Source organism: Nomascus leucogenys, chromosome 17 (assembly GCF_006542625.1).
Source record: "Nomascus leucogenys isolate Asia chromosome 17, Asia_NLE_v1, whole genome shotgun sequence".
In the NCBI taxonomy this organism is placed as follows: domain Eukaryota; kingdom Metazoa; phylum Chordata; class Mammalia; order Primates; family Hylobatidae; genus Nomascus; species Nomascus leucogenys.
This window is the reverse complement of record NC_044397.1, coordinates 94,480,544-94,602,439: the sequence shown is the minus strand read 5'-3', so window position 1 is coordinate 94,602,439 and position 121,896 is coordinate 94,480,544. Positions and strand designations below refer to the sequence as shown.

At 62.8% G+C, this 121,896-nt stretch overlaps 8 protein-coding genes, 1 long non-coding RNA gene and 2 pseudogenes across 23 annotated transcripts; 6 read left to right on the top strand and 5 right to left on the bottom strand.

Moving 5' to 3' along the window:
* The first annotated feature begins 217 nt into the window (after positions 1 to 217).
* STK11 (serine/threonine kinase 11) lies at positions 218 to 23,118 on the top strand. Of its 2 annotated transcripts, none has more exons than XM_030796914.1 (10): positions 218 to 1,613; positions 13,097 to 13,180; positions 14,004 to 14,093; positions 15,058 to 15,190; positions 15,266 to 15,402; positions 15,894 to 16,021; positions 16,626 to 16,683; positions 17,686 to 17,873; positions 21,180 to 21,389; positions 22,295 to 23,118. In XM_030796914.1, exons 1-9 carry the CDS (start codon positions 1,324 to 1,326, stop codon positions 21,371 to 21,373), a joined length of 1,302 nt encoding a protein of 433 aa, XP_030652774.1. In that variant the 5' UTR covers positions 218 to 1,323; the 3' UTR covers positions 21,374 to 21,389; positions 22,295 to 23,118. The 2 variants fall into 2 exon arrangements, with proteins under 2 accessions (XP_030652774.1, XP_030652773.1); XM_030796913.1 differs by having other exon boundaries at positions 326 to 1,613; positions 21,185 to 21,389; positions 22,295 to 22,785.
* Positions 22,761 to 24,851, bottom strand: LOC115830951 (voltage-dependent calcium channel beta subunit-associated regulatory protein). Its single transcript, XM_030796915.1, has one exon. The coding sequence runs from the start codon at positions 24,487 to 24,489 to the stop codon at positions 23,872 to 23,874; it is 618 nt and encodes a 205-aa protein (XP_030652775.1). The 5' UTR covers positions 24,490 to 24,851; the 3' UTR covers positions 22,761 to 23,871.
* Positions 24,752 to 34,867, bottom strand: LOC100600002 (CACN subunit beta associated regulatory protein). Of its 2 annotated transcripts, XM_030796910.1 has the most exons (10): positions 33,818 to 34,867; positions 32,058 to 32,183; positions 31,841 to 31,983; positions 31,564 to 31,628; positions 31,064 to 31,208; positions 30,634 to 30,805; positions 30,257 to 30,397; positions 29,492 to 29,702; positions 25,814 to 25,984; positions 24,752 to 24,835 (listed from the first exon to the last, which is right to left on the bottom strand). In XM_030796910.1, the coding sequence occupies exons 1-10, from the start codon at positions 34,205 to 34,207 to the stop codon at positions 24,831 to 24,833; spliced, it is 1,569 nt and encodes a 522-aa protein (XP_030652770.1). In that variant the 5' UTR covers positions 34,208 to 34,867; the 3' UTR covers positions 24,752 to 24,830. The 2 variants fall into 2 exon arrangements, with proteins under 2 accessions (XP_030652770.1, XP_030652769.1); XM_030796909.1 differs by lacking the exon at positions 24,752 to 24,835 and having other exon boundaries at positions 24,851 to 25,984; positions 31,841 to 31,980.
* ATP5F1D (ATP synthase F1 subunit delta) lies at positions 32,179 to 40,973 on the top strand. 5 transcript variants are annotated; one of them, XR_004026496.1, is made up of 6 exons: positions 32,179 to 33,333; positions 35,521 to 36,112; positions 37,741 to 38,150; positions 38,615 to 38,768; positions 40,245 to 40,333; positions 40,463 to 40,973. XR_004026496.1 is itself a non-coding variant. In XM_030796911.1 (6 exons), the coding sequence occupies exons 2-5, from the start codon at positions 38,010 to 38,012 to the stop codon at positions 40,583 to 40,585; spliced, it is 507 nt and encodes a 168-aa protein (XP_030652771.1). In that variant the 5' UTR covers positions 32,956 to 33,333; positions 37,741 to 38,009; the 3' UTR covers positions 40,586 to 40,588; positions 40,839 to 40,973. The 5 variants fall into 5 exon arrangements, 2 of the variants coding, with proteins under 2 accessions (XP_030652772.1, XP_030652771.1); XM_030796911.1 differs by lacking the exon at positions 35,521 to 36,112 and having other exon boundaries at positions 32,956 to 33,333; positions 40,463 to 40,588; positions 40,839 to 40,973; XR_004026497.1 differs by lacking the exon at positions 35,521 to 36,112 and having other exon boundaries at positions 32,179 to 33,293; positions 37,569 to 38,150.
* Positions 40,974 to 43,649: 2,676 nt separating this feature from the next.
* Positions 43,650 to 55,313, top strand: MIDN (midnolin). Of its 4 annotated transcripts, none has more exons than XM_030796907.1 (9): positions 43,650 to 44,925; positions 46,156 to 46,795; positions 47,826 to 47,913; positions 48,103 to 48,165; positions 50,207 to 50,335; positions 50,420 to 50,734; positions 51,161 to 51,317; positions 51,673 to 51,945; positions 53,163 to 55,313. In XM_030796907.1, the coding sequence occupies exons 2-9, from the start codon at positions 46,563 to 46,565 to the stop codon at positions 53,438 to 53,440; spliced, it is 1,536 nt and encodes a 511-aa protein (XP_030652767.1). In that variant the 5' UTR covers positions 43,650 to 44,925; positions 46,156 to 46,562; the 3' UTR covers positions 53,441 to 55,313. The 4 variants fall into 4 exon arrangements, with proteins under 4 accessions (XP_030652767.1, XP_030652764.1, XP_030652768.1 ...); XM_030796904.1 differs by having other exon boundaries at positions 51,158 to 51,317; XM_030796908.1 differs by lacking the exon at positions 50,207 to 50,335 and having other exon boundaries at positions 51,158 to 51,317.
* A 10,138-nt stretch (positions 55,314 to 65,451) lies between these two features.
* On the top strand, positions 65,452 to 70,998 carry CIRBP (cold inducible RNA binding protein). Of its 6 annotated transcripts, none has more exons than XR_004026492.1 (8): positions 65,452 to 65,593; positions 67,110 to 67,218; positions 67,323 to 67,429; positions 67,523 to 67,661; positions 67,745 to 67,826; positions 68,172 to 68,242; positions 68,612 to 70,631; positions 70,839 to 70,998. XR_004026492.1 is itself a non-coding variant. In XM_030796902.1 (7 exons), the coding sequence occupies exons 2-7, from the start codon at positions 67,116 to 67,118 to the stop codon at positions 70,500 to 70,502; spliced, it is 507 nt and encodes a 168-aa protein (XP_030652762.1). In that variant the 5' UTR covers positions 65,456 to 65,593; positions 67,110 to 67,115; the 3' UTR covers positions 70,503 to 70,998. The 6 variants fall into 6 exon arrangements, 2 of the variants coding, with proteins under 2 accessions (XP_030652762.1, XP_030652761.1); XR_004026494.1 differs by having other exon boundaries at positions 65,456 to 65,593; positions 70,498 to 70,631; XR_004026493.1 differs by having other exon boundaries at positions 65,515 to 65,593; positions 67,049 to 67,218.
* Positions 70,999 to 71,285: 287 nt separating this feature from the next.
* FAM174C (family with sequence similarity 174 member C) lies at positions 71,286 to 75,621 on the top strand. Its single transcript, XM_030796903.1, has 3 exons — positions 71,286 to 71,964; positions 73,284 to 73,400; positions 75,154 to 75,621. Coding segments are annotated over exons 1-3 (402 nt in total). The 5' UTR covers positions 71,286 to 71,680; the 3' UTR covers positions 75,155 to 75,621.
* A 3,623-nt stretch (positions 75,622 to 79,244) lies between these two features.
* Positions 79,245 to 81,640, bottom strand: LOC115830948. Its single transcript, XR_004026490.1, has 3 exons — positions 81,552 to 81,640; positions 79,899 to 79,990; positions 79,245 to 79,311 (listed from the first exon to the last, which is right to left on the bottom strand). It is a non-coding gene; the product is annotated as an uncharacterized LOC115830948 (long non-coding RNA).
* On the top strand, positions 81,559 to 97,915 carry EFNA2 (ephrin A2). The gene is made up of 4 exons (XM_030796900.1): positions 81,559 to 82,470; positions 92,209 to 92,522; positions 95,178 to 95,243; positions 96,447 to 97,915. Exons 1-4 carry the CDS (start codon positions 81,911 to 81,913, stop codon positions 96,566 to 96,568), a joined length of 1,062 nt encoding a protein of 353 aa, XP_030652760.1. The 5' UTR covers positions 81,559 to 81,910; the 3' UTR covers positions 96,569 to 97,915.
* A 7,403-nt stretch (positions 97,916 to 105,318) lies between these two features.
* Positions 105,319 to 111,056, bottom strand: LOC115830837 (annotated as a pseudogene).
* Positions 111,057 to 119,584: 8,528 nt separating this feature from the next.
* LOC100601005 lies at positions 119,585 to 121,396 on the bottom strand (annotated as a pseudogene).
* Positions 121,397 to 121,896: the final 500 nt, after the last annotated feature.

The following is a 121,896-nucleotide window of genomic DNA, read 5'->3' as shown; positions in this document are numbered from 1 at the left end:
GCGCTGTATCCACCCCCCGGGCGGGGCCAAGCGCCGACCAATCCCCGCTCGGGCGCCCGGCCGGGTCCAAACGCTCCAATCGTTGGCGGCGGCGGGGCGGGCAGAGGGCCGGGGATGGCAGGTTCAGCCAACGGGTGGGCACGTCGTCCGCGCGAGGAGGCGTGCCCTGCGGCCGGGCGTGCGGCGTCCGCGGCGGCGCAGGGAGGGGGAGGGAGGTAAACAAGATGGCGGTGGTGTGTCGGGCGCGGAAGGGGGAGGCGGCCCGGGGCGCCCGCGAGTGAGGCGCGGGGCAGCGAAGGGAGTGCGGGTGGCGGCACTTACTGCTGCGGCCTTGGATGGGCTGGGCCCCCCTCGCCGCTCCGCCTCCTCCAGACGCGCGGCGGCCGCGGCGAGGGGGACGCGCCGCCCGGGGCCCCGCACCTTCGGGAACCCCCCGGCCCGGAGCCTGCGGCCTGCGCCGCCTCGGCCGCCCGGAGCCCCGTGGAGCCCCCGCCGCCGCGCAGCCCCGCGGACTGGACGCTGAGGGCACTCGGGGCGGGGCGCGCGCTCGGGCAGACGTTTGCGGAGAGGGGGGCGCCGGCCGGGCCCCGGCGACCACCGCGGGGGTCGCGGGCCGGCTCGGGGGGCGCCCAGTGCGGGCCCTCGCGGGCGCCGGGCAGCGACCAGCCCTGAGCGGAGCTGTTGGCCGCGGCGGGAGGCCGCTTGGACGCCCCCAGCCCCCCGAACGCTCGCCCGGGCCGGCGGGAGTCGGCGCCCCCCGGGAGGTCCGCTCGGTCGTCCGCGGCGGGGCGTTTGCGCCTGGGACAGGCGGTGGGACCGGGGCGTCGCCGGAGACGCCCCCAGCGAAGTTGGCCTCTCCAGGTGTGGGGGTCGCGGGGGGCAGCGACGTCGCAGACCCGGCCTGTGGGATGGGCGGCCCGGAGAAGACCGCGCTCGGCCGTGTTCATGCTTGTCCGTGGGCCTGAGGTCCCCGGAGGATGACCTAGCACTGAGAAGCCCCGGCCGGCCTCCCCAGGGCCCCCGAGGACGAAGTTGACCCTGACCGGGCCGTCTCCCAGTTCTGAGGCCCGGGTCCCACTGGAACTCGCGTCTGAGCCGCCGTCCCGGACCCTGCACCGGGCTCGGACTCGCAGCCGGGACTGACGTGTAGGACAATCGTTTCTGTTGGAAGAAGGGTTTTTCCCTTCCTTTTGGGGTTTTTGTTGCCTTTTTTTTTTCTTTTTTGTTTGTAAAATTTTGGAGAAGGGAAGTCGGAACATAAGGAAGGACCGCTCACCCGCGGACTCAGGGCTGGCGGCGGGACTCCAGGATCCTGGGTCCAGCATGGAGGTGGTGGACCCGCAGCAGCTGGGCATGTTCACGGAGGGCGAGCTGATGTCGGTGGGTATGGACACGTTCATCCACCGCATCGACTCCACCGAGGTCATCTACCAGCCGCGCCGCAAGCGGGCCAAGCTCATCGGCAAGTACCTGATGGGGGACCTGCTGGGGGAAGGCTCTTACGGCAAGGTGAAGGAGGTGCTGGACTCGGAGACGCTGTGCAGGAGAGCGGTCAAGATCCTCAAGAAGAAGAAGTTGCGAAGGATCCCCAACGGGGAGGCCAACGTGAAGAAGTAAGTATGGCTTGCTGGGGTCGGGGCCGGGCCGGGCCAGTCACTGTGCGAATGGTTCTGTCTTCCTTCTCTCCTCCCTCCCTCCCTTACTTCCTCTTAACACCCTGAGCTGGACCCGTCCGGCGCCTGTGTCCTCCGTGCCAGGGAGAGCGTGGTTGGAGGCCTGCGTTACGGACTTTCACTCAGGCAGGGCCAGTTGTCGCAGCGGGGCGTGCGTTTGCATGGGCTCTTGGACTCCAGTTAAAATGCCCTGGTAGCGAAACCCTCCTGAGAAGGGAGCGGCCCCCAATGCCCTAAGACTAGCCCCGTGGCTCCCCCAGCTGTCCAAGGAGCAGAGGCGCCTAGTGGAATCAGCCTGTGTTTGTTTGGGCCCCGAGAGTTTGTGTGCGGCCGCCAGCAGGTTTTCTGCGCAGTGTGTGGCCGTTACCGGGGCCAGGCGAAATGTGATTTGTTTATCCTGTCAGAGGGGAACCCTGGGCTGCCAAAAATAACTGTTTGCACCGGCTTATCAGTCAGCAGAAGGGAAACGTAGCCTTTCCTCATTTGCCAGGGATGTGACGCTGGAAGCATCCCTGGCCCCCGGCGCTGGCAGCCCTGCCCGAGGGAGACTGTGCCTCCCTCCCGAATTGCATCCGGAAGACCTTACTTTTCCAACTGACTTCTTCAGGCACGGGGCTGCCGCTGGGCATCCCGGAGGCCTCTGCATCTGTGCGCGGAGAAGCTCCTACCCAGGGCAGCACGGGCCGGCCTGAGCCTCTCCCAGCTGGTGGGGGGGAGGGGGGGTGTCCCTGCCTTATCGCAACCAGACACGCTGCACCTGCCGCCGCCTGGCGGGCCCTGCCCAGGCCCTGCCCCTCTCCCAGCCCTCTTAACTTTCAAAACTTTGCCTCCTGTTTCCAAGAAAGGACCTTATCTACTGGGCTAGGCCTCGAGGGACTGGCAGGGACACCCTGCGCAGGGCACCATGACCTTGGACGGAGGTCCGGGGAGGGGCTCCTGCCATGTCTGCTCTCACCTCCCTCCTGCTCAGGGGCCCTGGGGCTCACATACTTTTTTTTTTCTTTTTTTTTTTGAGACGGAGTCTTGCTCTGTTGCCCAGGCTGGAGCGCAGTGCTGTGATCTCTGCTCACTGCAAGCTCCACCTCCCGGGTTCACACCATTCTCCTGCCTCAGCCTCCCCAGTAGCTGGGACTACAGGCGCCCGCCACCACGCCCTGCTAATTTTTTGTATTTTTTAGTAGAGACGGGGTTTCACCGTGTTAGCCAGGATGGTCTCGATCTCCTGACCTCGTGATCTGCCCGCCTGGGCCTCCCAAAGTGCTGGTACTACAGGCGTGAGTCAACGCGCACAGCCTTTTTTTTTGAGACAGAGTTTCACTCTTGTTGCTCAGGCTGGAGTGCAGTGGAGTGATCTTGGCTCACTGCAGTCTCTGCCCCCTGGGTTTAAGTGATTCTCCTGCCTCAGCCTCCTGAGTAGCTGGGATTACAGGCGCCTGCCACCGCGCCCGGCTAATTTTTATATTTTTTTTTTTTTTAGTAGAGACGGGGTTTCACCATCTTGGCCAGGCTGGTCTTGAACTTTTGACCTCATGATCCACCCACCTCAGCCTCCCAAAGTGCTGGGATTAAAGGCGTGAGCCACCGCGCCCGGCCAACACACATCTTAATCAGCATGCAGGCTGTGACATGCGGAAACCAGGGACACAGGCTCTGAAGTTTGTACTCTGGAGCTGGAGCAGTCGGGGTTAAATGGGAGCGGCTGGGAAGGGCATGTTTCCACGGGGCCTTTCTGATGTCTCAGTGTCCAGTCTGGACAGGGGTAGAAGGCGTGGCCAGTGCCTTGGGTCAGTGGAGCAGTTGCCCGTGCCTGGTCTCTGTGAGATGGGTTGGTCAGGGGCTGGGCAGAGCCTGTGCTGGGGGTAGCAGGTGCCCTCTAAAGGGGCCAGTGACAGCCTCTCTCCCAGCAGTCAGAAACCCACGCTTAGGGGTTGGGTGCGGTGGCTCACGCCTGTAATCCCAGCACTTTGGGAGGCTGAGGTGGGCGGATCATGAGGTCAGGAGTTCAAGACCAGCCTGGCCAACATGGTGAAACACCATCTCTACTAAAAATACAAAAATTAGCTGGATGTGGTTTCTGCCTCAGGAGGCTGAGGCAGAAAATTGCTGGAACCTGGGAGGCAGAGCTTGCAGTGACCCGAGATCGCACCATTGCGCTCCAGCCTGGGCGACAGAGCGAGACTCTGTCCTGAAAAAAAAAAAAATCTGGTTTGAGTTTTGACAAATGTATATGCAGGGTCAATGGGAAGACAGACGCTGGGGGGAGGAAGCCTGACTGTGAGTGTGAGCCCCCTGCTTTCCTGAACAGTCAGTGGAGGAGGTCCTGGGAGCTCAGGTGAGCACCTGAATGGTAGGGCGCGGAGCCTGAGGGTCTTGGTGGAGACAGGCCAGAGGGTTACGGGAACCTGGTCTCGCCCAGTGCCTGGGAGAACAGGAGGGAACACGGAGGCAGGGAGGCAGAGGGGTTGGCAGGACCTGGACTGGACTGTGCGTTGCAGCTACCCACAGCTTGACCCCACTGGCCTTGAAGTGAGTGATGCACTCTCACTAGCGTTCAGCGTCCAATTTCATCCTGGCCCTGAGTGTGTAACGGCTTTGCCCTTGCGGGGCCCCCTGGGATGAGGGGTGAGCCCTGTCCCTTCCTGGTCTCTACCATCAGGAGCTGCCCCGCTTGCAGCTGTGATTTAGGAGCCACTGCACTTCCTCCAGCCCCCTGGGTGCTGCCAGGGGGTCCCTCTACTCTGGGAGCTGGTGCGTCCTGACTGGAGGCTGCCACGTGCAGAGTGCTGTCAAGGAGAAGGGGTGTCCACTGCCCAGCCCTGAGGCCCAAGGCCTTGGCTAGCCTTGCTGCCAGTGCTACAGGGAAAAAGCCTCCTTTGTGTGTGGGAAGCTTAATAAACTCCGCTCAGATTGTGTCTCGCAGCGAGTGTCTGGAACCTTCCAGACAAGCCTCAGGCGTCCGGTCCTCCAGTTGGTGTGGAAAGCGTGGGCGATCGCCAAGGGGGTGGGTTGGGGCAGATGGAGCCGGCATGAGTCCCGTCCCTTCCCTTCCTTCCCAGAAAGGCAGCCCTGGAGTCTGTGCCTTATCCCGCTCTCCCGCAAAAAGTATAATTTTATTAGAAATAGGAAAGTTCCAAAAAGCATCAATGAGTTAAAAAGAGGGCTGGCCATGTTGGCTCACGCCTGTAATCCCAGCACTTTGGGAGGCCAAGGCGGGTGGATCTCCTGAGGTCGGGAGTTAGCCTGACCAACATGGTGAAACCCTGTCTCTACTAAAAATACAAAATTAGCTGAGTGTGGTGGCGCACGCCTGTAATCCCAGCTACTCTGGAGGCTGAGGCAGGAGAATCACCTGAACCTGGGAAGCAGAGGTTGCGGTGAGCCAAGATCATGCCACTGCACTCCAGCCTGGGTAATGAGTGAAACTCCGTCTAAAAAAAAAAAAAAAAAACGGGCCGGGGGCTGGGCATGGTGGCTCACGCCTGTAATCCCAGCACTTGGGAGGCCGAGGCGGGTGGATCACAAGGTCAGAAGTTCGAGACCAGCCTGGCCAACATGGTGAAACCCTGTCTCTACTAAAAATAGAAAAATTAGCCAGATGTGGTGGCGTATGCCAATAATCCCAGCTACTTCATCTGAGGTCAGGAGTTCAAGACCAGCCTGGCCAATATGGCGAAACTCCGTCTCTACTAAAAATGCAAAAATTAGCCTGGTGTGGTGGCGGGCGCCTGTAGTCCCAGCTACTCGGGAAGCTGAGGCAGGAGAATCGCTTGAACCTGAGAGGCGGAGGTTGCGGTGAGCCGAGATCGCACCATTGCATTCCAGGCTGGGCAAGCCTAGGAGACAAGAGCGAAACTGTGTCAAAAAAACAATTAATTAAAATAAATCAGTGCCATAGGCTGTTGGTAGACAGTGGGTTCCTAGAGTGGAGCAGAGAAGGGCTGGAAGGGGTCGCCTGCATCCAGCCCTGCTCCCTGTGCTTCTCGGGGGGCAGCAGGGCTGGCTGCTGCTGTGGAGCCCACAGTGGGGTTCTGTGTGGGGGCAGCTGTGCTGGGGCGGCTGTGCGGGGGGGGGTGGGTGCTGTACGGGGGCGGGCAGAAGGCCGCCATGCCTCCCTTCCCCTTTCCACCCCAGTGAGAGTGGGCTCGAAGGCAGGGAGTGTGCCCGCCTTGTGGAGCCTCCACAGAGGCACCCAGGGCTGTGGTGAGCACACAGCCTGGCAGCGTCCACAGCCCTCCCCTTTCCTGTCACTTCCACCTGTTGCAAAACACTGTGCTTTCGTGTCTTTTCTTTCTACCTGTTTGGAAATGTGAAAATCACTGCTGCCGTAGGAAACGGGGCCAGATCCTGGCTGTGGCTCTCCCATCTGCACCGCCCCCGTGGTGTCCAGCCAGGAGGTGGGAGGTGGGCGGCACTCAGTGTACGTGGTTGCGGCGATGATTGGCAGATGCTTGCCTATAGTAAAGAGGATTTTCGCGAGTTGGGAGTCAGTCCTGGACTTTGTAGGTCTTTACATCCCAGGCGGCCTTTATGGGGTCCCAGCATCTGCTCAGGCCCCTGCGCCAGCCATGTGAGGCCTGGGTGTCCTCGAGGCCTCTGTTTGTGCCCCTCTCTGGGCAGCGGGAGGGACAGCTCTGAGACCCAGCGGGAGCTCAGGGGCTGGGCAGCCGCAGAACAGCGGGGGTGATGGGTCCACTGGGGGTTCTGGGCTGCACGCACAGTGGGCTTCCGGTGCCCAGCCAGCTGGGGCGGGCCTGGAATGTTGGTTCCTCGCCCAGGATCTGTGGCGCTGCTGTAGCTGTCGAGGAATCAGTGAGGCGGCTGGACGGCCCGTATGTCCCACAAACGCCACCGTGTTGCTCAAATTGGACTCAATTTTCTTTTTTTTTTTTAATTTTTATTTATTTATTTATTTATTTTTGAGACGAAGTCTCGCTCTTTCGCCCAGGCTGGAGTGCAGAGGCGCAATCTCGGCTCACTGCAGGCTCCGCCCCCCGGGGTTCACGCCATTCTCCTGCCTCAGTCTCCCGCGTAGCTGGGACTACAGGCGCCCGCCACCACGCCCAGCTAATTTTTTGTATTTTTAGTAGAGACGGGGTTTCACTGTGTTAGCCAGGATGGTCTTGATCTCCTGACCTCGTGATCCGCCCGCCTCGGCCTCCCAAAGTGCTGGGATTACAGCGTGAGCCACCGTGCCCGGCCTGGACTCAATTTTCTTAACAGCTTTTTTTTTTTTTGGAGACAGGGTCTCACTGTATCGCCGAGAATGGAGTGCAGTGGCGCAATCATAGCTCTGGGCTCAGGTGACCCTCCTGCCCCCAAGGTAGCTGGGACTGCAGATGTGCACCACCACACCCGGCTAGTTTTTTGTAGAGATGGGATTTCGCCATGTTGTCCAGGCTGGTCTCAAACTCCTAGATTCAAGCTATCCGCCTGCCTGGGCCTCCCAGACTGCTGGGATTACAGGCATGAGCCACTGCTTCGCCACGTTCAACTTTTATTTATTTATTTACTTATTTATTTTTGAGACGGAGTCTCGCTCTGTCCCCCAGGCTGGAGTGCTGTGGCACAATCTTGGCTCACTGCAAGCTCCACCTCAGCCTCTCGAGTAAGCTGGGACTACAGGTGCCTGCCACCACGCCTGGCTAATTTTGTTTTTGTATTTTTAATAGAGACAGGGTTTCACCGTGTTAGCCAGGATGGTCTCGATCTCCTGACCTTGTGATGTACCCACCTCGGCCTCCCAAAGTACTGGGATTACAGGCATGAGTCACCGCGCCTGGCCCACCTTTTTATTTTTTATTTTACAGAGACAAGGTCTCGCTGTATTGCCCAGGCTGGTCTTGAACCCCTCACCTTAAGTAATCCTCCCTGGCCTCCCAAAGTACTGGGATTACAGGTGTAAGCCATAGCACTGGGCCTAAAGTTCACCTTTTTTTTTTTTTTGAGACGGAGTCTTGCTCTCGCTCAGACTGGAGTGCAGTGGCACGATCTCGGCTCACTGCAAGCTCTGCCTCCTGGGTTCAAGCAATTCTCCTGCCTCAGCCTCCGGAGTAGCTGGGACTACAGGTGTCCGCCGCCACGCCCGGCTAATTTTTTTGTATTTTTAGTAGAGACGGGGTTTCACCGTGTTGGCCAGGATGGTCTCAGTCTCCTGACCTCGTGATCCGCCCGCCTCGGCCTCCCAAAGTGCTGGGGTTATAGTAGGCCTGAGCCACCGCACCCGGCCAAGTTCACCTTTTTAAAGTGTGTAATTCAGTGGCATCTAGTACATTGACAGAGTTGCACAACTGTCACCTCTATCAGCTTCCAGAACATTGTCGTTACCCAAGAAGGAAACACTGTCTCCATCAGCCATCACTCCCCATTCCCTCCCCAGTCCCGGCACCCACGCATTCCCTTCCTGCTTCTGGTTGGGCCTGTCCTGAACATTTCACATGAGTGGCATGACACACCGCGTGGCCTTTTGTGTCTGGCTTGTCTTACGGAGTGTGCTGTCCTCAAGGTGCATCTGCGCCGTGGCCTGGGTCTGAGCCTCGCTGCCGTTCACAGCTGTGTCACGTTCCAGTGTGTGGAGGGCCGTGCTGCGTTTGACCGCTCATCTGTGGCTGGACACTTGGGCTGCTCCCGCCTCTGCCTGTGAATCGTGGCTGCTCCGAGGGGCCACGTTAGGGCCCCTAACTTCAGTGCACGTGCGCTTAGCTGGCGTCCCTCTCGAATCCTCGAGGGCCTTGTTTCAGCCGCCTCAGGAGGGATTCAGGGACCAGGGCACGCGGGTCTGGAGCTGGGAGTTCCTGGGTCTCCATGTGCCTCCCAGTCTTGCTCTGAGCCGTGGGAGGCCGGGGCGAGGGCCGGGCCCATCTCTTCCCTGTATGATCTGTTTCTAGGCAGACGGAGGCTCCTACCCCCACCTCTCTGTGAGCTTGAGTGGCATTTATGAGTCTCCTTCCTATTTCCTGTCCTGTTAATCAACAAGTCAGCTAAACAGTCCACGCTGCCTGGGCAAGCCCAGTGGGTCCCTAACGTGGCACCTCGGAGCGGCTGGCGATGCCCCAAGAGCCGGGCTTCCCCTCTGGACACTCTTCCTGTTCCTTGCCAAGCTCTTAGGTTTCTCTGGGTCTCCTCTTCTGCTCTTTTTCTGGCTGGAGACGTCAGAGGAAGCCTGGCAATCTAGAGAAGCTGATGTGCCCCCAGCATCCCAGAGGTGACTGCCACCAGGCGGGGGGCGGCTTCACCCCCACTCCTCCACTGGCATAAATTGGGGGATGCACGTGCCTGCGCAGAATGCCTTGGTCCCTTTTAATTAAACAGACAACCCAGTGTCCCTCGGTCTATGCTGACCTGTTCAGGAGTGCCTGGGCTGTTCCACGTTTCAGCTGCCGTGCATCCTGCTGCTGTGAAGTGTCGCTGTTGAGGTGGAGGCAGGGCAAGGCGCCTTCGGTGAGGGTGGGTTCCTCCTGTGCCCGTTTCCCCATCTGTAGAATGAGGGCTCGTGGGGGAGACGTGGTGTCGGCAGGTGGTGGCCGGCGCAGGGAGGTTTCCGGGAGGGAGTCCTCCACCCTCATTTGCTTTTAGGGCCGTGCAGCCTCCCGAGCAGCCCCCACGAGGCTCTGAGGCTGCATGCAGGTTGAGCCCCTGGCCTCACTGCCCCTCCTCAGGGTTAGGACTGTGCTGGAGCCTGGGTGGGTGTGGGGTGGTCCCTGCACAGGCAGCAGGAGGTGGGCAAGAGCAGTGCTGGACCTGAGGGCCCGTGGCTCCCTCAGCCCCACTGAGGAGGCTGGAACAGTGTCCTGGGCCACCTTCCCTGCCGGTAGCCGGCTCCTGCCCAGGGAGGGGGTGCTTTCGCCTCGTGGTGGAGCATCAGGCTCTTGGGGCCTGTGCGTCCGAGCATCTGGCCTCTGGTGTCTGAAAACAGCACCTTCCCCGCCCCCCACCACCGCATCTCCTCTGAATAGAAGGCAAGTCTTGCCTCCCAGGAATGGCCTGTGACCCTCATCAGCGGGGGAGGTTAGTGGCACACAGAGCCCTGGGGAACAAGGGGATCTGGGGCTGAGCCAGGCCTCTCGGGCCCACCCCGAGCTTTCCTGAGCAGCCTGGCAGGCAGGAAGGCGCTGGGCCCTGGGGCCTTTGCTGGGCCCAGCCTCGCCCTCAGCGTCCCCCTCAATGCCCTGGGCGCCTGCCAGGCTGTGGACACAGGCCCCGGCCAGCTCTATAAATAACCTTGCTGGGCCCTGCTGGGAATTGGTGCCACCACCACATATCCCAGAGAGAACGGAAATGCAGGGCTTCCTAGCGAGCAGACCAGGCCCGCGGCGACCAATGGAAGTGGGGGACGCTTCTCAGGGCTGGGCAGCCCGGCAGGGTACCAGGCACAGCCGGGAGCCAGAACCAGTTGCTCACTGGCTCCTCTTCTGGGGGACTGTGTCCCTCTGTGCCCCTGTCCTCATCACCCACCTTCCTTTCCCTTCATCCTGCTCTCCTAGCCCCTTCCCAAGCTGGCGGCCCCTTGTCCAGGCCCAGCCCCAGCACAGCCTGCAGCCGTGGCAGAGCCCAGGCCTTGGCCTTCTGAGGTTGCCCTGAGGGCAGTGAGCAGTGAGCCTTGGGACTGGTGCACTGGGAGGGAGAGGTGAGCCAAGGGTTCATGCAAGAGGCAGCCCTGAGCTGGGGGTGGGGAAGGCTGGGTGACGGGAGGGGGGGGGGGTGACGGGACACCCCCGACACTCCAAGTTTTTTGTTTTTTGTTTTTTGTTTTTTTTTTGAGATGGAGTCTTGCTCTGTTGCCCAGGCTGAAGTGCAGTGGTGCGATCTTGGCTCACTGCAACCTCTGCCTCCCAGGTTCAAGTGATTCTCCTGCCTCAGCCTCCTGAATAGCTGGGATTACAGGCACCCATCACCATGCCCGGCTAATTTTTGTATTTTTAGTAGAGACGAGGTTTCACCATGTTGGCCAGGCTGGTTTCGAACTCCTGACCTCGGGTGATCCTCCCGCCTCGGCCTCCCAAAGTGTTGGGATTACAGGCGTGAGTCGCCGTGCCCGGCCCCCCAGCTGTTTTTTATGCTCCATGCTTGGGCTTCCTGTTAAGAATTAAAAAAAAAAAAAAAAACAAAAAACAAAAAACTATGGAGATGGAATTTGCATACTGTATAACTCACTCATTCACAGTGTACTATTCAGTGGCATTAAGTACATTCACACGGCTGTGCAACCACTACTTCTAATTCCAGAACATTCTGTCACCCCAAAAGCAAGCCCCATTCCCATTGTGTCACTCTCTATCCCCTCCACCAGCTCCTGGCCACTCTGAATCCACTTCCTGGCTCTGGATTGGCTTGTCCTGGATATTGCATAGAAATGGGATCCTTTCGGCCGGGTGCGGTGGCTCACTAGGGCAAGAGATCCAGACCATCTTGGCCAACATGGTGAAACCCCCATCTCTACTAAAAATACAAAAATTAGCTGGGCGTAGTTGCGGGCACCTGTAGTCCCAGCGACTCAGGAGGCCGAGGCAGGAGAAATCGCTTGAACCTGGGAGGCGGAGGTTGCAGTGAGCTGAGATCATGCCATTGCACTCTGGCCTGGCGACAGAGTGAGACTCCATCTCAAAGAAAAGAAACAAAAAAAATGAGATCCTGTCATCCCAGCACTTTCTGAGGCCGAGGTGGGCAGATCACTTGAGCCTAGTATTTCGAACGAGACGAGCCTGGGCAGCACGGTGAAACTGTCTCTCCTAAAATGCAAAAATTAGCTGGGCATGGTAGCACACGTCTGTAGTCCCAGCTACTTGCGGGGCTGAGACGGGAGGATCGCTTGAGCCTGGGAGGTGCACTCCAGCCTGGGCGACAGGGAAACCCTGTCTCAAAAAAAAAAAAAAAGAAAAGGCGCCACACACTGTGTGTCCTTTAGTGTCTGGCATCTCTCAGTGTGACATCCTCAAGGTGCATCTAGGCTGTGGCTCGAGTCAGAGCCTCACTGGTTTTTGTGGCTGAATCGTGTTAAGTACGTGGATGAGCTGTGCTGATCCTCATCTGTGGAAGGGCCCCTGGGTGGTTCCACATCTCGGCTGCTGTGCGTCCTGCTGTGAGCATCTTGTGCTCTGTTTCTGCGTGGCGTGTACTGTTCCTCAGGGTGTGTACCTGGGAGTGGAGCTGCTGGCCCACAGGGTAACGGACCTTTGGAGAAGCTGCAGATACTTCCACGCCCACCCACTGGGTGTGAGGGCCTGGCTCGTCATTTTTTTGTTTTGTTTTATTTTTTCTTTTATGAGACGGTCTTATTCTGTTGTCCAGGCTGGAGTGCAGTAGCACGATCACAGGTAACTACAGGCTCAAGTGATCCTCCCACCTGAGCCTCCCGAGTAGCTAGGACTTCAAGCACGCACCTCCACGCCCGGCTGGCTTTTGTATTTTTAGTAGAGACAGGGTTTCGCCATGCTGCTCAGGCTGGTCTCAAACTCCTGAGCTCAGGTGATCCATCCGCCTCGGCCTCCTGTAGTGCTGGGAGAAATGAAGTGTCTTGGACAGGGCGGCAGCTGCAGAGGGGGCCGTGCTCTGTGGCCTGCGGAGGGGGCCGTGCTCTGTGGCCTGTTGGGCCCGACCTTTGTGCAGGCGGGTGGGCGTGGCAGGACCCCGCAATATCTCTTTCTGTGGCATCTCCATCTCCGGGTGCCCCTTCCTATGGGCCATCCTTCCAGCTCACCCGCGGCCCACCCTCCAAGGAGTGGGACCCTCGGAGTTGGGAGTCCTTGGCAGCAGGGGACTGTACCGTGTGACGGAGCCATCACCAGGGCTCCAACTCACCCTGGCTCCTGCCACGGTCTGGGCTCCATCTGTGCTACCATTGCAATAGTCTGGTTTCTAGGAAGCAAAACTGCTACTGAGTTACAAAGCTCAGTTAAGAGTGTCCTTTGGGAGGCCGAGGCGGGCGGATCACAAGGTCAGGAGATCGAGGCCATCCTGGCCAACATGGTGAAACCCTGTCTCTACTAAAATACAAAAAATTAGCCGGCTGTGGTGACACGCGCCTGTAGTCCCAGCTACTCGGGAGGCTGAGGCAGGGAAATCACTTGAACCCGGGAGGCGGAGGTTGCAGTGAGCTGAGATTGGGCCACTGTGCTCCAGCCTGGGCGACAGAGCGAGACTCCATCTCAAAAAAAAAAAAAAAAAAAAAGAGTGTCCTAACTGTGTCCTCCAAAGCCCTCACCGGCTGATGACAGACTGGAGGGTGCTGTGCTCCCATCCCCTACGGCCCTGAGCCTGGACGTGTGGCCCCTGCAGGGCCCTTTCCCAGCACTGTGAACTCACAGCTTCTCTCTAGGGAAGGGAGGCGGTATGCACTTCCGTGGGGAGATGGGGAGGCCGACTCCAGGGATCCAGGCCATCATCCTGACGTCGGGTTGGCTGATGCACCCCTGTCCTCTCTGTCCCAGGGAGATTCAACTGCTGAGGAGGTTACGGCACAGAAATGTCATCCAGCTGGTGGATGTGCTGTACAACGAAGAGAAGCAGAAAATATATCCTTTCCGGTGTTGGGGCCGTGGGCCTCCGTGGGAAGGGCTGGGGCCCTGGGTCCGCCTGCCCTGAGGCCTGCTCCCCTTCCTGTCTCCTTGAAGGAGACTGGTACATGAGGGCAGCGACCTTCCCTGGTTCCCCGGAAGTCAGCCATGGTGGCAGTGGCTGGGCAGCTTGCTGAAAGGGGCCCTGAGCCCCAGCCCCTGTGTCTTGGGCCCGTGGGGTGTCAAGACCCTTTTTCCTCATAGTCTCCTCCCAGGCTAACAAGGGGTGTGGCCAGGGTCTGCCCGAGACAGGCCATGGAGGCTGAGCGTTGTGGGCCATTTTGGTCGTGGCTGGGCGTGTCCTTGTGTCATCTGTGGACGCCCCCCATGGGTCTTACGGGCACAGCCTCCCTACGGGGACTTTGCTTCCTGAGGCCCCGTGCCCAGAGCAAGAGCCAGAAGTGGTCCTGAGGCTGGGACTGTGTTCCCTGAGCCGCGCGGTCAGGGGCCCTGGGCCTGTCCTGCGTGGACCTGAGCCTGCTTGTGGGGACGTCCAGGAGGCACCATCCCCCGCCCACGGGTGAGGTGGGGGACGTGAGCCCCGCAGGAACGCGGCCCCAAGAGTCAGCCCTGTCCTCCACTTCCCCGTAGGCTCCTTCCTCCTGGGACGCTGGGGCTCCTTGGGCCTTTTCAGAGGGGTTGCTGAGGGTAGGGTGGGCCTTGGTCCCAAGAAGGGGCAGGGTGGGTGCAGAGGGTCCCTCCAGAGCCCCTTCTCTGGCCCCGTGCTCCCCAGGCCTGTGAGTGGGGCCGCCCCCTGAGCTGTGTGTCCTTAGCGCCCCACGTATATGGTGATGGAGTACTGCGTGTGTGGCATGCAGGAAATGCTGGACAGCGTGCCGGAGAAGCGTTTCCCAGTGTGCCAGGCCCACGGGTGCGTGCGCGGGGCAGGGGCCAGGGTGGGGCGGGGGCCTGGGGCCAGGCAGAGCAGGCTCCTTTCCGTGTGGCCACACTGCTTGCTTGTCTGATGTTCATTGACATGAAGGCCCAAGTTTTTTTGTTTTTTGTTTTTTGTTTTTTTTTTTTGAGATGGAGTCTCACTGTGTCGCCCAGGCTGGAGTGCAATGGTGCGATCTCGGCTCACTGCAAGCTCTGCCTCCCGGGTTCACGCCATTCTCCTGCCTCAGCCTCCCGAGTAGCTGGGACTACAGGCGCCCACCACCACGCCCGGCTAATTTTTTGTATTTTTAGTAGAGACGGGGTTTCACCGTGTTAGCCAGGATGGTCTCGATCTCCTGACCTCGTGATCCGCCTGCCTCGGCCTCCCAAAGTGCTGGGATTACAGGCGTGAGCCACTGCGCCCGGCCCTGTGAAGGCCCAAGTTTTTAAAAACAGTTTTGGGGTCCCCCGTGTGTGGCATCCACAGGCAGGGCTGCTGCCAACCTCCCGCCTCCATCTTTGCTGGGCCTGCTGCCTGAGGCCAGCGGCCTGCTTCCAGCCCGTCGCTGGTAGCCGCCTGCCCCAACCGGATCTCCTGGATGCAGGTCTGGTGGCCTCAGAGTCAGGGCCCCTTGCTGCTGCAGGACCGCAGGGGCAGGGAGGGGCCTGCTGTTCCAGCAAGACTTTGGGGTGCAGCTAGCCTGTGGCCCACAGGAAAATGAGACCTGTGGACATCCGGGGCCCTGCCAGACGTGGCTCGGCTGGAGACGAGGGTGGTCACTGCAGGCGCAGGTGTGGCTCCCTGCTGGACCCAGCCTTTCCTCTGTCCTGTGTGCCTGGACCTCTGTGACTTCCCAGCTGGGCCTGTGGTGTTTGGGAGGCTCCCAGGCGGCTGCAAAGGGGACCCCTGTGAGGGACAGGGAGGCCTCGGCCCCAAGACAGGTGTGTGCTGCCCGCAGGTACTTCTGTCAGCTGATTGACGGCCTGGAGTACCTGCACAGCCAGGGCATCGTGCACAAGGACATCAAGCCCGGGAACCTGCTGCTCACCACCGGTGGCACCCTCAAAATCTCCGACCTGGGCGTGGCCGAGGTAGGCACGTGCTAGGGGGGGCCCTGGGGCGCCCCCTCCCGGGCACTCCCTGAGGGCTGCACGGCACCGCCACAGGCACTGCACCCGTTCGCGGCGGATGACACCTGCCGGACCAGCCAGGGCTCCCCGGCTTTCCAGCCGCCCGAGATTGCCAACGGCCTGGACACCTTCTCCGGCTTCAAGGTGGACATCTGGTCGGCTGGGGTCACCCTGTAAGTGCCCCGGCCCCCCGACACTCACCGCACGCACACTCCGAGGGGCCTCTGCGTCTTGGGCAGCTGCCGGCCTGTGGGCGCAGGGCGTGGCCACCAGCCCAGACCCTCTGGCCACAGCCGCTGGGGGATGCTTACTTTATGGAAATGTAACTCACATGGCAGATGGTGGTTCACCCGTGTGAAGTGCAGCCTGGCCCGTCAGGGATCTTCACAGAGTGGCACAGCCGACCCTCCTCCCAGAGCCCCACAGGGAAGCCGGGCGGGTGACAGCAGCTCCAGGCCCCTTCCCCGGGTGGGTCCAGAGGACACACCCCTCCTACCCGTAGCCTCCACTAGTGGGAGGTGGTGAAGACAGAGGTGTCCTTGAGTCCGCAGGGCCTGTGGTCCAGCAGCCACAGGAGAGCTCCGTCCCCGGGGCAGAGCTGGGGCTCCTAGCATGTCAACCACCTTGACTGACCACGCTTTTCTTACTTCCCCTCGAAATGAAGCTACAACATCACCACGGGTCTGTACCCCTTCGAAGGGGACAACATCTACAAGTTGTTTGAGAACATCGGGAAGGGGAGCTACGCCATCCCAGGCGACTGTGGCCCCCCGCTCTCTGACCTGCTGAAAGGTGGGAGCCTCGTCCCTCTGCCCACAGCCCCAGGGAGGCGGGGCTTTTGTGCAGAAATGTAGGGTTGGGGGTGTCAGGTGGGGGGCTGTTGGCCCCAAGACCCCAGCAGGCATTGAGAGGACTGAGTGGAGAGGCTGGCCTCCCCCCAGGGCCTGGTTTGCCAGGTCCCTCAGCTCCACCCTGCTTCTGGGCCCTGTTCACCCTCTGAATTCCCACCCCAGAGGGCAGTGCTGCCCTGAGCCTCCCCCAGCCCCGCTCTCGGGGGCTCCCTGGCTTGCAGGGTCTGTCAGGCTTGTCCTGCTGCACTTTCTGCGCGTGGCAGCAGGTGGCACTGGCCGTCTGTCCATCTGCCCAGTGGCCTTGGGAGAAGGGAACCGCCCTGGCCGTCCAGCCCAGCCCTGTCTCCCTGCCAGCCGCGCACAGGCTGTCCCCGGCATGTCCCATGGAGTGGCCTCTGTCAGGGAGACCACCTATGCACGGGGCCCCCCTTAGGAGCATCCAGGTATCACCCAGGGCCTGACAACGGAGGCTGGGCTGGCGGGGACGGTTGGTGGGGTCTCGGGCCTGTGCCCAGCTGACTGGCTCCTCGCTGGCTTCTCCTCAGGGATGCTTGAGTACGAGCCGGCCAAGAGGTTCTCCATCCGGCAGATCCGGCAGCACAGGTGAGCCGACCCTGGGGACAGTGGGGCCGAGGTCGCAGGGAGGCCGGCCATGTGGGCAGCTGGTTGAGTGGGCGCCAGAGCAGGGCGTGGTGGGGGTGCCAGGCTGGGTTGGGGCCAGACCCTGTGCAGCGCCCGCAGTTCTCAGGGCCCGAGTGGGGTCTCTGGGCAGTGCCCTGTTACTGGCCAGACCCAGGCCTTGTCCAAGCTGGCGTCTGAGGGAGGACGTGCGTCCGTCCCTGCCCTAGGCGTGGAGACGTGCCGGGAAGGGCACAGCCGTCCTGAACACTGGCGAGAGCCTCACTTTTTTCCTCCTCCTGGGGCTCCCAGCAGCAGGATCTGGCTGGGATCCAGCCCAGGACCCCCAGCTCCATGACAGGGAAGACAGAGCGGTGGGTGGGGTCAGCAGGCCCCACAGTGCTGCCTCCCTCGCCTCGTGGGCTCTGCTCCTCTGCACCAGCCCCTGGAGGCCCTTGAGCCCTCTGCTGGAGCCCCGAGGCCACCCACCAAGACTGGCTCTGGGAGTGGGAGTGTCCAGACTCCTGAGTTGCTGGTGCTGATTGTGCCTTGGGGGTCTCTGCACAGCTCAGGGGCAGCTGGGAGCCTGGCGGGGACTGGGGCTGCCCCCCGATAGCCTCCTGGGCTGGGATGTGCTCGTGGCCCCCCAGACCCCCTTCTGGCCTTTGCTGACATCCATCTGGTGGGTGCTGGCTTCTGAGTGCCACCTGGGAGACAGGCCTGGGGCTGGGCCAGGGGGTCAGGCCTCAGGGTGGAGGGGTCATCTGTCAGGCCTAGAGTGAGGTCAGGGCTACAGACTGAGGTCCTGGCAGCCTGCCTGCTCCTGGAGGGCATGGCTGAGTTTCTGTGGTCACAGCTACCCCTTGCACGGCCTGGTCCCAGCTCCTGAGTATGTGGCAGGTACACTGGGCACGGAGGAACCGGGTCGGGCAGCTGGACTGCCGTGGTGCCAGCCTGATGGGCGCCACTGCTTCTGGGCGTTTGCAGCTGGTTCCGGAAGAAACATCCTCCAGCTGAGGCACCGGTGCCCATTCCCCCGAGCCCAGACACCAAGGACCGGTGGCGCAGCATGACTGTGGTGCCGTACTTGGAGGACCTGCATGGCGCAGATGAGGACGAGGACCTCTTCGACATCGAGGATGACATCATCTACACTCAGGACTTCACGGTGCCCGGTGAGTCCGGCGGGGGCCCCTGCCCGGCTCTGCTGACTCGGCCGGGATGTCCCACGGGAGCAGGGTGCCTGCCTGTCTGCAACGAGGACAGCTTCTGCCCTCTGGTGGCCAATTCCACGTCCCCAGAGCCTCCAGCCCACCTGCAGGCTGCCTCCGCCCTGGGGACTGCTGGGACATGGCTGAAAGGCCTGGGGTCATGGGGGCACCAGCCCAGGCCTGTCTGGCCAGGAGGGTTCCTCAGGCATCTCTCCGGGTGCTGCCCAGCCAGGCACCGCCCACCGGCCTTGGCCTGAGTCCCAGCGGGAGCTGGCAGGGGAGCCCCAGGGTCAGGGGAGGGTAGGTGAGAGTCAGGGTGCAGGGTGGCCCCTCAGACAGCCGGCACGAGAGGGTCCAGTGGCCCTCCCTCCCGTCGTCCCTGAGGCCTGCCCGCTGGCCCTGATGCTGGCCGCCCTTCTTCCCTAGGTGGCGAGGAGGCGTCTGAGGCAGGGCTTAGAGCGGAGCGCGGCTCACAGAAGAGCGAGGGCTCAGACCTTTCAGGAGAGGAAGTCTCGCGGCCGGCGCCGCAGTAGTGCCTGAGGAGGAGCTCAGGGCCTTAGCGTAGGGGCGGCCTGCATTGGCAGCCAGCCCCTCCCCACCAGGCTCCCATCTTGGCTGTGTTCGGCCCGGGGCTGGGCCATGTCATAAAGAGTTTTGCAGTGTATCTGCAGGTGGATGCTTGCTGCGCTCGGGCTGGAGCCTGAGGGGGCTTTCTGTTTTACTCTTTCATCGGGAAGTGGTGGGCAGGGGCTGGCCTGAGAAGGGGGGTACGCCAGGCAGGTTGGGATGTGAGGACTCACTGCACAGGGTCCACCCCCGGACCCAAGGGTCCCAGAATAGTGGGTGCCCTGCAGAGAGCCCCCCCATTAGGTCCCTCGGCACTCCTGGGCCCCTCAGCAAACCCCTAGGCTCAGCTCAGTAGCTGGTCCCCAGGAGGGTACAGTGTGGGGGCTCCCGAGAAAGCACACTGTATGGGGGTCCCGGGGGGGTGCAGTGTGTTCGGCCCCTGGGAGGGTACAGTGTGGGGGGCCCCCCAGGAGGATGCAGCATGTAGGGGCCCCCCAGGAGGGTACAGCATGTGTGGGGCCCCCAGGGTCACAGGGTCTCGACTCCTGGGCTCTTGCATTTGCAGCACTGCGGCCATTGCGTCTGGTCTGTTGGGGTGGGAGGTGCTGCTGGGCACCCTGGTCAACAGGGTGTGCTGGGAGGTGGGGGCCCCTCATGGCGCCCATCCTTGGGGCCTGGCTGCAATTTGTCCCCAGGCCCAGGGTCTTCTGCCTTTCAGAGCCCTGGTGCCCTGAGACGGGCAGCCAGGCAAATCCCGGGCAGGGCCAGCCCAGGCAGGTCGCCAGAGTCTCTACTGGGACGTGGACCACACGCTGACCCCCCACGGCCGCCCCTGCAGGCCAGGATCCCTGAGCCAGGACCCGGCACTGGCTTCCCTCCTGGGGACCCTCAGGCCTGTGTGAGACCTGGGCTGCCCTGGGGTGAGGTGCCTGGGAGGAGGGCAGGGGCTGGGCCACCTTTTTCATGATGCTTCATGACCCTGCTGAGCCCACTGTGGGTGGTGGGAAGGAGTGCCCAGCAGGGGGAAGGGCCGCCGGAGCACTCAACATGGCTGAGTCCTCAGTACTCAGTACTGGGTACTCAGGTGGACGCCCCTCCCACTGCTCAGATGCTGGGGACAGGCTCAACTTGAGGCTTCAGTGTGAGCCCCATCCCTGACCTGCACAGCCCCTTTGCATTGGGGCTGGACAGCCTGGCGCCCTTGGGTCAGGCCGTCCTCCACACTCGGCCTGGGCTGCTGCATCGACTCCTGCGTGCCTCCACTTTGGCCCCACCTGTCCCTACCCAGGATGGGGGTCCTGCTGCCAACACCCAGAGCCCAGGGAAGGGGCTTGGGCTAGTTCCTGGGCACCAGTGCAGACAGGAGTGTGGGGTGGGATAAGGGCCCGGTGGCAGCTGTGCCCACTGATGCAGAGTTTGGGGCACCTTGTCCACGGGGTCTGCCCCACCAGAGACGGGCTGGGCGCAAGCTCAGACCTATGGGTGCAGTTGGTGCCTCCTCACCAAAGTGTTTTGTTTTGTTTTGTTTTGGTTTTTTGTTGTTTTTTTTTTGAAGACAGAGTCTCTCTCTGTCACCCAGGCTGGAGTGCTGTGGTGCCATCTTGGCTCACTGCAACCTCCACCTCCCGGATTCAAGCAGTTCTGCCTCAGCCTCCTGAGTAGCTGGGATTACAGGTGCGCGCCACCACACCCGGCTAATTTTTGTATTTTTAGTAGAGATGGGGTTTCACCATGTTGGTCAGGCTGGTGTCAAACTCCTAACCTCATGATCTGCCCACCTCGGCCTCCCAAAGTGCTGGGATTACAGGCGTGAACCAGCGCACCCGGCCCAAGGTGCTTTTTTAAAGCCAGTGACTTCCTGTGCACATGGGGGCGGGTGTGTGGCAAGTTCTGGAAGCTGCTGAGTCAGCCACTGGTCCCTTCTCAGAGCTGGGGCTCTGCACTGGGCACATGAGCTCTGGGGCAGCCCGGGGCAGCCTCCCACTGACTTCGCCCAGGAGGGGCCTCGGGGATGGCTCGGCAGCCAGTGTGTTCGCGGGGTCCTCGCCGACCACCACGGCTCCTGGCAGGGACAGCACGTGGGCAGCTTCCTGCACTTCCCCTGCCATTGTGAGGACAGTGTCCACCTGGGCAGGGTGGGCAGCCGCAGGCCTGTGGGTTTCACCAGGGTGCTGGTGATGGTTGGTGGCTGGCAGGGACTGGGGGCAGCTGGGGGCCCTGGCAGGCTGAGCTCTACTCCCTGCATGGTTCTGTGCTGGCATTTTGCGTGCCTGGCCTGAGCCTGGCCCTCCCGTGTCCTCACAGGTGAGCATGTGGCGGCTCCTGCGCCTCTAGAACCAACCATGGGCCAGGGTGCCCCAGGGAAGCACTGGAGGGTCCTGCCCTGTCAGCTTGCCTCCTACTCAGGAGGTCCTTGCAGTCAGTACCTGGGTGGGGTCCCACCTGGGGCCATGGCAGGTGCAACAGATGGGGTGGAGGGGACACTCCTGCCCAGGCCATCTGTGGGAGGCTCAGCCCCGGGAGGTGCCTCCCAGAGCTGCTGGGGGGTAGCATTTCAGGCTGGAGACACCTGGGCCCAACCCGGGGGTGGGCATGGCCTGGGCCGCAGCTGTAAGTGCCTCCCTGTGGTGGGGGCCAGCCAGGTCCCTGCGGCTCTGGGAGTGCACCCCTCAGCTCAGACCACACTTGCCGTCTCCCTCCCAGGACAGGTCCCAGAAGAGGAGGCCAGTCAGAATGGACAGAGCCGGGGCCTCCCCAAGGCCGTGTGTATGAACGGCACAGAGGCGGCGCAGCTGAGCACCAAATCCAAGGCGGAGGGCCGGGCCCCCAACCCTGCCCGCAAGGCCTGCTCCGCCAGCAGCAAGATCCGCCGACTGTCGGCTTGCAAGCAGCAGTGAGGGTGGCCGCCTGCAGGTGGGGCGCGGCGGGGCCCAGGTGGGGTATGTGGGGAGAACGCATGGATGCCACAGCCAGCCGTGAGCATAGCCCGCGCCAGTCATGGTGACTGTCACACGGCTGCGCGTAGTTGCCATGTGGCCTTTGGGTGGTTTGGCCACATAGCAATCCCCACTGAGGGTGCTATCTCGGGGCCTGGTCACGGAGGCCTACGTGTGGCGGGGCTCTTGGGGGGCGTGCCATCCTCACAGCCACCTCTCAGAGTGGGTGCATTCTGAGGACCCTGCCCTGGGCCTGGCGCCCCCTCCCCAGGCCCGGGCTGCTCCCAGGAAAGGCTTACGCTGGGCTCAGCCCAGAGGCTTTTGAGCACCGGTGGGTGGTGGGTGGTGGGGAGGGGCCGCGGCCTCCATGACCCTGCCGGGGTGCCCCAGGCTCTGAGCCAGCTGCCAAGTCTGGATGAGGCTGAGTTGCGCGGGACGCTGCCCTTTGTCTCCCTGTGTGCCTGCCTCCTCTCCCAGCCGCAGCCCCAGCCCTGGGTGGGAGACGGAGCCCCAGAGGTGTCAGAGACCCTTGTCACCTGCCGAGGATGTGGGGTGGATGGGGGCCTGAGGCTGAAGCCCCTGCCTTGCCACAGTCCCTCTCCCAGGTTTTGGGGGCCACCGCCTGAGTTACATGTCTGTCCCCAAATGGGCGCCCACAGCCCATCCACCAGCGTCAGAGTCCGCCAGGCCCCACTGCAAGAGGCCACACTTAATGTACCCCGGGAGTGACTCAAGGGTGGCCTTCCCTGGCCTCCCCTGCTGCCCCCCAGGAGTCCGGTAGCCCCATGACTGCACCTCAGCTTCTCCATCCTCCCAGGGGCCCACGGGAAGCCGAGAACCGGTGCCCAGGCTGACTTCTTCCGTCCTCCTTCCACCCTGCAGCCCGTGTCCAGGTGCCCGTGCCAGGCCCTCCTCAGTCTTCCTGCTGGTCCCACCCGCCCTCCCGGAGAGGTGGCCGCCATGCTTCTGTGCCGACCACGCCCCAGGACCTCCGGAGCACCCTGCAGGGCCGGGCAGGGGGACAGCAGGGACCGGGCGCAGCCCTCCCCTCGGCCGCCCGGCAGTGCACGCGGCTTGTTGACTTTGCAGCCCCGGGCGGAGCCTTCCCGGGCGGGCGAGGGAGGAGGGAGGCCGCCTCGATGCACTTTACGTGGAGACTACTGGCCCCGCCCGTGGCCTCGTGCTCCGCAGGGTGCCCAGCGCCATCCGGTGGCCCCGCGGCACACCAGCTGGCGGGTGTGGAGACCAGGCTCCTGACCCCGCCATGCATGCAGCACCACCTGGAAGCCGCGCGGCCGCTTTGGTTTTTAGTTTGGTTGGTTCCATTTTCCTTTTTTTTTTTTTTTTTAAGAAAAAATAAAAGGTGGATTTGAGCTGTGGCTGTGAGGGGTGTTTGGGAGCTGCTGGGTGGCAGGGGGGCTGTGGGGTCGGCTCACGTCGCAGCCGCCTTTGCGCTCTCGGGTCACCCCGCTTTGGCGGCCCAGCCGGAGGGCAGGACCCTCACCTCTCCCCCAAGGCCACTGTGCTCTTGGGACCCCAGAGAAAACCTGGAGCAAGCAGGAGTGTGCAGTCAATATTTATATCATCCAGAAAAGAAAAACACGAGAAACGCCATCGCGGGATGGTGCTGACGCGGCGGGGGCTCGGAGGGTGCCGTGCGGGCGAGGCCGCCCAAATTTGGCAATAAATAAAGCTTGGGAAGCTTGGAGCTGGCCGTCTGGGTTTTGTTCGCGTCTCAACATGGATGGGGCGGCAGCGGGGCGGGCGCCATTCACATGCGGAGGGCAGCGGGGACTCGGGGCGCGGGAGGGCCGAGGCCGGCTCCCTCAAGGCCGGCGGCAGCAGCGGTGGCGGCGCGGTTATTGCTCGGAGGCGGCGCGGGCTGCCGCCAGCACACGCCGCAGTGAGGTAAACGGTCTCGGAGGTCGGCAGTCACGGCGTTGAGCCGCCTCCCGGCCCAGGGCGGCAAACTCGTCTGCGACCATTAGCGCCCCGCGGCCCCAGCCCGGGCGAGCTCGCGCACGCGCCCGGCACACGGCGGCTCCATCGGGCCCGGTGGGCTGCGCGTCCCTCGGGTGGCGGGCCCTGCGAGTGTCTGAGCGGCCGCCCCGTTCGGGACGGAGGGAGATTGGTCGTTGTCCTCAGGAGCCCGAAGCTGAGAGCCGTTCACGCCCCTTCCTTCCCGTCTAGCCGGGGTCTCCGCGCCCCACGCCTCACGACGCCCAGCACCCGGCAAGCACCGGGGAGAGCAGTGCGCACTTCGGCGGCGCGAGGGCGGCCGGGGCTCTGCGCGTGCGCCCTGAAACGGCGAGCACGCCTCAGTCGCCCCGCGCGTGCGCGAAGGGCCCGCGGTCCCCGCACATTCGCGTCGGGGCGTCGCGCCCCCACGTCTCTCCCGCCGCCGAGGCCCCGCGCGGCGCCGGAGAAGCTGCCAGAGAGATGGGCCCAGGACGTGGGACTTAGGCCGGGCTGTGGTCGGGGGACGTGGGGGCGGCGGCGACCAACGCGGGAGTCGCCACGACGGGCTCGGCGAGGCGCGGCGGAAAGAGTCTCTCGTCGAGGCCAGCCGCCAGCTTGTCCAGCAGCGACCCGGGGGGTACGACGCACAGGCCCGAGCCGGGGCACCCCCCGCCGCCCGGCTCCTCCTCGATGACGGGGATGGCGGGATCGTCGCCGGCGCCGCCCAGGGTGCGGCCGTCGGGCGGGCCGTCCACGCTGTCGCCGCGCCGCAAGGGCGCACGCACGGGTCGGGCCGCGCCGGCAGGCGGTGCCGGGGTTCCGGCCGGGGCCGGGGCCGCGCGGGCGCCGGGGTCGCTGTGCTGCCGGCCACGCTGCCACTGCTTGCGGGCGTGCGGGTGCGCGCGGGCGCGGTGTCGCGCGGCAGCCGGCGTGTCGTCGAAGTGCGGGTCGTGGCGAAGGAACTCGTGGAACAGCGCGTCCGTCTTCTCGTCGATGCTGTAGTCACGGCGCGGGCGGCGGGGCCAGGCGCGCGGGCTGCGGGGCCGGGCGGGCGCGGCAGGCGGCTCGGTGTCGTCGCCGGCGCCGCGGCCCTCGATGCTGGCGTAGCCGCTGTCCATCTGCAGCAGCCGGCGCGCCTCGCCGTCCTTGGGCCGCGGCGCGGGCGGGGAGGGCGGCGGGAAGGCGGGCGCCGCGCCCCCGGAGCCTGAGCCCGAGCTGTCGCCGCTGCGCACCGAGTCGCGGTCGTTGCCGCTGCTGCTGTGGTCCGAGGCGGCCGCATGCAGCTCGAGCGAGGCGCGCAGGCTCCACAGGTCGCGGTAGCTGGTCTGGGCCTGCTCAGGGCCCGCGTCCCGCTCGGCGTCCGGCTCCAGTGGCGGCTGCTGCTGCTCAAGCCCCGCGCCGCCCGCGCCGCGCTCCGGGGGGGAATCGGGGCTCGCTCCTCCCGCTGCCTCCGCGGCCTCTAGCCTGCAAGCCAGGCCGCGCCGTCAGAGCCCTGCCGAGCCCCGCGCCCCCTACCCGGCCGGCCATCCCGCCTCTCGATCAGGGAGGGTGGGCACGGGTGGGACTTGGGACTCGGGCAGGCCTTGGAAGGAGAGAGCTTTAAAATGGGCCAGTGTGTTTTGCAGGGGATGGGTCTTGCATTGACCCTGAGCTGTGGCGCCTGCTTCTTAAGCAGGGTGCCTCCATGCTGGACTGCAGACGGCGGGGCCCCCTCCCTTGGAAGCCCCCAGGAAAAGTCAACATGCTTCTTCCCGGGAGTCACGTTTTCCCAGCCTCCCAGTGGACGTGGGAGCCGCAGGGGATAGACTGGACGCGGTTGAGTCCAGCTCAGCCCCTGCTCCAGGCTATAGGGCTCTCTGCCCACCCATGCTAGATAACCAGCAGGAGGACAGTGCACAGACGTGAGGGTCACCCGCCAGACCAGGGCTGCCCCAGGAACCCTGCTCTGCCCCAGCCCCACGCCCCATTCCCATCCCACCGATGTGGGCCCTGGGCTTCAGGAAAGTTGCCCTTGGGTTGGGGGAGGGGTGCTGCTGGCCAGAGTGGTCACAGCAGCTTCTGAGAAGAGTCTGCCCAGCCTTCGGGAGCATGGGCGGGGCGGGGCGGGGGTGGGAGAGGGCCTGGGACCACAGCAGAACCGTTCAGGCCTCGGACTCCACCAGCAAGCCGCAGTACCAGTGCCATCCTCGGGGGGCCCTCCCCACCCACCCCCCTACCCACCCCCCTACCCTTACCCAGTCTCTCCCTGCTTCCCTCCTCTGGTCCATGCTGGAGAGGTGGCCCCAGTGAGTCCGCCTCTGGGAGGGGCCTTGCCGCTGGAGGCGGGCGAGCGCGTGTCCACGGGGCCTGGAGAGCGCTCCCTGGGCCGCCTAGAGGGGGGCGAAGCGGGGCAAGGGCCCACAGGTCCACCCCTAGCACCTCCATCTACTGAAAAATACCTGCCGAGAGCAGGGGGCGGGCTGGCCAGAAAGGGGCGGGGATGCGGGAAGGCCACGGCGTCGCCGGCCCGGGCGATGTACTGGATGAAGTCCTCCTGGGGGGCGCCCCCCTCCTCCTGCTCCGTGCTCTCGCTGGCTGCCCGCTGCCGCTGGAAGTGGTGCCGCTTGGGGGAACCTGCGCAGGGGATGTGCCGTCAGCGTCAGCCGGCATGTGCCTCCACCTCCTCCACACACACACAACGCCTGTGGCCCCTCCCACAGAACGCCTGTGCCCCCCCACGCACACCTGTGCCCCCCACAAACACCTATGCCCCCCCACACACAACGCCTGTGGCCCCCCCATACACACACAGAACGCCTGTGGCCCCCCACACACGCCTGTGGCCCCCCCCACACAGCCTGTGGCCCCCACACACACACAGAACGCCTGTGGCCCCCCCACACGCCTGTGCCCCCCACACACAACGCCTGTGCCCCCCCCACACGGAACGCCTGTAGCCCCCCCACACGCCTGTGCCCCACCACAGAACGCCTGTGCCCCCCTACACACACAGAACGCCTGTGCCCCCCCACACACACAATGCCTGTGGCCCCCCCACACAACGTGGCCCCCCCACACACAGAATGGCTGTGGCCCCCACACACACACGCCTGTGGCCCCCCCATACACAGAACGCCCGTGGCCCCCCACTACACACACACAATGGCTGTGGCCCCCACACACACATGCCTATGGTCCCCTCATACACAGAACGCCTGTGGCCCCCCACACACATACCTGTGCCCCCCACACACACGCCTGTGGCCCCCCCACACCCAGAACGCCTGTGGCCCCCCAATACACACACACAACGCCTGTGGCCCCCCCACACAAACACACCTGTGGCCCCCTCACAACGCCTGTGCCCCCCCACACCCAGAACGCCTGTGGCCCCCACACACAGAACGCCTGGGCCCCCCAATACACACACACAACGCCTGTGGCCCCCCCCATACACACACGGAACGCCTGTGCCCCCCTCACACACGCCTGTGCCCCGTCCACACACACAATGCCTGTGGTCCCCCCCCACACCCAGAACGCCTGTGGCCCCCACACACAGAACACCTGTGCCCCCCACTACACACACAATGCCTGTGGTCCCCCCATACACACATAGAACGCCTGTGGCCCCCCACACACAAACACCTGTGGCCCCCTCACACACACATAATGCCTGTGGCCCTCCAACACAGAACGCCTGTGCCCCCCACCACACACACACAACGCCTGTGGCCCCCCCATACACACGCAGAACGCCTGTGGCCCCCCACACACACATAGAATGCCTGTGGCCCCCTCACACACACACAATGCCTGTGGCCCCCCAACACAGAACGCCTGTGGCCCCCTCACACAGAACGTCTGTGCCCCTCCACACACAGAACGTCTGTGCCCCCCCACACACAGAACACCTGTGGCGCCCCCCACAGAACGCCTGTGGCCCCCCACACACAGAACACCTGTGGCCCCCCCACACAGAATGCCTGTGGCCCCCTCACACGGAACGCCTGTGCCCCCCCACCACACACACACAACGCCTGTGGCCCTCCCACACACAGAACGCCTGTGACCCCCACACACACACACAATGCCTGTGGGCTCCCCCACACACACATAGAATGCCTGTGGGCCCCCCCACACACAGAATGCCTGTGGCCCCCTCACACACACGCCTGTGCCCTCCTACACACACAGAACGCCTGTGCCCCACCCCACAGAACCTGTGGACCCCCACACACCTGTGCCCCCCCCACAGAACGCCTGTACCCCCCACACACAGAACACCTGTGGGCCCCCCCACAGAACGCCTGTGGCCCCCACACACACGGAATGCGTGTGTCACACATGCCTGTGGGCCCCCCACACACAGAACGCGTGTGCCCTATCTCACACACACAGAGGAGTGGGCCCTGGCTTGGGCAAGACCCTGCCTGGCATCTCCCCAGGTCAGGTGGGTGGGGACGGTGGCTGTATGTACACCCTGGAGTACGGGTGAGGAAACTGAGGCACTGAGGGCAGAGGTGCTAGGACCAGAGAGCCTGAACGGGGCAGGGCCAGGAAGCGAGTGAGTAGAAGGGCCTCAGGCACTGGTAGTGCCTTGGGGCAGCCCTGGCCAACATGTGGCCACACATAAGGATGTGTCCTGGACACCTGGTGGTCTGCACAGCCTGGCTGAAACTACGGAAGGCACAAAAGAGTCACATACAAGCTGGTTGGTGGGGGCCAACGAGGAGAGGGAGAGAGGTGCCCTCTCCTGCCAGTTCCACCCTGGTCTGGAGAGCACTGGGGGACTGCCCCACCCCTGCCTCAGCCCCCTTCTCCCAGCAGCCTCCCCAGCAAAGCTTGAGTGGGCAGGCCCCAGGGGCAGGGAGGCAGGTACCCAGCAAACAGGTTCTGGGCTGTGCTGCCACCACACTGGACTCTAAATGTCTCTAGTCGCCACCGGGCCCCATTCATCTCAAGATCTGGATTCTCTCAGCTGGACCGGGGCAGCCAGAGGAGGCCTTCCCCTCCCTGGCCCCTAGCTACCTTGGGGGTGGGGGCTGGGAGAACTCACCCCACCCCGCTGGCTGGAGCCAGGCCCCAACACGGGATCTCCCACGGTCTGATGACGTGTCCTCTGTCATGCTGACAGCACCTTCTCTCTGCACTTGTTCCCTGTCCCGGCCTCACCTGACGACAGGACCTGCCATCCCCTCCACAAGGCAGAGCGGGCCCCAGCCCCAGAGGGGCTGCCCTAGCCCCGCTGAGCTGGCTGAGCAGGGCTGGTGCCTGCTGCCAGTGCTACAGATGGGACCCCACACAAACTCCTGCCTCGAGCCCAGATAAGGCAGTCCTGTCTCCAGGATCTTGCCTGACCCAAGGCCTGCAGAATTGAAGGGCTACTGTTGAATAGTCCGGGGATCTATGTGCTACAGCCCAGAGGGCAAAAGCACCCCCCACCCCCCAGCTTCTGTAAGTTTTACTGGCACACAGCCACGTGCATTCGTCATGCAGTGCCTCTGGCTGCTTCCTCGCCTCAACAGCAGCAGAGTCGTGGAGAGACAGCTTCTCTGATCATAACCCCACGAATACTACCATCTGGGGCCTGAAGGGAAATGTTTGCTGACCCCTGGCCCAGTCCAACACTTACTTCATGTTAGAGGAAGCCAGAGCCCAGACAGGCAGAGGGCCTTGGCCAAGGTCACACAGCAGCGGATGCTCTGGCCAGCGGGCGAGGGAGGGGCCCCTGGGGAACCCGCCTTCCACTCACATTCCCAGGGATGACAGCCGAGCATGGCTGGGAGAGGATGCAGGCCACAGGCCCCACCCTCTGCGCTCCACAGTGACCAGTGGCCCCCGACACCCTCCTTTACCACCTCATCCTGGATGCCCCAATGGCCTGAGGGCAGTCAGGGCACGCAAAGCCTTCCTGCATAGAGCTGGGTGGGTCTGGCTCAGGCCGCCTGCACACTCAGCCGTCCCAGCTGCCTGCAAAACCTCAGGCATCATGCCCGCTGGCAGACTGGGCAGGGCCAGGCCCCAGAGCATTGCCTCCTCACCCAGCCCACAACCTCCTGCTCCTGGATGTCCAGGGCAGCCCCTGGCAGCCACCACCAAGCCCACAGGGACCACTCTCCACCAGGTGCTACAGCTCACCTCTCGTGTCCAGACTGGCTGCCCGCTGGCTGGGCTCCAGCTTCCACTTCTTGACCTTGAAATAGGGGCTGGCCCCGTCCAGGCTGGCATGGCGGCGCAGGCGGGTGAGGAACTGCAGAACGGTACCTGCCCCGGATCCCGGGCCCACCTCCCCAGGCCCTGCTGCAGCCCCGGGCACTCCAGCCTTGGTGCTCCTGGTACCGGCATCCAGCTGGCAGGAAACAGAGATGGCACTCAGGCTAAGACCTCTTCCTGGGCCCGTGTGCCGGCCCCAGATGGCCCCAGGCCTGGGAGACAGTCCAAAGGGCCCCCCATCACTGGGACAGAGAGGGGTACCTGCTCGGAAAGGGGCAGAGGCGGGAGGAGGGGCGCTCGGTGGCTGGGTGGGCTACACTAGGGTGCTCTGCCCTCTGGGGAAGGTCTCTGGATATGGGGTTTGGAGAGAAGAGGAGGTGCATGTCCAGGAACTCTCTCGCCCACGGCGTGGGCTGCAGGTGAGGGAGGGCAGAGGTGGTGCACCCTCTCCAGCCCCTAGGGAATGTCAAATGAGGTGGGAGCCTGGGGTGCCCCCTGCATGTGTGAGCACACGCCTGTGTCCGGTGTGCGGCCGGCTCCCTCTTTCTCCCGTGTGCAATGACCCGGCGGGCCAAGGAGGGCTCTGGTGGGTGGCAGGTCACAGGTTGACCTTGGTCCTGGATTGGGGACAGGGAGGGGAAGGAGCCTCCTCGGCTGTGGACACCATGGGGGACACGCAGGGGCTCTCACCGAGGTGCCTTCCCCAGAGTCGCTAGATGCCGAGGGGCTGATCTCCGCGAAGTCAGTGGCACCCGCGGCTGAGTTGTAGGGGTCACCTGGCAGGGCGGAGCTGGGGCCCACGGAGCGGCCCGTGAGGGCCTTCCCCGGGGGCTGTGGGACAGAGCCAGGTGGGGGAGGAAGCAGTGACAGGTCAAAGAGCATGGGTGGGTGAGGGGCACGGGCGAGTGAGGAGCATGCTGGGCTCGGCCCCCTGCCCTGCTCCACCCCACCCCGCCCATCCCAAGACGAGGGCCACCCAGAAAGAGAGTGGGTGAGGGCGTGGGGGTCCGGGAGTCCCCGGGGCTGCCCCCTGTCTCCCAAGGAACCGGGGCTGCCCATAGGCTCACCTGGAAGATGGCCAGAGTGGCCTTGGGAGAGGTGGCCGGGTGGGGTGTGGCGGCTGAGCTGGCCTCGCCTGAGTCACACTCGTGGATGGTGACGATCTTGAGGGGCGGCAGGTGCAGGTGTGTGAGCCGGGCATTCTTCAGGTGGTGGAAGTCCCCCTCCGTCAGTGTGTATCTGCGACAGCATCTGGCCATCAGAGCCCGCCCACCTCCCATGCCTGATGCCCCAGCTGCCGTGCTCTGCGATCCACCCTGCCGGCCTGGGCAGGGGCAGACGAAAGGGGGTCAACTGGCCAAGGCCACCCCACCCCACGGTCCCAGTCCAAGGGCCTCTACCTTGGTCCCTGCAGCCTCCGCACCCAGCTCCTCCCCCGTCGCGGCGGCCAGGACCTCAGACAGGCCCGGGGGTGCCTCCCAACGCCTCCCCGCTTACCGGCGGCCCTGGTCCTGCGTCTTGCGGCTCTGCTCGAACAGCGCCGCCTCATTGAAGGAGACCCGGCGGCCCGTGGAGCTGGTGGACAGGAAGCGTTCGGTCTCCGCATCCTGGCACTCGGGGTCCTCCCCCCGGAAGTCGGGGTCTGCGTGGAGAGGCAGGAGAGGGTGGGCCCCGGGCGGGCCACGCCAGGCGCCTGGTCCCGGGAGGGCTGCTCCTCAGGGCGGCCGGGGAGGGGAGGGCTGGGGCCCCGGCGCGGGCGGCCGGGCGGGCGGGGCGAGGGACACTCGTCCATCCGCTCACACACTCACTCGCTCAGCACGCGCCTGGGCCCACCTACGCCTGGGCGTTAAGGAAACAGAGATGTGTCGGAATCGAGCTGCGCCCAGTCTGGTGGGGGAGACAGACAGACACAGACGGTCAGGCAGCCCGAGGGGGCGGCGGGTGGCCGAGGGGCAGATGGACAGGCGAGCGCGCAGCCAGGCTGGCCAGCACCTCACCTTGGGCCGGGCGGGTGCCGTTGTCCAGGTAGGTGGTGGTGGTCTTCTCCGTTTCCTCCATGGCCCTGGGAGAGACATCGGGACAGCCCAGTGGCACAGAAGGCCCAGATAGCCACAGTGGGTCTCCGCTCTCTGCCCCAAGCCAAGCCCTGCGCATCACCCAGTCTCCAGAGGCACAGCCCACCCTGTGACTCAGAAGCCAGTGAGGTGACCCCCCACCACCCGACGGCACCCACAACCACCATGCACCTGCCCAACCGAGGTGGGGGCCTCGCACCTGTTGAGGCGCTGGTGGACGTCCCAGCAGCGCTTGCAGAGGAGCAGGACGCCGGACAACACCACCAGCGTGCCGCCCACGAACAGCGACATCACCACCACCAGCAGCACGTAGTTGTCCAGGATGGGGTCTGGCTCTGCCTGCTGGCGTGCAGAGGGGGTCAGGTGTTGCTGGCCTGGACGACCTCCTGCCCCTCCCACCTGTCCCCTGCACCCACCGTGGGGCGTCCAGTGGCATTGTCCCACGACGTCGTCAGGGCTACTGTGGCAGTGGTGGTGGTGGTGGTGGTGGCGGCTGTGACCATGGTGGCTGTGGGCTGCATTCTGAACTGGGGAGGAGGGCCCTGTGGGGAGGAGACCTGGTCAGCTCCAGCTAGACCTATTTCTCCTCCAGGAGCCACTGCAGACAAGCCGGGTCTTCCCTGCGGGAGCAGCAGCCCACACAGGGGGCAGTGACTCATGGAGAGGCAGCAGAGCCGGAGGCAGCCTCCACCAGGCTTGGCTGTGCCCAGCAGGCCCCGGGGGCTCTCTCTGGACCTCCATCTCCCATCCCCATGGCGGGGGAGGAGGCCTGGCCCTCTGAGGGTGCGCCTGTGCCCATCACAACTGCACACAGCCGGTGCGGCCTGTCCTGCAAGGTAGCGCCAGGCCCTGGAGCTCGGCGCCAGGCAGGGCAAGCACTCGGAGGAATGGGGACGCCAAGGCGTGCAGCCGGCTCGAGAGGGACTCCAGACGCCCTGTCCGCCCCACCACAGGGGTGGGGGGCTATCCCCACTCCAAGAAGTTCAGCTACACCCTGGCAGGGCCCACCCGGCCATGGTTGGGTAGAGGGAGACCTCCCGCTGCCTGCGCGCGGGGGAGGGCGCAGGGGCTGGGCGCGTGCCCCCGGGTCACGACTCCGGGAGGTGGAGGTCTGTCCGGTGCTGAGCGCTGGTGGGAGTGCAAGGGACAAAGGAGGCGCATCTGTTCCCAGCCCCGGAGAAGCTGGTTCCCATGGCGACCGCGGAGCAGGCCGCGGCTGGGGGGGCGGGTTGCCAGGGAGCGGCGGGGAGGGGGCGCGGGGGCGTCGGCCTGGGGGGGGGCAGCGGCCTCGGGGGGGCGGGCGCGGAGCCGCAAGATGGCCGCGGCCACCTCCCCGCCGTGCCCAGCCCGGGCGCCCGGAGCATCCCCGGCCACCTTACACTCGGGGGAAACTGAGGCGGGGCGCAGCACCAGGGAAAGCAGCCGCCTGGACATTGCGCAGCGCAGCCGGGCGGGGAGACCCGGGAATCGCAGGGGGTCGGGGCTGGCGCCGGGGTGCTCGGCGGCCCCAGGTCAGCACGGCACGCGCGAGGCCTCTCCCGGAGCGAGAGGAGCGCACAGGCGGCAGCCGCTCCTGCCCCTCCCGGACTTCCGCCCACACGCGACAGCGGGAAACTGAGGCCCAAAGCCTGGCAGGGTCCCAACGGGGACTGGTATTCTCACTGCTCCCGGTCACAGGCTGCCCGGGCCCTGGTACTGGGGGAAGGGGCCGCATATGTAGGTCGGGAAATGAGTTCAGGCTGGAGGGGGTGGGGCACAGGCGCAGGATGGTGACCGGAGACCGGGGAAGATGGCAGGAGGCCGAAGGGAAAAGGGGGGCTCCTGGGGGAGGCGGCTGCGGGAGCCGAGGGCGGAGGTTCCCCACGGGGCAGCACCGCGCCCCCGAGCCGGCCAAGGGTGGGGATGGCGAGCGAGGGGAGGCAGGGACCCGACGCCAGGGCTGAGCCGAGACGCCATCGTCCTCGCCCGACCTCACAGGGAGAAACTGAGGCTGGGGCGGGGCCTGGGCGGGGGTCCCTCTCCAGGCAGCTGGGTGGGGGGCGCAAGGCCCGGATCTCGGTCCCCACGCCCGCCGGACTCCTCCGCGCCCTCCCTCCGGCCGCTCAGCCCACAGCCGGCTGCGATCCCCCGCCTGCCCCCCGTCCGCCCCCCGCAGCCCCGAGCCCGCCGCGCCTACCTCAGCGCCGGGACGCGCGGCCCATGGGCGGCGGGCGGGCGGCGGGCGGCTGCGTGGTGCTCCCGGCTGGCTCCGGCGCCCGGTGGCCGCGGAACAGGCGGAGAATTTATGAATGGAGAGCGCGGCGCGGGGGAGGCCGGCGCGAGAGGAGGGGCCGCGCACGTGACCGCGTTGGCGGCGCGCCCGCTCCGAGCGCCCGGTGCTGCCCGGTCCGCGGCCCGCCGCCCCCGCTGCGCTCGCGGCTGGGTCTGGCTGGCTCCTCGCCGGCCGCCGCCTCCCCTTCCCTTCCGGCGGGGGCGGGGGGCGGAGCCTGCGCTCCCGGGCGCCCACTCCGCACGCGGAGCCGCCCCCCGCACCCGCCGCGGCGGCCGAGCGCCGCCCCCGGCCCATCGGCACGATTCACCTCGCCCGGTCCTGAGGTCCCAGGGACGCAGCTCGGGGTGTCCTGGAATTCACGACTCTGCAGCCCGAGGTGCGCCGCGTGCGCAGGAGGGGGTGGGGTCTAGGGGGGCACGGACTCCCCTCTCACGTTGCTTGGTCCGTGGGGGTTCTGGGGAGGCACAGCCAGGGCGCCTCGGGCACAATTCCCCTTGAAGCTGCACAGCCCAGGGTCTCTGGACACAGGCGCCCCGCCTGCTTCCCCACGCAGGTCCCCTCTGGCACTGTGGAGGGCTCGCCATGCCTCTCCTGGCCCCTCCCCTGTGTGACAGAGATCACAGACCGGCACAAAGCTGAGCAGAGCCCATCGGGGCCCAAACGTGCTCTCACAGAGGCCTGCTCCTCGTGGGGTGACATCAGAACGACACCCGCAGAAACCCAAAGCCCAAAGCTGCCCCCGCTTCTCCCTCTTAGGCCATCGAACCTCATCCTTCAGCTACTCAGGCCACACACCTGCCACCAGCCTGGCCCGAGCGCCACCCCAACCCCTCTGAGCCCACGCCCAACACCCCACAGCGCCTCCTCTTTCTCATCCCAAAAAAAGGCTGACACCGCTCCGGGACGTGGCTGGCCCAGCTCAGCCTCCCTTGCCTCTGCCCTTGCAGGTGCCCCGTACCCAGGCCTCTGTCCATTCAGCCAGAGATTCACCCCGGTTTCCTTCAACTCCTTCCCCAGCTTCACAGTCTCGGCGCTTCTGCTCTTGGCTCCCAGCTCATGCCTGGATCCCCTCCTCTGCTATGTCTCTCCGAGGCCCTATGCCTTGCGCCTTGCCTGTTCCTGTGTGCTGTGGGGCCACCACTCCGCTAGCTGTGAACTCCGAGGGCAGCCCCTCTCTTATGGCTGGCCCTCCAGGCAGAGGGGCAGCCCCAGGGAACCTGGTGCCAGGTAAATGGGAATTGCATGGGCAAAGGTTTTGAGGCAAAAAAGTTTGCAAGTCAATGCCTGTGGAGGAAGCAGAGAAATCGTCTTGTTCCCAGCAGGACTATGACATGGGCAGGCTTCAGAGGTTTTTTTGTAATTTGTTTTTGCTTTTTGGAGAGACAGAGTTTCGCACTGTCGCCCAGGCTGGAGTGCAGTGGTGTGATCACGGCTCACTGCAACCTCCACCTCCCGGATTCAAGCAATTTTCCAGCCTCAGCCCGGAAGGTGTTTGGGACTACAGGTGCGCGCCATGTATGTATGCCCAGCTGACCGGAGCCTTCGGCATCCTGGCGGCCCACGTGCCCACGCTGCAGGTCTTGCGGCCGGGGCTGGTCGTGGCTAAGAGATGGAATCTTGCTATGTTGTCCAGGCTGGTCTCGAACTCCTGGGCTCAAGAGATCCTTCTGTCTCAGTCTCCTAAAGTGTTGGGACTAGAGGTGTGAGCCCCCACACCCCGCCAGATTTCCGATTTTTAATAAAGACTCCCTATGGCTGTGTGAAGAAAAGGTACCTGTACTAAACAGGGGGAGGCTGGGGCCTGTTAGGCAAGAGATGGTAGCCATGGTGGCCATGCTGGGTGCACAGGCCAGGACAGGGCGGAATTCCAGAGGAACCCCAGGTTTGGGGCTGGAGTAATGGCGCCCTCACCCGTGTGCGACCCTGGAGTGGGGACTGGAGTGAAGTGGTTCCACGAGTGAGACTGAGTCTATTAGGCCTCCCAGGTTCCTGGAGTGGCAGCTGGATATGGGGTCCTGAGAGCCAGGAGAGGATGTGGTGCACAGGTCACGCCTGGAAAAGTGAGCAGGCCTCACCCTCTGCACCCCCCGAGCCAGGGCCAGAATGACCAGGCTCCAAGTGACCGTCACAGCGCTGGCCCGGGGGGAGGAGCCAGGCCCACGCCTTCATCCTGAGTCGGACCAGCAGGGCCTTCTTCAGGTGCCCGGGTTCCAGGGGACAGTGGCGCCCGCCATTGCACTGGCCTGAACACGGGCAGGGGGCGAGGGTGCAGCCTCCGGGTGTAGGGAGCCACGGATGGTGTGGGATTCGCCCACAGCAGGAAGCATTGGATCTCCCTGGCTGCAGCCTTGTAAAGCCACAGCCCCAGGCCCTCCCCTGCTCCCTGCACCCCTGGGGTCCAGCCCATCGCGCCAGGTTCAAGGCCCTTTCCAGGGAGCCCGAGCCCGAACCCCCGCCATCCCCGATTCCGCATTTTCCCGGAGCCTAAGGAGCGGGGCTGGGGGCCCGGCCGGGTGCCGCGGAGCTGCGTGAGCGCGGGGGCGGGGCAGTGACGTCATAGCCGCCAGCGAGGCTGCGCGGGCCGCTGGCTGACGGCAGCTGAGCCCCGAGCCGCCCGCGCACGCGCTCCTGCGTCAGAGGCGCACGGGGGCGAGGGCTAGGCAGGAGGTGGGGGGCGGTGAGCGCATCTCTGGGCGCGGAGCGCCCTCTGCCGGCGTCGGGGAGCAGCGCGCCGGGGTCCGGGGTCCCCAGCGAGCCCTCCCACGTCACCCGCGCTGTGGCCCTCGCCGTGGTCGCCGTTTCCTGGAACAGCTGCACCTGCAGCCTTCCACCCTGTCCCGTCCTGCACTCTGTCTCGGCTTTTACTATTATTTATTTTTGGCACTTGCCACCACCTAACACTACGACCTGCTTATTTTTTAATTAAAAAAAAATTTTTTTTTTGAGACACGAGTCTTGCTCAGTTGCCCAGGCTGGAGTGCAGCAGCTCACTGCAACCTCCGTCCCCCGGGTTCGAGCTATTCTCCTGCCTCAGCCTCCCGAGTAGCCGGGATTACAGGCGCCCACCACCATGCTCGGCTAATTTTTGTATATTTAGTAGAGACGAGGTTTCGCCATGTTGGCCAGCCTGGTTTCAAACTCCTGACCCCAGATGATATGCCCGCCTCGCCCTCCGGATCGGATAAGGTGCTGGGATTACAGGCGTGAGCCACCGCGCTCAGCCTGACCTGCTTATTAATGATCTCAAATGTCTGCTAAACAACCCCCGGCCCCAGAGCAGGATTCTCACTCTTTTGCCCAGGCTAGAGTGCAGTGGTGCAATCACAGCTCACTGCAGCCTCAACCTCCTTAGGCCCAAGCGCTGCTCCCGCCTCAGCCTCCCCAGTAGCTGGGACCACAGGCGTGCATCACCACGCCCGGCTAATTTTTTGATTATTTGTAGCGACGGGGTCTCCCTCTGTTGCCCAGGCTGGTCTCGATCTCCTGGGGTCAAGTGATTCTCCTGTCTCGGCCTCCCAAGGTGCTGGGATTACAGGTTGGAACCACCACACCTGGCCCAGAGCAGGAAACTTGATGTTTTCTTGATGTCTATCCAGGGCCCTGCATCCAACGAGCGCCCCAAAAATCTTTTTTTTTTTTTTTTTTTTTTGTACAGACGGGTCGGGGTTGGGAGCGATCTACACTGTTGCCCAAGCTGGTTTCCAGCTCCTGGCCTCAAGTGATCCTCTGGCCTCAGCCTCCCAAAGCGCTGGTATTACAGGCGTGAGCCACCACGCAGCCGAATCTTGAATTTCACGGAAGCTCGTTTTACTCCCTCCACCTCCCAGGACCGTTTCACCGCCCTTATCTGACTCCCCCTGGTTCTGCCGCAGCCTGGGCCGGAACTAAACTGCAACCCCCAGAATACTTCACGACGGGGCGTTGTGTCGTCAACGTCGCGTGCGCCCTGCCGGGAGTCGTAGTTCGCGCTTGCGCTCTCGCCGGACTTCGCCTCCCAGACGTCCCTGCGCGTTGTCCCCCTCGCCCTCCAGGCCGCCCGCGCCGCGCCGGAGTCCGCTGTCCGCCAGCTACCCGCTTCCTGCCGCCCGCCGCTGCCATGCTGCCCGCCGCGCTGCTCCGCCGCCCGGGACTTAGCCGCCTCGTCCGCCACGTCCGTGCCTATGCCGAGGCCGCCGCCGCCCCGGCTGCCGCCTCTGGCCCCAACCAGATGTCCTTCACCTTCGCCTCTCCCACGCAGGTTCGGGCGCTGCGGGTTGGGACCCTCCGTGGCCGCCGCCCCCGGAGTCCAGGGTCCCCACCCCCAGGGCGTGACCCCTGCTTCCGGGCCCCCGGACCCGCGCGCCCCGGAAGCCGAGGTCACTCAGCCCTGGATCCTCGGCCCTGCCTCTGCTGCCCCATCCCTGCGCTACCCTCGTCCCGGGCACCTCCCCGAGATAAGCGTCTCCTGGGTGCCCTCCCCGATCTCCCTGGCCAAAGCCTGGGTGTCGCCGGATCGTTGCATTCCCATTTCGCGGATCAGTAGAATGAGGCGCAACTGTTGAGGACCAAAGCTGCAACCTCGGATCCCTGCGCTGGGTTGTCTCAGTGCCTCACATCAGTGCCAGGTCCTGACCTGCCCCATTTCTTAGCAGGACAGGCCGAGTCCCCGGTGGGCGTGGGGCCAGCCTGCCCCGCCATCATTCCCCACGCTGTTGTCTGCAGGTGTTCTTCAACGGTGCCAACGTCCGGCAGGTGGATGTGCCCACGCTGACCGGAGCCTTCGGCATCCTGGCGGCCCACGTGCCCACGCTGCAGGTCTTGCGGCCGGGGCTGGTCGTGGTGCATGCAGAGGACGGCACCACCTCCAAATACTTTGGTGAGTCCGGTGGAGGGCTGCAGGGCCAGGCCAGGCTGGGGCTCCACATCAGTCTCCTTCTCAGTTGAGGCTGCGAGAAAAAATAGTTTTAGGCCGGGCATGGTGGCTCACGCCTGTAATCCCAGCATTTTGGGAGGCCTAGGCAGGCGGATCACCTGAGGTCAGGAGTTCGGAGACCAGCCTGGCCAACATGATGTAACCCCGTCTCTTCTAAAAATACAGAAAACCGGCCAGGTGCGGTGGCTCCCGCCTGTAATCCCAGCACTTTGGGAGGCCGAGGCGGGGGGATCACAAGGTCAGGAGATCGAGACCATCCTGGCTAACACAGTGAAACCCCGTCTCTACTAAAAATACAAAAAATTAGCCAGGCATGGTGGCGGGCGCCTGTAGTCCCAGCTACTCGGGAGGCTGAGGAGATCGCACCACTGCACTCCAGCCTGGGCAACAAGAGTGAAACTCCATCTCAAAAAAGAAAAATACAGTTTTAGCAGGTTTGTCCACTGAGGAGCCTGGGCTGGGTGGTGATGAAAGCGAACCAGAGGGGACTCTGCTCTCAGCCGTTTTATGACTGGCTCTGGACCAACCAACGTGTGATGGTCGAAGCAAGAGATGTAAAACCACCCAGGCCCGGTGGCTCATGCCTGTAATCTCAGCATTTTGGGAGACTGAAGTGGGAAAATCGCTTAAGCCCAGGAGTTTGAGACTAGCCTTGGCAACGTAGTGAGACCCCGTCTCTACAAAAAATAAAAAGAAACTAACCAGGCGAGGCTGGGTGTGGTGGCTCACACCTGTAATCCTAGCACTTTGGAAGCCCGAGGTGGGAGGGTCTCTTGAGCCCAGGAGTTTGAGACCAGCCTGGGCAACATAGTGAAATCCCATATCTACAAAAAATTAGCTGGTTGTAGTGGTGCACACCTGTAGTCCCAGCTACTTGGGAGGCTGAACCAAGAGGACCGCTTCAGCCGGGGAAGTCAAGGCTGCAGTGAGCCAAGATCATGCCACTGCACTTCAGCCTGGGCAACAAGAGTGAGACCCTGTGCCAGAAAAACCCCTCAAAAAACCATGTTGGGAGGGCTGATCAGATTAGGGGAGGAAGATCATTTGTGCAGAAAAAAAGCAGTTCTAAGCCTCACTGGTTTCCAGTGGTTGCCAGATTTGAACTCGGCTTGCCTTTGGCCCTGACCCCAGCTCAGCCCATGGGTGGTGGGTCAGAGTGAGGGCCTCTGTCCCCAGGCAGTGCTTTTGGGGGTCCCTCCAGCTTTAGTCCTTTCTTGGGGCCCCTGTTTTGTTCTCTAGCAGTTGCCTGCCATGTTGGGCCCAGGGCCAGTCCTGTGGGTCTGTTTGCACACTCAGGACACAGACTTGGATGTTTGTGGAGCTCCTGGTTCACAGGGGGCTCTGGACTTGATCATGGGAGTCCCTGAGGCTGTCCGGCCCTTTGGGGTCTCACGCCTTCCCCCCGCCCGATTCCCCCAGTGAGCAGCGGTTCCATCGCAGTGAACGCCGACTCTTCAGTGCAGTTGTTGGCTGAAGAGGCCGTGACACTGGACATGTTGGACCTGGGGGTGAGTGTCAGAGGGGACCTGAGGCTCAGCAGGTGGGAGCTGTCCAGGCTGCGGGGGAGGGAGCACTGCGGGACCAGGAGCCGAGCTGGGGTCCCTGCTGGCCCCTCACCACCCCTCAACCCCTTGCAGGCAGCCAAGGCGAACTTGGAGAAGGCCCAGGCGGAGCTGTTGGGGGCAGCTGACGAGGCCACACGGGCAGAGATCCAGATCCGAATCGAGGCCAACGAGGCCCTGGTGAAGGCCCTGGAGTAGGCGGTGCGTACCCGGTGTCCCGAAGCCCGGCTAGGGGCTGGGCAGGGGTGCCAGGTGGGCCCAGCCAGCTCCTGGGGTCCCGGCCACCTGGGGAAGCCGCGCCTGCCAAGGAGGCCACCAGAGGGCAGTGCAGGCTTCTGCTTGGGCCCCAGGCCCTGCCTGTGTTGAAAGCCCTGGGGACTGGGACAGGGACGCTCCTCCTCAGCTTTGAGCTGTGGCTGCCACCCATGGGGCTCTTCTTCTGCCTCTCAAGATCCCCCCAGCCTGCCGGGCCACATACCATCCCCTCTGCCCTGCGGAGCCAGCCGCCAAGGTTGACCTCAGCTTCGGAGCCACCTCTGGATGAACTGGCCCCAGCACCCGCCCCATTAAAGACCGGGAAGTCTGACTGTGTGCTCAGCTCTTGTTACTCCACCTGGCCCGGTGAAGCCGGGAGCATCCTGGGCCTCTGCTCACGTCGTCCGTGTCCCCCTGCGAACAGGGCCTTTGAGCTCCCCTGGATTAAATGTCCCTTAGGGCACCTGGAGGTCCGTAGGAAGCAGGCTCAAGGGGGTGGGCGCGGTGCAGCCGGGAGGACAGGCTGCTGACCTTCACCCTACGACGGTGGGGAGGGTGAAGGTCGCCAGTGATGGGGACGTCGGTCAGGGAGGGGTGTCCGCGCCGCTCCTGGCGCCTCTGCTGAGTTCCTGGTCTCCAGGCCTTGACTCTGAGCCCTGCCGGCCCTTGGCCCCACCCACCAGCCTCTGGGAAGAGGCGGGCCCCACCCGCTCCCACACTGGCCCCGCCCTGTGCCAGCCCATCCTGTGGGTGGCCCTGCCTGGCCGGGTGCCGAATCTGCAGTGTTTTTGGCACCTCCGTGGGCACCTAGGCTTCTGGGTTGGCCCCAGATGGAGTGGGGTGGGCCCAGGAGGGGGCGGCTCCCTGGCACTGCCCTGCTGGGCCTGCCTCTTCTCCTTTCCGTAACCCTGGGGGCGGGCAACACTGGCTCCAGGTGGTGTGCGGACAGCAGAGGCTGGGGTCTCCTGACCTCCTCCCCTCCTTGGAACGGGGACCTGTGGAGTGGGGTAGACAAGGAATTCCAGGGGGGTGAGTGGGGAGGGTGGGCCTGCCTGTGTCACTGGAGCTGGGATGGTGACAGAGAGGCCGCCCCAGGCCTGTCAGCACGACGGGCAGCTCACTCCTACGTCATGGCCCCATGCGGGTGACTTGCCACGGCTGCACTTGGTGAGGTGCCGCTGGGGACCTTGCAACTCTGAGGCCGCCAGTCAGCAGGTCAGGTATTCTGGAACAGCCCAGGGTCCCCTGCCTGGCTCCCCCTCCGCTTGGGCCTCGGGGCACGAGTGACCAGGCCCCCACTTCTCCAGGAATCTGCAGCCCAGGGAAGGTTGTGCCAGCCACCAGGTCACAAGAGCAGCCTCTGCCCAGGCCCCACCCTCCCCCCCCCCCAGCTCCAGCCCCAGGTCTTCAAGTTCCTGCCAGGCCACCAGGACCCTATAAATAAGACCAAGGGCACAGCTGGGACTTAGCAGGGGCCCAGCGGGAGGAGCTGCTCACTCCGGGGACCCCCCTGCCCCCACCATCAGGGAGGGTGTGAGCCTTGGAGCCAGGCCTCAGGACACCTGAGACACCTGACGCCCGGAGGGCACAGCCCGTGCTGGCTGGATGCGTCCTGGAGCGGGAGGCAGCCAGGGTGGGGCCGGGAACCAGGCGGTCAAGGCCCTTCCGTGAGGGCGGCCTCGGGCTCAGTGGGGCAGGACAGAGCACAGCATTTGTCCCCATCACACCAAGGAACAACCCGCTCAACCATGGGGACGCTGAGTATGGGAAATGGTGAGGAAGCGCTGTAGCACGTTTATTCATTTAGCCTCTGGCTCTGGGCATGTGGTCCCCAAAGGGCCACACACTGGCTCCTGTGAAGCCCAGCATGTCCCTACAACTCGTGTCCCATCCCACTCCCGACCAGACCGAGGTGACCGTGTCCATCCCACTCCCGACCAGACCGAGGTGACCGTGTCCATCCCACTCCCGACCAGACCGAGGTGACCGTGTCCATCCCACTCCCGACCAGACCGAGGTGACCGTGTCCATCCCACTCCCGACCAGACCGAGGTGACCGTGTCCATCCCACTCCCGACCAGACCGAGGTGACGGTGTTCAGGGTTCTCCCACAACCTGTCTCCCATTCCACTCCTAATCAGACTGAGGTGACAGTGTTCAGGTGGCAAAGCCACACATGAGAAGCAAGAGGCAAGGAGGGAGGTGGCGGCTGCTGGCCACTCACAGGGGACCCCAATATCCTGCCCGGGCTGCCCATTTGGCACCAGCCCACAGCTCCCTCCGCCACCTTTGTTCTCACTGGAAGCAGAATGAGCCTGGCCCTGTAGGTCCTACCTGGGGCCCCAGCCTGTCACCCAGGCCCCATTCATCGACCCTGCCCCTTCTCCCTCCAACTGGGTCCAGTTCACTAAGCTCCCAGAACTGCTCAAGCCATTCCCACTTCCTGGACCATCATCTTTTTTTTTTTTTTTTGAGACGGAGTTTCGCTCTTATTGCCCAGGCTGGAGTGCAGTGGCACAATCTCAGCTCACCACAACCTCCGCCTCCTGGGTTCAAGCAATGCTCCCCCCTCAGCCTCCCAAGTAGCTAAGATTACAGGCGCACACCACCACACCTGGCTAATTTTTATATTTTTAGTAGAGACAGGGTTTCACCATGTTGGTCAGGCTGGTCTCAAACTCCTGACCTCATGATCCGCCCGCCTCAGCCTCCCAGAGTGCTAGGATTACAGGCGTGAGCCACCGCGCCCGGCCTTTTTTTTTCTCTCTTTTTTTTTTTTTTGAGATCGAATCTCGTTTTGTCACTTAGGCTGGAGTGCAGTGGCACGATCTGGGTTTATTGCCACCTCCGCCTCCCGGGTTCAAGCGATTCTCCTGCCTCGGCCTCCTGAGTAGCTGGGACTACAGACACGTGCCACCATGCCCAGCTAATTTTTGTATTTTTAGTAGAGACAGGGTTTCACCATGTTGGCCAGGCTGGTCTCAATCTCTTGACCCTGTGATCTGCCTCGGCCTCCCAAAGTGCTGGGATTACAGGCGTGAGCCACCGCGCCCGGCCGCATCATCTTTTTTATATGACAAACTCCTAGTCATTCCTCAAACCGCAGCCCCCGTGACCCCCTTCCACGGGTTATCCCAGCCTCTCCCTCTCTGGCCTAGCCCTGACCCTTCGGGGCTGGGTGTGCCTGTCAAGGTGGGGGCCACAGCTGCCGGGAGCATGGGTGGCAGCCGGAAGGAGAGCTGGGGAGGAGCGCAGCCCTGGGAGGGGCGCCCATGGCCAGGGTGGGGGTGGAGGTGGTCAGGCCAGATAAAGGGAGGAGCCAGATAAGTGGACAGGAGGTGCTCCAGTAGGGATGGGGTCCCCTTCTCTGGATAGAGGGGCAGGACGGGGCCCACCTCAACCAGGGCCGTCCTCAAAAAGTCGACTGGGAAAGGTAAGATCTGCACACCACATTCGTGTCTCATTGGCTGTGGCCTCAGTTTCATCTATAAAATGGGGTAATTCCCACCCCAAAGGCTGGGAACCAGTGCGTGTCCTGCATTAATGGGGGCGATGGTCCCAGAGTGATCCTGCTGCATCCCCTCACCACACTCCCACCCACCCTGGAGAAACTGAGGCTGGGAGAGGCCAGTTACCTCCCAGGGTCACAGCATAGCTGGCTGGTGACTGGCTGGGCACAAGGCAGGCCTGGCACTGGCTAATCGCTCCATAAATGCCCTCTGAGGTCACCATTGACAGATGCAGGAGGCCGGGGCTGACCAGGGCACCCCCACTCTAAGGCAGGTGACTCCAGCCTGTTTTCCTGGACGACGGCCGCTGACTCAGGCCCCTCTTCCCGTCCCCCCCACGCGGGCGCCCCCAGGCGGAAGCACCGGGCCTGAGGCGGCAGGAAGGGGGCGGGGCAGGGAGTCGCGCTGTACACCCCGAAACCCTGTCCCGGTGACGATTCGGGGTGCATCCCAGCCGGCGGCGAGGCAGGCCGAGACCCTTGGCTCGTGGCATTCAAGGGGAGTCCCCCTATGAACTGCGCCAAGCCTGGGTACGGGGTGGCCCAGCCGTCAAGGCGCCCCAGGGCCCGGGCCGGCAGGCAGGGGCGGGGGCCAGTCTGCGTCACCGCCCGCCCGGCCCCCCGCCCCCCTGCCCGCCCAAACTCCACCCCGAGGGAAGGCGGCGCGGATAAAGGCTGGGGGCCGCCCGCTTGGCCCAGACCGGCCCGGCCAGCGCGCATTCAGCCCCAGACGAGGGTACTCGCAGCACTTGGAGCGCAGAACCTGTCGCGCCCGGTGAGTGTTGGGGGGGACCTGCGGGCCGAGGAAGGGTCCCCACTCTAGATGGCTCAGGATGCCCTCACTTTTCTTTGTTCTTGGGACAGGACGGATCCGGGTGCCTCCGGTCCTGGGAAGCCCCCCAGGGTGCGGGGTGGGAGGGGCTCCGCGCAGCCAGCGCCGCCCTGGCCGGACCTCAGCCCCCGCCCCGCCCCCCGGGGCACTCCCCCTTCACCGGGGGTGACCTTGAACTGGTTGCCGTTCCGCTCTCCGTTTCCCAGCCACACGGTCCCAGTCTCCGGACTAGAGTCTTTCGTCCCCGATCGGCGTTCCTCCCCCGCGCGCAGCCCCGTCGTCTTCCTCCCCTGCCAGGGGCAACGCGGCGGCGCCCCCTCCCCGGGACTCCGGGCGGCGCTCCCAGTCGGGCCCGGCAGAGGGCGCGCCCGAGCTGCTGACTCACCGCATCCCCCGAGCGCGCGCGGGCGCAGCCGGGGACGCCGCGTCACGTCACGGCTCGAGCGGGCGCGCCTCGGGGAAACGGGTTCTGCCCGGGGCCGGCGGGTGGGCGCGCGGGGCCCCCGGCAGCAGCCACTCGGCCACGTCACCGAGGTGCGGGCGCCCCGCCCGGCCCCAACTCCGCCCCCACGCACCACGCCCTCCCCGGGGCCGCGGCCCTAGCCTCATCGTCGCCCGCCCGCCCCGGGACCCCGGCCACGAGGCGCGGACTTCGCGCTCCCGCTTCCGCTCGCGGCTCTTCCCGGACGGACGCGGCGGGGTGGCCCCACGACTTCCTGCCCCTCCCGGCGCCGGGAACAATGGCCCGCGCCCCCTCCCGCTCCTAGGCCGTTCCCCGGGGATCGCAAGGGGTACAAAACCCGTCTCCAGACCGGGGTCCCGCGACCCCCAGGGCGCGCCCGCCCTTTGTTGCTGGCTCCGGGCGCTTATGAATGGCTGCGGGCGCGGGCGGGGCGGGGGCGGGCGCGGAGAGGCGCCAGCCCCGCCCCCGCCGCGCTCCCCTTGGTCGCCTTGGCGCTGGGGGCGGGGCGAGGGGGCGGGCCCGGCTGCCACGTGGGGCGGCGCCGCGGCGGCTCTCATAGGCCCGGGCTCGCGGCCGACTGGGCGCTCGGCGCGCGGCGATTGGCCGGCGCGGGGCCGGCGGAGTAAGTAGTGAATGGGAGGGGGCGGCGGCCCCGCCCCCTGGAACGTTGATACATTATAACTTTTTTTTCTTGTTACTTTCACCCCCAGATCCTCCGAGCGGCGGCGGCGGCTGTTGCTAAGGGAGGGGACGCGCGAGGAAGCGCGACCCGGGCGGCAGACGGCACCCAGCGCCACCGGCCGAACGGCGCCCCCTCCCCAGGACCCTTCCCCGCGCCGCGCCTCGGTCGCGCCCGCCGCCCTTTAAAGGAGAAGCAAGTGCCGTCCCCACTCCCGGAAGGCGCCCCCAGGAGCCGGAGCGACCTCGGAGCGCCACTCGGATTTTGGATTTCGGTCTCGCATTCCGCGGCCAGGACTTTCTCGAGGAGGACGCGCGCTGCTCCGCGCCCCCGAGTGCCCGGAGGACCCGGCAACCGGGGAGCCCCTCGCCCCTGTCCCGGAGGCGCGGCGAGGATTGGCGGCGCCCGCCGCCCCCAGCCCCCCCGCGCGCGCCGGGGATGGAGCCGCAGCCCGGCGGCGCCCGGAGCTGCCGGCGCGGGGCCCCCGGCGGCGCCTGCGAGCTGGGCCCGGCGGCCGAGGCGGCGCCCATGAGCCTGGCGATCCACAGCACCACCGGCACCCGCTACGACCTGGCCGTGCCGCCCGACGAGACGGTGGAGGGGCTGCGCAAGCGGTTGTCTCAGCGCCTCAAAGTGCCCAAGGAGCGCCTGGCGCTTCTCCACAAAGACACGTAGGTACCGCGCGCCCCCGGCCGGCCGCCCCCTCGGGCCCCGGCCCCCGGGCGGGAACAAAGAGCGCGCCGCGCGGGGAAGGCAGGGGGCGGCCAGACGGGGGGCGGGGGCGCGCCGCGCGCTCTCGGGCGCCCTCTGCTCGGCCTCGCCTGCCTCGGCCCCCTCCCCCGTCCGGGGTCGCCGCACAAAGGCGGCTGCGAGGGCGTCCCGGGCCGGGCTTCGGCGGCCCCCCTTGGGGGCGGGCAGGAATCCCAGGGCGTTGCGGGGGTCCCGGCTGCGGGTGTGGGGGCCGCCGCCGCCCCCTCCCGCCTGCGTCCGCGCCGGCTTCCGCATCTGCTCGGCGGCCTCCTCTGCGTCTGGCTGTCTCCCCCCACTTGCGTCTCTCCCCCCTTTGTTCTCGCCTCCGAGCGCTCCCCGCAGTCTCCCCTCCCCCCTGGTATTTAAATCGCCTGCAGGCCCGGAGCCCTCCCCCCGCGGGCCTCTGGGGACACGCAGTGTCCATCCCAGCGGAGGGGCCCATCGGGGGAGGGGCGGAGGGGGAGGGTCTCCTTTGTCTGCGCGGCGGCGGCCGCCTGCGCCGGGGAGGGAGGAGGAGGGGAAGCCCGGCCCGGCGCAACCCCCAGGGCCTCTCTTCGGGCCGAAGCCCGTGGTGCCCACAAAGACGAGCCAGGACTAGAATTAGGGAATTGGAGGCAGGGGCTGCCCGGGGGGCGCGGAGGAAGGTGGCATAGAGCACACTGGGGGCCCAGACGAGGAGAAAGTGCCTGGTTGGGGTGCATAGGGGGTGCCAGAGTCCAGGGCGGGGGTTCCACTGGAGGGAAGGGGTCCGAATCGCCAGGATGGGGCTCCCAGCACCAGACGGAGATCTCTCTGCACGCGCTTAGGGTCCTGGATCTGGAAGCCGGGAAGGGGTGGGGGTGGGAACTTATCCGTCTCTCCCCACACAAGCACAGCCCTCCCCCGCGGCCTCTGCTTCCGCGTCCCTGTGTCGTCTCCGCGGAGTCTCATGCTCTTCCTTCCTCCCCCCAGCCGGCTCAGTTCGGGGAAGCTGCAGGAGTTCGGCGTGGGTGATGGCAGCAAGCTGACCTTGGTACCCACCGTGGAAGCGGGCCTCATGGTAAATGGCCATGGGGCTGCGTGCCCCCCGAGGCCCCCGGACACAGGCAGTAGCTCCTCCCTCGGCACCTGTCCGCACACACACCACCTGGGGCCCCCACCCCGCCAGCCAGCAGGGCCCCCCCCACCCCATGTTCCAGCTCACGATTCCGACCCCACACTCAGGCCCCTCTCCTGCCTCTTTTTGTAGTCTCAGGCCTCAAGGCCGGAGCAGTCTGTGATGCAAGCCCTCGAGAGTCTCACGGAGACGCAGGTAAGACCTCGCCAGCCCTTTCCTAACAGGGCAGCCCCAGGGGCAGGGTGCTTCGGCCACCCATGGGGCCTGGGGGTTGTCTGTGCTCCCAGGAGGCCGGGGGAGGGGAGGGGACGCGCCACCCCGCCTGGGTGCCAGCCCGGCCTGGCCTCCCCACCTCCTCTCCCCCAAGATTCACCACCTGACCTGGAGGGCTTTCTCTCCCACGGTGGCTGCCCTGGGGGAAGGGGACCTGGCTTTCACAAGACTGCCTGCAGGGTGACCTTGGCCCATGGGGCCTCATCCCCGCTCACACCCCGGCCTGCATCCCCAGCCCCCTCGGCCCCCACCGTGGAGGCCCCCCCAGCCACTGTGGCTTCCCCTGAGCGAGTTTCTCCTTTTTTACATTTCTGCTGGGGGCTGGGGGCGGCGGCCTGGGTGACTCTCCTTCCGCCTTCCGTGACCCCATCGTGAGAGGGTGGGGATCTCGTCACCTCCCTCCTCCTCCTCTCTCTGGCCTTTGTTCTCTACCCCGAAAGGGGAGGGGGCGGGGGCGCCCAGCCCTGGGGCCAGGGAGGCCTAGACAGGATGTTAGGAAAATATTTAGTAAGCGGCCAGGAGGGAGGCTGGGGCTGGCCCTCACCCGGTTCCCGGTTTTGCTGCGGACTTTTTTTTTTTCCTCCTCCTTTCCTCATTTTCTTGGCTGCAGCCAAGCCTTCCTCAGACAAGGGCCCTGGCCACCTCCCAGGAGGGTGACACAGGCCTCAGCAATCCGTCCTCTGCCAGGGTGGGGGACGCAGGCTGCCACCCGCCCCAGCAATGGGTGGCCAGCTTCCCGGGCCTCCCTGGCCCCGAGGCCCGCGCCCCCTTCCTCTTTTCCAGCGGCATGTAGAGTCCTGCCCTCTCCCTGCGTCGCGGGGGCAGGGCGGGGGCCGGGAGCTGGGTGGTCTGCCGTGGGGGTGGCCACAGCAGCAGCAGCAGCGGCGTGGGGGCAGAGCCGGGGTCCCGAGCCAGGGTGGGGGTTGCAGGTGATTTCCTGGGGCGAGTGTGAGCAGAGCTCCCCGCCGCTGGGGGGCTGCGGTTGGCAGGGGGCCCAGGGCGTGTTGGCTTCACACCCTCCTCCCTGGGTGCCTGCGTCAGGAAGGAGCTGGGTTGGGGGGGGCTGGGGTGGGGGTGCTGGGCGGAGACACTGGGCTCCCCAGGGTTGCTTCCCTGCCTGGCACCAAGTCATGCCCGCCCATTAGTCCTCCCCAGGGAGGAAGTTGCAGGGCGGGTGGTGGTGGGGACTCCAGCTGCCCTCGGGAAGCCACCCCGGGCCCTTCCTGCAAAGGCTGTCTTGGGGCAGCGGGGAGGGAGGCTGGGCCGCAGGGTGGGGGCTTCACCCTGCCCTCCTCCCTGCCTCCCTCCCCACGGGCCCCAAGCAGAGAAGGTTACGCCAGCTACTGCCAGCAGAGGAGAGCCGGGAGGGAGAGCTGGGAGGCGGTCGGTTCTGAGTCATCCCAGCCTATGTCACTTCTCAGAAACCTCCGCCCCCCGCCCCATCTCGGCCCCTGGGGAGAGCAGGGCTCTGGCCCGGACCCAGAGCAGGGGGCTTGGCGAGGACAGGGTCAGATCCAACCCACACCCACCCTGAACGGGGGCAGATTGAGGGTTTCTATGCCGGGAGCAGGTTGTGCCCTCCGGGACTGCAGCCCCAGGGTGCTCAGGGCCCCTTCCCGCAGCCTTGCCGCAGCCCCCTCGGCCTCGGCCCCGCCCAGGACAGATAAATATTTATCTTGAGAAAGCAAAGGTTAGGACAGAAGAACTCGTCCAGGAATTCCACCCACTTGCTGGCCCTGGTCACTTAGCTGGGAGGGGGCCTGAGATGGAGCCCCTCCCATATCCACAGGCAGAGAGGATCTAGGGGCCCATGAGGGTGGGGGAAAGGCAAAGTGAAGGTTGTTTGAGGTCAGTGACTGCCAGCTGGGCCCTGTCCCCTCTGGCCTCAGTTTCCCCTTGTAAGAACCGACCAAGTTGGCCAGGGAGGGGCAGGCCCCCGTCTGACCCGCCTCTGTCCCCACAGCCCCCAGCGGCGCCCGGGCCGGGCCGGGCTGGCGGAGGAGGCTTCCGGAAATACAGATTCATTTTATTTAAGCGTCCGTGGCACCGACAGGGACCCCAGAGCCCAGAGAGGGGCGGCGAGAGGCCCCAGGTCACAGCGCGGGGGGACTGGGCCGGGCTGGGCTGGGGGCGCCGCAAGCTGGGGCTCCCAGCTGACGGACCGCTCTCCTTGCAGGTCAGTGACTTCCTGTCGGGCCGCTCGCCACTGACACTGGCCTTGCGTGTGGGCGATCACATGATGTTCGTGCAGCTGCAGCTTGCGGCCCAGCACGCTCCACTGCAACACCGCCATGTGCTGGCCGCCGCGGCCGCCGCTGCCGCTGCTGCGCGGGGAGACCCCAGCATAGCCTCCCCCGTGTCCTCGCCCTGCCGGCCGGTGTCCAGTGCTGCCCGTGTCCCCCCGGTGCCCACCAGCCCGTCCCCTGCATCTCCCTCGCCCATCACAGCCGGCTCCTTCCGGTCCCACGCAGCCTCCACCACCTGCCCGGAGGTGAGCCTGGGGAAGGGAAGGGTGACCCTTGGTTGGAATCCAAAGGGTGGGCCGTCCTGGGAAGGGCTTGGGGAGGACAAGGACTCTTAGTCCCAGGTGAGTCCCTTGTATTAAGGGCTATCCTGTGACTTCGGGCTGGTGGGTGATCCCCCAGCCTAGATTGGTGGGGTGTCTCTAGATCCTGAGTTGATGGTCATCTCCTGACCTGACCTAGACCAGTAGATGGTCTCCTGACCTTTGACTCATGGGTCATTTCTGTGTCCTGGGTTGGTTGTGACCTCGTGACCCTGGGGTAGTTTATCTCTAAATCCTGTGTTGACAGGTCATCTCCTGACCTGGGCTGGTGGGTGACCTCTGGTCCCTGGGTTGCTGGTGATCCCCTGAGCCTGGACCCTGTGCTCACATGCCCCTTCCTTCCGTCAGCAGATGAACTGCTCCCCCACGGCCAGCAGCAGTGCCAGTCCTGGTGCCAGCACCGCGTCTACCCCAGGGGCCAGCCCTGCCCCCCGCTCCCGAAAACCCGGCGCCGTCATCGAGAGCTTTGTGAATCACGCCCCGGGGGTCTTCTCAGGGACCTTCTCTGGTAGGTGTCACACAGCACAGGCGTGAGCTCACGTGTGTCCCGTGACCCTGTGCATTTGGGGTCCACATCCACCCACAGGCGACTCCACATATTCTGGGCATACACAGGCTGTGTCCTTCTGCTCACTTGTCCCCCTGGAATCCCCCCCACACACGCCTGGCTCTGCCCCGGAGGCCACGGGTCACCAGGCGCCTACATACTGGGACGTGTACTGCTCCCGCCATTTTCCCTCGTGCACGTCAGCTCACATGCCCACCGTGCTGTCTGAGCTCATGAGCTCACACCCGTGGACGCCCATCCTGGACACGCGGGACTGTGCACATTGCCGGGCACTCACGGCGACCTCTGCCCGCAGGCACGCTACACCCCAACTGCCAAGACAGCAGCGGGCGGCCGCGGCGTGACATCGGCACCATCCTGCAGATCCTGAACGACCTCCTGAGCGCCACCCGGCACTACCAGGGCATGCCCCCTTCGCTGGCCCAGCTCCGCTGCCACGCCCAGTGCTCCCCGGCCTCGCCGGCCCCCGACCTGGCCCCCAGAACTACCTCCTGCGAGAAGCTCGCGGCCGCCCCCCCAGCCTCCCTGCTGCAGGGCCAGAGCCAGATCCGCATGTGCAAGCCCCCGGGTGAGTGGCCGCCCTTGGGAGTCCTGCCTTCCCCGCCTGCCTGGGCTTGTCAAGGCCCCTCTGTGTGAGCTGGTGGGCACAGGAGCAGCTGACCTGCCCAGGGGCCTGGGGGGGGGATGGCAGCTGCCGTGGCCATTGCTCTGCTCCAGCCCGGAGAGAAGGCAGCATGTGTGTCAGGGCACAAAGTGTCCTTGTGTGCTCCCGGGGGGCCCCAGGCCCACTTCCTCCTGACCCCCCGCTGGGGCACCATCTCCAGATGGCATTTGGAGCCTCTGTGAATGGCCAAGTCAGGCCTGGCAGGCCGAGGCGGGGCCAGAACCCACCCCTAAGCATTTCAGTGACTTGGAAAAGCAAGGAACACAACCCCCCCCCGCAACCTGGCCCCAGCTACTCCCAAACGGCGGGTTACTCCCTCCAGAGTCTCACCGGGGGGACTCCTCCCAGCTCAGTTTAAAAGTGGGAAACTGGCCGGGCGCGGTGACTCACGCTTGTAATCCCAGCACTTTGGGAGGCCAACGCGGGCAGATCACGAGGTCAGGAGATTGAGACCATCCTGGCTAACACGGTGAAACCCCGTCTCTACTAAAAATACAAAAAATTAGCCGGGCGAGGTGGCGGGCACCTGTAGTCCCAGCTACATGGGAGGCTGAGGCAGGAGAATGGCGTGAACCCGGAGGCGGAGCTTGCAGTGAGCCGAGGTCACACCAGTGCACTCCAGCCTGGGTGACAGAGCCAGACTCCGTCTCCGTCTCAAAAAAAAAAAAAGGTACAACCCCCAAGTATCTCCCCTCGGATCACAGAAGCGACCAAGCCCCCTCCATGTAGGACTCCAGGAAGAATGAGGCAGGACAGTCCTGACCTCTCCAGCTCATGGGGTTGAGCCGGAGAATTAGATGCCAGCTGCGAAGGTGGGACTCCAGGCAAACACCACCATGCCCAGCTAATTTTGTAATTTTTGTAGAGGAGGGTTCTCGCTCTGTGGCCCAGGCCTGTCTCGAACTCCTGAGGTTGCCCAGGCCTGTCTCGAACTCCTGAGCTCAAGCGATTCTCCTGTCTTGGCATGGTGGATGTGTCCTTGACCGTTTCTTTTGCTGACCTTCCTCCAGGGAGGGCAGGACTGTGTCTGACCTCAGGGGTATTTGCTGGGGTCTGGGGTGGTCCCCCTGTGTTCAGCAGGTGGAGGCTTTGGGAGTCACAGACCACTACCTCCTTTGCAGGGGACCGCCTTCGGCAGACAGAAAACCGCGCCACGCGCTGCAAGGTGGAACGGCTGCAGCTGCTCCTGCAGCAGAAACGGCTCCGTAGAAAGGCCCGGCGGGACGCGCGGGGTCCGTACCACTGGTCACCCAGCCGCAAGGCCGGCCGCAGCGACAGCAGTAGCAGCGGGGGTGGCGGCAGCCCCAGCGAGGCCTCCGGCCTGGGCCTCGACTTTGAGGACTCCGTGTGGAAGCCAGAAGTCAACCCTGACATCAAGTCAGAGTTCGTGGTGGCTTAGGATCTTCGGATCGGCCACCCTCGCCCCTCGCACCCCAGCCCAGGGCGGTGGGGACTCCGAGAGCCCCGGAGAGAGCGTGGGCCAGCCCTGGAGGGCAGGTGGCCACTCCCCCCAGCCAGAAGCCTTTTTTTCTTTTCTTCTTTTTTATTATTTTTTTCTTTTTTAAAAAAGTTCTGACCGTGGTTTCCTGGACTCTTCATGGGCTTTGCTTCCTACCTCCTTCACCCTTCACTCCTGCCCTCCTCTTCCTCCTCCTCCTCCTCCTCCTCTGTCTCCTTTCACCTCTGCGCCGGGTCGGTCCTTCTTCCCTGACAACGTTCCCCAGCTCCAATATGTAGCAGTCTCTCTGGATGGCGGAGAGTGAAGGAGACAGAGAAACCTGCCCCATCCCTTCCGCTGCCTCCTTTCCCCCCGGCCCTATTCAGGTTTTAAGTCAAAAACGTCGATGTGTCATTATGCACTTTACAGATGAGGGGAGGGGGCCGCAGCGCGCAGAACCCATCCCACCCCCCAGTGCAGATTTCGGGGTCTCCGCCCCAGGCCAGCAGCACCCACTGGGCTACAGCAAGCCAACAGGTCACAGAAGCCCACGAGGGGACTGTTTCTCTTCCACTCCTATCCTCTTTTCTTGGTCTCTTTTTGCATTTTCCTTCATTTCTTTAACAAGGAGAGCAAAGCCGTTTTAGCAGAGAGGCTGGGGCTGGGGTCCACACGGGGGTTTGGGTGCAGGGGCGTGGCACCCTTTCCTGCCGGGAAGGGAGAGGGGAACTACCCCCTCAGCCTGCTCTCCGCCCCGCCCCAGCCGGCGGACTGTGCTGTTTCCTCCGCCCCCACCCCCGTGTTTTCTGACCTCCTGCCTGAGTTTGGGGTATTTATAGACTATTAATTTTCTGACTGAGCCAATAGTGGTTGGGGAACTCTTGAAAAAGGGGAGAGAATGGCTGGGTGCTGGGAAGTTCCCCCCTCCGAGCCCTCCTTCCCGGCCCAACCTGAGGGATGTGGATTTGGGACTGTCTGGGGGCCCCTCCTACAGCCAGGATGGGAGGGGGTGCTGAGCTGTGAATCCCCTGGGCAGGGGGCAACAACTCCGTGTAGCATTAACCCCCGTGGCGGGGTCCGCTGCTGGTCTAATTTGGACCCCCCGCCCCTCAGTGCCCCTGCCCTAGGGGTGTCTGGCTCCAGAGGGGAGGGACAAATCCCCTACTGGGGCCATTTCAATGGGGTAGTTTTTGGATTTTTTTCCCCACTCACTTTTTATTTTTTAATGATAATGGAGATGTCTGGACCCTTCCTCACCCCGCCTGTCGGTCTTGTCCTGGCCCTGCCTGTCCCCCCCTTTGTTCTCGTAGGTGAACCCAGGTCCTCAACTCCCCCCGTTTATGTGTTGAAAAGTTAATGGTTTCAGATGTGAACATCACGTGGTATAACTGTAGCTCTGTAAATTTTTTTGTGGGAGGGTGGGCAGGGAGGGGTCCCAGAGGGTAGAGCTCACGGATTTTGGGTTTTGTTTTGTTTTCGTTTTTCCAAAAAAAAGAAAAAAAAAAAAGAAAAAAAAAGGAGAAAAAGGGGCGGGTTTGTTTTTTGAAGAACTGTCTTGGATACCTATTTAAATGTGTGTTCTGTTTTGTTTTTTAACGATTTTTAAATAACGTCTGTGCCTCCGCGGGTTGAGGGTGGAACCTCCAGGCAGGAACCGGCTCTCCACCCTCTGCCCGGTAAGGGCTGCCCAAGAAAGCATTACCCGCCCTCGGGGGGTCGGGCTGTGGGGGTCCCGGCACCTGGCGTGAGTTTCATGTATGAAAACATAAAATTGAAAAAAAAAAAACCTACACGAGCACCGTGATTTCAAGTAATAAACAGAAAATGAAACACATTGACTCCTGCCTGCTCACCTAGTGGGGGAATTTGGCCTCGGTTGGGGTGGGATGTCAGCTCAGGGAGTCAAAAGGGACGGACCTGGGTCCCAAGGCCCAAGGAGGGGGTGGGGCAGTGGTCAGGGCCCTGAGAAGTTCCCACGCTCCTTCCCTGGCTGCCGGGTGGGCAGGAAGCAGCCAGGGTGTGGGAGGGAGGAGCCCAGCCACTTCCTGGTACCCAAGGCCGGAAGTCCCTCAGGGTGTGGGGCGAGGGCCTGCCTGCCTGCTTCGTGGCCTGGGCAGGACCCTGGTCCCCTCTCAGGACCTGACGGTATGGGGGAGACACGACCACCAGCTCTCCCCAGCCGCAGGAGTCGGGGACTCCCACTCTGACACACCCACCTGCTCCCCTTCCTGGAGTCTCACATCTGTGTGGCTTACTGCAGGGAGATCACCAGGCCAACTGGGAGGACCCAGGACTCCGCAGGATACCTTGGGGTGGCTGGTGATAGAGGCCTGGCTTGACCCAGCCCTGGGGGACCTCTCTGGCCACACCTCCTGACATTCCAGCCCTTCCCAGACCTGGCCTTCAGCTCCAAACCTTCCGGCCTTTGCCCCTGTCTAGGAACACCCCTCGTCCCGCTGTCCCTTGCTGTCTGGGAACTTCCCCAGCCTGCGCCTTCCACCCCGGTCCACCCCGTCCCACAGACCCCACCTTCCCTCTCTCTACCCCTAGCCTAGAGCTCCCAAGAGCCTCACCAGGACTGAGTCCTCTCTGGGGTCCCACCTCCATCCATGTCCGGGCTGGGCAGAGATGGGGCAATAATATTCTTTCATGTCCTTTTTTAAATTTTTTAACCTGTATTTCCTCAGGTAACAAGAGTTGCCTAAGAGAAGTAATTGGGCTCCCATTTTATAGATGGGAGAACAGAGGCCCAAAGAGGAACATCACTTGGCCTAGAGGATTTGGGGTGTTTGTTCAATGATGTGACCTCCACCCCTTATCCCATCTCTAGGGGCCCCAGCACCGGGAGCCCCCAGGGGAAGGGGCACAGGTCCAGGGAGTGTCCTGGGAGCACCTTCCTGAGACCCCTCTGCCCCTCCCAACGCCCAGTCAACCCCAAATCATCCCACGCCCACGGCAGGAAGGCGGATGCCCAGTCAGGCGGCACCCCCCCCGCCCCCGTCCCTGGTGCGGATGTCCCCTCGGGGCGCAGGGTGGGGGTGCGGGTCACCGACGCCCGGCCTGGGGTCTGGGCGAGGGCCCAAGGGCGCCACCGCCCCCTCGCTGGGCGGGGTGGGAAGGAGGAAAGAGGATGTTGTCGGAAGCACCTGCTGAATCACAGGGGCTGTGTCTGTAGCCTGCAGGGTGGGGGGCGCGTCCCCTGCACTCTAGGACCCGCCCCTCGGGATGCTGACCCCCACCCCAGCCTGGGGATCCCGGGGGTCAAGGCTGTGCCCTGGGGGCGTAGGGTGGGGTGTGGAGCTCCAGGCTCAAAGCCCTGGCCTGGTAGGGTCAGCCCAACCAGGGGTGCAGCGGGCGGAGGGGCGGCAGGCGGAAGCCAAGTGTGCGTAGGGAGGCACGGAGAGGTAAACTGAGGCACAAAGCGGGCAGGGACCGCTGGGATCGCGGGGGGCGGGGTCGGCCCTGGATCGCTCCCTTCCCCCCACCATTGAGGAAAAAGCTGAATGGGAGGGGGCGGCCCCCGGAAACCCGCCGGGATGGAAACGCGGTTTCCAGGGCAACGCGCCGCGAAAGGAGCCTGACGTCACCCCGGCTAGGGCGCCCTGCCCGCCCCCGTCCGCGCGTCCGGCGGCCCAGGCCCCGCCCACCAGCGGGGAAGCCTCATTGGTGATCGCACCGCTCGCTCATCTGCGTGCCCCAGTAGCAGCGCGACGCAGCCTCCAGAAGGCGGGACTTCAGCCCGGCAGGGCCGAGTGCGCAGGCGCAAGCCTGGAGGCGCTGCAGCCCCGCCTCTCTCCCCGCGCGTCTGCAAACTTGGGGGCGGGAGGCGCAGCCGCGGGTCTGACGGCTGCGGCGGGGCCTGGACGGAAGAGGGGGCGAGCCCCGGGGCGCCGCACGTGGACCCCCGGCACGGGCACGCTCACGTGCACCCGTCCTTTCACGCCAACGCGTTTCCTGCTGCCCCCACCCCCGCACCACTGCACGTCCCAGACCCCGGCCCAGCCTCCCCGCGGTCCCTAGGCTGGGGGAGCTCAGACAGGAGGCCAGGAGGAGGGGACTTTGGGGCTGAGGCCTTGCCAAAGGAGCAGGAGTTTGCCAAGTGTTGTAGGAAGCGGGAAGGGTGCGCCAGGTAGGGGGCACGGCGTGTGCCAAGGCCCGGAAACGTGAAACCGAGTGCTTTTCGGGGGCAACCGGGAAGTCAGTTGGTGGAGAAAAAATCAAAGATGGGAGGAAAGGCGAGGCTGGCAAGGACGCTAAACGGTGATTCCCCAAGTCGGCCACTGGAGGGATGACTTGGGGGACCAGGGAGGAAGAGCAGGTGAGGGGGAGCGGCGGCCAGGACATCTGGGAGGTGGCTGGACCCGTGGCCTGGACTTTGGGGGGCGGCCGAGTTGGATCGATGATCGATGGGGACCCTGGCGGCCTTACCCTGGGGGACGTAGAGACGAAAAAGGAACTACGCTGTGCCCGGAAGGTGGTAGCTTTAGGTCCACAGGGAGGTGGTTGGCAAGCCGGGGGTAACAGGGGGATGGAGGAGGAAATCTGAAATGCCGGTGTGAGCTCCGCGCCAAGAGAGTTGAGGACTCTGGAGGCAGGAATCCCCCGTGGCCGCCCGCTGCTTGGCTGTGGGCTCCAACTTGGTGTGTGCTCAAAGAAGGCAGTGGTTGGAGTGAACAGGGCCTGTGCCAGGTGGGGAGAGTAGCCAAGGTGTTTGTGCAGCCTGGCCTCTGGAGTGGCCTGGGAGGAGAGCTGGAGTTCGCAGGGTGGGAGCTGCCCTGTGGCTGGGTGCCCGTGCTGGCGTCCCTGCCAGGCGGTGATCTCACAGGTGAGCGGTGCTTGGGGAGACGCGGCAGCTGTGGGCGGGCAGGAGAAGGTCAGTGGAGGTCATGGCTTTTGGCTTGAGGCCGGAGTCCTCTGGGGGTGGCCGAATGGGCCCTTGGAGCTGCCTTGGGAGGTGGCTAGGGTGGACAGCAGTGGAAGCCAGGCCCTTGGCTTGGAGCCACTGGGTTGGAGGGATTGAGTCGGTGCCCGGGCACAGCCGCCCCCACAGGGCCTGGCCCCACCCGCCCTCCTCTCCCAGCACCATGGGAATGGGAGTTACCGGGCTGGAGGCTGGGGACGCCACTACCCTGTGGCCAAGGGCGTTGGGGCCCAACCCAGGAGCCCGGTGCAGCCCCACCCACGGGCCGCCCAGCCCTGGAAGGGCAGAGAACTGGCTGCCTCTGGGGTCACTTGGGACAGGTGAGCAGCCCAGCCCAGCGGGTGGGGGAGGGGAGGCTGTCACCTGGGCCCTGCCTCCGCGGGGCCCTCCTGGCCTTGCCTCCACCCTCTGTCTGGTTCTCACTCCCTCCGCTTCTCTTTCTTTTGCCTTTCTCTATTTCTGTCCCGATCTCTGGCGCTCTCCCCAACCCCACCATCTCCGCCCCTCCGTCCCTCCCCTGCTTCCGCCCCCTCTCTGGGGGCCCCCCCCACCCCGGGGCACATTCCAGCCTCCTCCCCCGCCTTGCAGTCCCTCCCTGGAGCCAGCTGCCTCCTCGGGTGCCAGAGCAGAGGGAGTGGGCTTGGGCCGAGGTCAGAGGTCGAGGAGCAGGCGGAGCCTGGGAGGGCACCCCCAACCCCTCTGGAATGTGGGCGGAGCAGGGCGAGGGAGACAGCTGGCTGCCACGGAGGGCACACGCCCCATACCCAGGACGCTACCCACACTCAGCCCTGGGGGAGGGCAAGCAAAACCAACGGGTGCCATCCCACGCAGGGCCTGCACAGCCATCCCACAGCCCCGACCAGCACGCCCGGGACAGCCCTCCACAGGCCACGCATTTATGGGTGCGGCTGGTGTGCCAGGCTCCCAGATACACAATACCCCCCCCACGCCGGACACATCCCATACACCTGCCCCCAACCTCAATCCATTGTCTGACCCTAAAACAAACGGAACCTCCTTGCTCAGCCCGGGCCAAGGCCTCCCCGAACAAAACTCCAGCCTGCAGAGTCACACCACACCCCGCAGCTGTCACCAGATACAAAGAGGGCCCTGACCAGATACAGAGAGGGCAGCAGCCTTCCCCCACAACCAACACACGCCTGGGCGGGGGCAGGAACACCCCCAGGGCCTCCAGCCACAGACACTCACCCACTCACCCCTCTGTGCACCAGTGATCCTCCACTGCCCAGGCAAGCTTGACTCCAGGCTGCTGGAGTCTGGGTGGGGGATGGAGAGGGGTTCCCAGGCGAGCCCCAACCTATGCCTTTCAAAAGTCTTTCTGTTCATGTTGGAAATACAAATGAAACAGGAGAGTTAGCATAAGGGACAATTATTATTTTTGTTTGTTTTTGTTTTGAGATGGAGTCTCGCTCTGTCGCCCAGGCTGGAGTGCAATGGCGCAATCTCGGCTCACTGCAACCTCTGCCTCCCGGGTTCAAGTGATTCTCCTGCCTCAGCCTCCAGAGTAGCTGGGATTACAGGCGCCCGCCACCAAGCCCGGCTAATTTTTGTATTTTTTAGTAGAAATGGGCTTTCCCCATGTTGGCCAGACTGGTCTCGAACTCCTGATCTCAAGTGATCTGCCTGTCTCGGCCTCTTAAAGTGCTGGGATTACAGGCATGAGCTAGAGCGCCCGGCCCAATTTTAATTATTTTTAGTAGAGAAGGGGTTTCACCATGTTGGTCAGGCTGGTTTCAAACTCCTGCCCTCAAATGATCCACCCACATTGGCCTCCCAAATTGCTGGGATTACAGGTGTGAGCCACCACGCCTGGCCCCAATTATTAGTATTTTCGAGACAGGGTCTCACTCTTTCCAGGCTGGAGCACAGGGGCTCCATCACAGCTCACTGCAGCCTCGCTGGAACTCCTGGGCTCAAGCAATCCTCCTGCCTCAGCCTCTTGAGTAGCTGGGACTACAGGTGAGCACCACCACGCCCAGCTAATTTTGCTTATTTTTTTTTTTTAGAGACAGGGTCTAGCTATGTTGCCCCGGCTGGTATCAAACTCCTGGACTCAAACGAAAGTGCTGAGATTCCAGGCATAAGCCAGCGCTCCCGGCCTGCGTACGGGATGATTCCGTGTGGACTGCCACATCAAGGAAGCAAACAACAAGGAAAGCCTGGCGCTGCGTGGAGCTGTCTTTTGCTGCTAACTGCCCTTGACCGACTTCCTACCAGGTCCTCCCGGGCTCCTCTAACCCCAGGAGGTGCTGCTGGCATGCCCACCTCTCAGATGAAGCAGTGAGGTCCAGAGAGCGTCTTGGGCACCGCCTGCCTCACAGCTGGGCCCCTGACCCTCCAGGGACTGTGGCTGAGCAGCCATGGGTGCCTGGACAGGTGTCCCCCGGCCCGTCTGTCCGCCTGGATGTGGGAAGCCTCCAAGCACGCAGGGGCGGGCAGGTGCCAGGTGCCTCTCCAGCAAGATGCAACACAGGTGTGTCTTCACCCGCCCTCCGTAGGTCCTGAGCCCCTGCAGCCGCCTGGGCGAGTGGGGAAACACTCTCCACTTGTCCCACTCCACTGTTGCCATGGAGATACCTCCCACCCCAGGCAGGACCACCCTGAGCCTGGTTGTCTTTGCAGGAAATCCCCACTCTTTGGCCTCTGTTAGGCACAGGACCTGTAGTCCCATGAGAGGGAACTGGACCCAGGTGGAGATCCCTCCGCCTACCCCAGGGCGGGGCATCTGTTGCTAAGCAACATCTGAGGCTGCATGGAGGTGGGGGCTCCGGAGCCCCCGGACCTTTTCCCAGTTTCAGAAACCAGGTGGCTGCAGCCCCACCCTCCACGCAGGCGAGCGTAAGCCTCGGTCAGCTTTAGGGTGTCCGTGGGCCATGCAGGGTCTTGGGCCTTTCACAGACACCTGATCTGCATGTCACAGACTCGCATGGGTGCACGTCACTGCAGGTCCGCCACATGTGCTGGCTGGTCTGTGCCCCAGCAGAAGGGGTCACCTATGTCTCTGCAGTATCCGGTGTACTGAAAGAGCAAACAGGTGTGTGACCCCAGGGCAGGTCGCGGTCCATCCCGTCCTCAGCCTGTCTACTGCGTGTGCCTGTGGCCGGCAGGGTCTCCGGATGCCGAGTGCATGGTGTATGACTTTGTGTCCAGTGGGTAGGAAGCAGGGGTGTGGGTGTGCACCTGTGTGTGGCCTGTGGCGGGGTGTGTGTGCCGGGGATGTCCCTCTGTGGCCCAGGCCTGGCCTTTGGGCTGCTGGGATGGCCTGGCCGGGGCAGGAGTAGACAGGGCCTCCCAGCCTCCACATTCCTGAGCTGTGACTCAGGCCTGTGGGGAGGGGGTGAGTCACAGGGAAGGGAAGCCGACCCACCCTGCGACCGCATCCGAGGAACAGGAGGGAAACTGAGGCTGGGGAGCAGCTCAGTCCGGCTTTCCTGTGTAGCAGCCCCTGAATCTCAGGCCCGGGGGTGGGTGGGGTGGGGCGGCGCCTCCCAGGGGACCTGAGATCCCACCCCTGGACTCAGGTAGGAGCTAGGGGGAGGGGCAGGTTTAACCCTTCCTCCTCTGGGCTTCTGGAACTCTGGGCTGCCCTGGGAGGCGCGGCTCCCGCTGACACACAGCACGCGTGCCCACCCCAGGGACATGAGTCACAGCACCAGGCATGGACACATATGCTCTGCGGGTCCCAGCACACCCGAGTCACGCACACCCAGCCCTGTCCCCGGCTGCCCCCACATCCACATCCGGATAAGCGCACACTTTGGAGTCCAAGCGCCCACCACCTTGTGTTGCGCACACAACGCCACGCAGACGGGTTCCTGTGTCTCTGCACACACGCGGGTGCCCGGGGCTCCGTGCACACACCTCCAAGACTGCGTGCACGCCCCTATATGCCCTGCGCACCGACACAGGCCGGCCTGGGGTCCCTGCACACACCACGCCGTGTGCACTCGCACATAGCTACACATTCGTGTCCACACAAGCTTGTGTCTCTGTACTCTGCCCACGGGCACACATGTGCGCCACACCTGGCAACCCGCACGCCCGGTCTCTGCATCCCCCACCTTGGCTCTGGGCCCCGCGTACTGGGGCCAGCTGGGCCGGCTGCAGCCTCTGCCAGGACGGTCCTGTTTCTGCGCCCCCGCGGGGCGGCCGCCAGGTGCACCGTCCCAGCCCCCGCCTGGCTAGGAGGGGGCGGTAATTATGCGGCCCCGGGGTCCCCCCCACGCGCCTTTCATCCTCGGCCACGCCCGTCCCAGGCCTAGACGCTCTCTACCGCCTCACGCCCGGTCATTAGTCGGGGTCGGGGGAGGACCCGGCGTCCGGCGGGCGGGGCCCCGCGGGGAGGGTGGAGTGGGCGGTGCGGGAGCGAGGGGGCTCCGCCCTCGTCTCCATGGCGACGCCATGCAGGGGCGGGGTCGGTAGGAGTATCAGGGTGCAGGAGGCGCGCGCCCCCTCCGAGACGGCAGGCTGGAAAGGGGGCGGATTTGTGAATGGGCCCACGGGGCCCAAGACAGACGCGCGGGGAGCAGGTTCGGGGACTCTGGCTGATCCCCGCGCCTCGCCGGGCAGGGGCGCGCCCCGCGCGTCGGGCCCGGAATAGCAGCCTCGCCCCCGCCCGGCACGGCTATTTTGAGCTCCTCCGCTGGGGCCGAGGCGCGGGGGCGGCGGGAGGCTCGGGGTCGACACGCAGGTTGCGTCCTCGCCCCGCGAGATTGGGCCCCTCGAGGACTGTGGGCTGTGGCCGCGCAGGGCTGGGCGGCGGGGCCCCCTCTCCCACGCGAGGCGTCTGCGCGGAGGGGCGGCACCGAGAGCCTGGGCGCTCGACCCAAACGCCGCGGACGGAGCGAGGCTGCAGCGCCCCCTGGTGTCCGCAACGGGCAGCGCGCCCCGGTCGGGTCCCGCGTGGTCAGTGGCCAGCAAGGGTGGATGACGGGGTCCCAGCCTCCTGAGACCCCCGGTGGGAACACAGGGTCGCAGTGAGACACCTGGGAGTCACAGGTGCTCGCAGACGCAGGTGACCCCAGAGGCACAGGTACGGACACAGGTCCACACCTGGAAGCCGGTGCGCAGTGCTCGGCGTAGATGCAAAGCAGCAGATGTGCGGAGGTGCGTGTCAACGCCACCCTGGGAACCCAGGATGGCTGCGGGCACTCACGGAGCCCGCACCCAGGAACCGGCTCGTAGTAAGCGCTTAATAACTAGGCGCTGGCAGAATGAATGAATGAATGAATGAATACGGCGCTTCACAAAACCAGGAAAAGGCAGAGGCTCACAGAACCAGGGAACGATGGGTTGCGGGGAGCGGCAAGAATTATGCAATTATGCAGGGGCCACTGTGACTACCAGGCACCCCCTCCAACTCCCCCCCTACGAGGGCTGCTATGGGGCAGAGAACGTCCCCCGCGCTGACTGCTGCGGCTGGGGGCTGGGGGGCAGATCAGAAAGAATGGGCCCGAATTGCTCCCAGGCTGGGCATGTAAGGCCCACGTCTGGGGCTCCAGTGGGTGGGTGGCCCCTCCCGCATGGACGGCGGGCGCAGGGGAGCTCGGTGCTGATGTCTCTCCCCGCTCCTTTAATAACCACCCTGCGTGAGTGGCTGACGCAGCAGCCGGCTGCTGCTGACGGGGAGTGGGGCGGCTGTAGTGGGGGGGCCTGAGGTGCAGAGGGGGTGGCGATGAGTCACACAGCTGCTGCCTGGGGGAGGGGGTCTTGGGCCCATGAGGGGTCCCAGAGACCTTGTCACTGGAGACAGCGCCCCTGGCTACCCCCACCTCGATCCACTTGAGGGTGGGAGTGAGTCTGAGGTCAGGAGTGGGGCCGGGATTTCCCTGGGATGGGCAGCAAAACGGGGGGTCTCTGTATCCCAACTTTCCCCAGCTTGTCAGCAGAGGGTCGTCCCTTTGAAGACTTTCTGGGGCAGTGAGGCAGGGGTCTGCGCTGGCTTCTTCCACCAGGGCCGGGGGAGGGCGCGGCATGAGATGATGCCTGGGCGAGGAGCAAGTGGTGGCCACAGAGGGCCCCCCAGAGGCTTTGGGGCCGCCGAAAAGTAGTGAGTGAGGGTCCTTGCAAAGCTGGTTCTCCAGATAGCGGCGGCTTTGAGACTCCCCTCTGCCAACCAGGCACAGTAGGGGAGGCCTGTGGAAGGAGAGAAAAGGCCTGGGTGGAGGAGCAGAGTGGGCCTGGCCCCGCGTGTGGAGCGAGTGCGCCGTGGGTGTGCAGCACGGTGGCAGCACGGTGGGAGGGGAGGCCGAGGGCCGGGCTGAGTGCTGGGGTGCAGTGGGGACTCGGGGTGTCCGCCTGCACCCGACAGCAGGGACGCACAACACTACCCGGCCAGGCGAGTGTGGGGGTGTGGGCGACGCACCTAGCCGTGAAATCGCGGTTCCAGTGGGAGTTAGGCTTGGGTGCGGGTTGGAGTTTGTAGGCAAACTGGGTTGCGTAAAGTTGGGGTGCACCAAAGTGTGGCGATGTAGGAAGAACTGGGGTTGCGAATATTGGGGTTCGCATGAATGGGGTTGTCTCCGTTGGGGTTTGGGTGGGCATGGGGTTGATGGCAGGAATGGAGTGCTGGGGTGCTGGGAAACCTGGGACGTCGGTTGTATTGGCAAGAATATCACGACAGGTGTCGGGGTTCAGATGAAGTTGAGATGTCTGGCAGCCGGGGCTTGGTTGGGTAGGGGATCTGGGCTAGGTTGTTATGTCAGGACTGCTGGAGCACAGGCGAAGTCGGGGTCCCGGTGACACCCAGAGGTCCCCATGAGGCCGGAGGCCTGGGAACCAGGGCTAGAGGCCCATTTGTTCCCCGCCGCAGGCCAGGGAGCGGGCACGCGTAACTGGGTCAGCCCCGCCCCGCCGCTCGCTGGTCACGCCCCCCCCCCCCCCCGCCCCGAGCGCGGGTGGGGGACTGCGGACTGCAAACGTCTCGGCCAATAGTCGAGCCCGACACCAGCGCGCGGGAGGGGGCGGAACCGAGATAGACTCGGCCCCCAGCTCATGAATATGAGACGCAGGCGCGGCCTCTGATTGGCCCAGGAGGTGCAGGGGGCGGGGCCCGGCGGAGGCGTATATAAGGCCGGGCTCCGGGGCGCCCCCCCTCACTCGCGCGTTAGGAGGCTCGGGTCGTTGTGGTGCGCCGTCTTCCCGCTTGCGTCAGGGACCTGCCCGACTCAGTGGTGAGGGCCCTGGCTGCACCGGCTCCGAGGAGCTCGGGGCGGCGGGCGGCCTGCGGCGGCCAGGCGAGGAGGGGCCGCAGCGGCACGCCCCTGGGAGGGGGCGGGCCCGGGGTGGAGTCCGCCCCGCCGGCGGCGAGGGGCAGCGGGAGATTGGGCCGAGTAGCGGCCAGAGGGCCTCTCCCCGCCGGTCCGGGCCGCCGGCGACCCGGTTGCCGCCGCAAAATGGCGGCCGCGAGCTAGAGGCTGTGCCCAGCGAAATGGCGGGAGCGCCGAGTGCCCGGATGGAGTGGCGCAGGGCGCGCGCGGGGCGCATGCGCACGCGGCGGGGGCGGGGCCACGTGGCGCGCCCGGTCTCCAGGGCCCGTTTCCCGGCCTTGGGGCTGGAGGTATCCACACACCAACGCTTTTGCTTCCCGAGCCTTAGTTTCCTCCTTTTCCCCATTGCGATTGCATGAGGGAAAGGACGGCCTCGCAATCTTGGGTAGGCGTGGCCCGTTCTAGTGTGGTTCCTCGTCTGCCACGTCGTGCTTTGCGCCCAAAGTTTGGTCCAAGTTGGCACAACTCCCAGTGCCAGACTTCCAAGTCTAGTTCTCAGAGCCACTGGGTGGCGGCCATTCCCAGCCAATGAATGCTTTGTCTGTGTCAGCACTGACCGCCCCCTTAAATAGCCAGTTCTCCTAAATGCCACTTCCCCTGCCTGGAAATCCTGCCTTATCACTTCCGGGGCCATCCCTTCCCGATTCCCGGCCGAGGTGCTGTCTATGAAAGTCACTACCTGCCCCGAGGTGTCCCCCAGGACGGGGCGGCCTCCCTGACAGCCAGCCCCCCAGTCTCAGGAGGCGTTTTACAGTGAACAGAAGCACGTTCTGGTCCAGCAACAAGTAGATGTCAGCTGGTTAGGGTAGGAGTTGGCACCAGTTCGGAAATGGGAGAGGCTGAGGGTGCAATCCTGCCCAGGGCACAGCTGGAAGGCTGTGGGGGAAGGGAGACACCCATTGTGGAAATGGGTGCGGCCTGCCTTCAGGCTTGGGGGTGGATGGAGTAAATTATTTGAATTAAGTCCTAGGTGGCTGGGTGCCGTGGCTCATGCCTGTAATCCCAAAACTTTGGGTAGCCAAGGTGGGAGGATTGCTTGAGCCCAGGAGTTTCAGACCAGCCTGGGCAACAGAGCAAGACCCCATCTCTACTAAAACAAATTAAAAAGAAAAATAGCCGGGCGTGGTGGTGTACACCTACAGTCCCAGTCTCTTGGGAGCCTGAGGTAGGAGGATTGCTTGAGCCCAGGAGGTGGAGGCTGCAGTGACCCCTGCACTCCAGCCTGGGTGACAGCTAGACACACTGCCCCTGACCCAAAAAAAAAAAATAAGTCCTAGGTATGAGTTTGGGACAATGAAAAATAAAAACCTGATTTTGTAATATTTCCCCTAAAAAGCACATGTCATTTACATAAAATAGGAAGCGGGGAGAGGTGGTGAGAGATGACCCCTGTTGAGGATTTCATTGGTGTCTGCCACAGGCTGCCATGGCATCAGATGAAGGCAAGCTTTTTGTTGGAGGGCTGAGTTTTGACACCAATGAGCAGTCGCTGGAGCAGGTCTTCTCAAAATATGGACAGATCTCTGAAGGTGAGGCTGGTGCTGGGCCGGTGGCCCTGGGTGGGGGTGGCTTGTGCTCCTCCTGCCTGTAGGTACAACTGGGTGCTGACTGCAGACCTCTCTCTCCTGCACAGTGGTGGTTGTGAAAGACAGGGAGACCCAGAGATCTCGGGGATTTGGGTTTGTCACCTTTGAGAACATTGACGACGCTAAGGATGCCATGATGGCCATGAATGGGAAGGTGAGGATCAGGGTGCTGAGCGGGAGTCCCGTCCCGAGGATGGGCGAGGATGGGACACCTGCCCGCTAACCCGTCTCGCCCTCTGGTCTCCAGTCTGTAGATGGACGGCAGATCCGAGTAGACCAGGCAGGCAAGTCGTCAGACAACCGATCCCGTGGGTACCGTGGTGGCTCCGCCGGGGGCCGGGGCTTCTTCCGCGGGGGCCGAGGACGGGGCCGTGGGTTCTCTAGAGGTGAGTGCCATGAGTGGGTCCCTTGGGGATGCTGTGAGGTACTGCTGGTGGGAGCCGGTACTCACTTCTTCACGTATGTGCAGGAGGAGGAGACCGAGGCTATGGGGGGAACCGGTTCGAGTCCAGGAGTGGGGGCTACGGAGGCTCCAGAGACTACTATAGCAGGTGAGGGGGAGGCCAGCTCGAGCACAGGGGTGGTTGTGGGATGGCCAGCTTCAGGCCCGCGTCCCAGGTCCCGGGGGGAACTGAGATGAGACTGGCTGGGCAAGGAGCAGAGACAGGTGGGGGCCCAGGCCAAGAGGAGAGGAGACTGCTCAGGACAGTCGCAGAAGTGGGAGGGCCTGGGGGGCAGGCTGGTGGAGGTTTTGGACGATTTCCAAGATTCTGCCCTGCTGGGGTCCTTGTTGCGTCCCCAGAAGGGACGGCTGGCCTGGGGGCTGGCAGCTCAGCCTGCTGTGGCAGAGCAGTAGACTTGGTACCTTCCAGTACTCACGTTCGTTTGTCTTGCAGCCGGAGTCAGAGCGGTGGCTACAGTGACCGGAGCTCGGGCGGGTCCTATAGAGACAGTTACGACAGTTACGGTAAGTCACACTCTGAGGGCGCCGCGCTGCTGTGGCCTGCGGTGGGAGCTCGGTTCACCTTGGCGCCCTCTCCAAGCACTTTAGGCTGGACACTCAGACCTTGTCACTGTGCTTGCCCATAAGAGGCGCATCTGTCCTCTCAGAGCCATTTCTATCGCAGGACGCAAAAGCCAAATGAGACTGACCAAAAAGGCAAGGGAGAGCGAGGGCCCGCTGGGCAGTCAGCATAGGTGCATGTGTGGCCGAAGGCCAGCCTCCCTCGGCTGTGGGGGGTGGTTGCTCCCCGGCCGCACCCTGGTCTGGCCTCTGGGGTGAAGCTGCCTCTCGTTGCTTCGGTGCCTTTACACTGTGCCTGCTTCTTGTCCTCAGCTACACACAACGAGTAAAAACCCTTCCTGCTCAAGATCGTCCTTCCAATGGCTGTGTGTTTAAAGATTGTGGGAGCTTCGCTGAACGTTAATGTGTAGTAAACGCACCTCCTTGTATTCCCACTTTCGTAGTCATTTCGGTTCTGATCTTGTCAAACCCAGCCTGACCGCTTCTGACGCCAGGATGGCCTCGTTACTAGACTTTTCTTTTTAAGGAAGTGCTGTCTTTTTTTAAGGGTTTTCAAAACATTTTGAAAAGCATTTACTTTTTTGACCACGAGCCATGAGTTTTCAAAAAAATCGGGGGTTGTGTGGGTTTTTGGTTTTTGTTTTAGTTTTTGGTTGCGTTGCCTTTTTTTTTTTTCTTAGTGGGGTTGGCCCCATGAAGTGGGTGCCCCATTCACTTCTCTGAGATCGAACGGACTGTGAATCCGCTCTTTGTCGGAGGCTGAGCAAGCTGTGGCTTTTTTCCAACTCCGTGGGGCGTTTCTGAGCGTAGTGTGGTAGGACCCTGGCGGGTGTGGCAGCAACTGCCCTGGAGCCCCAGCCCCTGCGCCCATCTGTGCTGTGCGCCCCACAGTAGATGTGCAGACGTCCCTAAGAGGTTCTTGAAGATGTTTATTTATATTGTCCTTTTTTACTGGAAGACGTATGCATACTCCATCGATGTTGTATTTGCAGTGGCTGAGGAATTCTTGTACACAGTTTTCTTTGGCTTTACGAAGCCGATTAAAAGACCGTGTGAAATGAACCTTGCTCTGACAATTCCCTTGCATTGCACCACACACTCCTTGTTGCGGGCTCCTGCAGCCAGACCTGAGCAGAAAGAAGGCGGAGAAGCAGCGGGTCTGCAAGCCTTCCCTGGGGCCTGCAGAGAGCTAGAAAGGGAGGCCCAGCAGACTGGCGCTGGTCAGGGTAGGGGAGCCAGGCGGGGGATGGGAGCGGGCAGCTCAGGGCTCAGGGCAGCCCTGGGAGGCTTCTGGCAGTGGTGGCCAGAGGGCTGGACTGTGCGGGCAGCTTAGCAGGGACAGTGGACGTGCACCCGATGCTGACCTGGACTGCCTCAGTCTAGAAGCAGGCCAGAGAGCGGAGGCACGTGGCATCCCAGGGCGACCTCAGACGGCCAGCCGGTTAGCTAGTTCTGCTGTTGCTTCACGAGTTCTGAGCATTCTCTGCTAGCCTATGGAAGCTGCAGCCCTCGGAGGACAGAAGTGTTGTGCGCCCAACAGAACCCTCTGAGACGCAAGCTGCTCCCTTGGCTAGCTCATATGTGGAAATAGCCCTGTAATTCGAGGTAACTCCTTCCGCTCGTGTCCACATCCCTCTTGTCGAGAGCTCATTGAGTCATGTGCCCGGGGAATGTTCCTGTGACTGTTTTTTGTTTTTCCTTTTTTTTTAAACTTTTTTTTTTTCTTCAATTAAGCTGGAACTAAAGTCAGGCCCGGCCATTACGCTCCCCACGTGCAGCCAGGTGCAGCCTGGGCCCAGTCATGCCTGGCTCATAGATGAGGTCCCTTAAGCTTAGGATTGGAGACCAGTGAACGCCCCCGCCTTTTGGATTTTTTGCTCATCAATTGACCGTCTTTTCCAGACCTCTTAAGTCAGACTCTTAACTTAGCTTTCTCTGATGTCTGTTACTGCCATTAGTTTTTTTCTAGAGCCCACACTGGCCCACGTAGCTCCATCCCATGCGGGTAGCTGGCTCCGGCTGCGCCCCCAAGGTGCAGACCCGCCCTGGGCACGCTGGCCTGTGACGGAGCCTGAGGTCACAGCCCCCTGACTAGCCTGAGACCTTCCTAGGGGCTGTGGCTGTTTCCGGGGAGGCCGGGAGGGGCAGCTGTGAGCCCCGTGGAGAACGTCGGGAGTAACGCTCCTTTGCTTTGGCAGGTTGAAGGGGCCCGGCCAGGACTCGGGGAAGGGTGGCCTGAGAGCAGCGATGACCTCTGGGGTCAGTGTCCCAGGAGGGACTTCACCTGGAACAAGAGCTGGAGGCAGCCGCTTGCCCCGGAGGCTTGTCCCCTGTAAGTGCTTTCGGGAAGAGTGGCATGTGGCGCTGAGCCCTGTCCCGGGGGCACCTGGGCGTTCCAGTGAGTCCTGCTCTCCCGCACCTGTGGCCCCGCGGCGGGCGCCTTTCGGTGTGTGCTGGGTGTAGGGCAGCGCCTCTCGGAAGCGCCGGGTACCCCACCTGGAACCCGGGCCTGTTCTCCCTCCCTCCCTCCTCCTTCCAGGAGGCGCTTCGCCAGTGAGGTGCGGGCTCAGGGCCTCGAGTCTCTCCTGGAGCACGGGCTGCGGTGCGCTGGCGGCTTACGGGGCGGCCAGTCCTTGCCCACAACGATGTGGAGCCCTGTGAAAGTCGGATTCGAATAAAGGGCCGTGTGCACCCAGAAAGCCGAGTCTGTGGTTTAGGGGGGGTCTGTCGGCGGAGCGGGGCCACCGGGAGAAAAGCCTGCGGACCTCGGTTCAGCGCACGAGCGGGACCCGACAGGGAAGACTGCAAGGGTCATTGTCCAAGCAGTAACCGCGGGGGGCTCGTCACTGAAGGGGTTCGCAGCGCGGAGACTCCAGTCCCGCGGGATCTGCGGCTTCAGGGGAGCGGCGGCCGCGCAGACGCTGTCAGGCCCCGTCTTGTGCCGGGCCCCGGGTGCCCTGCAGCAGGCTGGGCCTGGACACGGCCGAGGCGTCCTCAGTGTCCGTGAGGCCGGGGCAGGAGTGGTGGGGGCCGCCCCGCAGCGGGTGGGAATGAGCGGCCCGAGGTCCTGAGGTCGGCGTCCGCCCCGTCCCCCCGCTGCCAGCCCGATTTCCTCGGAAGCCGCACCCCCACACACACCGGGCTGGCAATCCTGGGCTCCCCCTGCTGCGCCTTGCCCGGGGCTCCGTCCTGACCCCTTGGAGCGGGTCGGCCAAGCAAGCGCAGCGGCGGGCGCGCGGGGCACTGTGGGTAGCGCCGAGGCTCACGGGGCGGGGCCCGGCATCAAGCTCCGCCTCCGCGTCCCATTGGACAGCATCGCCTCCGCGCGCCTGACTGACAGCGCGCATAGGGGCGGGGCGCCGCCACCGCTTCCGCCGGGCCATGGGGCCGCGCGTGCTGCAGCCGCCGCTGCTGCTGCTGCTCCTGCTGGCGCTGCTGCTGGCGGCGCTGCCGTGCGGTGCCGAAGAGGCCTCGCCGCCGCGCCCCGCGCAGGTCACGCCGTCGCCGCCGCTGGCCGTGACGAACGGGAGCCAGCCGGGCGCGCCACACAACAGCACGCACGCGCGTCCGCCGGCGGCGTCGGGCTCGGCGCTGACGCGCTCCTTCTACGTGATCCTGGGCTTCTGCGGCCTGACCGCGCTCTACTTCCTGATCCGGGCGTTCAGGTGCGTCGGGCGCACGCGGGCGCCGTCTCCGAGCCGTAGCCAATTAGCGCGCGCCTAGTGCGTCATGTGCCGGGCCGCGGGGTCCTCCCCTCCCTGCTGGAGTGGGCGTGGGCGGCCCTGTGCGGTGTCGTCACGTGGTGTGGGCGGTGCAGGGGCCACGGGACTCACTGCGCCTGGGGTTTGAGGTGTCCAGCGCCGCCGCCTCCTAACTCGGGGGTGACGCTGTCCGTTTCCCAGGTGGAGCCACTGAAGCCGGAGCATGCCGGGCAGGGGTCAGGCCCTGGCGGGGCGAGGGGTCCTCCTTGTCTCCTTGTCGCCGGATGCCGGTCCTCGCTCTCATCTTTCCGCCTGCCGCCATGGCCTTTCCGTGGGGTCCCGATTATTGTCCTTTGTGCTTCTACCCACTGAAGCTGGGCCGTCGCCAGGGTCGGCTGCGTGCCGCCTTGGGTGCTCCCACAGCCCGGGAGGTACAGCTGCGTCCCCAGACTCTCGCGGGGGCCTCCAGCTATAGGCAGCCCCTGGGCAGGAGGGGCTCCTGCCTCTTGAGGCCACCCCGGCTTCCCTGGCCTGTGGGTCCAATCTCTTCTGGGCTCCTGACTACCCACTGTGGCTGCTTGTCCCGGGTGGGAGCGACACAGCGAGGATCTTATCCCTCCCCATCACCACCCTGGCAAAGTGAAGCCGCTTTTTATTTTTTATATAAGTTTTTATTGTAGCGATGGGGTCTCGCCGTGTTACCCGCGCTGGTCTGAACTCCTGGGCTCAAGTGATCCTTCGTCGTCGGCCTCCCAAAGTGCTAGCATTATAGATGTGAGCACCTGCGCCCCGCCATGCTGCTTTTTATGGGCCCTGTGCAGAGCCTCCTCTGTGCTCCACACCTCTTCCTGTGGAAGCACCTGCTGCGCGCTCTCCCCTGCCTGTGTCCCGCGCCCTCCCTGCCTCCTTGGCTGCTGGGGCCACCAGGGGCTTGGCCCTGAGACAGCTTTCCATTCTGTTGTTTTTGGCAAAGTCTCACTCCTGTGTGAGCCTCAGTCTTTTCATCAATGCAATGGGAGTGACATCAGCGTGCCTCTCCTGGGGTCCTGGCGCAGGGGAGATGGGAGGGCCTGCTAGGGCACGTGTCTTCTTACTGTCATCGCCATGGGAGTGAATGGTAATCACTTGGCGATTAGGACATGAAAGAAACAGGCACAGCAGAACCAGGGAGGTCTGCAGCAGGGCTCGGGGGTCCAGTAGAGGACGGCAATGAGGGTCCTGAGGGAAGGAGGAGGCAGGGTTGGCGGGGAAGGGCCATTGACTATGCCTGGACCTACTTCCAGGTTGAAGAAGCCTCAGCGGAGGCGATACGGCCTCCTTGCCAACACTGAGGACCCCACCGAGATGGCCTCGCTGGACAGCGACGAGGAGACGGTCTTTGAGTCCCGGAATCTGAGATGGTGTGCACCCTTCCCCAGCTCTGGGGCCTGGGTGGGCAGGCTGGGCTGGAGACTCAGCAGGACCTGGGGACTTGGCCAAGCGATGGAGTGGTCCCTGCAATCACAGCTGACAGCGGTAGTCAGGCCACGGCGCCCCTGGGCAGGGCTCATCCCTTCTCCCAGCCTCCATTTACAACTTTTTTTTTTAATTTAAATGTTTATTTATTTGTTTATTTATTTATTATTTTTTTTTTGAGACGGAGTCTCGCTCTGTCGCCCAGGCCGGAGTGCAGTGGCGCGATCTCGGCTCACTGCAAGCTCCGCCTCTCGGGTTCACGCCATTCTCCTGCCTCAGCCTCTCTGAGTAGTTGGGACTACAGGCGCCCGCCACCACGCCCGGCTAATTTTTTTTGTATTTTTAGTAGAGACGGGGTTTCACCGTGGTCTCGATCTCCTGATCTCGTGATCCACCCGCCTCGGCCTCCCAAAGCGCTGGGATTACAAGCGTGAGCCACCGCGCCTGGCCTTATTTATTTATTTTTGAGGTGGAGTGGCACGATCCCAACTCACTGCAACCTCCGATTCCAGGGTTGAGGCAATTTTCCTGCCTCAGCCTCCCGAGTAGCTGGGATTACAGGCACCCACCACCACGCCTGCCTTTTTATATTTAGTAGAGATGGGGTTTCACCATGTTGGCCAGGCTGGTCCCCAACTCCTTACCTCAGGTGATCCGCTTGCCTGGGCCTCCCAAAGAGCTGGGATTACAGATGTGAGCCACCGCACCTGACCTAAGTTTTGTTTTGTTTTGTTATGGAGTTTCGCTCTTGTTGCCCAGGCTGGAGTGAAATGGCGCGATCTCTGCTCACTGCAACCTCTGCCTCCCAGGTTCAAGCAATTCTCCCATCTCAGCCTCCTGAGTAGCTGGGATTACAGGTGCTCACCACTACACCCGGCTAAGTTTTGTAGTTTTAGTAGAGACAGGGTTTCACCATGTTGGCCAGGCTGGTCTCGAACTCTTGACCTCAGGTGATCTGCCCGCCTCGGCCTCCCAAAGTGCTGGGATTACAGGCGTGAGCCACCGTGGTCAGCCTTCTTGCTTCTTTAAGACAGGAAAGCGGCTGCAGGGCTTAGGGTAGTGGGTGCTCGATCTGGGCCCCTCCCTGAGGGATGAGGTGTAGGTCAGGTGGAGAATTGACTGCAGGATCCTTCTGAGCGGGCAGCGTCAGGGAGGGCCTCTTCCTGGTGTGTAATGGGGCTGGCTTCTGGAAGAGTGTCTCAGGCCGAGGGAACAGCAGGGACAGAGACCGGGCTGGGCAGATGCCGGGCGGGACTGGGGTAGGCCTGGGCATCGAGGCAGGTGTCAGGGGTTAGCAGGGTTCTGGGCAGGGAATGATGGGTATGTTGCGCTGCAGTGTGGCTGCTGGGGGAAACTTGGCCTGTTGGGGGGTGGCAGGCATGGAGGCTGGGAGACCAGGAGACAGGGCAGCCTCTGGGGACAGCTGATTTTTTGAGCCCCCAGGGAAGGAGGCATTGGGATCCCCCCCCATGGTCTGATTCCATCCTGGGAACCCCTCCCAGGTTTCTTCTGCCTCCTGGCTGGGGGCCCCTTCCCCCAGGGTGGGCAGTTGAGCAGGAGGCCAGGGGAGGGAGGTTAGGCCCGGGTGGACTGAGGGGCCTGGACAGGCTTCCTGTCCCTGCCTGACCTGGGTGAGCCTCTGCCCGGCAGGGTGGGCCCTTCACGCCTCACCTCTCACCCTTGACCCCCTGCTTTCAGATGCTGAGTCAGGGATGCGGCCTTTCCAGCAGCCACGAGGGAAGGACAGGAGATGGGGCCCACCCCAGTGCCCAGCAACCCCCTGCTCCACCGCTCATTCCCCTGCTGGCCCCAGGGCTGGTCTCACCCAGTGCCAACCCGAGAGCTCCTTTTGGAACCTGCGCAGCCCGCCTGCCTGCTGCCACCTGCGCCCACCGCCGGACCATGCAGCCTCGCCTCCTGGATGCTGCCCCAGCCTGGCCGAGGGTCCCAGGTGAAGACCGGAGGGGCCCCAAGAGCCACTGCCCAGGACGCCGAGGCTCCCTTGCCTGACTGTGACTTGTGCCTCTCTCCTGCCCCCACGGGGACATGGCAGCCTAGAGCCAAGGCTGGGTGGGCAGGTGACCCGAGGAACCTTTCTGGGAACACCTTCTCACCGGGCTGGGAACAATAAATGCAGCCATGTCTCTGCAGCTGGTGCTGACCCCATGCCACCTTTAGACCCGTGCGTACTGGTGCAGCCAGTGTGGGGGTGGGTGACGGAGCAGGGCTCAAGCCAGCCTCGGTTCCCCATCCGCGACCATGCTTGGGTTCTCCAGCTTGCTCCCAAGTGAGGAACTCATCTCCAGCTGCCTGGGATGAGGCCCTGCCTGTCAGCATCTCTCTTCCTAGAGAGAACTCCTATTCATCCATCAAAGCCCCTGCTCCAGGGCCCCCTCCTCTATGCCATCTCTTCAGCCTGGCTCTCATGGGCCCTGCCCTAGAGGATCCCCACATCACCCTCATGGATATCTCTGGCAATGATTCCAGGGAGCCCCAGAGCTCTGCTGTAGGAGGCTGGAGTTCCCTGCGGCCTGGGCCCCCGTGCCTGACACTCCTTCCCCATCTGCCTCCTGTGGAACTTGAAGCCTGAGACCCCATCCCGGGCAAGGTGCTTAATCAGCTTCCCTGGGGCCTTGTTCTTCCTGCAGGGGACTGTGTCTGGGTGGAGTCCAGCTCTGGCCTGTCATCCTGTCCCCCATGAGGTTGGCCTTGGAGAGACCGTGGTGCGTGGGTACCCACAGCCTGAGGTCTCCCACAGGCAACCTGTCTGAGCCGCCACTGCCCTGTCATGAGGAGGAGCTGCCACCAGGTGGCAGCCTTGGGCCGCCCAGTCCCCTGGCTGTCTCCCTGGTCCTAACCCTTCGTGTGGGAAAGCGAGTCCAGCCCATTTGTCACTCCACTTCCTGAGCCCACGGTGTCCTCACATCCACCAGGGGATGGGCAGTCCCCCAGGTTTGCGTCTCGCATACCTGCCGACCCTCCCTGTCTGCCGCCAGGGTTGGGAGGGGCTGTCTCCACTGGGGGCCAGGCTATCGCCCCCCTCAGACCAGGGTCCCCTGTCCTGGTACTGTCTGTTCCCTTGGGCATGTCCGTCTGACCAGGCCTGCCAAGACTCTGCTCATGTTTCTCCTTCCCCCTCCAGTGCCCCGGGTCCTTCTCTGCCCCAGCCTCAGCTGCCGCTTCCGGGAAGTCCTCTCTGATTGCCCACCCCAGCCTGTTCTTGAGGGGAATCCTGCAGGGAAGGTTGCGGAAGCAACCCTCAAAGTGAGGGCAGAGCCCGAGGGAGGCCCCCGAGACTGCAGGTGGGGAGGGCAGCTTGGCTCAGCCTGGCTGTGTGTGGGACTAGGGACAAGCAGGTCATACCTATGCCCCGGGCTCTGCTGTTCCCCATCTGTCTGGCCGTTGCGTCTGTCTCCAAACTCTCCCGTTTGCATCTCTCCATCTGCCTCCTTTGTCTCTGTCCGTCTCTGTCTCCATGTCTGACCCTCTGGGATGCGCTTTTAACAGGCGCGGAGACACCGGCCCCGGCCCCCACCCTGTGATCTGCGTCCCCCCGTCCCACAGCTCTGAGCGCTTTCACCAGCTTCAAAAGGCACATTAATTACTCTAATGAGGTCAGGAGAGACCCACGCTCTGCCATCCGGAGTCGGAACATGCCGCAGCCCCCAGCCCAGCCGCCGCCCCCTCGAGCAGGGAGAGGGGCTCTGCTGCCTCCGTCCCCTCTGCCTGTCAGGGCCCGTCAGCCGCGCTGCGCCCCGTGTTGGTGCAAAGTAATTGGCAGCCCCCCAAGGTTAATGCAGTGTTAGCCAGGGGTGCTCCCAGGCTCAGAGCCGGAGAGGGGCCTGTCAGCGAGAAATGAAAGGCCGCAGGTCCCGGCTGGTGCTCAGCCTGTGTGTGTGCGCGCGCGTGTGTGTGCCCGTGGGAGTGCGTGTGTGTGCGGGTGCCTGGGAGCCTGGGGGAGCGGGCAGTGGCCTCCCCCACCTCTCCCACGCAGGCACAGGCACCAACAAAATACAGCCTTGTAGACACATGCTAAGCAACTCGGACAGTTCCATGGATGGGACGGCCGCAGCCCCGCGGGACACGCGATCACACACATGGGTGTGACCTGCTCAGATCCTAAACCCCCACCAGGGAGTGTCTCAGACCCATGCCCCCCACCCTTGCCCCTTGGTGTGCCCACTGGACAAGCAGCATATCAGGTCCCTGCCTCTGGGTGGGGGGGTCTCTGCTTCAGCAGCGGGTCCAGCCCAAGCTGGAGTCCAGTGGACTCACTGCGCGGCTTCTCTGCTTGTGAAATAGGGACGGGTGGGCGCTGGGGACGTGGCCTCAGAGGCGGGATGCGTTGGGTTCCTTGCGGCGCCGGCTTGTGCCCGCAGCTTGAGGCACGACGTTCGTCCTGGGGAGATAGAGACAGGGCTCCTCTGCCGCGCTGGTGCCAGGGTGCCCCAAGGATGCGGCCCCATGTGCCAAATCACAGTCACTCGGGTTGGCAGGCGACGGAGGGCTCTGTGCCTCTTCTGGGGGTGCTGAGACCCCTGTACCCTCGATTCCCCACCTCCAGGGATCTCACCCCCAGGTGCCCATCTCCTCTGTGGGGGGCCTGAGCCACCACTGCCCGCACATTAAGGCCACTGATGTCCCCGTCCCAGGCCAGCCTGAGAAGCACCCACTGCTTTGTTGGGGGACACACAACCACACGTGGCTGTTCACGTTACTTCATTAAGTTACATCAAACTGAAGGTCCAGGTCCTCAGTCGCGGTGGGGAGAGGCCCTCAGTCACCATGGAGAGAGGTCTGGGGTCTCAGTCACTGTGGGGAGTCAGAGGCTCCTGCTCTGGACAGCAATCGGTGGAGGCAGGGACATTTCCTTTGTCTTGGGAAGTTCTGGACACGGGTGGTGTCTGTACACTGGAGAACGGGTCTGTGTTCAGGCCCCGGACCTGAAGGTGGGATGAGGGAGAGAGGAAGGAGGAGGAAGGGAAGGGGAGGAGGGAGGGAACAGAGTGTGAAGGAGAAGGATGTGAATGGAGAGGAAGGATGGGAGGAGGGAGGGAGGAAGGAGGGAAGGGGAGGAGGAAGAGGAGGAGGGAGAGGAGGGTGCAGAGGGTGGGAGAAGGGGGGGAGGAGGGTGTGAAGGGGAAGGAGGGAGGAGGGAGGGGAGAGTTGGGAAGGGGAGGATGGTGTAAAAGAAGAGAAGGAGAGAGGAAGGAAGGGAGGGGGTATTAAGGGGGAAGAGAGTGGGAAGGGGGGAGGAGGGAGGGGAGGGTAGTATGAAGGGGGAAGGAAGGAGGAGGGAGGGGAGGAGGGTGGGAAGGGGAGGAAGGAGAGAGGGAGAGAAGAGGGAGGGGAAGCTTTGAAGGAAGGAGAGGGGATGAGGGAGGGGAAAGGTGTGAAGGGAAGGAGGGAGGGGAGGAGGGTGTGAAGGGAGGAGGGAGGGGAGGAGGGAGGGAGGAGAGTGGGAAGGATGGGAACTGGGGAGGAGGGAGGAGAGTGAGCTGGGAACGGGGCTGTGCCTGTTCTTTTCCACCACTGGCTGCAGGGATTGCAGGAATCTTGGGTCCGGGGGTGGAGATTTTCATGTTATCCGCTGGAGAAAGGGATACATTTTTATTTTCAGGGACAGTGACCCAGCCCAGGGGAACTGCCCCGACCCCTGGGCTAAGTGCAGACCCCAGCACCGTGCTTCGCAGGTGGGCCGATGGACAGCGGTCGGGCTCCCGCCCAGAGTGGAGCCTGTGACCTGCCCAGGCCCCAGCGCCCCGTGACCCCCGCCGCCTGATCCTTGCCTGGCTGAGATGGGGCTTCTGAAGGCTGCTGGCAGCAGGGCAGGCAGCGGATTGGGTCCAATTTATTCTGTAATGAGAAATTCTCCCCACATATTTTTAGCTTCCTCCTGGCGTCGCGGCCTTTGAAGGCTGAGGGGCTGCGGGACGCTGATCCCAAGCCCTGTGGCCTGGCCCTGTGGGCAGTGGGTGCTGGGCGCGGGCTGGACAAGCCCCTTCCTGAGTCTGGGTAGAGCCCAGGCCCAGGAGTGCACAGCAGGGGGCGGGGCCAGACCCCATGACGCCCTTTACTGGCTCCAGGCCAGGGGCTGTGGGCGACCCAGGATAACCCTGACCTTGGCTGACCCCTGTTCCCAGAGTGAGCCTGATCTCTGACCCTTGGCTCCACAAGAAGCTGACTCTGACCTCCGGCCGCGGCCGCGTCCCAAAGCTGGGACAGCTCCCAGCCCCAGGAGGGAACAGGGCTTCTTGGGCCCCCACAGTGGCCCCCCTGCGACACAGGGGTTTGCCGGGGCAGCCTCGCCCAGGGCCAGGCCTCAGAGACTCCCTGCCCTCTCCTCCCCTCCCCAGGTCCTTCCTCTAGGAGCGGCCAGCGGGCTCGGGGAGGTTGAATGGGGGACGCACCGCCTTTGTTCCCGTCCCTGCTTGGGCTCTGACCTTGAGAGAGAGACAAGAACAGAAGGAAAACGGAGCTTCTGCTCAAATCCGCTCAGCGGTGGCGGTGGCGGCGGCTCTCGCCTTGGTGGCCCCTGCATGCAAATGAGTGGCCCTGCCATGCCTGGGCGGAGGTGGTGCCCTTCCAGCTCCCACCTGTGCAGGTCCCAGTCCTGGTTTGAGAAGAGACCCCCTCCTCCCGACCCTGGCCCACCCCTCCTCACCCATGAGATCCCTTGAAGCAGGAGGGGGCTTCTGGTCCCAGGGCAGAAGGAAGCTTCCAGAACTCCCACCTTTTCCAGGTGGCATGCTGGGGCTGGGCACGCCAAGACCCCAGGCTCACGGCCCCTTGTCCTGTGCTTGGGTGCAGCCGCCGCACCTCTGCTCTGAAGGTGCTCACCTCCAGGAGTGGCCATCCCTCTCTCTAAAAGAGCCCAACCAGACCTAGCCGCCCGGGATGCTTCTCCAGCCTGCCTGGGCTGCAGAGCCTTGTGTGGCTAGAACCCCAGGCCCTCACTCAAGGGGCGCTGAGAGAGTCTGTCCAGAGGGCCTGGCTGATGACTTAGGGCCTGCCTCAGCCACCACCTGGGACAGGTTCCCACCCTCCACTGAAGAGACACCCGGCCAGCCCTGGGCCTTCAACCTGGATGTCTGTAGTGGGGTCAGGGGATGAGACCTGGAGCTCAGAACAGATGGGCTGAGCTCCCTGGAGGGGAGAGAACTGAGAACCTTGTCCTGGCAGGGACGCTAGAGCAATGGGTGGGACAGACCTTCCTGGAAGAGCAGGATTTTAACAGGAAGAAAAAGTGGAAGGACTTCCCAGCAGGACCCAGCCTGAACAAAGGTCGGGTGGTGTGGCCTGCTGGGGAGTGGGGGGAGGAGGGCACGCAGGAGACACAGGACAGAGCCCACCACGTCTCAGAGCTGTGGGGCAGTCGTGGGTCCCGTCCCCACCCCAGTTTGCTGGGGCACAGGTTAGCTTGCCCATCTCTGGGTTCATGGTCCCTGCTAGGAGTTTGGGTAATGCCTCACACAGGGATCTTCAGGTCCAAGGGCTGTTGGTGCTTGCACTGCAGTTCCCTCTCCTGCACTGGGCCTGGTGAATGAAACTAATTCAGAGAGGTACAACACGATCTGGGCATCGCCAGCAAAGTCCAGCCAGCACTTGATGACAGCCTACCCTCCACAAGCTCAGAGTCTGGTGAGGGAGGCTGTGGCATGAATAAGGGCAAAAACAGAGGGCAGGCCAGGTGCAGTGGCTCATGCCTGTAATCCTAGCACTTTGGGAAGCTCCGGTGGGAAGATCGCCTGAGCCCAGGAGTTCAACACCAGCATGGCCAACATGGCCAGACCCTGTCTCTATAGATTGGAAAAAAGACAAAATAGAGGCCAGGCCCCCAGTTCCCCGCCTGTGTCAGCCTACCGGGAGGAGAAATCACTCGGCGTTCCCGGAACAGATCAGACCCCGGGCCTTTGCGCAAGCTGTGCCCCCGGGCAGCGGCCCTCCCCTGCCTGCAGGATTCCCGCGTGGAGACTGATTTGCTGTCGGCCGGGGCTTCACTCTGGGCTTCTTGGATCCCATCCCCAGCTGCTCACACTCCACATCGGTCCACCTACTATGCGCCTGGCACCCTTAGGGCTGAGGTAGAGACTTACTCCATCCCCAGGGAACAGCGCGGGTCCGGAGAGGCGACTCCCAGGAGGGCCCCAGGGAGGTCGCAGCCCGAGCAGCTTTGGACTTTGGCCAGCGCCCCTCTGAAACTCTGCCCCGGCCCCCGCAGGGAGGCTGGAGTTGGCCGAGGCCGATTTGGGACGCGTGCGTCGCGGTTGGTGAGGCTGCGGATAGCGCTGGAACCGGGCAGGTGACAGGCCGGGGACCCAGGGCCGGGCCGGGTGGAGCGCGTGGGGGCACGGGAGGCAGGGTGCGCCCTCGCCCCTCGGAGACCCCCGGCCGGGCCACGCGGATGCCCGCGGGGGGCGCGTAGAATCTGGGTCGCTGGGGCAGGCCCCGGGGGATGAGCCTGCGACGGGGTGATCCGGGACAGGGGGCGGGCGCAGGCTGGAGACCCCTGCCCAGTCCCCGCGCGGCAGGGGCACGGCGGGAGGGGGCGCCCGCGGCCCTCCCGGCGCTCGGGCGGGACAAAGGCCGGAGCCCGGGCCCCTCCCCGGCGGGTGCGGCGGCGGCGGCCCGCGCTCCGACAGTCCGCGCGGCCGGGTCCCGCGCCCGGGGCGACCCAGGCGCCCCGCCCCGCCGCCGCCTGACTTCTCGGCGCCCGAGGTCGCGCGCGCGGAGGCGGGGGCGGCCCGGGATCTCCAAGCGCCGCCGCGCCCTCCTCCCGCCCGCCCTCCGCCCGCCCGCTCGGCGGCGGCGGAGGAGGCGGAGACGGCTGGCAGGCGGCGGCCGGGAGAGCGAGCGCGGCGGCCGGACCGGGGCCATGGCGCCCGCGCAGCGCCCGCTGCTCCCGCTGCTGCTCCTGCTGTTACCGCTGCCGCCGCCGCCCTTCGCGCGCGCCGAGGACGCCGCCCGCGCCAACTCGGACCGCTACGCCGTCTACTGGAACCGCAGCAACCCCAGGTGAGCGCGGCCGCGCGCGGGGGCGCCCGGGGACCCCCCAACGCCCCCCACGCCGCGCCCGGCCTCGCGCCCCCCGAGCTCCGGACGCCCCCCACGCGCGCGCCGCCGCCGGGATGCGGGCGCCCGTTTCCCGCGGGAGCCCCCCAGGGAGTTCTGGCCCCCCAGAGTTTGGGGGACTCTCCCTTTCCGCGCCTGCCTCCCCCGGGGCACCCCATTGCCCTACGGACTGTGGGGACTCGCGCCCCACATCCCCCAGAGCGCCGACGTCTCCTGGAGTTTGGGGAACCCCTCTGGCACCCTCCGATGCCGGGTAGCCCCTGAGTTGCCTGCCTGGACTTGGGGGACCCCTGATCCACCCGCCTCTCTGGGGAGCCCCCTCGGTTTCGCATTCGGTGGGGATCCCCGGGGACCTTGGCACCGGAGGTGGGGGACTGTGGCCCGCGAGGGATCTCTGGGTGCGTCCTGCCCGCAGGTCCCCAGATGAACTTGGGGAAGTTGGAGTGTCCCTCCCTCTCGACCCAGCATCTGCTTCACTCCAGGGGGCCAAGGGCCCAGCTTTGAAAGGAGACTGAGGGGCCGGGGAGCTGGGGGTCAGCCCCGGGAGGGGAAGTGGGATGGAGTCCTCCCCTGTCCTCTGGGCGCTGACCGGGAAACTGAGGTGCAGACGGGATGAGGGGCTGGCTCAAGGTCATGCAAGGGGGGGACTTGGGGCGGGACCCAGGTGGCCCAGTGCCCTGCCTGCCACGCCCGGCCGAGATGCCGCACCCGCCTGCCGCAGGTCCCCTTGTTTTGAACCAGGTGCGGGCCAGGCACAATGTGGGGGACAGGAGAAGCCCCCGTTGGTCAGAGCGAGAAAAGTTTGCCGGGGCCTGGCCATGGCCTGGACGTCAGCAGAACCCTCCGAGCCATCCCAGGGTCTCCACAGCCGATGCAGGCTGCAGCTTCCCTGGGGGTCCCATGGGAGCCGGGGCTTTAGGGGTCCTGGGGCTCGGGAGGGAGACAGCCCCAGCGCTCAGGGTGTCACCGTCTTCCCAAGGCACACAGAGCTGCTCATCGGGGACTGAGGCGGCCCCCCACACTCTTCTGCCACTGGTCACTTTCTCTCCGTTTTCCAGCCGCTTCCTGTGCCGACCGAGCCGCCCTCCGGAGCCCGCCATCCCTCCTTGTCCCCGCTGTCTCCTGCTGTCCTCGGTCCCCGGGAGGAAAGTTGCATGAAGGGGTCTCTATGAGGCGGGCTCGGGGACAAGGGCGGCCCGTGTTCCACCGTGGGGGTGGGGAACACGCACAGGCCCACCCCCCACCCTGGTCGACAGCCTTGGGTCAGGCCCCTGGGGGCTGAGGGCAGGGACCCCGGGCTGCTGGGGGATGGCTGGCCCGCCTCAGAGTGGGTCCCCGAGCCGCCTGCTGTGCTGGTCACATGTGGCTTTGATTAAGGCTGTCGCTGGCCGTGCGGGGAGTCCAGCGGGCAGCGCTTCCCCGGCCCAAGTTTTTGGTTTCAGCTGCGGAATCTCCCGTCCCCCGCGTGGCCTGTCCTTTGTTCTAGCAAACGCCAAACACAGGAGGACCTGGCAACTGGGGGAGGAAGGGGGTCGCCAGGGCCGCCCTGCTGCCCCACCTGCCACAGGGCTGCAGGCCGGACCCCCGGCCAGGGGAAGGAAGTGGCCTCCCCAGTGCCTGGCTTGGCCCAGCCACCTCCTGTTGCTCCGGGTCTGACCTGGTTGCCCAGCTCAGACCGCTGCCTGAGGGAATGGCCTTGCCTGTCCGCAGAGCCGACCTGGGCAGCACCGGGGCTGCCTCCTCCTTCCTCTCCTGCCTGCGGTATCCAGGGTTGCTGGGGACGGAGCCGACACCCTGCAGTTGGGCCCAGGGCTGGGTGAGCACCTTCCCGGGAAGCCGGGATCCAGCCAGAATCAGGGCTCTGTCGCCGACATCGGGAGTCTCTGCAGTTCTCAGATTTGGTGTCCAGGGGCACCTGCCCGGGACCTGTGCCTGGGTGGCGGGGGTGTCAGGCACGGCAGGGGGTGGTGCTGGGCCTCCGTATCCAAGGGGACCCTGTGGAGGGGACATTGGCTTGGGGAGAGGAGTGGCGTCAGCCAGCAGGCCTAAAGTGTGAGGCTGGGCTGGCTAGGGAGGGATGATGGGGTTGGGCAGGTGTGTGGGGGATGCGGGGACCCCAAGTCTTTGAGAGGGGCATACAGAAAGGCACTGGGAGATGGGGACAGCCGCGATGGGGGGCAGACGGCAGCGTGGGCGCCAGGAGACCGTGTGCTCGATGGGGTCCGCAGGCCCAGGCAGTGCCGCAGCATCGCTGGCTGCCCCTTCCGCCCATTGGCCTGGCACCTGTGCCCACGCGATGACTGTGTGGTCTGTCTCCACATCACACCTCTCTGCTGTGAGATGCGTTGCCTGCACCCAGGGGGCCCCGCACCCACCTCCTTGGGCCGCTATAAGGTGGGGCCCCATTGGGTGGTCTGGCTAGCTGGCCCCGCCACCCCTACCAGTGACTGCACAGCGTCTGTCCGACCCACCCCCCAACCTGGGCTGGGTACCCCTGAGCTGGCTGCCAGGAGTCTCTGGGCCTGTTCCCAGCTGGGCCGCATCGGGCTGGGGCGTCCAGGGCTTGGACCTGGCCGGCTGCCCTCACCTGTCCTGTTGGACCTGGCCGGCTGCCCTCACCTGTCCTGGCCACGACACTGCGTGTGCATTCCCACGGCTGCTCATGTGTGTTTGCGTGCATCAGTGGGGAGGGGTGGCATGCAGGTGTGCCTGGAGTCACATCTGGCTGTAGGTTACATGTGTCTGTGTGTGGCAGGAGGCTGCGTGAATCCACAGGGCACAGCTCTGGCGTGTTTGCACATGTGTCTGCGTGATTGCATATGAGGTGCATGTGTGTGTGCATGAGTGTGCCTGTGCGTGGCACCCGCGTTTGCATGTGCGCGCCCGTGCACAGAATGTCTGCAGTGTCTGAGGTCCCTGTGCGTGTCTGCCTGTGGCATGCATGCATTTTGTCTGTGCGTGGAGTGCAGGTGTGTGTGCGTGTCTGTGTGTGGGGTGCATGTAAGTGTGTCTGCCTGGGGCCAGTGCTGGCTGGCTGAGGGCCTGCAATGTGGGGGCAGTGGTGGCCCCAGCACGGTCCACAATGGCAACCCCACTGTTGGCCCTCCCTCTCCTCCTCCCCTGGGGACGGGACCAGGGCCCGTGTGCAGACGGCCATCGAGCCTCAGAGCAGGGTGGACGCAGGGGCGGTCCCCTGGAGTCCCCACCTTCTGATTGGAAATCTGCAGCCATGTGGACCTGGGTTGGGGGCACTGGGTAGGCGCCTGCCCACACTGGTCATCTCTGGCTTCAGCCACCCTCCCGGGGTTCCCCACGGACCCAATGGCCCTTGGGTGTGGGCAGCAGCCGGGCTCCCCTCAAACTCCAGATGGAAAATGGTGACCTGGGTAAGGGCTCAGTCCCCGAGGGAGGAGCCGTCCCCTGGCAGAGGGCAGAGGTGAATGGGGTGTCCCACTCCCCGTGGCTCCGCCAGCGTCCCCCGGACTCTGGGGGAGACGGCTTTGAAGGGGGTGACGCTGTGTTCTGCTGCATGAGAGTTTTTTATTTTGTTTGAGAGAAGCTGGTCCACTCGGCCCTGGGGGCTAGGAGAGCTGGCGGTGGGCCTGGGGGATTCGGGGCCTGAGGGTGGGGTCCCGGAGGCCGTGGGGTACCTGGACTCAGACTCAGGAGTCTGGGAGACCTGGGCGTGACGTTGGGCAGGTGGCTCAGCAGCCTGGAACCCCCAGGCCTGCTCCGTGAAGTGGGGGTGACGGAGCCCTGCGGTGGGTGCGGCTCGGCCGATGGGGCCTGGTGTGGACGGGCAAAGGCCTGAGGGTGGTCCCAGGGGTTTAGTGTCCCCTCCCCAGAGGGGAAACCGAGGCAGCTCCTGTGGTGGGGAGGATGCTTCCGCCGAGGCACCATGGTCTCTTTGGGTCTCTGTCTTCCCCATCTCTGGGCCTCCTGGGGTGCCATGGGGGGCCCAGGCCTTCCGCCTCCACCACAGGCCTCCCTGGGCGGCCTCAGTTTGCAGAGAAGCGAGCAGAGGCTCCGTGGCGGGGGGCCGTGAACGCAGTGGGATTTGACCTTCCCCCGTCTCTGGGCTGACGTCTCCACAGGTCTGCAGGGGACCGGCCCTACCTGGGTCCCTGCGGGTCACAGTGGAGGCAGCAGGTTGTGCGTTCATGGGGGTCCGGGTGGCAGCGTTTCTGTGGAGCTGGTGGTTTCCTTGTCATCCATGAGGGTCCTGCCCCGGTGGCCGTGTGTTCCCCGGGACACGGCTTCTCTCCTCCTCGGGAACCGGGATGCAGCCAGGCCTTGCCCCGCGGTCTTGTGTGTGGGACCGGCCTCTTCTGCGGATGGGTCCTCAGGGAGAGCTGGGCTTTGTACCTTGCTGGGGGAAGGGCTGAGCCGCTCCCGTCCCTGTGCCCACCGTCCTGTCGCCCCAGACACACGGCTGGAGGCCGCGGAGGAGCAGACGAGCCGGCGGGGTTTTTGCTTTAACCTCAAGCAGGCGTTTGAACTCTGTGGCCGAGCCGGTCCTGGTGGGGGGCTCATGCCACACCTGCTCCCAGACCAGGCTGGTGTGGGGTCTGGCTGAGAGACTCAGCGGTGTGCCCCCCGAGCTCTGTGCGCCCTGTGGGTCGGGGGCACCCCACTTCAGGGACAGAGCAGCCGAGGCCCTGAGAGACAGTGACTCACCCAAGGCCACCCGGAAGTTGGGCACAGTCCAGGGTGTCCCACCTGGGGCCGGCCCGGGGGGAGGCAGGGACAGCCCTGGGAGGGGCAGGAAGGTGGGTGGCCGACGGCAGCTGCGCCCGCTGCACTCTGTACGAGGGCCACCCACGCCCACGGTGACGGAGGCCTAGGTGGGGCTGACCCTGCCCGGCCCATCTTTTTCCTATTTTGCTTCATTTCTAGGGCCCTGCCTCAGTTTACCCTCCTGCACCACAAGGCCGTACTTGTCCTTTCTCGGGCAGACCCTGCACCGTCCCGGGGACTGATTTCCCTTCAGGTCCCACCCAGGTCCGGAGCAGGAGGAAAAGCTCCAGTCCTCAGTCGGGGGGGGACATCTCTTCTGTCCCTGGAAAAGCCAGATGTGGGTGCTGGCGTGGATGCTGTCCTCCCAGCAGGTCTTGCTGGGGGTGGCAGGAGGGGGACGGGCGGCCTCAGCCCTACGCTGGGCTTCAGGACCTGGGCTGCCTGCTTATCCGGCCAGCCTGGGCCTCCCCGGGAGCTTCTCCACCCTGGAAGAGAGATGGGGACGGGCGCAGGCGTACCTGCCCACCCACGGGGTCCTGGCTGCCGGCCACACCGCTGCCTCAGTTTCCAGTCCTGGAAGGCAGCCCAGCCCACCCCCACCCCAGTTTTGGGTGAGATTCCTAATTAGTCGCTTAGCTATTAGTGTCTAATAACTTGACAATTGCCCGATTGGAGCTAATTAGCTCCAGGCCGCTTGCTGGAAGGCGGTGACAGCCAGGAGGCCCGGGTGGGCAGGAGGGGAGCCCTGCTGGGTGAGGCTCTGCCTGGGGCCTGGAGGGCTGCCTGGAGGCGTGGACTTTGGCACCCGAAGGTTGAGTGAGCGTTGGGAGGAAGGTGTGGCCCGGCAGAGGGAACCCGGAGGAGTAAAAGCTGCCACCACCGCTCTGTCTGGGAAAAATCCCAAATCAGTCATTAACCCCTTAGTGAGAATTTCAGTCTCTCTGCCGCTCCGGGGAGGATTTGCATATTGAAGCTTCATCATTAATGGAGGAAGCGAAGGCTTTGTCTGCCTCTCCCCAGGTGCGGTTTTGGGGTGGGGGCCCCCGCCCCCCTGCAGGCGCCACCCTCAACAGGGGCAACGCACCCTCCTCGGGCTCGCCCGCCAACTTGGAACCGGGAATGCCAACACAGCAAGGCCGCCGCTATTTTAGAGACGCAAAGGGAAAAATATGGCTCCACTCCGGCAGCAGAGCCGGGGGTGGGGGTTCCCCTGGGACCTGCCCCCCAACACACACACCTGCGGGCTGCTCCCCACAACTCTGGCATTGCAAAGTCCTCACCTCTTGACCTTTTTAATTCACTCGTTATTGAGCACCACTGTATGCAGGGCCTGTGTAGGGCCGTGGGGAAGGGACAGAGGAGGCCAACCTCGGGATCCGGGATTCAGACAGCAAACCCTGTAAAGAGCAGATGTGATATGGGGTGGGGCACAGGGAACAGCATTGCAGGCAGTGGGAACAGCACCTGCAGAAGCCCTTGGTGGGAACAGGGACAGCCGGGAGGCTGGTGTGGCTGGAAGGGAGGAGTCTTGAAGAGAGGAGGATGAGGAGGGTGGAGTGGATGGGCCACACAGGCCTGGAAGGGTGTGGATTTTATTCTGAGGATCAGGAATGGATGGAGGGGTCTGAGCCGCTGCCAACGTGCTCCAGGGTCTGCTTTGCAAAAGAGCGAGGCGTGGGATATGGGGAGGCTGGACCCTGGCAGACCCTCGCTGCAGCCTGCAGGGGCCCGGGCACCTGGCCGCTCAGCCACACAGAAGCCTCGGTCTCTGACGTTTGACCGAAGGCAGAACGGGAGGAGACGACACAGTGGTGTCAGAAGTGGGGGAAGGAGGCACCACCGGGGAACCAAGAGGCCAGAGGGGGACCGATAGGGCTGGTGCTGTGGGCCCATCTTCAGAGGCCGCTCCGTCTCAAGAAGCGTCCTGCTAGGAGCCAGGTTCATTTTTGGGGTTGAATGTGGCTCCCTGAGGATCACTGCCGGGACAGGAGGGGAAACTGAGGCCAGAGGGCGGTGGGGAGCCCAGACGCCCCTGTGGTCCCTCCACGGAGGCCTCCCCTGCAGGGCGACCTGGGTGTGGGCAGTCCCAGGCGGGAGCTGGGCCTTGGCTGCCATCGACCGCCTGATCAATGGGCTTTCACTTGGGCTGGGCAGGAAGGAAAATGACTTTTCAAAAAGGCTGGAGCAGCTTCTGCATCGATCCCGCCCAAGGGGCCAGCGGGTCAATGAGACGCCTGTGCCCGGCCGGCCAATGGGGCAGCCTGAGGGGTGGGCTGAGGCTGAGCCCGTCTCCATCTGAGCCTGTATGGGGCTGCCCCCGTGTCTGTGGGGACGCACCCCGAGTGTCCAACAGCCAGGAGGACCATCCCCCTGCACGGAGGGGAAAGGGAGCCTCTGAGAGGAGGACGGACCTCGAGACCAAAGGGCTCAAATCCAGACCTAAGCCCAGAACTGCAAGGTTCCGAAGCCCCGGACAGGCCCCTGCCCCCCAGGCCTGGTGCCCGGGGGAGATTTCCCTGCAACACGCCCTCCCACTGTCCCCTGTGCTGGGCTCACAGGGGTGATGAAGGAGGCCTGGGAAACTCTCTGTCCCTGGATGAATCCAACCAGGTAGGGAAGGGCTGGAGGGTGACTTCACTGCCTCCGCCCTCCTGCCTTGAAATTCTTTGCTCTTGGCCGGGCGCGGTGGCTCACGCTTGTAATCCCAGCACTTTGGGAGGCCGAGGCGGGCGGATCACGAGGTCAGGAGATCGAGACCACGGTGAAACCCCGTCTCTACTAAAAAATACAAAAAATTAGCCGGGCGTGGTGGCGGGCGCCTGTAGTCCCAGCTACTCGGAGAGGCTGAGGCAGGAGAATGGCGTGAACCCGGGAGGCGGAGCTTGCAGTGAGCCGAGATTGAGCCACTGCACTCCAGCCTGGGCAACAGAGCGATACTCTGTCTCAAAAAAAAAAAAAAAAAAAAAAAAAAAAAAAAAGAAATTCTTTGCTCTGGAGATCTTCATGCCGGATCCCTAGTGGGAAACTGAGGCACAAGTGAGCATGCCTCCCTGCCACTTCTCACCCCTGAAGACCCAGGAACCCCCGGCCCCACCTGGCGTGGCATCTCGGGGTGGCGGGGGACCGGGCCGATGCCATCTGATAATCCCACCACCCTCTCTCTCGAGCTGCTGCGCCAATTAGTGCCCCCGGTGTGGGGCCTGCGGTGGGCTTACCCCTGCAGGCCGGGGTGGCGGTGGCTGTGCCGGGCCTAGAGGCAGTGCCAGGGCTGGGATCGGAGCAGCCTGCACCCACGTGCTGCCAACACTGGTGGGGCCTCAGTTTCCCCTGCCTGTGCATGGAGGCAGGAGGCAGCAGCGGTGCGGGGGACCCCCCATTCCTCCCTGTTCAGGTCTTTTATGTGCTAATAAGCCCCTCTCAGGGCCCCCCTGGTGCCCCGCTTGGCCCAGGCCGCCGGTTACGTGACAGGGGCCCTGGGGACCACAGCCGGGAGATCTAAGGGCTCCTGCCGCCATCGCCCGAGGCGGTGAGGGAAGGGGAGCCGCCGGTCCCTCCCTCGGCTGACCTCTATCCTCACAGACAAGGCTGGGTCAGGGGGCTCCCTGGAGGAAGGGGCTTGCGGGTTGCATCTGGGGAACCTCAGGGCAAAGGCCTGGAGGCAGGGCTAGGGGGCTGAGGTGTCAGGAGTGCAGGCACCCAGGAGGGAGACCAGGAGGCCTCTGGATGCCGGGGCTCAGGGCTCGGGAGGTTTCTGGGTTCCTGATGTGAGAGGGTGGTGTGGGGCTCACAGGGTCACACAGGAGGGCAGGGGTGGGGCTGGGAGTGGAGCCCAGGATGCCTCCAAACTGGGCAGTGGGTGGAACTCTGCGGGCGGGGCTGGGGGGGCGGCAGGTGGAACCCGGGGGCTGAGGCGGGGAGGGCGGGGGGCGGCAGGTGAAACTCAGTAGGGGCTGGGAGTGGAGCCCAGGATGTCTCCGAGCTGGGCGGCGGGTGCGGGTGGAACTCGGGGGCGCTGATGCCTCCGAGCTGGGTGGCAGGTGGAACTCGGGGTGGCTGAGAGAGAGGGGGCAGTGGGTGGAACTCTTGGGGGTGCTGAGAGAGAGGAGGGTGGAGGGATTCTTCACGCCAAACTCCGTTCTCTGTGGGGAAACTGAGGCCAGGGTGGGGGCAGAGCTTGCCCCAGAGCAAGCTGGAATGCCCGACCTGTGTCCCCCACGCTGCCTCGGTCCTTCTCAACAGGTGGGAGTGCAGAAGGAAAGCAGGGCTGGGGGCTGCCTGGAGGAGGCGGCACAGATGTTAAGCATGTTAGGTAGATGCTAAGTTTCTGGAGAGGGAATTTTTGGTGGAGGGACAGCTTGTGCAGAGGCCCGGAGTCCTGAGGAAGCCCCCGCCGGCCCTTTGCACACAGGGGTCCAGATGTCACCCACCTGGACACCCACCTCGCTGCTGGCCCTGCCGTGGGGCTGTTGGGGACACTGAGGCAGGAGGTGGGGAGCAGTGCCAGGCAAGAGACCCTGGGCTCCCAACCTTGGAGCCCGCGGTGATCGGGGTGTGCAACCCCACCTGCTGACCGCTATCGCCATTCAGGACCCAGGCGGAGTCCACCTTGCGAACTGACCCCTCCCCCATTCCCAGGCCTGACTTCCCCGTGCACCTGTCCCCTGACCCGTCCCTCCCCACTCACCCTGTCCCGTGCCCCGTGCACCTGTCCCCTGAGCCATCTCTCCCCGCGCACCCTGACCCGTGCCCCATGCACCTGTCCCCTGACCCTGTCCCCCTGGCGCACCCTGACCCGTTCCCCGTGTTCCTGATCCCGGCCCTCCCCGCGCACCCTGACCCGTCCCTCGTGCTCCTGTCCCCTGACCCTGGCCCTCCCCGCGCACCCTGACCCCGTGCCCCGTTCCTCGCTCCCGGCGCTGACCTCTGGCCGCCTTGTCCCCGCAGGTTCCACGCAGGCGCGGGGGACGACGGCGGGGGCTACACGGTGGAGGTGAGCATCAATGACTACCTGGACATCTACTGCCCGCACTATGGGGCGCCGCTGCCGCCGGCCGAGCGCATGGAGCATTACGTGCTATACATGGTCAACGGCGAGGGCCACGCCTCCTGCGACCACCGCCAGCGCGGCTTCAAGCGCTGGGAGTGCAACCGGCCCGCCGCGCCCGGGGGGCCGCTCAAGTTCTCGGAGAAGTTCCAGCTCTTCACGCCCTTCTCCCTGGGCTTCGAGTTCCGGCCCGGCCACGAGTATTACTACATCTGTGAGTGGGGTCCGGCCGGGGCTGTCGGGGCCCGAGTGGGCGGGGGCGCAGGGGCGGGGCCAGGACGTGGGCGGGACCACGGGGGGCGAGGCCCGGAAGTGGGCGGGGCCGCGGGGTGGGGCCAGGGGGAGTGGGCGGGGCCGCGGAGTGGGTTCGGGGTTCTTGGAGTGGGGCCAGGGCTGGTGCTGGCCACTGACCCACCCAGGTCACTGACCCCCCCAGATGTGAACTGCATGATGGACGTGCCATCCTCCCAACCATCCCCGGAGGCCAGGACTTTCCTCGTCCTTCGTTGCATATGGGGAAACTGAGGCTTGGAGGGGGACTGAGGCTGCACTATTGTGATCTCGGGCCTCCAGCTCAGACCAGTTGGCGGTTGGGCCAATAGACCTGGCTCAGCCCCCCAATAGCAAGACCAGGGTGCCCGCGCCCCAGCACACTGAGGAGGGAAACTGAGGCATCCGGAGCCCAGCAGGGGAGGGGAGCTTGGTGGCAGCCACAGCTAGGCTGGGTGCTGGGGCTTACTCCTGCAATCCCAGCACTTTGGGAGGCCGAGGCGGGAGGATCACTTGAGGCCAGCGTGGACAACGTAGGGAGACCTTCTCTCTACAAAAACATAAAAACAATTAGCCGGGTGTGGTGGCATGGGCCTGTGGTCTCAGCTGTGCGGGGGGCTGAGGTGGGAGAGCTGCTTGGAGTGCATGAGCTCTGGTCGCTCTACTGCACTCCAGCCTGGGTGGCAGAGCGAGACCCTGTCTTTAAAAGAAGAAAAAACCCCACAGGGCCACTGCCACACCAGCCGCACCCAGACTGGGTAGGGGTCTCCAGGTCCTCCCTGCCCCGCATCCACCCCCGCATCCATCCTCGCATCTCCCCGGGACCCATGCCAGGCTCGGAGACTCCCTGAGGACCGTGGGGTCTTCATCCGAAGGTTGGGTGGCGGCAGCCTTGGGGATATTCACATCTGCAGGACCCCATGGTGGGCCAGGCTGGGTGGGCCAGGCTGAGGGAGGCTGCCAGTCCCTGCTGTTTATGGGAGGTCTGAAACTGGCCTTTTTGTCCCCATGAAAGGCCCACGGCAGGTGGGGGAACACAGCAGCGCCAGCCGGAGTCCCGGTCCTGCTTGGCCATATCTGTGACCTTGGCGGGGAACGTGGGGTCCAGGCACTGCCCACCTGAGATGGGGATGATGGCATCACACTCGTGGCTTCCACCGTGGCGCTGAGACTGAGGGATTCTCGTGGAGTGGGGACCCCGGCTTCTCAGCATCTCAGTGCCCGAGGGATGGGGAGTCGAGGATCTGGGGTCTGTGCCCCCAGGCTGCAGGGGGGCCAGTGCCTGGACACCCAGCTCCTGCTGTGTGAAATTAAACTTTACAAGGCCCCATTGCCTCCTGTCTCTGCTCTAGTTGTATTTTCCCTTTTAATTCAGGGAAGAAGTGGGTGGGGGAGGGGGGAAGGTGTTTAAATTAAGTCCCCATAATATGAGAAAAATTACATTTTTCTTTCTGAGACGGCAGTTTCATAAAGATAATTATTGTAATTATTCGTCCTATCTCTGTGATGAATGTTATTTTATTACATGCTTTTTATCTTCATCTTCCAGTGTGAGGGGTTTCTAGGGGGCAGGCAGAGGTGGTGGCCATGAGAGCCAGGCCATCGGGGGCCCTGGGCCCGGCAGAGACAGCAAGACCACATCCATGTGTGCGTACACGTGGACCCACCCCTGTTCAATTGTCCACACGTGTGCACACCCCAGCGGCCCCGGCTTCAGGCGTCCTTTTCCTCCTCTCTTGACCCTTGCAGATGCCCCCACTGCACTCCAGGACACTTCTGGGGGCCCAAAAGCAGGGGCAGTGATGCTGGAATTTTGGGCATAAGAACCAGATGGAAATAATCTTTCCTGGCCAGGCGCGGCGGTGGCTCACACCTGTAATCCCAGCACTTTGGGAGGCTGAGGCGGGTGGATCACCTGAGGTCAGGAGTTCAAGACCAGCCAGGCCAACATGGTGAAACCCCGTCTCTACTAAAAATACAAAAATTAGCCAGGCATGGTGGCACACATTTGTAATCCTGCTTACTTGGGAGGCTGAGGCAGGAGAATCGCTTGAACCCGGGAGGCAGAGGTTCCAGTGAGCCGAGATCGTACCATTGCACTCCAGCCTGGGCGACAAGAGCAAAGCTCCATTACAAAAAAAAAAAAAAGAATCTTTCCCAGAGACTCTACTGTGTTGCCAGGTGGGGCCCAGAGGGGGAGCGGCTTGTCCACAGGATCTCAGAGGCAGAGATTTGAACCCAGGTCAATCATTTCACTATTATTATGTCACCTCTTTGCTGATTGCTTGAAAACAAATACATCATTTTCCGAGCTCACCCTGTGCTGCCCTGGGGTGAGGCAGAGCAGAACAAAAACACAGACACCTCCAGGTTCTGGGGTCAGGATTGGACAGAGGGAGGAGCAGGGGGAATGTGCAGGAGACTGCTGGGAAATAGGGGGCATTGTGTCTGGGGCTTTGATGTACGATTAGGAGTTTTATGGGTGGCTCTCCACCTGGGGTCAGGGTTGATTCACCAAGGTGGGGAAGGGAGTACAGCCCTAGGAGGTCTCAGGCACCAAGAGCCACTTCCCCACTCATCCCCATCCCCTCTCTTCTAGCTGCCACGCCTCCCAATGCTGTGGACCGGCCCTGCCTGCGACTGAAGGTGTATGTGCGGCCAACCAGTAAGTGCTCAGGGGGACGGGCAGGATCCAGGCCCCCACCCCTGTGTCCTAAACCCACAGAACCAGTGAGTGTTCAGAAGAGCCAGGACAGGGGGCCTCGGGTTTCCCTATCTTGCCCTGCCTTGCCCCAGCCTCAATTTCCCCATCTGACGAACATGTCAGACCTTCGAGAGTGAAGGTTAGCTGAGCGCAGTGGCGCACGCCTATAATCCCAGCACACTGGGATGCTGAGGTGGGAGAATCGTTTGAGCCCAGGAGGCCGAGGCTGCAGTGAGCCGAGATCATGCCACTGCACTCCAGCCTGGGTGACAGAGCAAGACTCCGTCTCTAAAAAACAAAGCACGCCGGGTGTGGTGGCTCACGCCTGTAATCCCAACTTTGGGAGCCTGAGGCAGGTGGATCACCTGAGGTCAGGAGTTTGAGACCAGCCTGGTTAACATGGCGAAACCCCGTCTCTACTAAAAATACAAAATTTAGCCGGGCCTGGTGGCGGGCTCCTGTAATCCCAGCTACTCAGGAGACTGAGGCAGGAGAATCACTTGAACCTGGGAAGTAGAGGTTGCAGTGAGCCCAGATTGTACCACTGCACTCCAGCCTGGGTGATACAGCAAGACTGAGTCTAAAAAAATAAAATAAAATAAAAATAAAAACAGAGTGGCCGGGCACGGTGGCTCACACCTGTAATCCCAGCACTTTGGAAGGCTGAGGCGGGCGGACCCCAAGGTCAAGAGATGGAGACCGTCCTGGCCAACATGGTGAAAGCTCATCTCTACTAAAAATGCAAAATTAGCCAGGCGTGGTGGCACATGCGTGTAGTCGCAGCTACTCAGGAGGCTGAGGCAGGAGAATCGCTTGAACCCGGGAGGTGGAGGTTGCAGTGAGCCCAGATTGCGCCACTGCACTCCATCCTGGCGACAGTGAGACTCCGTCTCAAAAAATAGAAAAAAAAAGAAAAGAAAAGAAAAATAAAGCAAAAAAAAGATTAAAGAGTGAAGGTTGAATTCAACAGCCAGGTCCCCCACTTGAGGCCAAGTGACTTTGCCCGGAGAGTGGGCATCGGGGATGGCACCAAGAGGGAGCTGAGGGCCTGCCCGGTGGGGTGATGAGCCCGTTGGGCAGATGTGCACCCTGAGGGCGGGCGGCACGTGGGGAGCCGAGTGGGGTTCAGGCCACCGCTGAGCGTTCTGTCTCTGCCACCCGCAGACGAGACCCTGTACGAGGCTCCTGAGCCCATCTTTACCAGCAATAACTCGGGTAGCAGCCCGGGCGACTGCCGCCTCTTCCTCAGCACCATCCCCGTGCTCTGGACCCTCCTGGGTTCCTAGTCCCAGCCCCGCAGGACGCCGGCCCTGCCTGGACGGCCCCTCCTGGACCGCCTGACCTCGGCCCTCCGGACCCGGCTGCGGCCCCCGCCTCCGAGACCAAATAGAGACGCTGCTTCTCCCTCGCCTGGTGCCGCCCACGCCGGGCAGGGGCCATCCACCCGCCCCGGGACCAGCCCTCAGGGAGAGGACGGCCGAGAGCCCCCCCACCCCGAGGCCCGAGGGGCTGGGGTGTCGATGCAGCCCCTGGCCAAGCCATCTCCTCTGGGGCGTCGGAGAACCCTGGAACCTCTTGGCGATTTTTTTGTTTGTTTTTTTTAGTGTATTTTTCGTGGTTGGATCAAAAAGACTTGAGTTTTTAATTTAATTTATTCCCTGCCATTGCAGCGGGGCGGGGTCCCTGTGCCCTGGCTTGGGAGAGGGGAACGCGTTACATGGGGTCGGGATCACAGCTGCTCCCCTCTGCTCTGCACCCCACTTGTGGGGTTCTGGCTGCAGCCCACCACGGACCCCCCTGGTGCTCCAGGTTGGGTGAGTCTGAGCCGGAAAGGGGTACGTGGTGAGCACCCCTAATTGTGACTGGGGGGACCTCATACCCCATCGCCCACCCCCGTCCTCCTGGTTATTTCCTCCCAGACACTGTTTTGCCCCAGCGCCCTTCGGAATCACAGTCTCCCCATGTCTTAGAGACTGCTTTGGCCGATGCAAACAGCCCACTACCCATCCCGCCTGCCTCACACGGTCCCCTCCGAGGCCGAGAAGACCCTTCTATTCCTGTAAATAGAGCCAGCAAGTGCAAACTGTGATTTCATTTTCCACCTATTCCTGAGGACGGACTGGACCGTTTATGTTTTTTCAGCCCTTCCTGGGGGTCTTTTATTTTGGTGGGGGGGTGGGGTGGACTTTTAGAGTAGAAGCTGCACTTCGCAATAACCTCCTTTCGTCTGTCAGAGCCCCTCTCTCAACTCTGTGACCTGATAATGTTTCTAAGAAAAAGAAAAAAGGACAAAAGGGAGGGAACCACTACCAAAAAAATAAAATAAAATAAACTCCTCCCCGAAGATACTTCGATGAAGGAAACAACACATTTATACGGATTTCATATTTCTACCCGCCTTTCCTGACTCTGTGTTTTATATATATTATATATAAATATATATTGTGTACGGCCGCCGGCCGGCGGCTCGAGGCACGCCCGGTGGTGGGGGGTGGGCAGAGGGCTTTTGTAGGGGGTCGGCGGGGCGGGCCGCGTTGCCAGGCCTGGAGCTGGCGACCGGGCCTCCCCTCTTCCCGTCACAATCAACTTTGGATTCTGTATTTTTTTATAATAAAATGAGCATAAGCCTCAAACGCGTGTGTCTGTATGTGGGGGCCTTCCCCTACTTGAAGGAGAGTTTTGCATTCCTAATTTGGTGGTGGATGCTGGGCGTGGTGGTTTACTCCTGTGATTCCAGCACTTTGGGAGGCCGAGGCGGGCAGATCGCTTGAGGTCAGGAGTTCAAAACCAGTCTGGCCAACACGGTGAAACCCCATCTCTACTAAAAATACGAAAAATAAAATAAAAGCCAGGTGAGGTAGTGCACACCTGTCGTCCCAGCTACTTGGGAGGCTGAGGCAGGAGAACCTCTTGAACCCAGGAGGTGGAGGTTGCAGTGAGCTGAGATCATGCCTTTGCCCTCCAGCCTGGGCGACAGAGCGAAACTCTGTCTCAAAAAGGAAAAAAAAAAAATTTGCTCGGCGTGGTGGCGCGCAACTGTAGACCCAGCTACTCGGGAGGCTGAGGTAAGAGGATGGCTTGAGCCCGGCAGGTGGAGGCTACAGGGAGCTATGATCACACCACTGCACTCCAGCTTGGGCAACAAAGTAAGACTCTGCCTCAAGTAATAGTAATAGTAATAATAATAATTTAGAGGTGGGTCTGGAGTCTACTGGGGAGAGGGGTGCGGCTTCGAGGAACCTCTGGGGATCCCCAGAGCTGCGAACCTGACTGATTCATTGGTTCTCGTGCATCGTTTCGGGGTCAGGCCTTGGGACAAGCATTTTATAGGGCCCATATCCTTCATAGCCATCCATGGGCCTCAGTTTCCCTCTCTGGGAAGTAGCAACAGCCCACCTAGGGCTGGGAGGGGGCGGCTGGGAGGATGGAGGGAGGAGACGGGGCTTGTGCATGGCTGGCCCCCGGGACACCGCTGGCCCCCGGGACACCGCTGGCCGGCACACACCTGAACATGGTGGAATTCCTGGGCCTCAGGCTCCAATCAAATGTGAAACCTCCGCTGGCAAGCTCTGCCTCCGTGTGACTCAGTTTCCCCACCTGCCCCAAGCCAGGGCAGGGGTTCTGTCATCTCCTAACCTCTTCCCCTTGCAAAAGGCACGTCTGTAAGTTCTGGGGTCCCAGGGGCCTTCACGCCAGGCACGCCCCGATTGAAGAAACTGAGGCACAGAGAGGCTGGGGGTGACGCAGCAGGTGACCTGGCCCAGGGGACTGAGGTCTTTATGGCTGGACGATGGTCGCCTGCATCCCACCCGCCGTGACGACGGCGTCTGCGGCACAATTAGCCAAGCGGGAACGCTCCCAGCTAATTAATTCAGCTGCGCTGGGCCCGGTGACGGGGGCCGCCTCCTAATGAGGCAGCCCAGGCACAAAGGCTCCTGTGTGTACCCCGCCCCGCCCCTGCCCAGCGCGGGGTGGACGCACGGAGGCACAGAGGGACGGCCGGCCACCGTGCTGAACACCGCAGGGGAGGCCCCACCATGCCCCACTCCACAGAGGACCCCGAGGCTCAGAGAGGGAGGCGACCCCCACAGCCCATTCACTTCGCGACCCCCAACCCAAACTGCAACGTGACCACAGGGACAGAGGGGACCAGGGACAGAATGAGATCAGGGATCACGGGAGGCATCCCAGCACTGACTGTCATGCTGTTACGAAAACACAACAGTGTCCTTCCCTCCATTTTAAGTACAATTGCATGGATTTTAGTGCATTCAGAGACTTGTGCAGCCGTCAGCTCTGATTCCAGAACATTCCATCACCCGAAAAGGAAGCCTTGTCCCCATCAGCCATCACTCCTCATCCCCTCCCCCAGCACCAATGTATCCCCTCCTTCCCTGTCTCTGTGGATGGGCCTGTCCTGGACATTTCATAGAAATGGGTCACACACTGTGTGGCCTTTCGTGTCTGGCATCTCTCACCGAGCGTGACATCCTCAAGGTGCATCCGCGCTGTGGCCTGTGTCCAAGCCTCACTGCTTTTCACAGCTGAGCATGTTCCGGTGTGTGGAAGGACCACGCTGTGTTTATCCAATCATCTATCCAGGGACACTTGGGTACTTTCCACCTTTTAGCTATTATGACAATTTTTAAAAATACAATTTATTATTATTACTATTTTGTTTTGTAGAGGTGGGGTCTTGCTATATTACCTGGCTGGTCTCGAACTCCTGGGCTCAAGCGATCCTCCCGCCCTGGCCTCCCAGAGTGCTGGGGGGGGCCAGGCATGGTTGCTCACCCCGTCATCTCACCATTTTCGGAGATTGTCTCTGAAAAACAAAGAACAAAAACTTATAAGCCAAATTTCTTGTGATTACAGAAGTGATCCACCACGCCCAGCCAAGACGCTTTTGTTGGATTTATTATTTAACTCTGTATTATTTATTAGACATGGGGTCTCACTCTGTCTCCCAGGCTGGAGTGCAGTGGTGCGATCACGGCTCACTGAAGCCTCTGGCTCCTGGGCTCTAGCGATTTGCCCCCCGCAGCCTCTGAGTAGCTGGCACTACAGGCATATTGTGACAATCTTATTATTTTTGAGACAAAGTTTCAATGCAAAAGGTGACTTTGCTTTTTCGTTTTTGTTTTTGTGTTTTTTTTTGAGACTGAGTCTTGCTCTGTCACCCAGGCTGGAGTGCAGTGGCACGAACTCGGCTCACTGCAACCTCCGCCTCCCGGGTTCAAGCAATTCTCCTGCCTCAGATTCCCAAGTAGCTGGGATTACAGGTGTGTGCCAACTCGCCCGGCTAATTTTTGTATTTTTAGTAGAGATGGGTTTCACCATGTTGGCCAGGCTGGTCTCGAACTTCTGACCTGAAGTAATCACCTGCCTTGGCCTCCGAAAGTGCTGAGAATAGAGATGTGAGCCACTGCGCCCAGCCTAAAAGGTGACTCTGGGTAAATACACAAAGAATGGCTGAGCTCCTGCCTCTGGACCTTTGCACGCACTGTTCCCCCCTCCCCGACTGCCCCAATGAACCTCTGTTGCAGATTGCAGCTGGGCTCCCCCACTCAGCCCCTTCCAACTCAGCTCAGATGTCACCTGAGCTCCTGGCCAGGAGGTTGTGGTGCCCTTTGTGACTCTTTCCTTACCTGACTCCTCACCAGGCTGCAGCCCTTAAGGGCAGGGCTGGGTCTGTCCTGGTTATCACCGGGACCAGTGCTGGCTCCAGAGCAGGGAATCTCCTGGGACCGTGTCATTGACCACACGCAGACACGTGTACACACACACACGCATAGCCCTGCGCTTGCATCTGCATGCCTGTGTACCCCTGTGTCACCAGACACGAGTTTTGCGCCCGAGCCTCTCAGGAACTGACCTCCACTCCCGCGCCAGCCCCTGATGAGACCCTGGTGCCTGTCCCAGTGGCTGCATCAACATGTCGAGTGGCCACTCACTCCAGGGGCTGTGCTGGGATGTCCCCGCCGAGTGTGGGCGCTCCTTGGGGAACCTGGTGACCCCCGACCCCAGCCCCAGGGAGACCCCAACGCCGGCTCCTGCCAGCCCTGGACAGCCATTGGTACGCTGGTCCCGCGCAGTCTTTTCCGCCCGGAGGATTCTGAGGGAAGTCATCTCCCTCCTGCCGGCCAGTTACTGCCGCCTCGGTGCCCCGCCGCGGGCAGGGGGTGGCGGGAGGCTGCTGGGGGAAAGGAGGCCTGAGGCGCCCAAAACTCTTGAGTGCGGCTTGGGGTGGAGCCCTGCTGCCCCCTACAGCCCCAGTGGCCCAGGGCAGAGCTCTGTCTCCCCCCAGACCTTGGCCATCTCAGTTTGGAGGAGGCGCAGCCCCCAGCCCTCACCACTGAGCCTCAGTGTCCCTGTCTACACCTGTGTTTGAGGAGAAAACCCCTTGGTCCCCACCCTCTGGTCCAAATAGCCATGGTGGAGGGGGGCTCACTTTTTTGTTGTTTTTTAGAAAGGGTGTCTCATTCTTCACCTTCAAGACTGAACAGAGGCTGGGCACGGTGGCTCCTGCCTGTAATCCCAGTACTTTTGGAGACTGAGGCAGGCGGATTGCTGGAGGCCAGGGGTTCAAGACCAGCCTGGGCAACACAGTGAGACCCCCCCCCACCATCTTGGCAAAATAAAAATTAAAAAATTAACCAGGATGGCCGGGCGCAGTGGCTCACGCTTGTAATCTCAGCACTTTGGGAGGCTGAGGCGGGCGGATCACGAGGTCAGGAGATCGAGACCACAGTGAAACCCCGTCTCTACTAAAAATACAAAAATTAGCCGGGCGTGGTGGCGGGCGCCTGTAGTCCCAGCTACTTGGAGAGGCTGAGGCAGGAGAATGGCGTGAACCCGGAAGGCGGAGCTTGCAGTGAGCCGAGATTGCGCCATTGCACTCCAGCCTGGGTGACAGAGCGAGACTCCGTCTCAAAAAAAAAAAAAAAAAAAAAAAAAAAAAAATGAGCCAGGCATGCTGGCGCGCACCTGTGGTGCCCAGGTGGGAAGATCCTTTGAGCCCAGGAGATCGAGACTGCACTGAGCCATGATCGCGCCACTGCACTCCAGCTTGGGTGACAGAGCCAGACTCTGTCTCAAAAAAAAAAAAAAAAAAACTGAACAGCTCACACCAGTAATCCCGGCACTTTGGGAGGCCAAGGCGGGTAAATCACTTGAGGTCAGGAGTTCGAGACCAGCTTGGCCAACATGGTGAAACGTCTTCTCTACTAAAAATACAAAAACTAGCCGGGTGTGGTGGCGCACACCTGTAATCTCAGCTACTCGGGAGGCTGAGGCAGGAGAATCGCCTTGCAGGGATCCAACAGCCACATGGCAGGAATAAGAGGCTCCAGAAAAGAAAATAAAAAAAAAAAAAAGAAAAACAAAATTAAAAAGAAGAAGGAAAAAAAAGAAGCCCTTCCCCCTTCGTCCCCAGGCGCCACAGCACTCTGTCCTCCGGTCCCCCAACCCAACCTGCTTCTTCCCCAGGGCCCCTCTCGCTCACGGGGGCTCCCTCTTTGCCCTGGCTGGCACACCCTTCCTGAGTCTCCTCCGGGCTCTCCCCACCTCTTTTTTTTTTTTTTTTTGAGATGAAGTTTTGCTCTTGTTGCCCAGGCTGGAGTGCAGTGGTGCGATCATGGCTCACTGCAAGCTCCGCCTCCCGGGTTCATGCCGTTCTCCTGCCTCAGCCTCCTGACTAGCTGGGACTACAGGTGCCCGCCACCACGCCCGGCTAATTTTTTGTATTTTTAGTAGAGACGGCGTTTCACTGTGTTAGCCAGGATGGTCTCCATCTCCCGACCTCAGGTGATCCGCCTGCCTCGCCTCCCAAAGTGCAGGGATTACAGGCGTGAGCCACCGCGCCCGGCCTCTCCCTGCCTCTTTATAGGGCCTTCCTCCAGCCTTGCCTCCTCAGAGAGGCCTCCCGACTCCCTGACGTAAGGCTGCACCCACACCTTTCTCCTCGCTTTTTCTTCTTTTCTTTGCAGCGTTTATTTTATGTATGTATGTACGTATTTTGAGACAGAGTCTCGCTCTGTCACCCAGGCTGGAGTGCAGTGGTGCGATCTCAGCTCACTGCAACCTCTGCACACCCCAGGTTCAAGCGATTCTTGTGTCTCATCCCTCCTGAGCAAGATTACAGATGGGCACCACCACACCCTGGCTAGTTTTTGTATTTTTAGTAGAGACGAGGTTTCACCATGTTGGCCAAGCTGGTCTCGAACTCCTGACCTCAAGTAATCTGCCCGCCTTGGCCTCCCAAACTGCTGAGATTACTGGTGTGAGCCACCGCGTCTGGCCTTTCAGTGTTTATCTATCACTCCCGTCGCACCCTGTCTTTATTTTCCTCATTTATCTGTCAGCTCCCCAAGGGCAGGGATATTTGTCTTGGTCCTTCCTGATCCCCAATGTCCAGAGCATGCCAGGCACACAGTAGGTGCTCAATAAATGCTTGTTGATTGAATGAGTGAATAAATATTATACATATATATGCATATGCAGAAACACGATCAGAAAAGAGAAAATTACATAAAAATTGCATCTCGCACATCAGTGTCAACATCCCCGGTGAGCACTTAGTGAGCACCTACTGTGTGCAGCCAGGGCTGGGCCCTCCCTCATCTGTGGCTTCAGGGTCAGGATGGTGGGGCTGTCCCAGTGGCCTCCAGGCCCCAGGTCTGGGGGATTTCCGGGAGGAGGCCGTGGTGTCGAGGACTCTGTTCCAGGCTGCAGGTGGCCCGGACACAGACAAAAGCAAGTTCCCAGTTCAGGGGACCCTACGGCCGGACATCACCACTGAGACGACGCCCAAGCTGGAAATCAAGTGGCCGCAGGCAGGCTGGCGTGGCTGGCGGAGAGGCACCCCAGAGGAGGCGGTGTAGCCCCTGGCATTCTCAGTCTCCCCTCTGGAGCTGCTGGGCTGGAGGTGATCACCACGATCGTAGCAATATTTGTGACGGTCACAGGGGCTGGGGCTGGGGTGCACCAGGAGGGAAGGGGCAGCCACGGACTCGGTGCACGGGCTGGGCAGGAGGCATTGTAGCCCTCCTGGACCCTGTTGCCCTGACAGCTGCTCCCTGGGAGACGCTAGCCGAGCCTGGGGAGGGAGAGCCGTGGTCAGGGTGGGGCCCCGCAGGGAGCTGAGTTGGGGAACAGGAAGGGGAAGCCAGGTGGCGGGACCAGCCTAGGCAAACTCTCAGAAGCTGGGCTTGCGGGCAATGCAGGCATTTGTCCACCCAGCCTTTATTGAGGGTGGGGTGGGGGGTGGTCAGAGGCCCATCCTCAGGGTTGGGCCAAGGAGGTGTGCGGGGGTAGCCGCAGGAGGCTTCGGGGTGCGACTGGAGGCTGGGAATGAGGGGTGCACTCTGGGTTGGGGGTGCTGCAGAGCCTGAGGCTGCTTGGGAGGCATCCAGGAGTTCCAGGCCCTTTTCTTTTTGGAGACATGTGTGCCTTTATTTATTTTATTTATTTTTTTGAGATGGAGTCTCACTCTGTTGCCCAGGCTGGAGTGCGGTGGCGCGATCTCAGCTCACTGCAAGCTCCACCTCGGGGGTTCACGCCATTCTCCTGCCTCAGCCTCCCGAGTAGCTGGGACTACAGGTGCCCGCCACCACGCCCGGCTAATTTTTTTGTATTTTTAGTAGAGATGGGGTTTCACCATGTTAGCCAGCATGGTCTCAATCTTCCTGACCTCGTGATCTTCCCGCCTTGGCCTCCCAAAGTGCTGGGATTACAGGCATGAGCCACCATGACTGGCCGTTTTTTTTTTTTAGACACAGTCTCGCTGTGTCGCCCAGGAGTACCGTGGCATGATCTCAGCTCACTGCGACCTCCGCCTCCCGGGTTCAAGCGATTCTCCTGCGTCAGCCTCCCGAGTAGCTGGGACTACAGGCGTGCACCACCACGCCCCGCTATTTTTTTTTTTTTTTTTTTTTTGCATTTTTAGTAGAGACAAGGTTTCTCCATGTTGGTCAGGCTGGTCTTGAACTCCCGACCTCAGGTGATCCTCCCATCTCGGCCCCCCAAAATGCTGTGATTACAGGCATGAGCCGCCGCGCCCGGCCATCTCCACCTGGTTGAAGGTCTTTCTGTTGTAGACGCCCACCGTGCTCCCCACCACCGTGGGCAGGAAAAGCAGGTCCCACAGATGTGTCTTCACCACTTCCGGCTTCTCCGTGGGCGGTGCCTCCTTGTTGGCCTTGCGCAGGCGCTGCAGCAGCGAGTGCGGCTTCCGCCACAGGCCCGGGTTCAGCCGTCGCTGGCGCGCGCTGTACAGCTGCATCAGCTGCTGGGAGGACACGTCCAGTAGCTAGCTGGTCCAGGTCCACGCCGCGGTAGGTGAAGTTGCAGAAGGTCTGTTTCTTCTGCTGCTGTACCTCTGCCAGCTTGCTGCATCCTCAGAATAGCTCTCCAGGCCCTTGTTGCCCAGGCTGGAATGCAGTGGTGTGATCATAGCTCACTGCAGTCTTGACTTCTTGGGCTTAAGCGATCCTCCTGCCTCAGCCTCCTGAGTAGCTAGAGCCACAGGTGCACACCACCATGCCTGGCTAATTTTTGATTATTTGTAGAGATGGGGTCTTGCTACATTGCCCAGGCTGATCTCAAACTCCTGGGCCCAAGGGATCCTCTTGCCTCGGCCTTCCGAAATGCTGGGATCACAGGCGTGGGCCACCGTGCCCGGGAAGCTCTGGGCCCAAGCTCTGGGCCCTCCTGCATGGTCACCTGGTGGAGCAGAAACCACAGCCAGCGGCTCCCCGTCCATTTGTCTGTGCACATTCCTGGGCTCAGACGGTGGCTTCCGAGGCCAGAACTGCAGAGTCACCTGCTCTGCACTTGAGTCTGGAACGTCTCAGACCAGACCCCTCCCTTTACAGCCTGAGAGAGGGAGAGACCCTGCCCAGGCCTCCCAGGGGCCTGCCCACCCGACAGCTCCTGACTCCCCCACCCTCATTGATCCAGAAATGGAGGGCTTCGGCCCAGGAGCGATCAATGCGCCCTAATGGACATGTGTCCGGGGCGGAGGGGCGCTGAGTCGCAGGCGACACCCTTCCCTGTGCAGAGGGGGAAACTGAGGCCACTCCCAGGCCCCACGGGTCACTGGCCTGAAGCAGTGTGAGCCCTGCCGGGTCAGGAGTTGCGTCTGGAGCAGCCCAGGGAGAATGAGGCTGGGGACCCTTCATTACGGTGGTCATTAGGGACGCCCCACCAGGCTGTGTCCACCCAGGCTGGTCTCTTCCCCAGCTCCGACCGCCCTGCTGGGTTTTGGGGCTTACAGTTCTGCCCTGGGCTCAAGTCCTGGCTCCCACCAGGGGCTGTGGGGCATCCCCTCTGGGTCTGGGGTTCACAGTGCCTGTCTCCAGGAGTGAGAGAAGCTTCTAGAGACAATCTGTGAGCATCTTTCAACAGCATCCCCCATCCCTGCCTCTCCCCAGCTCAAGCTCCGAAGGGAGCGTGGATGGCAGGAGAGAGGAGGGAGGCGTGGGGCAAGTTTATCTCTCACGGGCTTTCTCCGCCCCCACCTGGCCTCCCCTGGGGCTTCTGTGATTCTTTTTTTTTGAGGCAGGGTTTTTCTGCCCCCCAGGCTGGAGTGCAATGGTGTGATTGTGGCTCACTGCAGCCTCCACCTCCTAGGCTCACGCAATCCTCCCAAGTCAGCCTCTCTGGAGTGGCTGGGACCACAGGCATGTGGCTCCGTGCTAGCTCATTTTTATCTTTTGTAGAGATGAGGTCTCGCCGTGTTGCCCAGACTGGTCTTGAACTCCTGGCCTCTGGTGGTCCTTCCACCTCAGCCTCTGGAGTAGCTGAGACTGCAGGCATGAGCCACCACACGTGGCTAATTTTTGTGTTTATTTATTTATTTATTTTTGTAGAGATGGGGTTTCCCCATGTTGCCCAGACTGGTTTCCCAGCTCCTGAGCTCAAGGGATCCTCCCGCCTCAACCTCCCAAAGTGCCAGGATTACAGGCGTGAGCCCAGTCTGAGACCCATTTTGTAGATAAGGAACACTAGGTCAGAGAAGGGGAGTGCCCAGGCCCTGGGCTCCGCAGCCGGGACCCCTTTAGGGTCCAGTGGATGGCGGAGGGGAGGTGGCCTGACCACTACCGACTCCAGCCAGTAGCCCCAGCCTGGCCTCCCGCCCCAGCCTCCGGGGAGAGCAGCACAGGTGCCCAGAGAAGCAACGAATCTGGATGTTTATTCCCCACATGAGGAGGAGCTGGGGGTACCTGAGTGGGTGGTCTCGGCGCTGGGCGGCCCTCGTGGCCCCCTAGGCATCGAAAACCAGAGCTTGTCATGATCTTGTGATGGGGAGGGAGCCCGCCCCTCACAGGGACCGCTGTCGGCCCCCTCCGCCTGCCCACCAGGCACTAGAGTTATGGTTTGCAATATCCCGTGCCCCTCCCAGCCTGAGCATTAATGACGGTGGTATCCGAGTCCCCGAGCACCCGGCGCTGTTATTAACATCGTCCATCACGCTTGTGGCTGCGGCTCTAGAAGCTCTGTGGCTAGGAGGGGAAACTGAGGCACGGAGCAGTTTCCCCTTGACCCCTTCGTGAGGGCACAGCTGCAGACATCGGATAAGCCCAGGTTCCAGTGCCCTCTCCACCACCTGCTGTGGATGAGGCCCCTGTTCTCTGAGCCTCAGTTTGCTCATCTGGAAAACAGGCTACAGTGACACAGGGTGGGGTCTCACATCCTGGGGGTTCTTGATGAGCAGAATCGCCAGCCCCATGGAGGCAGGCCCTTTGTTGCCTGATCCCCCCGCCTTCCCTGGGATCTCATTGTCTGGCGCAATGCCAGCAAGCCCTCCATGGATGTTTGTTGAATGACTGAATGAGCGTGTTGTGCGTGGACTCTGAGTCAAGTGCTCTTTCTTGCCAACTGGGCAAGACTGGAGGCAAAGGGCTCATTCTCCATCACTCACTTCTCTGGGAAGGCCTGGGGGCAGGGGTGGTGGTGGGGAACGGCCTCTCGCAGGAGAGGGGGGCAGCGGGGGAACTGCGGGAGTCAGCCGTGCTGGCTGGCAGATCTTTAAATTAAAATACATATATACACCAGATAAATAAACTCGGCCCACATCCTGGTGACAGGCAGAATTAAGTTGCCCAGTTGGGGACCGGGCAGCGAAGGCCGGGGGTGGAAGGGGATGGGGCCGGATTACCAAGGGCGGTGACTTAGCCCCATCCTCTCCCACATTGTATCCCACGAACATTCCGGAGACCCCTGTCCTGCCAGGTCCCTGGGAAGTGCTGAGGGGGTCAGGGAGTAAGGACCCAAATTCTGAGCCCCAACTTGGGCACCCAGATCTGGCCCGGCTTAGAGAGAGACTAGCTGCCCACGGGGTGCCCTGGGTGAGCCAGTGTCTTCGTCTGAAACCGGGAGACCGTGGTCCCCCCTCCCGGCACAGAGGCTGCCCTTGGCAGTGGGCGTGGGGCAGACCTGGTTCAAGTCGCAGCTGAGCACTCAAGGGCTGGGAGCAGCCTCTGTTGGGTCGGGTACCAGGGAGACCTCGTTCTAGCTCACAGGGAGGCCCCCGTGGGGCCCGCACAGCTGCAGGGTCCTCCCTGGGCCCTTCCCTCCGACCCAAGCCCAGGGGAGAGGGGCGGAGGGGGCGGGGGGCAGTTTTCAATTACAGAGCAGCTAATCTCCCAGTGAGGGCCGTTCTGGGGCCCAGTAAATCTATTATGAAAAGCCTCTAAATGTATGTAAAACCGGCCTCCGACAATCCGGGGATTAGGCCGCTGGGAGGGGAAACCGAGGCGCAGGCCGCCTGGCGGATTAGCGCAGAGGGGCCCCTGGAGGGTTGGGGGGAGCAGTCCCTGGAGGTCCAGGGCAGAGGGAGAGGGGTCCTCTGAAGAAGCCAGCACCCATTTTATAGCTGGGGAAACAGGCTGGGGAAGGCCCCCCCCCCCAGGGGTCCCCTCTCAGCGTCAAGGGCACTTTTGCCAGCTGCTCCTTCTTTTGTCACAAACCCAGGGGGATTTTCCCACAAGATGGCCTTGGTGGGTTGGAAAGATGGGGAACTGGGGACCCCAGGGCTACGATCGTGGGACCCCTGGACCCGGCTTAAGGCTCCGTGGCCCGTCCCGCATCTTCTGCTGGCGTCCCAGGCCCTTTGAAGCTGCCCCATCCTTTGGTGCTTTTGAAATGTCTTTATTAATCACCTACTGTTTGCCAAGCCAGAGGCGGCAAACGTAACAGGAGAGGGGAGCCCAGTGCCCTGGCAGCTCAGGGCACTCGCGGAAGACGAAGGCGACTGGGAGAGGCCTTCCCCAAGGACTCCTGCTTCCGCTGGGAGGTGGGGAGGAGGAGGTCACCCCACAGAAGTGCAGTGAGGCCATTGCAGGCCTGATGGAAGGCCTGGTGGCCGAAGGGGGTGTGAGCTGAGAAGCCCCGTGGCTGGGCTGCTCCTGAGGGTGGCAGGGAGCCCTTGGAGGGCTTGAACCTAAGTGGCCCCTGCAGCATCTGTGGCGGGACCGTGGATCCCCAAGCCCGCCTCCCTCGGGAGCACAGCTTCCTCAGCGTGGCCCCACACTCTCCCAGACTCACCCAGCCGCCTCGCATAGGGCCTGCTCACCCTCCTGCCCGCAGGGCCCTTGGTCCAGCGGTTTCCTCTCCTGCACACTGTCCCCACCTGCTGAAGTCCGTTCAGGAGCCCAGGTGCATGCAGTGGGGGGGGCAATGCCCCTCCTCCCCCCACCTAGTGGAGTTCACAGGCAGCTCTGCAGATCGGCTGGCAGCTGGAGAAACTGAGGCATGAGGCTGGGCGCAGTGGCTCACACCCGTAATCCCAGCACTTTGGGAGGACGAGGCTAGTGGATCACCTGAGGTCAGGAGTTCGAGACCAGCCTGGCTAACATGGTGGAACCCCGTCTCTACTAAAAATACAAAAATTAGCCGGGCGTGGCGGGGGGCACCTGTAATCTCAGCTACTCGGGAGGCTGAGGCAGGAGAATCGTTTGAACCCGGGAGGTGGAGGTTGCAGTGAGCCGAGATTGTGCCATTGCACTCCAGTGTGGGTGACAAGAGTGAAACTCCGCCTCAAAAAAGAAAAAATTGAGGCATGAGCTGACAGCTGTTTCTGCAGGCCTCGGGCCAGGGCCCCTGGCCTGGCCCCGGTCCAGCCACCAGCTTGTCCCTGCCTCCCAGGTGCTGGGGAATGAAAAGGAGGCGAGGGATTTCTCTGACTCCTTCAGGCCCAGGCTCCAAATGCCTCCAAGTCCCAGGCAAGGGGTTGTGCGAAGCTGCAGCAGGGTGGGACGGTCCCAGTGAGGGTGATCCTGGAGTCCGGGCTGTGGTGGGCCTGCTCTGTGACCTGGGAGGGGGTGTGTGCCTGTCCGTGACTCAGTTTCCTCGTCCGTGTCATCAGCAACGGCCAGATGCCGTTCCCAGCACTGGATGGGGGCGGAGGGCCTGAGGGGTGTGGGTTGGGGGGAGCTCCAGGCGCCCCTGACCCCGCCCGGCCGTCAGTCAGGCTGGCCGGGCCCCCTTCAAGTCGTCACGGCCCAGCAGCGGCCACGGGAGGGATTATTCCAGCCTGTCCAGGGTGGACTGAAGTGGAACCAAGGCTGACGAGCGGAACGCGCCCCCGCGGACCCAGCCCGCCCGCCTTTGTCCGCCGCCAGCCCCCCACCCGCCTGCCGTCAGACCCCGCCTCCCGTGCCTGAGCCCCGTTTCTCTGGGGACCGGGCTGCCTCGCGTGGCCCCCACCTGACCAAAGCCCTGCAGCTTCTCGGCCGGCTCCGCCGGCTGCCTCAGTTTCCCCGTCTGCAGCATGGGCATACAGGGTTCCTCTCATCGGCTCATTGGCGGCTGAATGAGGGCTGTGTGGGCAGAGGCGCCTGGAGGGGCAGAGGCTCTCCCGGGGCTTTCCCAGGGTGCTTGGGGGTCCCTCTGCCCGGTCCCTCCACTGAGCCTTTGTCCAGGAAATTCGAGGTGGCAGGGAGAACAGATCCGCTCGCGGCCTGAATGGAGCCGCGGCAAATGCTGTTGACCCCTGACCCCGGCCCCCTAATCCCGGGGTTGAGGCTCTCACTGGAGAGGGGCCCTGGGAGATGAGCTGGGGCACGACCCCCGCCCCGGGCACCGAGGGGGGCTTCCGGGTCAGGGTCGGAGGGGCTTCGGGAGGACGCGGCTGCCCCGTTGGCCACGTGCCCGGTCATCACCTCTCGGAGGCCAGCACGGGAAACTGAGGCGTGGAGGAGCCCTCCTAAGCCCCACAGCTCTGGGGTGGGAGCCAGGCCTAGCCACCTGCAGGGAGAGAGACAGGGCCGGCAGCTGCCCCTCTCTGAGTCACCAAACAGGAATTCCGGGACGTCTGGCTGGCCCTGGAAGGCGCGGCTAGCTTATAAACCCCCAGTCTTCAGGAACCTCTCTGGGTACCTGGCCCCTGTGTGTTCCCCGAGGAGGCCCCAGGAGCCCCTTGTCTGGAATAGGGGGAGGGGCTTTTCTGGCCACCCTCTGCTGCTCTAGACTTACCCAGTGTCTTCCGGAGGATGAAATGAATGAATGAATGAATGAAGTGGAGGGAGGTGTCGAAGGAGGTGTCCTCATGCCTGCCAGCTGCCGCAATTTAGCCCCCGTGCCTTGTGGCCACTTAGAGGCCTCAGCTAGCAGCATCCACCGCAGATTAAAAGATTCTCCGTCGCAGGCTGGGATGCGCTCACACGCTCGGGCGCCCCTGTGCTCCCCAGTGGCCGAGTGTCTGTTCCACCCTGCCGAGCTGTTCCCCACGATCAATTTCAATTCGGCCTGGTCTCTGCTTCTGCAGCACGACCCTCCTTGGGGGCTGGCGGTGGGGAAGGAGTTGCTGGCTTCCGCAGCCCTCCCCCCAGGTCCCTGGGACCCTCGCCTGGTGATGAGAGAGCTCTGCTGGGCCGCCTCTTTTTCTGGGCCTCAGTTTCTCTGGGTTTGGAATGAGGGCGCAGGGCAGTGCAGTGTGGACCCAGCCTGGTTTTCATCTAACCTCATGAAGTCACTGAACGCTCGCCGTGGGCCTGACCCTGGGCTGAACCCTGGGGCACCGTGGGGGCCATCGCAGGCAAACTTGAGTCGGAGGCAGAGGAAGGGCGTTCCTGCAGTGGGGAGGTTGTGTGCAGAGGGGTAGAGGGAGGGAGGCAGGAGGGAGCCTCCAGCCCTGGAGGAAACAGTTAAGGTGGGGCCACAGAGGAGGGTGGACAAGCCCAGGCAACAATATTCCTCAACAGCCAAAGCTTGTGTATTTGTTTTTTGAGACAGAGTCTCACTTTGTCACTCAGGCTGGAGTGCAGTGAGCTGAGGCGCGATCTCAGCTCACTGCAGCCTCAACCTCCCTGGCTCAAGCGATCCTCCCATCTCAGCCTCCCAAGTAACTGGGACCACAGTTGTGTGCCACCACACCCAGCTAATGTATGTATGTATTTATTTAGAGACAGAATCGCTCTGTCGCCCAGGCTGGAGTGCAGGGGTGCAATCTCGGCTCACTGTAACCTCCACCTCTCGGGTTCAAGTGCTTCTCCTGCCTCAGCCTCCTGAGTAGCTGGGATTACAGGTGCACCCCACCATGCCTGGCTTATTTGTTTATTTATTTTTGAGACAGTCTTGCCCTGTCAGTCAGGCTGGAGTGCAGTAATGTGATCTCAGCTCACTGCAACCTCGACCTCCCTGGCTCAAGTGAGCCTCCCATCTCAGCCTCCCAAGTAACTGAGACCACAGGTGTGCACCACCATGCCCAGCTAATTTATTTATTTAGAGACAAAGTCTTGTTCTGTCGCCCAGGCTGGAGTGCAGTGGTGCAATCTCGGCTCACTGCAACCTCCACTTCCTGGGTTCAAGCGATTCTCCTGCCTCAGCCTCCCAAGGAGCTGGGATTACAGGCACCTGTCACCACGCCTGGCTAAATTTTGTAATTTTAGTAGAGACGGGGTTTCACCATATTTCCCAGACTGGTCTGGAACTCCTGAGCTCAAGTGATCCACCCGCCTCGGCCTCCCAAAGTGCTGGGATTACAGGTATGAGCCACCCATCACCCGGCCAATAGCCAAAATTGAGTGCTTACTGTGTACCACACGTCAGCTGACAGGCTTTCCCTACCTCATCTCCCTGCAGCCTCCCAAGGATCCTCTAATACCTATTTTACAAATGAGGAGACTGAGGTCACAGACAGAGGCCGCTGGGAGGTGAGGGAAGGAGGCCACGGCCATGCTGGCGTTGGCAGGACTGGTCCAGCTCAGACCTGTCCGGGTCCCCAGCAGGACTGTGGTGCGGCTGGCCCCTTCCTCTGCGCCCTCCATTTCCCTGCCGCTTCATTGCAGGCCTCCAGGCTTCCCTCCTTTTCTGGGGTGGTGGTGGAGGATCCTACATCGGCTCCTGGGTGCGGGAGTTCGATCTGAACCTTCCCGCTCATTCTGCGTGACCTTGGGGGCGTGCCTAGCCCTCCCGTGCCTCAGTTTCCCCAGCCGCACCTACCGGACTGTGAGCCCCCGACCCCCCGCAGCCCCGCGCCCTCTCTGGGCCCCCCGCGGCTCTGGGCTCAGGCCGCCGCTAGGTGGAGCGAGGAGGCCAGTGGAGACGCGGTGCGGGCAGACGCGCGCTCGGGAGCTGCAGAGGCCGGGGAGCCGGCCTGACGCGCGGGCAGGGCTGCGTGGACGCCCGCGGCCCCTCGGCGCTTGGAGCTCCCGCCCCGCAGACAGCGTCCCTAGGAGGCCCAGCCGGACAGTTTGCGAGGGGCGCGCTCCGGGCGCCGGAGGGGCGGTGTCCCCGGCGCGTGGTTTGGGTCCTCGGGACCTGGATCCCGGAGCAGGCAGGCTGAGGTCTGCACGGTCAGGGCGGTCTCAGGTGCTGGGGAGCCCCCTGGCTGGACCTAGGGTCCCAGCTTCACGTTCACCTCCTGGAGCCTCAGGTCTGGGTCTGATGCCCCAACGGGAACCCCAAGCCCTGCCCACCACCCTTCCTCACCTCTGCTGCCCTTCCACTGCCCCGACCAGTGGCTTCTGCCATAACGCTCTTGGGAGACCCATTTTTCATAGGAGGAAACTGAGGCCCAGGCGTTTTGTTGGTCACAGAACAGGTGGATCCCTCCTGTGTGATGAGCACCTCTGGGTCCTCCTGTGTCGTGACCACACCCGTGTCCACTTTCTGGGTCCTGGGCTGCAGAGTATCACCGCCCCAAATACCCTCTCTTGGGTGCTGTGGGTGGTTTCCTTGGCCATGGGACGGTCCTTTCTACTCAGGTAGGGATACCGTCTGGGTTTCCCCCCCTGCTGCCCCTGCAAGGCAGGGCTAGTGATCCGTTTGCACCCTAGGGGCCGTTTCATGTGTGGCTGCACCTTCCCACACCGCGGCTGAGGAGAGGATCCTACCCACAGGTGCCCCTGGTGGGTTCAGCCGTCCCCTGCCACGGGGTCCTGCTTGATTTCCGGTACTCCTGGCCTCGCCACTGTCATTCCCGCTGGGTGTGGTGCGCACCTGCTGTCCCATGCTCTTGGGCTGCTCTCTGGGGTCACGGAATCTTCCGTGCCTCAGTTGCCTCCTCTGGAATGTGCAAATCCTTCAAGAAATAAGCTTGAACACCTGGGAGCAGGCAGGCTTGGGTTTCCAGGTGGGGGAGGGGTGCCAGATACAACCCCAAGGCTTTGGGAGGTGAGGGGACACCCTGCTGCTCCATCTGGACCCGTGCCCCTGAGCTCTGCTGCTCTACGCCTGACCCACGACTCTGTTCACTTGCCCCATATGGGTTCAAGGCACCAAGCATCAAGAATCCAGGGGGCGGGGCCGCTGTCCAGCTGGGGGCCGGGGGGGGGAGGGGGTCGGACCACGGTGACCCGTCTCTACTAAAAAAAAAATAGCCGGGGGGGGGGGGTGAGTGCTCGAGGGGGGCGGAGGGGTGCCAGGGGGGGCTTGCAGTGAGCGAGATTGCCACTGCACCCAGCTTGGCGACAAGCGAGACCGTCTCAAAAAAAAAAAAAAAAAAAAAAAAAAAAAAAAAAAAAAAAAAAAAAAAAAAAGAATCCAGCCCTCTGGGCTGGATGCAGACACGGTGGCTCACGCCTGTAATCCCAGCACTTTGGGAGGCCGAGGAGGGTGGATCACCTGAGGTTAGGAGTTCAAGACCAGCCTGGCCAACGTAATAAAACCTCATCTCTACTGAAAATGCAAAAATTAGCCAGGTGTGGTGGTGTGGGCCTGTAATCTCAGCTACTCAGGAGGCTGAGGTAGGAGAATTGCTTGAACCTGAGAGATGGAGGTTGCATTGAGCCGAGATATCGTGCCACTGCACTTTAGCCTGGGGGATAGAGTGGGAGGGATCAGTCTGGCCCCCTTTCATCCCCTTCCCGCTCACTCCAACCCAACCTCCCAGTTCTGTCTTTAGAACAAGCTGCTTTTGTCTCTGCCCCAGGGCCTTTGCACAGGCTGCTCCATCCCTGCATGTGGCCAGCCCAGCAGCTCCCTCGCTGCCCACCTGTGGCCGGCCGCATCCCTCCAATCTTCAGACACCCATTTTTGTTTTATTTTTCTTTTCTGTTTTATTTTTTTGAGATGGTGGGGGTGGTCTCCAACTCCTGAGCTCAAGTGATCCTCCCACCTCGGCCTCCCAAAGTGCTGGGATCACAGGCATGAGCCACCTCGCCTGGCCTTGACACTTACTTTTATGTTCAGTTTGACCATATTTGTGACAAGTAAGTCAGAGACGATACAGCAAGGGGAAGAAGACACGTCCCCTTCCCTCTAGAAAGTCACAGTCTCGCACAGAAGGCAGAAGGCTTGCAGCGCAGAGCGATGGGATAAAGGAACCAGCTCTGCAACAGTGAGTGGCTCTCAGCTTTTGATCATTGAGATATAATTCACAGACCATGAGGTTCACCTGCTTAAAGCATTGAGCTATAATTCGCAGACCATGAGGTTCACCTGCTTAAAGGTGTAATCCAGTGGCTTTTAGCGTATTTGCAGAGTTGTGCAAACATCACCTGTCTATCTAGTTCCAGAACGTTCTCATCACCCCAGAAGGAAACCCCATCCCCATTAGCCGTTGTTCCCGTCCCCACCCCAGCCCCGGCACCCACGCATCCCCTGTCTGCCTCTGCGGGTTGGCCTGTCCTGGACATTTCATAGAAATGGGATCACAGACTGGGTGTGGTGGCTCACATGCCTGTACTCCCAGCACTTTGGGAGGCCGAGGCAGGTGGATCACCTGAGGTCAGGAGTTCAAGACCAGCCTGGCCAACATAGTGAAAGCCCGTCTCTACTATAAATACAAATAAATTAGCCGGGTGTGGAGGCGGGCGTCTGTAATCCCAACTACTCAGGAGGCTGAGGCTGAGGCAGGGAGAATTGCTTGAACCTGGGAGGCAGAGGTTTCAGTGAGACAAGATTGTGCAGCTGTAGTCCAGCATGGGCAACAGAGCAAGACTCCATCTCAAAAAAAGAAAAAACTGAAACTGGGACGGTGACCCTCCCCTGCCTCAGTCCTGCGGTGGCTCCGTGTGCCCCAGGATTAACGCACGCTCCCGGGCCTGGTGGCACACTTCGCTGGGCACAGGGCGAGGCCAGAAGAACCTGAAAAGGCCAGAGGGTCCTGGCTCAGCGAGGAATGGGAGGTGCTTCCTTCTACTCAGACAGGAGCCTGGGAGAGTGGGAAGTGGGGTGGCCCCGATTTTCCAGGGCAGGAAACCAAGGCTGGGGCTCGGGGCTAACACCCAAGTCAGGGCCAGGGGTCTCGCTGCCCAGACGCTCCGGTGAGTGAGGCTCATGGCAGCGTGAAGCTGCGCCCGCCGGACCCGCCTCCCGCCTGCCATTCCTGCCGGGGAGGGAAGGGCCGCTGTGGGCGGCTCAGGGCCCCCACCGCTGTTTCCGGGCTCTTGGTGGGGTGGGGAGGGCCGTTGTCAGAGACCCCCTGAGACCCTCGGGAACACTGCCTGCCTAATGAGGGTCCCTGGGGCCGCTGCCCAGTTCGGGCCGGGGAATAAAGGCCTCCTCTTCCATTCCGCTGTTTCTCCGCCCCCTGCCGTAATAGGATTGAGACTTTTGAAGTTAATAGGAAATGAGGCAGGCTCCCACGTAGAGAATGCGGACGCGGAGGGCTTAGAGGGCCCTTTGTGAGCCCAGCCGGGCGGCTTCCCCCGCTGGCCGGCCGTGATGAAAGCACCGTGAAATATACAGTGGCAGGACGCCCCTTGACCATGACAGGCCTCTTAGAAAAGAAGGGGGGAAAATCCCCCAGCAGTTGTACATGTCCATATGAACACGCATGTGTGTGTATGCAGCGCTCTGGCCTGGCCGGCCGCTGGGACACTGTCTGCACAGTGCCCACGCGGGGCCTCGGCTCAGCAAGGAGGGTTGGGGATCATTCCAGCAGCCAGCAGTTTGGGTTTTTTTTTTTTTTTTTTTTTTTTGAGACAGAGTTTCGCTCTTGTTGCCCAGGCTGGAGTGCAGTGGCACAATCTCGGCTCACCGCAACCTCCGCCTCCCAGGTTCAAGCTATTCTCCTGCCTCAGCCTTCCTGAGTAGCTGGGATTATAGGCATGCACCACCATGCCCGGCTAATTTTGTATTTTTAGCAGAGATGGGGTTTCTCCTTGTTAGTTAGGCTGGTCTCGAACTCCTGACCTCAGATGATCCGCCTGCCTCGGCCTCCCAAAGAGCTGGGATTACAGGCATGAGCCACTGCGCCCGGCCTGGTTTTTTTGAGATGGAGTCTTGCTCTGTCACCCAGGCTGGAATGTAGTGGCATGATCCCTGCTCACTGCCACCTCTGCCTCCCAGGTTCAGGCGATTCTCCTGCCTCAGCCTCCTGAGTAGAGTAGCTGGGATTACAGGCACCTGCCACCATGCCCAGCTAATTTTTTTTTTTTTTGTATTTTAGTAGAGACAGGGTTTTGCCATGTTGGCCAGGCTGGTCCCAAACTCCTGACCTCAAGTGATCCACCCACCTTGGCCTCCCAAAGTGCTGGGATTATAGGCTCGAGCCACTGCACCCAGCTGAGTTTGGGGTTTTGGATGATGGGCCTGAGAGTCAGAGGCCATTCATCACTCAGGGCAGACAGCCCCACCCAAGGCTCGGTCTTCTCTACTTACACACCTCCAGAGACGGCAGGCTCACCACCTAGCAAGGCTCCTAGACAAGGCTTCTTTGTGTGTGGCTCCAGAAGAAGGTGAAGGCGACACCTTTCAATGTCACTAAGGAAAAGTGACAAGGGACAGAAGGGAAGGCCATTTTTTTTTTCTGAGACATGGTCTCACTCTCATTGCCCAAGCTGGAGTTCAGTGGTTCTGTATCACCTCATTGCAGCCTCCACCTCCTGGGCTCAAGTGATCCTCCCGTTTCATTTTTTCATTTTTTTTGTAGAGATGGGGTCTCACTACGTTGCCCAGACTGGTCTCGAACTCCTGGACTTACGGGATCCTCCCACCTCAGCCTCCCAAAATGTTGGGATTACAGGTGTGAGCCACCGCTCCTGCCTCAGCCTCCAGAGTAGCTGGGATTACAGGTGCCTGCCACCACACCCCACTAATTTTTGTATTTTTAGTAGAGACAGCGTTTCATCATGTTGGCCAGGCTGGTCTCAAACTCCTGTCCTCAGGTGATCCGCCGGCCTCAGCCTCCCAAAGTACAGGGATTACAGGTGTGAACCACTGCGCCCGACCCAAGAAGGCAATTTCTAAAACAGCTTTATTGAGTTATTCACGTAGCATATAGTTCGTTCATTCAAAGTATACAATTATTTTTTCTTTGTATTTTTAGTAGAGATGGAGTTTCACCATGTTGGCCAGCCTGGTCTCAAACTCCTGGCCTCACGTGATCCGCCCGCCTCGGCCTCCCAAAGTGCTGGGATTACAGGCATGAGCCACTACGCCCAGCCTAAAGTATACAATTGAGTTCTCTTTTTTTTTTTTGAGACGGAGTCTCACTCTGTCGCCCAGGTTGGAGTGCAGTGGCACGATCTCGGCTCACTGCAAGCTCCGCCTCCCGGGTTCACACCATTCTCCTGCCTCAGCCTCCCGAGTAGCTGGGACTACAGGTGCCCACCACCACGCCTGAGCTAATTTTTTTTTTTTTTTTTGTATTTTTAGTAGAGATGGGGTTTCACCGTGTTAGCCAGGATGGTCTCCATCTCCTGACCTTGTGATCCGTCCGCCGCAGCCTCCCAAAGTGCTGGGATTACAGGCGTGAGCCACCGCGCCCTGCCTTGATTTCTCTTATTGTCTTCGCAGAGCTGTGTGTCCATCAACCCAATCAACTTTAGAACAGTTCCATCACCCCAAAAGGAAACCCCGTTCCCTCCCCAGCCCCAGCACCCACGCTTCCCCTCCCTGTCTCTGTGGATCTGCCTGCCCTGGACATTTCATAGAAATGGGATTGCACACCTGTGGCCTTCTGTGTCTGGCATCTCTCACTGAGCGTGGCATCCTCAAGGTGCATCTGCGCTGTGGCCTGGGTCAGAGCCTCGCTCCTTTTCACGGCTCAGTCAGGTTCCGGTGGGCGGAGGGCCATGCCGTATTTGCCTATTCTTGTGTTGATGGACGTTTGGGCTGTTGCAGACGTTTCTGAGTGTGCAGGGGATGCTGCTCTTGCAATCTCTTCCAATGGCCCTGGATTTGGGCCTTTGACCCTCACAGAAGGCCAAGCAGAGGCCGGGCAGATCCCACCAAGGCCAGAAGCAGAGGGCGCGTTCCCCAGCAGGGCCTGGCGTTGGGGGATGACACATGGAAACAGCTTCCAGGCATGGCCCTGTGTCTCCCAGCTGGCCCTGCCACTTCCGGAGGTGACCCGGCCACCCTGTGACTCTGTTTCTCCATCGGCAAAGGCGGCGGTGATGGGGGCTTTACGGTGGCGGCTGTTGTCAGGCAGCATGGCAGCTGCACACAGGGGCGCTCACCCACAGGAGGGAGGCTTTCCGCAGGCGGTCCCTGCCCCTGTTCGTATGCTCCTGCAGACGGCCGTCTCACCCCCGTACCGCTGGCATTGGAGGGCAGGTTGGGCATGAGGAGAGGGTGAATCTGTGTCCAGGGCTCCCCAGTTTTCTGTTCAGACCCGTGGGAAGGCGGCTTTCCCGCTGTGGGCTCCAGCATCCAGAGGGGTGGTCTGTGTGGAGTGACGTGTGGCCCCGTCCCCGCTGCGGGAAACCCCGGGGAAAGGAGGGGTGTAGGGGGCGGGAGGGGGTTCCTGGAATCTGGCTGAGCTTGGGTGGCCCCCATGGATGCCTGCAGCCCACCCAGCAGCACAGGAAGCCCCCTTGCCCACTGGCTGGAAGGGGTGGGAGGCAGGAGGTGGGTGGAGGGGCTGCCTGCTCTTCGCTGGGGGTACCAGGGGAAGACCTGTCCCTGCCAGAGCATGGCGGCCGGCGGCCCCCTAGCCCTTTGGTGGCAGCTGTGCCCTGTGGTGGGCAGGGTGATACGTAGGTCACCCGCCCCTGCGGTGGGCCCAGTGCCCTCCTGTCTTCTCAGACCTTCCAGAGGAGGCGAAGGAGGTCTCTCAGGCAGAGCGAAAACATGTTGTTCCTTCAGGGACAGCGGAACCACCGCAGGTACTGCCCACCCAGGTCAGACATCAGAGGGACACAGACAGAGAGAGACAGAGACAGACAGAGGCAGAGATGGAGGGAGGAAGAGATGGAGAGAGAGACAGTGATAGAGAGAGAGACAGAGGGAGAGAGAGGGAGACAGAAAGAGACAGAGACAGAGAGAGATAGAGACAGAGGGAGACAGAGATAGATGGGGAGACAGAGATAGAAGGAGGGAGAGAGAGAGACAGAGGGAAACAGAGATAGAGGGAGAGACAGAGAAATAGAGATAAACAGAGACAGGGAGAGAGACAGAGACAGACACAGAGAGACAGAGGGAGACAGAGATAGAGCGAGTCGGAGAGAGACAGAGAGACACGGGGAGACAGAGGCAGTGCAGGGGCGGCTGTGAAGGGCGACGGGCCGAGTGCTCCATCCCGGCCTTCCTGGTCCCCGGGCCCCCCGCCTCCCAGCTGTGACTGGCCTGCTGTGGCCTCTGGTTCCGCCTGACTTTTCTGGGTTTGGGTTTGAGGGTGCAGGAGGCCCTGGCAGGACAGGACTCTGGGTTCCCAGGGGCCGCCTCACCATCCTGCCCCCCGGGTCACAGTACTCGGGCATCTCCCCATCAGTGGGCGACATGTGCCCAGCGGGGACTCGGGGAGGGGCTGGGGTACCCTGGGCTCTGCTCAGCCCAAGCGTCCCAGGAGTTTGGCAAGGGGCCCACAGCCAGCCCACAGCTAAATGCTGAGGGGAACCCGCCTCTCCCAGGTGCCAGCCCAGGTGGGGGTGGGGAGCCTCAGGCCCTGCCCTCAGGTGCTCACAGCGTCTCCTGACCTAGCAGAGGTCGGTGAGGCCCGAGGAAGCTTCATGCTGGGATCTCGGTGCAGGAGGTGGAGGGGGGATGGGAAAAGGCTTGAGGGGAGGGCCCGGATCCATCAATGGACACTGAGGCTGCTTGATGTCTCCTGGAAGATCTGTTCACATCCTGGCCCCCGAAACTTGTGAATGCGACTTTATTTAGAAATAGAGGCTTTGCGGCCGGGCGCGGTGGCTCACGCCTGTAATCCCAGCACTTTGGGAGGCCGAGGCGGGCGGATCACGAGGTCAGGAGATCGAGACCATCCTGGCTAACATGGTGA

Excerpts from the sequence above, each read along its gene's own strand:
- MIDN (XM_030796904.1), top strand. The coding sequence starts at position 46,563 with ATGGAGCCGCAGCCCGGCGGCGCCCGGAGCTGCCGGCGCGGGGCCCCC. Across the intron at positions 48,166-50,206 it reads AGAGTCTCACGGAGACGCAG|CCCCCAGCGGCGCCCGGGCC; the intron begins GTAAGACCTCGC and ends CTGTCCCCACAG. Across the intron at positions 51,318-51,672 it reads CTTCTCAGGGACCTTCTCTG|GCACGCTACACCCCAACTGC; the intron begins GTAGGTGTCACA and ends CTCTGCCCGCAG.
- FAM174C (XM_030796903.1), top strand. The coding sequence starts at position 71,681 with ATGGGGCCGCGCGTGCTGCAGCCGCCGCTGCTGCTGCTGCTCCTGCTG. Across the intron at positions 71,965-73,283 it reads TTCCTGATCCGGGCGTTCAG|GTTGAAGAAGCCTCAGCGGA; the intron begins GTGCGTCGGGCG and ends ACCTACTTCCAG.
- STK11 (XM_030796913.1), top strand. The coding sequence starts at position 1,324 with ATGGAGGTGGTGGACCCGCAGCAGCTGGGCATGTTCACGGAGGGCGAG. Across the intron at positions 1,614-13,096 it reads GGGGAGGCCAACGTGAAGAA|GGAGATTCAACTGCTGAGGA; the intron begins GTAAGTATGGCT and ends TCTCTGTCCCAG. Across the intron at positions 15,191-15,265 it reads CCGACCTGGGCGTGGCCGAG|GCACTGCACCCGTTCGCGGC; the intron begins GTAGGCACGTGC and ends GCACCGCCACAG.
- CIRBP (XM_030796901.1), top strand. The coding sequence starts at position 67,116 with ATGGCATCAGATGAAGGCAAGCTTTTTGTTGGAGGGCTGAGTTTTGAC. Across the intron at positions 67,219-67,322 it reads ATATGGACAGATCTCTGAAG|TGGTGGTTGTGAAAGACAGG; the intron begins GTGAGGCTGGTG and ends TCTCCTGCACAG. Across the intron at positions 67,827-68,171 it reads TCCAGAGACTACTATAGCAG|CCGGAGTCAGAGCGGTGGCT; the intron begins GTGAGGGGGAGG and ends TTTGTCTTGCAG.
- LOC115830951 (XM_030796915.1), bottom strand. The coding sequence starts at position 24,489 with ATGGACAGCGGCTACGCCAGCATCGAGGGCCGCGGCGCCGGCGACGAC.
- EFNA2 (XM_030796900.1), top strand. The coding sequence starts at position 81,911 with ATGAGCCTGCGACGGGGTGATCCGGGACAGGGGGCGGGCGCAGGCTGG. Across the intron at positions 92,523-95,177 it reads CCACGAGTATTACTACATCT|CTGCCACGCCTCCCAATGCT; the intron begins GTGAGTGGGGTC and ends CCTCTCTTCTAG. Across the intron at positions 95,244-96,446 it reads GGTGTATGTGCGGCCAACCA|ACGAGACCCTGTACGAGGCT; the intron begins GTAAGTGCTCAG and ends TGCCACCCGCAG.
- LOC100600002 (XM_030796909.1), bottom strand. The coding sequence starts at position 34,207 with ATGGGCCGGGGGCGGCGCTCGGCCGCCGCGGCGGGTGCGGGGGGCGGC. Across the intron at positions 30,806-31,063 it reads ACGCAGGACCAGGGCCGCCG|ATACACACTGACGGAGGGGG; the intron begins GTAAGCGGGGAG and ends ATGCTGTCGCAG. Across the intron at positions 29,703-30,256 it reads ACTCTGGGGAAGGCACCTCG|CTGGATGCCGGTACCAGGAG; the intron begins GTGAGAGCCCCT and ends GTTTCCTGCCAG.
- ATP5F1D (XM_030796912.1), top strand. The coding sequence starts at position 32,394 with ATGGCGGGGGAGGAGGCCTGGCCCTCTGAGGGTGCGCCTGTGCCCATC. Across the intron at positions 33,334-34,860 it reads CACAGGCTGCCCGGGCCCTG|GTGCCCCGTACCCAGGCCTC; the intron begins GTACTGGGGGAA and ends CTGCCCTTGCAG.